General features: G+C 41.9%; 3 protein-coding genes across 3 annotated transcripts; all 3 read left to right on the top strand.

Moving 5' to 3' along the window:
* The first annotated feature begins 31,139 nt into the window (after positions 1–31,139).
* On the top strand, positions 31,140–32,578 carry LOC123464540 (ATP-binding cassette sub-family C member 4-like). Its single transcript, XM_045162473.1, has 2 exons — positions 31,140–31,279; positions 32,230–32,578. The coding sequence occupies exons 1-2, from the start codon at positions 31,194–31,196 to the stop codon at positions 32,561–32,563; spliced, it is 420 nt and encodes a 139-aa protein (XP_045018408.1). The 5' UTR covers positions 31,140–31,193; the 3' UTR covers positions 32,564–32,578.
* A 10,066-nt stretch (positions 32,579–42,644) lies between these two features.
* On the top strand, positions 42,645–56,614 carry LOC102410713 (ATP-binding cassette sub-family C member 4-like). The gene is made up of 5 exons (XM_045162486.1): positions 42,645–42,662; positions 48,600–48,689; positions 50,584–50,772; positions 56,216–56,310; positions 56,530–56,614. The coding sequence occupies exons 1-5, from the start codon at positions 42,645–42,647 to the stop codon at positions 56,612–56,614; spliced, it is 477 nt and encodes a 158-aa protein (XP_045018421.1).
* Positions 56,615–77,808: 21,194 nt separating this feature from the next.
* On the top strand, positions 77,809–140,735 carry LOC123464839. The gene is made up of 4 exons (XM_045162485.1): positions 77,809–78,346; positions 135,911–136,021; positions 137,206–137,326; positions 140,727–140,735. Exons 1-4 carry the CDS (start codon positions 77,961–77,963, stop codon positions 140,733–140,735), a joined length of 627 nt encoding a protein of 208 aa, XP_045018420.1. The 5' UTR covers positions 77,809–77,960.
* Positions 140,736–144,179: the final 3,444 nt, after the last annotated feature.

Here is a 144,179-nt window from a genome sequence, read left to right as displayed (position 1 = left end):
GATTCCCTTGGTGTTTCCCAGAAGATTTCCCTTCTGGGAAAGGGTACCCACTCCAGTATTCTGACCTGGAGAATTCCACGGACTGTATAATCCATGGAGTCGCAAATTGTCAGACACGACTGAATTACTTTCACTTTCACAGCCAATTTACAATGTTGTTATAGTTTCAGGTGGACAGGAAAGGGATACAGCCATATATAAACATGTATCCATTCTGCCCCAGATTCCAAGAGGTTGACCAGGTTGCCTACCATCACACAGCTACTAGTAAGAGTTGGATCCCAAATGAGGCAGTCTGGCTTCCAAGCCTGTGTTGTTGTGGATGTAACTGCAGTACTGAGCTGCTTCTGTTGAGATTCTTGTTCTTAAATGGAGGGAAAAGGTGATTCCAAACACACCTTTGGTCTTGTAGGTGGAGTTTCTCAAGGAAAGTTCTTAAAGATCTTGTTGCTGCAGATGATGCACGTGAAACGTCTCTATAATCAAGCTTTAGGGTGGCTGTTCTCAAATATGGCTTTCAGACCTGCAGCATCCTCCTCACCTGGGAGCTTGTTAGAAATGCAAATCACCACCCCCACCCCTCCCCTGCCACATGCTCCTTCTAGGCCAATTCTGTAAAATTAGAAACCCTGGGGATGGGGTTAAACAAGCTCCAGGAGATTCTGATGGAAGGTAGAGGCTGTTTTCTGCTTTAAGCCACTCCTCCCATTGGCATTGTTCCTTTGGTGTTAACTTTTAAAAAGGGGTCCAGACTTTGTGAAGTTAGTTGGTGACCACAATTTCCATCCTGTTTGTAAAGTCTGAGGTACCCTCATGATTTCCTCGTGTCCCCCACTTGCTGTCCTGGGAAACTGAAATGAGCCCAGGCTGGAAGTGCTGCCCAGAGTGCTGTCTATCCACCTTGTAGAGAAACTGAGTTTTCATCTTCTCATTGGGTGTTTGCATTTCTTACATTTCATCTGCTTTCTAAATTTGTAAATGATGCCAATAACTAGCTTATTGTCTTTATACAAATGACCTCACAGGGGTTTTAGTGTTTTCACAGCACAGGTAGGAATTAGAGTCTAAGAGAAGGCATACATTATGGCTATTGGTAATTGCGAATTTTAGAAAAGAATATATGTTTTTCTATTTCTATAAAAAACTTTATGGAAGAAGAAGGGCTTCCCAGGTGGCCCAGACATAAGGAACCCACCTGCCAATGTGGAGACACAGAGACATGGGTTTGATCCCTGGGTCAGGAAGATCCCCTGGTGTAGGAAATGGCAACCCACTCCAGTACTGTTGCCTGGAGAATCCCATGGACAGAGGAGTCTTCTGGTGGGCTACTCTGCAAAGAGAAAGACATGACTGAGCACATAGAAGAAGAAGAAAGGAACAAGGATTTTTTTTTTTTAAGCCAGGTATACTTGCTGATATTTTGGTTATTTCTTATTCTTTCCCCGTGAAGTTTTTGTGCATATCTGCACATGCACAGTTTTTTTTTGATCGAAATTATAGCTCATGGTTTTTTAGAATTAATTTTTATTGTAGCATAGTTGCTTAACAATGTTGTATTATGCACCCTTTTCTATAAAGTTAAATATCTTTGGATCCTGATTCCTTCTTAATTTTCTATGGTTAACATTTATTTATAGCATTAAATAATGTTCAAAATGTGGCATTTATTTTTTAGGTAAACTTTTTATTTTGTATAGGAGTATATCCAATTGGCAATGTGATAGTTTCAGGTGGACAACAAAGGAACTCAGCTGTACATAAACACGTATCCATTCTCCCCCAAACCCCACTCCCATCGAGGCTGGCACATAACATTGAGCAGAGTTCCCTTTGTGATACAGTGGGTCCTTGTTGCTTATTCATCCTAAATACAGCAGTGTATACATGTTCCTACTAAACTCCTAACTATCCCTTTCCCCCATCACTCTCTCTGGCAACCACAAGTTCATTCTCTAAGTCTGTGAATCTGTTTCTGTCAAAATGTATGCAGTCTTTTGCTTTTGTTTAATAGAGTTTATGGCTAATTAGGATGTGATGCATATCTATGACCATATATTTTGGTGCATCTTTTCTTTTTCCAAATTCCCAGAAGTAGAATAATTAGTGAAAGGCTGAATTGTTTTCCATTAGGTTCAGATCAATTTGCCCTCTTAACAGCTGTTTGTGAGCTTATTTCATTGTCAACTTTGAGTACTTGAATTACATTTTTTTTTTCCTGGGCCTAAAGTTAAAAATAATTCAGAGAGTTTTAATTTGAATTGATTTGATGTATGTGTGCTCAGTCATCTACTCCAGTTTGACTGTTTGCAACCCCATGGACTGTAGCCTGTCAGGCTCCTCTGTCCATGGGATTTCCCAGACAAGAATACTGGAGTGGGTTGCCATTTGATTTGTAGAGATGGAAGATTTTTTATGTCTACTGACCATTTATTTGTGTTTCTTCAAATGTCTATTAATAGATTATTTTTCCTATAGAGCATTTATATTTTTGAAATAACTTGTAATAAATGCTTATAATAAGTGCATATAATACTTTTTCAGATTTTAATTTGTTCTTTAGAGGTTTTAAATTATATATCACTGATTAAAATTGAGCTTTTCTTTTTGATTTCTCTTGTTGATTTTGTAGTACATGTTTTAAAAATCCTAACATCATCTAAAGCTCTGTGTTTAATTTTAGCTTTTTTCTTATTTTAACAGTAAAGACAGCTAGAATTTTTTTAGTTTTTGATGTAAGAATAGGCCCCATTTTTTTCTAAAACAGCCCATTTTCCTGTTATGGTTTATTGAATAATAATTCTTCCCCATTATTGGAAATCAGTGGCCTAGTTTATGAACTGTGTCCCTCTGGGGACTGGACTGTCCAGTCTGCTGAGACTCTCCCTGGTGATGTCCCTGCTCTCCTCACTGCAGCCTCTGGGGTGAGCTCTGCGTTTCTCTTCACCCTCATCCCAGAGCCCACAGCAGGCTGGGGGTGAGCGCAGGACCTGTCCGCAGGGATGAGGTGGAGCAGGGTCTTGGACCAGATGCACTTGACCCTTCAGGGAGTGGTTACATCCTTGCTCCCCTGACCCTGACCACGTCTCAGTCAGTGAACTGTCCCCTTGCAGAGTGAGAGCAGATGTGGAAACTGTCCACAAGACTCTCCAGAGACTCTTGTCAGAGAAGCTGATAACACGAGGGGGATGTGAACTGGCTGAGTGCTGAGATGGTTTAGGGAAGTTGGTCCTGTAAGGCCCTTCGTAACTATCGATTGTGAATACATCGAAATGTTAAATTTCAAGCTAGGATTCTTTGCACCATTTTCAGAATACTACTTGTTATTCTTCATTAACAGTCAGAAATCCACATGTTGGAGAAGGAGGCTGGGTGAGCTCTGCAGGGCTGTTTCTCTGGCCTTGACCTGTTCTCAATAACTGTTTAGTTTGATGAGTTTTGATAACTTTATACAATATCCACAGCCTCAAGCAAGAGGTAGAACATCCCAAAGGTATATTCACATTTACTGGTATGTCCTTATGGCAGAATAAACTTCCTAACAAATTTATCTCCTGTAGTTTATTCTTGATTTATTTGGTCTTTATAGTTCTGCATCTGATCAGCCTGAGACAAGTGTCCTTTCAGATGTGTCAAGTGGGTCATTTACCTTTTGGAGTTTTCCATGGGTCCCCCAATCATGTTGATTCCCTTCCCTCTGTTGACCTGAACAAACAGTGTCAGATATTTCTCCAGCAAAAATGGGTTTATTCAGAATCAGCAGAGAATTGCAGTTTGAGGTTTGCATTTGTGGAGAGCCAAGTGTAAGTCCACAAAGTGCCAGGGCTGGAGAGCACTTTTATAGAGGGGAAGAGGAGGTTGGGATGGCTCTTTCAGAGTCATGGCTTTTCAGTGGCTGAGCCCTTGCCAGGAAAGGAGAGGAGTCTTTCTTCCTCTTGGGGGCTGCTGCTGTTGTAACCTCATGTATCAAACTTTCAGAGGCTTTCTAATGGGGACCACACGGGATTACTCAAGCACTCTGTGGTGGTGATGACTGCTGTTTGTCTGGGGGGACTTTGTCCTGTTCAAAGCATCACTGACCCTCTCAGCATCCCAGGGAGGGTGTTCTCTCCGGGTCTTCTCCCCACTTTCCTGAGGCCAATACTGAGAGGTTTTGTGGCTGGTTCACGATCATGTAGCCAGGAAGTGGCAACGTCTAGACTCTAATACAGGAAGATTTCCGAATGAGGCACATGAGGTGCCATTTTTGTTTCTCATTAAATTTTTTAAAACTGTGGGAAATGCACACAACATAAATTTACCATCTGGATGATTTTTAATCATACGGATCAGTATTGTTAACTCTCTTCCCATTACTGTACAACCAATTTCTAGAACTCTTTTCATCCTGTACTGCTGCTGCTGAGTCGCTTAAGTCGTGTCTGACTCTGTGCGACCCCATAGATGGCAGCCCACCAGGCTCCGCCATCCCTGGGATTCTCTAGGCAAGTACACTGGAGTGGGTTACCATTTCCTTCTCCAGTGCATGAAAGTGAAAAGTGAAAGTGAAGTCGCTCAGTCATGTCTGACTCTTCGTGACCCCATGGACTGCAGCCTACCACGCTCCTCCATCCATGGGCTTTTCCAGGCGAGAGTACTGGAGTGGGTTACCATTGCCTTCTCTGTGTCTTGTACTAGTGTGCTATTAAAACACTAACTCCCCACTTCCCTTGCCCCCAGCCCCTGGCTACCACAGGGCCACTTTGTTTCTCTCAGAATTTGACTGCTCTGAGGACTTCATGTAAATCAAATCATAAAATATTTGTCCTTTGTGATATACCACTTTACAATCCCACTGTCAGTGTGCAGATTTCCAGTTTCTCCACATCCTTGCCAACACTATTTTTTCTTCTTTCTTTTTCCCACAGTAGCCCTCCTAATAAGTGTGAGCTGATGTCTCATTGTGGTTTTCATTTGCATTTCCCTCATGATTAGTGCCGGAGAAGGCAATGGCAACCCACTCCAGTACTCTTGCCTGGAAAATCCCATGGACGGAGGAGCCTGGTAGGCTGCAGTCCATGGGGTCACTAGGAGTTGGATACGACTGAGTGACTTCACTTTCACTTTTCACTTTCATGCATTGGAGAAGGAAATGGCAATCCACTCCAGTGTTCTTGCCTGGAGAATCCCAGGGACGGGGGAGCCTGGTGGGCTGCCGTCTCTGGGGTCGCACAGAGTCGGACACGACTGAAGTGACTTAGCAGCAGTAGCATGATTAGTGATGCTGAGCATCTTTTCCTCTTCAAACAGAATTTTAAAGAGGGTCTTTTGTGGGCTTCCCTTGTAGCTCAGATGGTAAAAAATCTGTAATGCAGGAGAACCTGGTTCAGTCCCTGGGTCAGAAACATCCCCTGGAGAAGGGAATGGGTACCCACTCCAGTATTCTTGCCTGGAGAATTCTTTGGACAGACAATGGGGTCGCGAAGAGTCAGACACAACTGAGTGACTAATGCTTTCACTTTGGCTGCAGGGTGTCATCAGCTGGGTAAGTCCCAGTGCTGATTCCCTGAGCATTTTCTGTAGGGGACAAGTGTGGAATAAATCACCCAACATGTTTCAAACCTGCTTAGTGGTAAAGCTCCTAGATGTACACCATTGTTTTGGAAGGAAACTGAGACCTAGAGATGTTAAAGGTCATGGAGCTGCTGAAGTGGAGTGGAGACTTGGAGCAGAGGACAGCTGAGGCCCTGGGTTCTCAGCACCACTGCTGGGACTAGAGTCCAGTCTTCTGACTCCTGGACCGGGATTCTTTAGGGGTGCCAAGGTACCCAGATAAGCAAAATCTGAAGTTCAGTTTATCTTATTTCTTCTTTAATGAGTCATGGATATTCATACATTCAGCAAATATTTCTTGCGCATCTGTACCCATGTTATCATAGGAATAACAGGATAAAAGAAATGTGATCTCTGTCGTTGCTGTTATTCAGTTTCTCAGTCGTGTCTGACTCTTTGCGACACCATGCACCAGCACACCAGGCTTCCTTGTCCTTTACCCTCTCCCGGAGTTTGCTCAAACTCATGTCCATTGAGTGGGTGATGTTATCTAACCATGTCATCTTCTGCTGCGCTCTTCTCCTTTTGTCTTCAACATTTCCCAGCATCCAGGTCTTTTCCAATTAGTCAGCTCTTTGCATCAGCTTGGCCAAAGTATTGGAGCTTTAGCATCAGGCCTTCCAATGAATATTCAAGGTTGATTTCCTTTAGGACTGACTGGTTTGATCTCTATCCATGGGTTATTATGGTCTGGCCTTGGAAATTTCCTTACCCTGGCAAAATTAGTAAAATGGTGTTTACCTATGGGCTGTCTCTGCATACTATTATCATTTAAATAATGCGTGATCGATCTGAATAGGTTTTTTGGTGGGATCATCTGTACACTTATTGTTTTTTCCCTTTATAATAAATAATTGCAGAGAGATAAGTTGAGATTATGTAAATATCATCTTCTGCTTCAAACTTTCAGCCAGTTTTTAATTTCCATTGATGATTTTCTTGACTTGATTGTTCCTTTTTTATTTTTTTTTTGAATTGTTAAACATGTTTATTGTGCAGACTTATAACTTTACAGGACATGCAGGACAAAAAGTGTATAATATCAGTAAGCATATAAAATTTCAGCAGTCTTTTGGACCAGCACTTGATTTGCACAAGGGACTAAGCATCTATCTAGAACAGACATGCCTTGGAATACATAGTTTATAGATTGAATCCCAAAACAATTTCCCAAGTGATTTTACTCATGTAAAGATAAAAAATATCTTGCACTTAAAAATTATTCAGTATAGTACATGTTCAGTTATGTACATAGTTTAAAAGTAATTGATTAATCCTTTTAGGTTTGTTTACATTTGTTTGCGAGTTTTCCTTTCTCTCCTGTTTATGTAGCACTACTGATTCATGGATCTTTCATTATTTACTGGGTTAAGCTTCATTGCCATTTGTTTGTTTTGATGCTCATAGTATCCCAGATTTGTCTAGCAAGAGCCATTCAAGCTTCTCTGTCCTTCTACACATCCTCATGATTCCTTGAGTGCTTCCTTATTTTATGGCACAAGATGTCTTAGAGCCATCTTGGACTTTCGCTGCCTGTTGGTCTTGGCCTGTAGACAGTGAGACTTTTGCCAGGACTTCCTGGGGCTCTGCTCACCAGGGCTCATACTAGGTATGAGCAGCCCCCACAGAAATTCTCTTTTGCAGTCAGTGTTGTGGCTGGACCGGCCCTTGTGGTTCTTAGGATTGTGAGACACATCTCAGCAACAACCATCAGGGAACTTTGGAATGACAAGATATATCACTCACATGTCCTGGAGGATACAAGGCACACCTGGAGTGACACAGCGAGGTTCTGGGTAGAGAGAGCTCATGAGCAAGTCTGGACTTGGGGTTCTGCCTTTTTGAGGTTGAGGGTGGGGTGTCTAGGATTTTAAAGTTTCACTCTTTATTGGTGAATTTAAAAAATAAGAGAGGGAATTAAAGTGCAGGAAGGGAGGAGCAAACAGTCAGTAAGATGGTCTGTAATCAGGTCAACCAGAGCTTTCTGAAAGCGGGAACTTCACGGGTGGGGTGGCCTGGCTCTTTATCTGGTTGTGTAGCTGTCACGTGTTCACTGGAGATGGATGTCTTTGACATGGATGTCTCCAAAGCTTCATATCAGGCACTTATATTACAATAAAAAAAATAGAATTATCACATGCTGACACACACTGCCCCAATTTTGGAAACAGCCATTTCTTAGATGGTTCCTTTTAGGGAAGAAGGTATTAAAAAGCCAAGGTCTGGGTGAAGGGGGCCAGAGGGCACAAGCTTCCATTATAAAATGAGTCAGTTATGGGGATGTAATGTGTGGTCTGGTGATTATAGTTAATCCTACTGTTCTGAATATTTGAAAGCTGGCCACCTCATGCGAAGAGTTGACTTGTTGGAAAAGACTCTGATGCTGGGAGGGATTGGGGGCAGGAGGAAAAGGGGACAACAGAGGATGAGATGGCTGGATGGCATCACTGACTCGATGGACATGAGTTTGAGTGAACTCTGGGAGATGGTGATGGACAGGGGGGCCTGGCCTGCTGCGATTCATGGGGTTGCAGAGTCAGACACGACTGAGTGACTGAAGTGAACTGAACTGAAGAGAACTTAACATTTCTTACAACAACAACAAAAAATTGTGATTGTGTATGTTACCCCAAACCCCAAGATCAGGGGGCTAGAATGCTACCAGTGTGTCACTGCTTCCAGGGCCTCTCAGAGTACAGAGTTAGGGACTGTGTGTATGTATGTGAGTGAGTGTGTAAACACATGTCTAATTATTCCCCCTTGCCTCTATATATTTAAAATGTAATTTTTTGTTTTTATTTAACAAAGACCATAAATGTAGGATTCTAATTAGAGATGTGTAATTTTGATGTACAATTGAGCATCTGAGCAGAGCAGAGAGAATTTGGATATATGTCACTGTCCTTTTAATTTTTAGCAGGTGGCTAAACCCCTTGTTTAGAATTGGTCACGAACAGAAATTAAAACAAGATGACATATACTCGGTGTTTCCGAAAGATCACTCCCAGCGCCTTGGAGAAGAGCTGCAAGGGTGAGCACAGGCAGCAGGGAGGAAGGGAGGGAGAGTGAGAATTTCCACGTGGGGCTAAAGGTGTGTGTATGGGGGCTTTGCTTCCTCTGGGTTCTCCTGAGCCTCCACCCCTGACACTGAACGCTCACCCCCTCAGGCTGACCCAGGGCTCAGCCCACTTTGGAGGCTGGGGGAGCACGTGTTCCCTGTGCATCTGTGGATGTGGAGGGAGCCTGCAGCCATGGCTCTGGAGGCTGAGCTCTGTCCCCGGAGGTGGGGTCCCTGGAGGACGGAGTCTGCCCCCCTAAGCGGCTTATGACCTGTGAGTCCAGCAAAGCTTGGAAGGAACTTATTTCCAGAATTGGGACTTTTTCCCCTCAAAGCCTTTTATTCTGGTGCTTCAGGGTCTACACTGCTCATCTTTCAGGAGCCCTGTGAGCAGGTTCAGTTCAGTTCAGTTCAGTTGCTCAGCCGTGTCTGACTCTTTGCCAACCCCATGAATCGCAGCACACCAGGCCTCCCTGTCCATCACCAACTCCCGGAGTTCACTCAGACACATGTCCATCGAGTCAGTGATACCATCCAGCCATCTCATCCTCTGTCGTTCCCTTCTCCTCCTGCCCCCAATCCCTCCCAGCATCAGAGTCTTTTCCAATGAGTCAACTCTTCCCATGAGGTGGCCAAAGTACTGGAGTTTCAGCTTTATCATCATTCCTTCCAAAGAAATCCCAGGGCTGATCTAATTCAGAATGGACTGGTTTGATCTCCTTGCAGTCCAAGGGACTCTCAAGAGTCTTCTCCAACACCACAGTTCAAAAGCATCAATTCTTTGGTGTTCAGCCTTCTTCACTCTCATATCCATACATGACCACAGGAAAAATCATAGCCTTGACTAGAAGGACCTTTGTTGGCAAAGTAATGTCTCTGCTTTTGAATATCCTATCTAGGTTGGTCATAACTTTCCTTCCAAGGAGTAAGCGTCTTTTAATTTCATGGCTGCAGTCACCATCTGCAGTGATTTTGGAGCCCAGAAAAATAAACTCTGACACTGTTTCCACTGTTTCCCCATCTATTTCCCATGAAGTGATGGGACCGGATGCCATGATCTTCATTTTCTGAATGTTGAGCTTTAAGCCAACTTTTTCACTCTCCCCTTTCACTTTCATCAAGAGGCTTTTTAGTTCCTCTTCACTTTCTGCCATCAGGGTGTGTGTCATCTGCATATCTGAGGTTATTGAGATTTCTCCCGGCAATCTTGATTCCACCTTGTGTTTCTTCCAGTCCAGAGTTTCTCATGATGTACTCTGCATATAAGTTAAATAAGCAGGGTGACAATATACAGCCTTGACGAACTCCTTTTCCTATTTGGAACCAGTCTGTTGTTCCATGTCCAGTTCTAACTGTTGCTTCCTTACCTGCTGGCATCTATTGCGCAGCCGCAGAGCACCCTGTAGTGCAGGCTCGTCTCCCACTCTGCCCTGTCCCTTTTCCCCTTTGGTGGACACACTGCTCTTCACTGTGCTCTGTTTCTCATCACAGGTACTGGGATCAAGAAGTTTTGAGAGCCAAGACATACAAAGGGGAGCCTTGTTTAATGAAAGCAATCATAAAATGTTACTGGAAATCCTGTCTAGTTTTGGGAATATTTACATTTCTTGAGGTAAAGTTTTTACATACTGTGCATTGCTTTTAAGTGTATGCAGATCAGTACTGAGATGGATGTGATGGTGGGGAGAGAGAATAGTGGTATGTCACAGGATAAATGTCATCATGATGTAGCTCAGTGGTTGTATTTATTTTTAGAATGGACTGATGCTTAAAGGACTGAGCCTCCAGGGGATTAGTACTAAGTTGGCCAAAAGTTCTTTCAGGTTTTCCCATAACTGCTTATGGGAAAGGATGGCACTGACAAGACAAGACGTTTTGTACCATATTAGGACGTTTTTAGTGCTCAGTACTTGATATAAATGCTGAAAGTGATCCTTGAGATAAAGATCCTACAACCTCAAGGAATATGAGCCTCCTGGTTTGGAGGAAGTAAGTTTGGATCAGAGCCCAGTAACATAAGCCATTTTACAGGTGCTCAAGCAAGTAATTGTTAACTTGCCCAGGTCACATCTGATAAATGATTTCCTAAAAAGGGGTCCTCGCTTTCTCTCCTCTTGTGGAACAGAACTCTGGGCCCTGCATCTGGGGGCGGAGCTGCCAGAGCTCAAAGTGCATGCCCTTCCCTGGGCTGTGCCCTCCCCGCAGGCCAGGTCACCCAGGTCAGAAACCCCATGTGGAGGAGCTCCAGCTTCACCATGAATTCATGCACCCTCCATGCTGGTTTCTGTCCTGGCTGTGGGGGTGGTTTGCTGGTTGAAGGGAGAGTCTTGGTATCCTGGCTTTGGTGGAGGGTGGAGGAGGGGATGTGCAGGAGGAAACCAGAGGCAGAAAGCTGTGAGGTCACTGACTTCCGTGACCCTGGAGATCCTGGGTCAAGATCCCCCAGAGGACAGTCCACCTGGGGACACAGTGCTGGCAGCCCCCCTGTTCTGGCTGAGCCTGCTGGAGGTCTGCTGCAGACCCCCCGGGGTGGCTTGTGCTCTCCATGGTCCGTTAGCGCTGACTTAGGGACACAGGCGGCCTGTGAGTGTGTGAGGGCAGGAGGGATGGAAGATGCAGTTGCTGTGAAAGGGGTGTTTTAGGTGGAGAAGGTGTGAGCTGTCATCAGTCCATTGTGTTGAGGTGAGGTTATGGGCCAGGTTGGAGAAGGCAATGGCACCTCACTCCAGTACTCTTGCCTGGAAAATCCCATGGATGGAGGAGCCTGGTAGGCTGCAGTTCATGGGGTCGCTAGAGTCGGACATGACTGAGCGACTTCACTTCCACTTTTCACTTTCATGCATTGGAGAAGGAAATGGCAACCCACTCCAGTGTTCTTGCCTGGAGAATCCCAGGACGGGGGAGCCTGGTGGGCTGCCGCCTATGGGGTCACACAGAGTCGGACACGACTGAAGTGACTTAGCAGCAGCAGCATCAGCATGGGCCAGGTGGTTTACAGGTGGGTGGCGTGGCTCTGACTTAAAGGCTGTGCTGTACTGAAGGGCACTGCGGGCAGTGGGCAGCTGGGCAGGTGAAGTCCACCCTATACAACTGGAGAGAGAGAGGATCTGACAGCTCCCAGGTGACTGGGTGGTCCTAGGAGATGGAATTATTGTTGATAACAAAGTTGTGTTGACCATTGTGCCAGAGGGTGGGGACAGGTATATGGGGCAGAGTGCCACCTTAGAGAGGGCTCTGACCGCCGAGGTACTGCAGTGCCTTGTGAAGGGTGGGGTGGAGTGTTGATTTCACAGTTGTCCAGCCCCAGTAACACTTCCTGCTGGGGATCCAGGAGGGCCAGGCCTGGGGGCTGCATAAAGTGTAACTGGTAGAGCCCCGGCCCCTCTTTCAGGAGGCTGGTTGTTGGGCGGTCATGGCAGAGAAGTGGGGAGTCGAGGACCTGGTAAATGGGTGGGGGCTCATCTCAGTAGTAGTACTGTAAGTACTAGTGGCAGTAACAAGGGGTCATACCGAGTAGTACTGGTGGTGGCAGCCACAGTACTATTAGTAGTGCAGCAATAGCAATAGCAAGTACTTGAAATAAGTTATGAATCAGGAACTGCTATGAGCACTTTATGTATAATAACATTTTTATTCCTTTGGCTAACTCAGCGAAGTTGTGGGTTTCCTATATACTCCATTGTAGAAGAAAGGACTCTGAACCCAAGTAATTACATAGGTTGCCTGTGGTTACAGGGAGCTTAAATGACAAAGTGAGGTTCCATTTCAGGCACTCTGACTTACAAGCCTGATCATCTCAATGGTTCATCCAGGGTCAGGAAGGCTTGTCTTTAGAGCTTTATCTTCAGGGTCTCAGACACATGCATCCTGAACTTTGTTTAAGGATAATAAATAGGACACTAAGAACTTTCTGGAGCAGAAAGTCAGATTTGGGATCGTAATTGTGGGTAGATTTCAGGTGACTATGTCTCCTGGATGCCAGATTTGACTAGGATGTTGATGCCGGCAACAACATCATGCTGTGGTCAGATGGACCAGGAGCATCTTAAGAAGCCAGCTTCCCCTCATTACCATCCCTAAGTGGTGATAATTTTAGATAGTGGAAGATCTAAACTCAGCTCTGGATTCTCTAAAACATGAACACATTTACTTTGTGACCTCCTGCCCTCTTTTATTTCCTCTGGTGCACAGACGTGGGTTACCTGTGGTTCCCAGACAGTGCTGTGACCAACCACAGCACAGGCACTCCTGGCAGCACAGGTGGGAAGAGGAAGATGGTGCCAGTCCAGGGTGAGGATTCTGGGGTTAGGATTTAAGTGTGAAACCTCTGTCCTGTGAGAATTGAGGAGTGATCATAATGCTTGGGGAAGCCAGTACCAGGCTAATATTCAACCTGGAGCATGTGCAGGTCACTCCTAATTAGAACAGAACAGCCAGCGAGTTCTCAGCACCCTGGCCCCTGTGAGCACCCCCATGGGGACTTTGGGTGAGGAGAACAGGTCTCCGCCTGCCTGGGCCCCTCAGGGTGGAGAGGAGGGGCCTGAAGACTCTTCCTGGACCAGAGACACAGAGACCACTCCCCAGGTCATCAGGGCTTCTCTCTGAGAGGTGAGGTCTCCACCTGTTGGTGTGTAAGTGGGGTGACCTCAGAGAACCAGAGGGGGTTCACCCAGTCCCTTCTCCTGAGAGGGGCAGAGTGAAGAGGGTTTATGTCTGCTTCCCGCGAACCTTGGAAATGGCCGGCCTTGTCTAATTACTGACCTTTGTCCAAGGCCACTTTTGCTGGTTGTCTCTGCTTTAGGTGGAGAATGTAGGAAGCACATATTTGTGTAAATCTTCACATTGGAGCTCAACTAATGAGCAGGAAGTAAGCAGAATCCTCTGCATCCCAAAGTGGGCTTTGTGCCTGGACTCAGGGCTTTGTGCCTTGACTCACTTCCGGAGAGCTGAGTGGTCTTTGCATTTATTTCCCAACCCTTTCTTCCTTGTATCCCTTACTTCTGCTCCACCCAAGAGGCTGAGGAGTGGCTGCTGGTGGCAGAGATATGTGGGCTCAGAGCAACTACTGAGGACCACACAGCAAGGGAGAGGAGGAGGGGGCACTGAGCCAAGCAGACAGGGACCTGCAGAGCAGACCTGCCCTGCTGATTCTTGAGAGCTTAGCATGAGCCATCAGATGTCAGTAATATCCACAGTGATGACCTTGAGACATATATGAGGGTGATGCTTTTCAATTCATTTTTTAAAACTGTATTTTTATTGTCTCATTGAAAAAAGTTTTAAAAATTGAAGTATGATTGACTTACAATATTATATTAGTTTCAAGTATATAGTGTAGTGACTCAGTATTTTTGTACATTTATTAAATAATCACCCTGATCAGTCTAGTTATCCTCTGTCACCATACAAATTTTTCCAGTGTTATTGACTGTATTCCCTATGTTGTACATTACATTCCCACAACTTATTTATTTTATAACTGGTTTGTGTCTCTTAATCTCCCTCACCTATTTCGCTCATCCTCCAATCCCCCTCAATCCATTTTCTTAAAAAAAAAAATCAAGGAAATATATGACTCCTTTTTTTTAAAGATTACTTTCATAATGATGAAAAAAATAAAAATCCTACTTGGAAGTGAAACTTTTAATTACTTTCCAGAAAAGTTGGCTTTTAGAAGTGACTTTTCTCAAGAGATCTCATTCAGCCATAATGGCCTATAAACAGCAATGAGTTTTCTAAGTTCTTTGTGAAACCAGCCTCTGCCATTAAGGATAGAACGTGTCTCTTCCCAGGACTCCTGTCTTTTGTGCATACTGTAGAAATCCTTGCTAATTTTTTGCTTTCTGATGTGACAAGATGTTTCTAGTTTATCTTTACACAAAAAAGCTGCTCACCCTTAAGTACAAATTCGCCCCAGCCCTGGAATCTCCATTTCTCCAAGCAGCCATGGTTCCTTCTAGTGGGAAATGGTATTTAGAGACTATGGTCTGGGCACTAGGGGTGTTCATTGCTGTTGAGTTGGCTATTGTTTCTCAGCTTTTTCATTGGACAAAGCTAGTATACATTTTTTGTAGTAAACAAACCTTGAGTTTATATGGGTATTTTCAATCTAAATCAGATTCCGGACAGAAGTGTTTTTACTTTATCTTTTAACTCTTAGATTGGTATCTGTTTTCTTTCACTATCTGTTCTCTTTCCTGCCATGCCTAATCCCAGTTCTCAATGATATCAACATAATTACTCATTTAAAAATCTTATAGTATCAACACTATTAACCATAATGTGACTTTTGGAAGCTTTTTTTTTTTTTTTGCTGTTCATATTGTCCTTAGGCATATCACACAGGGAATGTGTTTTCAAATTATTTTTTTACAACCACTTTTAATAATTCTCTTTTGTATAACTCGGCCTACTGGATGGATATAACTTTTGTTTCATTTTACTCTGAAATCTTAGGAATTGCTTTTGAAAACTTTATTGTTTTATAATTATAATTCTGTATAATGTTTTCCTTGGGCTTCCCTGGTGGCTCAGAGGTTAAAGCATCTGCCTGCAATGTGGGAGACCTGGGTTCGATCCCTGGATTGGGAAGATCCCCTGGAGAAGGAAATGGAAACCTACTCCAGTATTCTTGCCTGGAGAATCCCACGGACGGAGGAGCCTGGTGGGCTACAGTTCACGGGGTTGCAAAGAGTCGGACACAACTGAGCGACTTCACTTTTACTTTCATAATGTTTTCCTGGGAAAGATTGAAGGCAGGAGGAGAAGGGGACAACAGAGGATAAGACGGTTGGATGGCATCACCGACTCAATGGAGATGGGTTTGAGTAGACTTTGGGAGTTGGTGATGGACAGGAAGGCCTGGCATGCTGTAGTTCATGGGGTTGCAAAGAGTCGGAATGACTGAGCAACTGAACTGATAATGTTTTCACAATTTCAAACCCAGTCAACAGAAGAGGCTGTTTTTAAGGAAGACTGATATTCTTGTTGGCTCCATTCTAATTCTCCCTCCCCTTTTAGAGGTAACATTACAATTTTTGATTCATGTTTTTATTTTGTAGATATCGTATTTTGTAAACATTTAATTTTTTCTGTAGTGTCAAATGAAAGGTCTGAATTTCATCATTGGAGTCTCAAGAGTTTGGTTTTATAAGGAATTTTCCTAGAAGCATTATATGTAACATGGAACTGTGGTTAAAACCCTCTGTGGCACTTGTAAGTCCTTCAGAGCAGGTTCATGACCCCTCCACGTCCAGATGCCCTGATGATGCAGGAGAATAAGATGCTGACATGGGATTAGTTTCTGCATCTAGCATCTTCTAGGGAGAGGGAACTTCAGGCTCCATCCCTAATCATATGAACCTAAATCAGTTTCTGCAGGCTGGGTTTCAGGCCTCAGAGTGCTCCTAACCCCTCCCAGGTGATGCTAAGCTGCAGTCAGGATGAAGACCACTGTGTCAGGAGGAGTGAAGTTATATTTAGAATCCTAATGGTTATTATTTTCCCAGATTCACTGCTTTTCCTCCTTAGTTCTGGATCTTTCTCAGCTCTACTCTTTGTCACCTGTTCCCCCATTTCTGAAGATAAACTGTCTATTCATTTTTTCCGTAAGCTCATTATTTTATGCTTATATATTTCACTCAAGCATTTTTTTCTTTGATAACTTGTTTCTATTTTCTGTGTTTTCTTAATTTTTCTCATGAAGTGGAGATGGTGGAGTTGGGTAAGAAACCTTTTAAGTACATGTAGAAATGTAACAGAAAAACTATACTGACTAGGGAAGTTTTAGCACTTAACCCTCTGAGAAGTTCCCCTAAGAAGCAGGTAATAGGGCCCAAAAGTCAAGTACTTTCAGAAGGTTGATACTAGGGACTGCACCAAGAAATGTCTGTCTGTCTGTCTTATACCCTGAGATTTCTGTGGAAACTTGAACGAATGTTGTCATATTGTATTGGACTCTTTTAAAAATCCTTTATGGTTTCACAGTTGTGAAGAATTCCTGTGAAGGAGTAAGAACTCTATTCTCAATTGGTTTGTGGAAAGAATATTCACAGATCAAACTTAGACTGACGTCAGAGATGAATGGTTTGGGGAACAATTTTTGATCTTCTCCTTATCCAGAAAGTTTTAATTTGGTTAGTTTCAAGTTTGTGAAAGTCACTCAATTGTGTCTGACTCTTTGCAACCCCTGTAGACTATACAGTCCATGGACACTGGAGTGGGTACCCTTTTCCTTCTCCAGGGGATCTTCCCAACCCAGGGATCAAACCCAGGTCTCCCACACTGCAGGTGGATTCCTTACCAGCTGAGCCACAAGGGAAGCCCAAGAATACTGGAATGGGTAGCCTACCCCTTCTCCAGCGGATCTTCCCATCCCAGGAATCAAACAGGGGTCTCCTCACTGCAGGTGGTTTCTTTACAAACTGAGCTATCAGGAGAGCCCCTAGTTTCAAGTTTGATAGTGAATACTTTCTCGGTTGTTTTTTACCTCACTAATGGAGGGTTAGAATCAGGAACAGACAGAAGGGTAGAAGTTATAGGCCCTGGACTGGCATTACTCCTTAGTGAGGCTGTTTGCTCAACTGGCATATTAAATTCTGCCTCTCAGCAGAAAAATCGAGACATTTAGGGAGTAATGACCTGCCTTTATTTTGCAGTTTTTTTTTTTTTTTTTTTTTTTTTTTTTTTTTTTTTTTGCTGGATTTGTTGCATTTACAGTGTTCAAATTTGTATGCAGGTCAGGAAGCAACAGTTAGAACTGGACATGGAACAACAGACTGGTTCCAAATAGGAAAAGGAGTTCGTCAAGGCTGTATATTGTCACCCTGTTTATTTAACTTATATGCAGAGTACATCATGCAAAACGTTGGACTGGAAGAAACACAAACTGGAATCAAGATTGCCGGGAGAAATCTCAATAACCTCAGATATGCAGATGACACCACCCTTATGGCAGAAAGTGAAGAGGAACTAAAAAGCCTCTTGATGAAAGTGAAAGTGGAGAGTGAAAAAGTTGGCTTAAAGCTCAACATTCAGAAAACTAAGATCATGGCATCCAGTCCCACCACGTCATGGGAAATAGATGGGGAAACAGTGGAAACAGTGTCAGACTTTATTTTTCTGGGCTCCAAAATCACTGAAGATGGTGACTTCAGCCATGAAATTAAAAGATGCTTACTCCTTGGAAGGAAAGTTATGACCAACCTAGATAGCATATTCAAAAACAGAGACATTACTTTGCCAACGAAGGTTTGTCTAGTTAAGGCTATGGTTTTTCCTGTGGTCATGTATGGATGTGAGGGTTGGACTGTGAAGAAGGCTGAGCACCGAAGAATTGATGCTTTTGAACTGTGGTGTTGGAGAAGACTTTTGAGAGTCCCTTGGACTGCATGGAGATCCAACCAGTCCATTCTGAAGGAGATCAGCCCTGGGATTTCTTTGGAAGGAATGATGCTAAAGCTGAAACTCCAGTACTTTGGCCACCTCATGCAAAGAGTTGACTCATTGGAAAAGACTGATGCTGGGAGTGATTGGGGGCAGGAGGAGAAGGGAACGACAGAGGATGAGATGGCTGGATGGCATCACTGACTCGATGCACGTGAGTCTCAGTCAACTCCGGAAGTTGCTGATAGACAGGGAGGCCTGGCGTGCTGTGATTCATGGGGTTGCAAAGAGTCGGACACGACTGAGCGACTGATCTGATCTGATCAGATCTGACAATGTTCTTTAAGTAGGTGACATTACTCTTACTTTTCTTGTAATTACAATGATATTAGGACCAAATAGAGAGCTGAGTAACAGACAGTGGTCATTCCCAAAGAGAATCACAGTTTTAGGACACTTTGGGATAGCAGGTGTTTTGGGATTCTGGTGGATATCCCCAGGTTTGTAGCCTGCAGCACTGGGCTTCCCTTGATCATATCTGGGCTGGGACTGCCTTGTGTAGTTTGACATTCTTGCTTCTCTGTGTAAGCCTGCAGATTTCTATCTTAGTAAACTCTATAAACAGTGTATTTTATAATCTATGATGTGAGGGGCTCTTCTTAAGGTTTTAGCACTTCTAGGGGTGAATGATGGGGCTTTCTGGAAATGTAGCAGTGAGCTTTTGTGTTCTTGAAAACTGGGCATCTTACTTTGATATGGTCATGTTACTCATAATTCTTCCACTACATGGTCTTCTTGACTTCCTACCTTTGCATTCCAGTCCCCTATAATGAAAAGGATATCTTTTTTGGGTGTTAGTTCTAAAAGTCTTGTAGGTCTTCATAGGACCATTCAACTTCAGCTTCTTCAGCATTACTGGTTGGAGCATAGGCTTGAATTACCGTGGTATTGAATGGATTGCCTTGGAAACGAACAGAGATCATTCTGTCATTTTTGAGATTAATCCAAGTACTGCATTTTGGACTCTTTTGTTGACTATGATGGCTACTCCATTTCTTCTAAGGGATTCCTGCCCACAGTAGTAGATATGATGGTCATCTGAGTTAAATTCACCCATTCCATTCCATTTTAGTTGGCTGATTCCTAGAATATCGATGTTCACTCTTGCCATCTCCTGTTTGACCACTTCCAATTTGCCTTGATTCATGGACCTGACATTCCAGCTTCCTACGCAGGTTCAGCAGTATGTGAACTGTGAACTTTCAGATGTTCAAGCTGGTTTTAGAAAAGGCAGAGGAACCAGAGATCGAATTGTCAACATCCGCTGGATCATTGAAAAAGCAAGAGAGTTCCAGAAAAACATCTATTTCTGCTTTATTGACTATGTGAAAGCCTTTGACTGTGGATCACAATAAACAGTGGAAGATTCTGAAAGAGATGGGAATACCAGAGCACCTGACCTGCCTCTTGAGAAACCTGTATGCAGGTCAGGAAGCAACAGTTAGAACTGGACATGGAACAACAGACTGGTTCCAAATAGGAAAAGGAGTACGTCAAGGCTGTATATTGTCACCCTGCTTATTTAACTTATATGCAGAGTACATCATGAGAAACGCTGGGCTGGAAGAAGCACAAGCTGGAATCAAGATTATTGGGAGAAATCTCAATAACCTCAGATATGCAGATGACACCACCCTTAAGTCAGAAAGTGAAGAGGAACTAAAAAGCCTCTTGATGAAAGTGAAAGTGGAGAGTGAAAAATTTGGCTTAAAGCTCAACATTACGAAAACTAAGATCATGACATCTGGTCCCATCACTTCATGGCAGATGCGGAAACAGTGGAAACAGTGTCAGACTTTATTTTTTATGGGCGCCAAAATCACTGCAGATGGTGACTGCAGCCATGAAATTAAAAGACGTTTACTCCTTGGAAGGAAAGTTATGACCAATCTAGATAGCATATTCAAAAGCGGAGATATTACTTTGCTAACAAAGGTCTGTCTAGTCAAGGCTATGGTTTTCCCAGTGGTCATGTATGGATGTGATTGTTGGACTGTGAAAAAGGCTGAGTGCCAAAGAATTGATGCTTTTGAACTGTGGTGTTGGAGAAGAATCTTGAGAGTCCCTTGGAATGTGAGGAGATCCAACCAGTCCATCCTAAAGGAGATTAGTCCTGGGTGTTCATTGGAAGGACTGATGCTGAAGCTGAAATCTAATACTTTGGCCACCTCATGAGAAGAGTTGACTCATTGGAAAAGAGCCTAATGCTGGTAAGGATTGAGCGCAAAAGGAGAAGGGGATGACAGAGGATGAGATGGCTGGATGGCATCACTGACTTGATGGACGTGAGTTTGAGTGAACTCTGGGAGTTGGTGATGGACAGGGAGGCCTGGTGTGCTGCGATTCATGGGGTGGCAAAGAGTTGGACATGACTGCGCGACTGAACTGACTGAAATGGTCTTCTCTTCTTTGGAGTAGATGAAATCTCCTGTGACCTTGTGAAAGGTAAGGCAGATGTTACAGCCTGTGAACATGTGTGTGTAGAGCAAGACAGGAGTGTAGGGCTTCAGTGCCTCATCCATTTGAGAGATGAAGTCAGCTTTCTGTAAATAATTTGAGCAGGCACTATTGGTTGAACAGAAAATGCTTTTTAGTTGTGCTTCACATTTTGAGCTTTGGATTCTCCTTCGTTTCCTCTTGTGTGTGGGTACCTCAACTTTGTACAGATAGTAGAGAGCTCTCAAAAGAAAACCCATCTGGGAACTTCCCTGGTGGTCCTAAGAGTTTGCCTTTCAATGCAGGGGTCACAAGTTTGATCTCTGGTCATGGAAGTAAGGTATTACATGCCTCAGGGCAACTAAACTGGCAGTTCCCAACTAGAGAAGCCTGTGCACTGCAAGGAAGACTCAACACAGCCCCCCAGAAAAGAAAAGTTTTGTGCTGGAGGTTTCTTGGTGGATGATGTACCACAGTTGATTAGACCAGTTGATAGTAGAAGTTGATAGAGATAAAATCCAGACATTGATTGAGAACAATCAATGTTATATCATGTGGGAGATAGCCAACATTCTCAAAATATCCAAAAAAACATCGAAAGTCATTTTACCATTTTGTTTATGTTAATCACTTTGTTGTTTGTTTTCCATCTAAGTTAAGCAGGGGGCAAAAAACCCTTCTTGACCATATTTCCACACTCAATTCTCTACTGAAATGTAACTGTTATTAAAATGCTCCTTTTTAAAAACAAATCGTGATGGATGATGAAAAGTAGATACTGTACACCGATGTGGAATAGAAGAGATCTTGGGGTAAGTGAAATGAACCACCACCAACCACACCAAAGTCCAGTCTTCATCCATTTATGTATATTGTGGGAGTCAAAGTGAGTCCTCTATTATGAGCTTCTTCTGGAAAACCAAACAATTAATTCAAATGAGTACCTCTCCCAATTAGATCAACTTAAAGCAGCACTTGATGAAAAGTGTCTGAAATTAGTCAGCAGAAAATGCATTATCTTCCATCGGGATTATGTAAGACCTCATGTTTCTTTGATGACCAGGCAGAAACTATTACAGCCTGACCTGGAGGATCTATCTCATCTTCTATGTTTACCAGATATTACAACTTCAGATTTCCATGTATTTTATTTTTTTACAAAATTCTCTTACTGGAAGAAAATTTTAATTCTCTGGAAGACTGGAAAAGGCACCTGAAATAGATACAAAGTTTTCCTCAAAAAGATACAAAGTTTTGGGAAGGTGAAATTAGGAAATTGCCTGAAAAATGGAAGAAGGTAATGGAACAGAACTTTGAAAAGGTTGTTCAACAAAATTCTTGGTGAAAATGTGCCTTTTATTATTACTTAAAAACCAAAAGAACTTTTTGGCCAACCCAATAGTAAGGCTTTATTGTCTTTGAATGTAAGATTTTGGCTTACTTTAAAACTAACAGTGTTGTCTGCGTGTCTTCTTTGAGATAGTGGATCTGTGTACTTTTCTTTTAGATTAACCACGAATGTAGCGTTTTTTCAAGATGGCTTTTAACATGCTAATAATAAAAGTAAAGCTTGTGTTAAGAAAAACTGGTATGACTTGTATTTCTAATTAAGGTTTTTTTCTTTCAGGAAGGCACCAAAGTAGTTCACCCCATGTTTTTGGGGAAAATGGTTAGTTATATTAAAAACTATGATCCCAATGATTCTGCTGCTTTGCACGAAGCCTACGGCTACGCGGCAGGGCTGAGCGCCTGCGTGCTCGGGTGGGCCGTTCTGCACCACTTGTACTTCTACCACATTCAGCGTGTGGGGATGAGGCTGAGAGTAGCCGTGTGCCATACGATCTACCACAAGGTGAGTGTCACTTAGTACAACGATGTGTACCTCCACTCAAGCAACAGAAGCATTTTGGGAAAGTTCTCTGAAAAGTAAAAATTTGTAACTGGGATCATTTACACCTTCCTAGAGAGGTTTGCTATTTGCATCAGGCCAATTTTGTTGTTGTCATTTAAGCAAACTTTACCAGTAAATAATGAAAAGTTTTGTGTTGAGATCGGGTCAGAGCTGCCTTTGATAACTTTTATCCACAGGTTGTTGCATAATATCCACTCAGCTTGTAATGGATTCTGATTATCAAATTGGTTTTCAATGTTTTCATACTTAAATCTCATAGCTGTATTTGTGGAACTTTTGTTGTTCATTAAAACCTTCTTTTACATTGATCAGATCAGATCAGTCGCTCAGTTGTGTCCGACTCTTTGCGACCCCATGAATTGCAGCATGCCAGGCCTCCCTGTCCATCACCAACTCCCGGAGTTCACCCAAACTCATGTCCATTGAATCAGTGATGCCATCCAGCCATCTCATCCTCTGTCGTCCCCTTCTCCGCCTGCCCCCAATTCCTCCCAGCATCAGAGTTTTTCCAATGAGTCGGCTCTTTGCATGAGGTGGCCAAAGTATTGGAGTTTCAGCTTTAGCATCCGTCCTTCCTAAGAAAACCCAGGACTGATCTCCTTTAGAATGGACTGGTTGGATTTCCTTGCAGTCCAAGGGACTCTCAAGAGTCTTCTCCAACACCACAGTTCAAAAGCATCAATTCTTCAGCACTCGGCTTTCTTCACAGTCCAACTCTCACATCCATACATGACCACTGGAAAAACCATAGCCTTGACTACACAGATCTTATATATGTATTAATAGATACATGCATCTATGTCAGTTATATATTGTTGTTTTTCAGTCACTAAGTCATGTCTGACTCTTTGCGACCTCATGAATTGCAGCACGCCAGGCCTCCCTGTCCATCACCAACTCTGGGAGTCTACCCAAACCCATGTCCATCGAGTCGGTGATGCCATCCAGCCATCTCATACTCTGTCGTCCCCTTCTCCTCCTGCCCCCAATCCCTCCCAACATCAGAGTCTTTTCCAGTGAGTCAGCTCTTCGCATGAGGTGGCCAAAGTGTTGGAGTTTCAGCTTTAGCATCAGTTCTTGCAAAGAACACCTAGGACTGATCTCCTTTAGAATGGGCTGGTTGGATCTCCATGCAGTCCAAGGGCCTCTCAAGAGTCTTCTCCAACACCACAGTTCAAAAGCATCAATTCCTCAGCACTCGGCTTTCTTCACAGTCCAACTCTCACATCCATACATGAGCACTGGAAAAACCATAGCCTTAACTAGACGGACTTTTGTTGGCAAAGTAATGTCTCTGCTTTTGAATATGCTATCTAGATTGGTCATAACTTTCCTTCCAAGGAGTAAACGTCTTTTAATTTAATGGCTGCAGTCACCATCTGCAGTGACTTTGGAGCCCCCCAAAATAAAGTCTGACACTGTTTGCCCATCTATTTCCTATGAAGTGATGGGACCAGATGCCATGATCTTAGTTTTCTGAATGTTGAGCTTTAAGCCAACTTTTTCACACTCCACTTTCACTTTCATCAAGAGGCTTTTTAGTTCCTCTTCACTTTCTGCCATAAGGGTGGTGTCATCTGCATATCTGAGGTTATTGGGATTTCTCCCAACAGTCTTGATTCCAGCTTGTGTTTCTTCCAGCCCGGCGTTTCTCATGATGTACTCTGCATATAAGTTAAATAAGCAGGGTGACAATATACAACCTTGATGTACTCCTTTTCCTATTTGGAACCAGTCTGTTGTTCCATGTCCAGTTCTAACTGTTGCTTCCTGACCTGCATACAGGTTTCTCAAGAGGCAGGTCAGGTGCTCTGGTATTCCCATCTCTCTAAGAATTTTCCACAGTTTATTCTGATCCACACAGTCAAAAGTTTTCACATAGTCAATAAAGCAGAAATAGATGTTTTTCTGAAACTATCTTGCTTTTTCGATGATCCAGCAAATGTTGGCAATTTGATCTCTGGTTCCTCTGCTTTTTCTAAAACCAGCTTGAACATCTCGAAGTTCACGGTTCACATATTGCTGAAGCCTGGCTTGGAGAATTTTGAGCATTACTTTACTAGCGTGTGAGATGAGTGCAATTGTGAGGTAGTTTGAGTATTTTTTGGCATTGCCTTTCTTTGGGATTGGAATGAAAACTGACCTTTTCCAGACCTATGGCCACTACTGAGTTTTCCAAATTTGCTGGCATATTGAGTGTAGCACTTTCACAGCATCTTCTTCCAGGATTTGAAATAGCTCAACTGGAATTCCATCACCTCCACTAGCTTTGTTCATAGTGATGCTTTCTAAGGCCCACTTGACTTCACATTCCAGGATGTCTGGCTCTAGGTGAGTGATCATACCATCATGATTATCTTGGTCATGAAGACCTTTTTTGTACAGTTCTTCTGTGTATTCTTGCCACCTCTTCTTAATATCTCCTGCTTCTGTTAGGTCCATACCATTTCTGTCCTTTATCAAGCCCATCTTTGCATGAAATGTTCCCTTGGTATCTCTAATTTTCTTGAAGAGGTCTCTAGTCTTTCTCATTCTGTTGTTTTCCTCTATTTCTTTGCATTGATTGCTGAGGAAGGCTTTCTTATCTCTCCTTGCTCTTCTTTGGAACTCTGCATTCAGATGCTTATATCTTTCCTTTTCTCCTTTGCTTTTTGCTTCTTTTCCTTTCACAGCTATTTGTAAGGCCTCCCCAGACAGCCGTTTTGCTTTTTTGCATTTCTTTTCCATGGGGTGGTCTTGATTCCTGTCTCCTGCACAATGTCACAAACCTTCGTCCGTAGTTCATCAGGCACTCTATCTATCAGATCTAGTCCCTTAAATCTATTTCTCACTTCCACTGTATAATCATAAGGAATTTGATTTAGGTCATACCTGAATGGTCTAGTTGTCTTCTCTATTTTCTTTTAAGTCTGAATTTGGCAATAAGTAGTTCATGATCTGAGCCACAGTCAGCTCCCGGTCTTGTTTTTGCTGACTGTATAGAGCTTCTCCATCTTTGGCTGCAAAGAATATAATCAATCTGGAAGAAATATGCAAAAAAGATCTTCATGACCCAGATAACCATGATGGTGTGATCACTGGATGAGAGCCAGACATCCTGGAATGTGAAGTCAAGTGGGCCTTAGGAAGCATCACTATGAACAAAGTTAGTGGAGGTGATGGAATTCCAGGTGAACTATTTCAAATCCTAGAAGATGATGCTGTGAAAGTGCTACACTCAATATGCCAGCAAATATGGAAAACTCAGCAGTGGCCACAGGACTGGAAAAGGTCAGTTTTCATTCCAATCCCAAAGAAAGGGAATGCTAAAGAATGTTCAAACTATTGCACAATTGCCCTCATCTCACATGCTAGCAAAGTAATGCTCAAAATTCTCCAAGCCAAGCTTCAAGAGTATGTGAACTATGAACTTCCAAATGTTCAAGGTGAATTTAGAAAAGGCCGAGGAACCAGAGATCAAATTGCCGGCCTCCGTTGGATCATCGAAAAAGCAAGACAGTTCTAGAAATACATCTACTTCTACTTTATTGACTATGCCAAAGCTTTTGACTGTGTGGATTACCACAAACTGTGGAAAATTCTTGAAGAGATGGGAATAGTAGACCACTTGACCTGCCTCCTCAGAAATCTGTAAGCAATAGTTAGAAGCAATAGTTAGAAGCAGACATGGAACAACAGACTGGTTCCAAATTGGGAAAGGAGTACATCAAGCCTGTATATTGTCACCCTGCTCTTTTAACTTATATGCAGAGCACGTCATGAGAAATGCTGGGCTGAATGAAGCACAGGCTGGAATCAAGATTGCTGGGAGAAATATCAATAACCTCAGATATGCAGATGACACTACCTTTATGGGAGAAAGCAAAGAACTAAAGTGCCTCTTCATGAAAGTGAAAGAGAAGAGTGCAAAAGTTGGTTTAATACTCAACATTCAGAAAATTAAGATCATGTCATCCGATCCCATCACTTCATAGCAAATGGATGGGAATACAATGGAACGAGTGAGAGACTTTATTTATTTATTTTTTTGCTTCAAAATCACTGCAGATGGTGACTGCAGCCATGAAATTAAATGCTCCTTGCCCCTTGGAAGGAAAGCTATGATCGACGTAGACAGCCTATTAAAAAGCAGAGACATTACTTTGCCAACAAAGGTCCCTCTAGTCAAAGCTATGGTTTTTCCATTAGTCATGTTTGGATGAAAGAAAGCTGAGCGCTGAAGAATTGATGCTTTTGAACTGTGGTGTTGGAGAAGACTCTTGAGAGTCACTTGGACTGCAAGGAGATCCAACCAGTCCATCCTAAAGGAAATCAGTCCTGTATATTCATTGAAAGGACTGATACTGAAGCTGAAACTCCAATACTTTGGCCACCTGATGCAAAGAACTAACTCATTGAAAAGACCCTGATTATAGGAAAGATTGAAGGCAGGAGGAGATGGGGATGACAGAGGATGAGATGGTTGGATGGCATCACCGACTTGATGGACTTGAGTTTGAGTACTGACTGACTGACTGGGTATCTATTTATCTGTTAGTGGACATTTGAGTTGTTTCTACCTTTTGACTGTTGTACATAATGGTGCTATGAACAGGGTGCACAAATGACCAGTCAAATTCATGCTCTAAGTTACTCTGGGTACATTCTGGGAAATGAAATTGCTGTGCTGTGTACTAATTTCATGTTTGGTTTTTGAGGAAATGCGATACTGTCTTCCATTGTGGCTACATCATTTTACATTTACCTTGAGCATTGATTTTTCTGTTTAACTTGAAGACTAAATAGAAAGAATTTATGAACCATGATATTTTGTTTGGATCCATGGCTCCAGTTGATGGTCTGTTGAAATAGCTCAAGGTGGTCTGTTCAGGTTTCTCAGTTCTAGGGAATTTTTCTGAGCTTTTTGTAAAATCAAGGGATTGTACAGCACAGTCTGTTTTTTTTTTTTTTTTTTTTTTGTAAATTCAGCAGAGTGGCGTTAAGAACACAGGTTCCTCACAGGATTAGTATTTTGACTGTTATACTGATCAGTTTTAGACTGAGGAAACTAAGACCAAAGTGTTTAAATGGTGTCATACCTGGTATTAATGACTGACCAGATTTATAGTCCAGGTCCCCTAATCTCTTTCCTTAAGGCGGCCTCTCCACTTTCATCTTGTTGTTGTTCAGTCACTAAGTCCTGTCCAACTCTTTGTGACCCCATGGACTCCAGCACACCAGCCTTCCCTGCCCTTTATTATCTCTCAGAGTTTGGGCAAACTCATGTCCATTAAGTCAAGGATGCCATCCAACTATCTCATCCTCTGTTGCCCCCTCCTCCTCCTGCCCTTAATCTTTCCCAGCATCAGGGTCTTTGCCAATGAGTTGGCTCTTGGCATCAGGCAGCCAAACTGTTGGAGCTTCAGTTTCAGTATCAGTCCTTACAATGAGTATTCAGGGTTGATTTTCTTTAGGATTGAGTGGTTGGATCTCCTAGCTGTCCAGGGGACTCTCAAGAGTCTTCTCTAGAACAACATTTCAAAAGCATCAGTTCTTCAGTGCTCAGCCTTCTTTATGGTCCAGCTCTCACATCAGTACATGACTACTGGAAAGAAGATAGCTTTGACTATATGGACCTTTGTTGGCATAATGATGTCTCTGCTTTTTAATATGCTGTTTAGGTTTTGGCTGAAAATTACTTAGTTTACTTAGTCTAAACCTACATTCACTTATCCTTCGGACAGGTCCAAGTTCACTGAGAAACAGGGTGGAGGGTTTTGCTTCTGTCTCCTGCTCCTCCTTTTGCTGTCCTTGTAAGCAGGGCTGCCGCCACATTGAATTGTCTGAGGATGAACATGGGTCCCCAAAGCCCTGCTGTCAGGCATCATCCTGCTCATCCTGACACCACACAAGACCCCATGAAAATGCACTCCATTTTGCTATGTTCTCAGACTGACTCGGTATCACTGTAGGAATCGATTCTCTGTATCTTTCTCTCATTTCAGTCACTATGCCTGAGTAGCTCAGCCATGGGGAAGACCACCACAGGCCAGATAGTCAACCTGCTGTCCAACGATGTGAACAGGTTTGATCAGGTGAACTGCCCCTGAGGGATCATCTTCCATTTCCCATCCTTCTTCTTAATGGATTTAGCTTATTGGTATGCCAGGTGCCAGGGTATGGTTCAATCAGTACTCTGTTGAGGACATAAGATAAGGGTTCTCTTTATCCAATGCTCATTTCCTCTGTGTGCAGCTTAGATGTGATAATATGTTTTGTCCTGTACATGAGAAGTTTGTTTTTCTGACATTGTCTGCAATATACTTCAGTAATAGGCAGGCAGTAGTGTTCTTGGACAGCTTGGTTAGTGTTTGTAGGGGTCCTCCATAGAAGTTTCGTAGTGGCCCTTCTTGGCATGTGGTGTCAGTGTTGCTGCCTGAACTGTCTTCCTCCTCCTCTGGATGATGAAGGCCTGGTGGGCAGGGATTGTTCTTTCTCCTGCCGCCTGTTCAGTGCTGCTGCATAAGGAGCCTTGGAGGAATAATGCCAAGTGAGTGGTTTCCAGCTTTGCACAACCTCCTCTCTGCTGTCCCATCATACCCATTTCACACTTACCTTATGAATAGATCACGATTCCAGGGTGTTGCAGCTGTTGGCTAGATCTGCATAGAGCAGTTCTCTTTCCTGGATGATCCTGGCCTTTAAGTTTGGGGGCTTACCTGGTAGCTCCAGGTAAGAGCTGGAGTCCACCTGCAATGCAAGAGGCCCGGGTTTGATCCCTGGGGACAGGAACATTCCCTGGAGAAGGAAATGGTACCCTGCTCCAGTTATTATGCCAGGATAATTCCATGGACAGAGGAGCCTGGTGGGCTATAATCCATGGGGTCGCAAAGAGTCGGACATGACTAAGCGACTAACACTTTCACTTCTCCTTCAATTATTCACTCATGAAACATGATTTAAGGCCTCTACTCAATTTGAAGGATGAATAAGCCTTAATTTCTGCCCTGGAAAGGCCACAGCCTGTCCAAAAGGTAAATGCACAAGCAGTTGTCCGAAGTGTGGTAAGTACCATAATATAGGCTCTTCTGGGGAGATGGGGCTGAATTTTGGGACAGAGAGACTTTGGGGAAGCCCTGAGCTCATCTGTGTTTAGGACAAAATCAACATAATCCGTCAGTGGTGCTGGTCGGGTTCTCCCTGGATGTCCCTGAGGCTGGCCCTGTGCTGCCCCAGAACAGTGTCATCTGGGGTGGAAGCTTGGATTTCTGCTTCAGCAGGTGTAAAACTCACTGAGATAGTTTCTGTTTAGATTCCTGTCTGTTCCTTCAGAGCAGATTGTTTCTACACTGTGTCCTTACTGGTTTTATTGTATGCAGTCCTGAGAAGGCTTGTCTTTCTCTTTAACGGTAAGGATGTTCTTCGCTATCTGTGGGTGGGGCCACTGCAGTCTGTCGCAGTGACCACCCTGCTCTGGATGGAAATAGGAATGTCGTGTCTTGCTGCGATGGTGGTTCTCATCATTTTTCTGCTTTTGCAAAGCTGCTTCGGGATGTTGTTTTCATCACTCTGGTAAGAGAAACACTGGTTTAAAAAATAGGTGATAAGTGCTTAGTAACATGCAGCATCTGCTCGATGCTTCTGTTCAAAAACAAAACCAGTGGCTTCTTTGGTCTCTTCTTTGAGTGCATTGTAGACCCTTCAGGCTTTGCAGGTGGAGGCTCCAGCCTTAAGCTGAAGGCTGATCTTGAAGAGGGAAAGGAGATGGCACTCACTGGCTCCTCCCACTACCATAGCTGAATAAGTGGAGTGTCCTTGAGCAGAATGTACCTACATTGACGTTTTGTAAACTTTATTAAATAGTAATAATCCTATAGGCCCAAATTTAGCTGCATGCATTTTTGTTATTTTTATGCTAGAGCAATTTTCAGGTATCTATTTTCTTGTCTTGTTTTTAATTCAGTGTTTCTATTAACTTATAAGTGCCTCAAGGACAAGGTCAATCTTAATTAACTATTTCTTTGTAAAGCCCCACAGTCCCAGCAGCATATGTGATAGAACAGTCACTGGTGATGAAGGACCTAATGGCGAAGAGAGAGACCTGAAGCAGGTCCCAGAGGGTTGGAGGTGGGTCATTGTCCAGGCTGTCAGGTGGTGGAGGTGTTGTGCTTTTTGAAGTTTTTTTTTTTTTTTTCCCTTGAGATTTCTCTTCTCTCTCTCTCTCTTTTTTTTTTTTTATGACTTTACATGTGATATTTTTGTCTATTTGCAATTTCCTTTCCTGTCTGCTGTGAAGAGATGTTCCTCATCCTTCAAGGCCCTGTTCCAGTGCTACCAGGTCTCTGAATTTCTTCTTATTCTGCTTTCCTGGTAGAATTAACAGTCCCATCTTTTCTGCTTCCCAGAACTTCTCTCCTATTTTATCAAAGCACAGACACTGTCTTCCCTGCCCAGCTGTGACCTCCTTGGGCAGAGAGTTTATACCTGATTTACTTTGGGTCTTCCTCAGCCAGTACTGCGAATTCCCAAGTTACTCCTTGAATTAGGCTTAATGGTTGACTTCTAGAAGTCTTTTTCTCCATTTTCACTTTGAGAAGGACCTGCCTGTGATGTCAGCACAGAAGAGCTGTAGGGAATCATTGATCCCTGGTCCCTCCCTTTGCCCCCTCCTGCTGCTGCTGCTGGAAAGTTGGGCTGTGGTCATTAAGTCTCATCTCTCACGTCTATCCCCTCAGGAGTAAGACTGCAGCTCTCACAGATGACAGTATCAGGACCATGAGTGAAGTCATAACTGGCATCAGAACAGTAAAAATGTATGCTTGGGAACAGTCATTTATAGACCTTATTACCAGATTGAGAAGGTACGTTTTTATACATATCACACCATATTTTTGTACTTTCCCCCCTATTTTTATTGACTGAAATTAGAAGGCTTACCAAGTTTTCAAATGAAGATGAACTTAAATTCTATGAACTCCACACCTCACATGTGGCAGGAGGGTTAAGTGGAACAGGGGATATGTCATTTTAACCTGCTGTTCCATTTACCATCTTCTTAAAGGAAAAATTATATATGCTTCTGAAGACATACAGATAGCCAATAAACACGTGAAGAAATTCTCAACACCACTCTTTCTTAGAGAAATACAAATCAAGACTACAATGAAGTATCACCTTACACTGGTAGGCATGGCCATCAACAAAAAGTCTACAAACAGTACCCTCCTGCTCTGTGGTAGGAGTGCAAATTGGCACAGCTATTATGGGAAAGAGGCTGGAGATTCCTTAGAAAACTAGGAATAAATCTGCCATATGACCCAGCCATCCCTCTACTGGGCATTTGCCCTGAGAAAGCCAGAATTCAAAAAGACACATGCACCTCAATGCTCATTGCAGCACTGTTTACATTAGCCAGGACATGTGCTTCCAGAGGGGCCATGGTGCCTGCCTCTGTCTAATGTCTTGGTGCCTCACAATTTTGGGGTGTTTTATTCTCTTCTCCCACAAATTCATGAGCTCCTGGAGGGGATGGACTGTGTCTTTCTGTCATTAGTGGGGAGCCTGGTCCAGGACTTGTGGTTATGAATGCTTGTTGAAAGAATGTTCAAACCCAGTCCAGTTGACCCAGAGTGTTTAAAAGGGTGACTTGAAGCTGCTATTTAGTTGGAAGTGAAGTGGTGATGAAGTGTGCATGCTGGTGTTGGGACGGAGCCCCAGGCGTGCACTGTGCAATGTCTCCATGTGAGGACTTGAATTCGTGCCTTGGATGTCGATGCTTCTTTTAAAACCTCTTTCCTACTCTCTTTTTCAGGAAGGAAATTTCCAAGATTCTGAGAATTTCCTACCTTAGGGGAATGAATTTGGCATCATGTTTGGCTGTCAGCAAAATTATAATTTTTGTCATCTTCATCACCAATGAGCTCCTTGACAACCTGATCACAGCCAGCCAATTGTTTGTGGTGGTGATGCTGTTTGAGGCTCTGAGGTTTTTGAACACTCTCTACTTCCCCATGGCCATTGAGAATGTGTCAGAGGCCGTCATCAGCATACGAAGAATCAAGGTTTGGGGACAAATAATTGCTTTTGGTTGTAGGTGGATTTTTTGTAAAATGCCCTTTTGTTTGGTGTCACTGTGTTCCAATTAGGAGATATTTAACTCTCTCAGTGCCAAAGCTGGCAGTCTTCCCAGAATGTGCCCACTTCTATTCATAGGTAGAGTGCGTTGCATATACTGTAAGACTGGTTTTCATGTAGGGGCAGTAGTATATATAAGTAGCAGTAGCACAGGGCTCTTGGGTAGTGATGCCTGCAGAGTGATTAAAATGTCTAAAAGCAGGAGAAGCAAACAGAGTGCATCTCCTGTGCTGACCCCAGTGACCAGGCAGTGACTGTGCACAGTCCTAGGGTACAGAGTTCCTCTCTGGGCCAGGAGGGGAGGAACTTGCTGAGAGCTCCCTGCTGCTTGGACAGGAAGACTGGCCTCAGATTCACTTAATTCTCTGTGTTCAAAAATGAGTTCTTTCCTCCACAGATGTTTTGCTTGTTGATGTCTGAGCCACCTTTTGCATCTGCCTTTTCATCCCTGTCCCCTCTTTATTTACTGCTTAATCTTCTCTTTCTAGCTGCCCTCTTCTTTTCACATTTATAATTCCCACCATTATGTGAACTAAGAAGTTCCAGACGCAAGCTGGATTTAGAAAAGGCAGAGGAACCAGAGATCAAATTTCTATCATCCATTGGATCATAGAAAAATAAGAGAATTCCAGAAAAACATCTGCTACTGCTTCACTGACTACTCTAAAGCCTTCGACTGTGTGGATCACAACAAACTGTGGAAAATCATGAAAGAGATGGGAATATCAAACCACCTTACTTGTCTGCTGTCAAACTTGTATGCAAGTCAAGAGGCAACAGTTAGAACTGGTCATTGAATAATGGACTGGTTCCAAATTGTGAAAGAAGTACATGAAGGCTGTATAGTGTAACCTTGCTTTTTTAACTTATATGCAAAGTACATCATGAGAAATGCTGGGCTGGATGAAGCTCAAGCTGGAATCAAGATTGCTGGGGGAGAGATCAAAAACCTCAGACATGCAGATGACACCACCCTTATGACAGAAAGTGAAGAGGAACTAAAGAGCCTCTTGATGAAAGTGAAAGAGGAGAGTGAAAAAGCTGACTTAAACCTCAGCATTCAGAAAACTACAATCATGGCATCTCATCCCATTACTTCATGGCAATAGATGGGGAAACAATGGAAACAGAAACAGACTTTATTTTTTTGGGCTCCAAAATCACTGCAAGTGCTGATTGCAGCCATGAAATTCGAAGACCCTTGCTCCTTCGAAGAAAAGCTATGACAATCCTAGACAGTGTATTAAAAAGCAGAGATATTACTTTACCAACAATGTTCCCTATGGTCAAAGCTATTGTTTTTCCACTAGTCATGTATGGATGTGAGTGTTGGACCATAAAGAAGGCTGAGAATGGAAGATTTGATGCTTTTGAACTGTGGTGTTGGAGAAGACTCTTGAGAGCACCTTGGACTGCAAGGAGATCAAACCAGCCAATCCTAAAGGAAATCAACCCTGAGTATTCATTGGAAGGTCTGATGCTGAAGCTCCAATACTTTGGCCACCTAATGCCAAGAGCCAACTCATTGGAAAAGACCCTGATGCTGGGAAAGGTTGAGGGCAAGAGGAGAAGGGGACTAAAGAGGATGAGATGGCTGGATAGCATCACTGACTCAATGGAAATGAGTCTGAGCAAAATCTTGGAGATAGTGATGGACAGGGGATCCTGGAGTGCTTCAATCCATGGGATTGCAAAGAGTCAGACATGAGTTAGTGACTGAGCAACAACAAATACACTATATTATATGATTATATTGATATATACCGTGAGCTGTAATAATAGTAATTATGTAATATTTTGTTCTATACATTATTTAATATGTTCTGAGTGAAAGTGAAAGTTGGTCAGTTGTGTCTGACTCTTTGAAACCCTATGGACTATACAGTCTGTGGAATTCTCCAGGCCAGAATACTGGAATGGGTAGCCTTTCTCTTCTCCAGGGATCGAACCCAGGTCTCCTGCATTGCAGGTGGATTCTTTATTAGCTGAGCCATAAGGGAAGCCCAAGAATACTGGAGTGGGTAGACTAACCCTTCTCCAGCAGATCTTCCTGACCCAGGAATCGAACCAGTGTCTCATGTATTGCATAATATGTTCTGATGTGAACTAATACTTTTTAGCAAAACAGTATTTAGACTGTTCAAAGTTTGCAAATCCCAGGAAAGCAATTGTTTTTGTTTGTGCTTTCTTCCTGCAGTTTAACAATCTGTTTTTTCCCTCGTTTCTGTAGAATTTTTTATTACTTGATGAAATACCACAGGTTAGCACTCAGCTGCCGTCAGATGGTGAAGTGATGGTGGACATGCAAGATTTCATTGCTTTTTGGGATGAAGTAACAGATCTTCCATTCCAAGATCATGACTGCTAACAGACAACTGTGACTATGATTTATTGGAAAATTTTTAGATTTTACCCATGGTGTAAAATGTGACTTGCTCATTTACTAAAAGTATGTTGCAAAATTTTTCAAAATAGGGACTAATGTTTGTATCTAATGGAGATTAATTATAAAATCAGCCTAAGATGTTTGACATGTTGTGCTTGCTCCCATTTTCAAGAGAACTTTCAAAGTATTATCACATTTTGATCTCAAAGTCCATACAATTGTAATGTTAGCATTTACAGAATTGGACAGACAAAATGCTGCAATGTGATATGGGTTATCTGAAAAACACACAACTAGTTTTTAAAGAGGCTTTGGGGAACCAGTGTATATTTTTTGCCTTGATTTTCAGACCGGTTTATTATACACAGAGTGAGGCCATGATCTGGATCTTTGCTGTGGGGTAGAGTGGGTGCTCCCCCATCCTGAGCTTCTGGATGGTTCTGAATACTTTGGTGGCATTCAGGGTAGGAGGAGACAGCAGGTGATCATAGTGAGCACCAGTGATTCCTAGTTAAAGGATTACGCTGTGTGGAAGCTGACTAGGAGAGCTGGTGGTTTCCAACACTTGGTTTATTTGTTAGGTTCAGTCAAACAGAAAAAAACAACAGGGTCTGGTCTCAAGAAGTTGTCAGTATCACACACCCAGTGCAGCCCCTTTACCAACTGAAATGCCCTGCTGCTCCCCAGTTCCGTGGTCTTCTGTGCTCACCCTCCTGTATCAGTGAGGATTAGTTAGGAAAACAGAACCCCACTGTGGGAGAGGGAGTTCCATGCAGGGAATTAGTTACGCAGATGATAAAAGAGGGAGAAAAAAGCAGTAAGGGCAAACAGTGGTGTGCGAGACAACCCAGGGGTTATCAAAGGCAGGAAGCTGCTCCCACCCCCAGGGCTGGAGGGACTCAGGGAGGCGGCGCCTCCACCAGAGGGTCCACTCTCCAGAGCAGAGCCCAGGAGCCGGGCTGTCAGAGTGGGGACCACAGAGCACGTGTCCTGACTGTAGACTTGTCCTGTATTTTGTCCCTGTGACTCTGTGGTGCGCCCTGCATCCTGTTCACCTGCTTCTGACTCAGCAGCTGCCATCCCCACCGACAACCAGTGGTTTGTTCCCTCATACATGAAACCACATCCCTGTACCTTCTGTCCATGGAAACTCACACAAGGCGTCTGCTCTAACCTGAGAGCTTCTGTTACCTTTATATGGTGGATTTACCTTCTGGTTGGTGTTTCTCGTCATAATGCTCTTGAAGCATTTATAGAAAGCACCACTAAAATTCCATTATAGAGAACATTTCATGTGAATGCTAACATGTACTTTGTATGAACTTATTAGCAGAATTCTTTTGTTCCCAGCAAACATGTAGATTTATTTTAAATCACTTCAGTATATATTCTGCAGTTATTAACTGAAATAAAATTATCTGTATTCAGCAGCCTGCCTGTGCAGCAAGTGCCTGTAAGGTAGAATAAGGGATTTTAGTTGTACTATAGTCCATGTGAATAAATCAGATGAAAAATCTGAAAAGGTTTCTATATAGCTTCTAGAGTTAAAACACACACACACACACACACACACATTATTACTAACTCAAGATACTAAACTCCTGAAGGAAGAGGGGAAAAGGCTGTGAGTTCTGTTGTAAGTCTCTTGTAAAATCTAAAGGCATATTATGATTCTGTTAGAGCAGAATTCAAAATTACAGAGATGAGAGGCTTCATCAGCTATGTTTTCACAAAAATAGATACAATGTTAACATTATTGTGTGTCAAGGTTTCCTTGGAGAAGGAAACAGCAACCCCTTCCGGTATTCTTGCCTGGAGAATCCCATGGATAGAAGAGCCTGGTGGGCTACAGTCCATAGTGTTGCAGAGTCGGACATGACTGAAGTGACTTAGCAAAGCAAAGCAAAGGTATTCCTATCTAGGTAAATGATAAGTATGCTATTGCAGCTAATTTTTACCACTTTCAGGGAATGGAAATTCTAAATATTTTCAACTGAATCTAGTCTCTAATAGCACTCACTAGAAACTAACAGCCATGGCACCATAAAAACATTTTTCATGTGGTACCTAGACTGTCACTACTGAGGGAGACACACAAATGTGAGGTAAGGATATCTTTTCCCAGAAACCTTTGAAGCCAGAGATATTAAACAATTAAGGCACTTGAAAACATTAGGGATATGTATAAACTTGCGAGTAAAACCAACTATAGCTGTACTAGCAAGCAATGAAGAAATAGTAAATCTTCATTTTATGAACCTTTAGTTATCTAAATGAAAGGAATTTTGGCTTAAGAAATGGTCAAGAGCAACTTGTCATTTCTTACTATATAATATTGAAAACCAAGTGCTAAATTCAGCCATTGTAGGGTAAGGAAACTAAAACAAAAAAGCCTTAATGACCTGGAGCCTTAGTGAGCAAAAGCTCATTTTAAACTGACTTAAACCCCTGAACTAATGCTGTGTGTCAAAGGCAGGGAAGAGGATCCCTCTAAACCTGAAAAAACTAGTGATACATAAGGAAACTAAAGAGATGAAAGTATGCATGCTTACCATACCACAGGAACTGAAACTAAGAAGAAAAAGATGGGTGAGAAGAAATAAAAAGTACGATCTATTTACCTAGGGCAATCATCATTATAAATTGATAGTAATCTGATCAACTAAAATGTTTTCTGAAATTATACTTCTCACATTTTCTGTGTCAAAACTTAAAATGATTGTCTCATTAAAGAGTAAATGATTCTAAAACAACTTCTTTCTTACCTCATAAAAGCTACATTTTAAGAAAGCTCAGTGGAAATCTTAAGGTACAACAGTTAGGATACTTTTTTGAAGTATGAAGGAAAATATAATTAAATCAACTTTATACTTTTTAATAGCCATAATAAAAATTTAGGGTGGTTCAATAGATGAAGGCTTTTGACTTCCTATAAATTGTTTAAGTTACTCAGGCTTGAAATAAAGTAGGTAAGTTTTCAGTTAAATACTAACAGTGTAGTATCTTAGAGCAGATTTTTTTATTGCCCACATCAACAGTTACATCCTCAGACCAACTTCTCCCTTCTTTAATGTGAAATAGCAAATCACCAGCATTTTAGGTTAAGTCTAGACTTTAAGGCATTATTCTTTAATTTCTAAGTGATACAAAGTGCTTTATAAATATGAACAATAATCTGTTATACTTTACTATTTTTTTGTCCTTTCCATTCATTTTTTAAAATCTGGAACATGGCATCTTTTTTTCCATGTAGAAAAAACTGTTATCAAGCACAAAGTTTTACTCTAAGGATACTAAATTTTTAAATTTATTCCACTTTTTAAATGATAGCCAAAAATCCACCTGATTGATGCTCATTTAGCACCTTCTTCTCAATTCTGGTCACTAAAGTATATCCTGAGTTTGAATAAAAATAATGCATCTTTTAGGCTTTAACACATGAAAAGATGCTCAACATCACTCATTATCACAGAAATGCAAATCAAAATCACGATGAGGTACCATTTCACACCAGTCAGAATGGCTGCGATCCAAAAGTCTACAAGTAATAAATGCTGGAGAGGGTGTGGAGAAAAGGGAACCCTCTTACACTGTTGGTGGGAATGCAAACTCGTACAGCCACTATGGAGAACAGTGTGGAGATTCCTTAAAAAACAGGAAATAGAACTGCCTTATGATCCAGCAATCCCACTGCTGGGCATACACACTGAGGAAACCAGAAGGGAAAGAGACACGTGTACCCCAATGTTCATCGCAGCACTGTTTATAATAGCCAGGACATGGAAGCAACCTAGATGTCCATCAGCAGATGAATGGATAAGAAAGCTGTGGTACATATACACAATGGAGTATTACTCAGCCATTAAAAAGAATACATTTGAATCAGTTCTAATGAGGTGGATGAAACTGGAGCCTATTATACAGAGTGAAGTAAGCCAGAAAGAAAAACACCAATACAGTATACTAACGCATATATATGGAATTTAGAAAGATGGTAACAATAACCTTGTATACGAGACAGCAAAAGAGACACTGATGTATAGAACAGTCTTATGGACTCTGTGAGAGAGGGAGAGGGTGGGAAGATTTGGGAGAATGGCATTGAAACATGTAAAATATCATGTATGAAACGAGTCGCCAGTCCAGGTTCGATGCACGATACTGGATGCTTGGGGCTGGTGCACTGGGACGACCCAGAGGGATGGAATGGGGAGGGAGGAGGGAGGAGGGTTCAGGATGGGGAACACATGTATACCTGTGGCGGATTCCTTTTGATATTTGGCAAAACTAATACAATTATGTAAAGTTTAAAAATAAAATAAAAAAGATCATAATTAATAAAAAAAATGACTAGTTTTTAAAAAAAATTTAATTGGAGGCTAATTACTTTACAATATTGGGCTTCCGTGGTGGCTCCATGGTAATGAATCTGCCTGCAGTGCAGGAGACCCAGGTTTGGTTCCTAAGTTGGGAAAATCCCCTGGAAAAGGGAATGGCAACCCACTCGAGTAATCTTGCCTAGGGACTGCTAAGTGACTTTCACTGCATCTGCAAAAGGGTCATGAGGCTGTCTGCACAGGACAGTGTTTTCCATCAGTTACAAAGTTACATTTGGCATGTAAAGAAGAGAGAATCTAATCCCACAGCAGCAGCCATTTAAGGTAAAAGAAGAAGCCACAAATATTCATGCAGAGTACTTTAAATATTCCCCTTGAATGGGAGAAGATAATAGCAAATGAAGCAACTGACAAACAACTAATCTCGAGAATATACAAGCAACTCCTACAGCTCAACTCCAGAAAAATAAATGACCCAATCAAAAAATGGGCCAAAGAACTAAATAGACATTTCTCCAAAGAAGACATAAAGATGGCTAACAAACACATGAAAAGATGCTCAACATCACTCATTATCAGAGAAATGCAAATCAAAACCACTATGAGGTACCATTTCACGCCAGTCAGAATGGCTGCAATCCAAAAGTCTACAAGTAATAAATGCTGGAGAGGGTGTGGAGAAAAGGGAACCCTCTTACACTGTTGGTGGGAATGCAAACTAGTGCAGCCACTATGGAGAACAGTGTGGAGATTCCTTAAAAAACTGGAAATAGACATGCCTTATGATCCAGCAATCCCACTGCTGGGCATACACACTGAGAAAACCAGAAGGGAAAGAGACACGAGTACCCCAATGTTCATCGCAGCACTGTTTATAATAGCCAGGACATGGAAGCAACCTAGATGTCCATCAGCAGATGAATGGATAAGAAAGCTGTGGTACATATACACAATGGAGTATTATTCAGCCATTAAAAAGAATACATTTGAATCAGTTCTAATGAGGTGGATGAAACTGGAGCCTATTATACAGAGTGAAGTAAGCCAGAAAGAAAAACACCAATACAGTATACTAACGCATATATATGGAATTTAGAAAGATGGTAACAATAACCCTGTGTACGAGACAGCAAAAGAGACACTGATGTATAGAACAGTCTTATGGACTCTGTGGGAGAGGGAGAGGGTGGGAAGATTTGGGAGAATGGCATTGAAACATGTAAATATCATGTATGAAATGAGTCGCCAGTCCAGGTTCGATGCACGATACTGGATGCTTGGGGCTGGTGCACTGGGACGACCCAGAGGGATGGAATGGGGAGGGAGGAGGGAGGAGGGTTCAGGATGGGGAACACATGTATACCTGTGGCGGATTCATTTTGATATTTGGCAAATCTAATACAGTTATGTAAAGTTTAAAAATAAAATAAAATTTAAAAAAAAAAATATTCCCCTTGAGCAAAATGATTTAACTGATTTTTCTTCAAGAGCGATGCTCCTATATGATCCCTTGAAAAATTAAAGATCCCAGAATAGCATCTTCCATGTGGGACATATTGAAAGATGATATTTTGGTTTCAGTGAGTTACACTCCAGCCCTTGTTAATTCACCAGATCTATTTTCAGAGGGTGGGGTTGGTGTTAGTCGCTCAGTTGGGTCCAACTTTTTGTGACCCCAAGGATTGTAGCCCTTCAGGCTTCTCTGTCCATGGAATTCTCCAGGTAAGAATACTGGAATGGGTTGTCATTCCCTTCTCCAGAGGATCTTCCCTACCCAGGGATCAAACCTGGGTCTTGCACATTGCAGGCAGATTCTTTACCATCTGAGTCACCAGGAAAGCCCATAGAGTGTGGTAGTTTTGTGTTTTAGATTTGCAAATCTATAGAGAAAGAAAATTACAGCCTACACACCCAAGAAAGGACAGTTCCTCCAAAGAACCTGGCTGCATCAGAGGCAGACTTTGGCGTGGATTGTGAGCTCGGAGTTAGTGCTTTTAGTTACACATGATGTGGCAGCTGTGGTGGGAGCTGTGGAGGGGAAGGCAGAGTTGTGGTGTTAGCTCTCGAATTGGTTGGCAATGGTGTGACAGCGGGCACAGAAAGAATTCTGTGTTTACCACCTGGCAGTGACTAACTCTGAATTATGTAAACAGTGGCGATTACCTTTCATGCAGTCCAAAAGGAGGTAGTATTAGCAGCCTTAGCATCAAAACAGGAAACACAGCTGTTGTGGTTTCCTGGATTTCTGGTGCTGGAGAGGTGTCCCTGAGGAGTGGTGGTACTGGGGCTATCGTGGTGCTCAGTAAAGCTGAACTGTAGTCACATCAGGAACCGGGGAGGTGCCCTGAGCCGGTCATCACACAGAATGTGGCTAGGCAGCCCGCGGCCCAGAGCAGCAGGTGGAGAGCCCAACAACTTGTCCTCTGTGCAGGTGTTCAAGTGGACCTGGGGTGCCCAATGCTGCGTCTGTCCTTCTGTCCCCTGCATCCTCACCGCCCCCCCTCCCCAACCAGTGTGTGCGGGTGTCCATTGGAATTGGTTTTGTACCAAACCATGCATGGCAGAAAGTGAAGAGGAACTAAAAAGCCTCTTGATGAAAGTGAAAGTGGAGAGTGAAAAAGTTGGCTTAAAGCTCAACATTCAGAAAACTAAGATCATGGCATCTGATCCCATCACTTCATGGGAAATAGATGGGGAAACAGTGGAAACAGTGTCTGACTTTATTTTTTTGGCTCCAAAATCATTGCAGATGGTGACTGCAGCCATGAAATTAAAAGACGCTTACTCCTTGGAAGGAAAGTTATGACCAACCTAGATAGCATATTGAAAAACAGAGACATTACTTTGCCAACAAAGTTCCATCTAGTCAAGGCTATGGTTTTTCCTGTGGTCATGTATGGATGTGAGGGTTGGACTGTGAAGAAGGCTGAGCGCCGAAGAATTGATGCTTTTGAATTGTGGTGTTGGAGAAGACTCTTGAGAGTCCCTTGGACTGCAGGGAGATCCAACCAGTCCATTCTGAAGGAGATCAGCCCTGGGATTTCTTTGGAAGGAATGATGCTAAAGCTGAAACTCCAGTACTTTGGCCACCTCATGTGAAGAGTTGACTCATTGGAAAAGATTCTGATGCTGGGAGGGATTGGGGGCAGGAGGAGAAGGGAATGACAGAGGATGAGATGGCTGGATGGCATCACTGACTCGATGGACGTGAGTCTGAGTGAACTCCGGGAGTTGGTGATGGACAGGGAGGCCTGGTGTACTGCAATTCATGGGGTCACAAAGAGTCGGACATGACTGAGCGACTGAACTGAAATGAACTGATGCAGCATTTTAAAATGAACTATCTTGTTCTTTCAAGATCTTAATAACATGGTCACCGACTTCTGTGTAAATTGCACTGTAGTTCAGAATACCCTGTTCTGTTGTCCTGGCCTTTCCTATAGAAGGACTGTGTCCCTTGCTGGGGTCATTAGTCATTAGGGCTGTCAGGTTAGGTCATGGGTAAGGGAGCCTTCGGAGGGGAAGGGGAAGACATTGGGGTTTTGGACAGAAGCTGAGTCTGAATGAAGCCCCTGCTGGGCTGGGAGGCAGGAGACAGATGTGAGCTCTGTAACCTGCTCTCCTAGACAGCCAGGTGGGCAGGTGGGGAAGGTCTCAGGGACCCAGGTCTCATTCATGAAATGATGAGACTTGGTCTCGATCTTTAAGTTTTAAAATAAATGCTTCCAAGGCCTTCTCTGGTGGTCCAGTGATTAAGAATCCACCTTTCGGTATGGGGGCCTCTGGTTCCATCCCTGGTTGAGGAACTAAGATCTCAAGCTATGAGAGATCACATGAGAGATAACTAAGATCCCATGCTATGGAGCAACTAAGCCCACACACCCCAACAAAGACCCAGAGCAGCAGCAAAAAAAAAAAAAAAAAAAGCGAAACAAACGTCTTGTGGGAGCCTCCAGATGTCACAGGGCAGGGTTTTCAACCTTGTCTGCACAGAGTAGTGGCTTAGATTATGATCCTTGTTAGTCAGTGTTCCCTGAGCCTAGATAACCAGTGGGGGAGGGACCCAGCAGCCATGAGCTGTCGAGTGCTGCCACCTTCTGGTCACCCCAGAGCAGTGCGTGATCCTGAAGCCTGAATGCAGAGGGAACTCTGTCCTTGACAGACTGAGGGGCTGTGATAGGAAGCTGGTGTTTGTAGGTGGTTCACTATTTTGCTGTCATAACTGATTGAAAAGTACTAAAATAGGAATCCCAAGTGTCAGGCAGGAAGAAAGGAGTTCAGTTCAGTTCAGTCACTCAGTCGTGTCGGACTCTTTGTGACCCCAGGGACTGCAGCACACCAGGCCTCCCTGTCCATCACCAACTCCTGGAGTTCACCCAAACTCATGTCCATTAAGTCGGTGATACCATCCAACCATCTCATCCTCTGGTGTCCCCTTCTCCTCTTGCCCTTGATCTCTCCCAACGTTAAGGTCTTTTCAAATGAGTCAGTTCTTCACATCAGGTGGCCAAAGTGTTGGAGTTTCAGCTTTAGCATCAGTCCTTCCAATGAACACTCAGGACTGATCTCCTTTGGGATGGACTGGTTGGATCTCCTTGCAGTCCAAGGGACTCTCAAGAGTCTTCTCCAACACTACAGTTCAAAAGCATCAATTCTTCAGTACTCAGCTTTCTTTATAGTCCAACTCTCACATCTATACATGACTACTGGAAAAACCATCGCCTTGACTAGATGGAACTTTGTTGACAAAGTGATGTCTCTGCTATTCAATATGCTGTCTAGGTTGATCATAGTTTTTCTTCCAAGGAGCAAGCGTCCTTTAATTTCATGGTTGCAGTCACCATCTGCAATGATTTTGGAGCCCACCAAAATAAAGTCTGACACTGTTTCCACTGTTTCCCCATCTATTTGCCATGAAGAGATGGGACCAGAGTCCTTGATCTTAGTTTTCTGAATGTTGAGCTTTAAGCCAACTTTTTCACTCTCCTCTTTCACTTCCGTCAAGAGGCTCTTTAGTTCTTTGCTTTCTGTCATAAGGCTGGTGTCATCTGCATATGTGAGGTTATTGATATTTCTCCCGGCAATCTTGATTCTAGCTTGTGCTTCATCCATCCCGGCATTTCTCATGATGTACTCTGCATATGTTAAATAACTTGGTGACAACATACAGCCTTGACGTACTCCTTTTCCTATTTGGAACCAGTCTGTTCTTCCATGTCCAGTTTTATCTGTTGCTTCTTGATCTGTATACAGATTTCTTAAGAGGTAGGTCAGGTGGTCTGGTATTCCCACTGCTTAAAGAATTTTCCACAGTTTATTGTGATCCACACAGTCAAAGGCTTTGGCATAGTCAATAAAGCAGAAGTAGATGTTTTTCTGGAACTCTTTGACTTTTTTGATAACCCAATGGATGTTGACAATTTGATCTCTGGTTCCTCTGCCTTTTCTAAATTCAACTTGAACATCTTGAATTTCATGGTTCACATATTGCTGAAGCCTGGCTTGGAGAATTTTGAGCATTATTTTACTAGCGTGTGAGATGAGTGCAATTGTGTAGTAGTTTGAATATTCTTTGGCATTGCCTTTCTTTGGAATTGGAATGAAAACTGACATTTTCCAGTCCTATGGCCACTGCTGATATTTCCAAATTTGCTGGTATATTGAGTGTAGCACTTTCACAGCATTATCTTTTAGGATTTGGAATAATTCAGCTGGAATTACATCACCTCCACTCTCTTTGTTTGTAGTGATGCTTCTTACGGCCCACTTGACTTCACATTCCAGGATGTCTGGCTCTAGGTGAGTGATCACACCATCGTGATTTTCTGGATGGTGACAATCTTTTTTGTACAGTTCTTCTGTGTATTCTTGCCACTTCTTTTTAATGTCTTCTCCTTCTGTTAGGTCCATACCATTTCTGTCCTTCATTGCCCATCTTTGCATGAAATATTCTCTTCTTTTCTCAGCTGTAATGTAAGGCCTCCTCAGACAGCCATTTTGCTTTTTTGCATTTCTTTTTCTTGGGGATGGTCTTGCTCCCTGTCTCCTGTACAATGTCATGAACCTCTGTCCATAGTTCATCCAGCAGTCTGTCTATCAGATCTAGTCCCTTGAATCTGTTTCTCACTTCCACTGTATAATCGTAATGGACTTGATTTAGGTCATACCTGAATGGTTTACTGGTTTCCCCTACTTTCTTCAATTTAAGTCTGATTTTGGCAATAGGGAGTTCATGATCTGAGCCACAGTCAGCTCCCACAGTCTTTTTTTTGCTGACTGTATAGAGCTTCTCCATCTTTGGTTGCAAAGAATATAATCAATCTGATTTTGGTAGTGACCATCTGGTGATGTCCATGTGTAGAGTCTTCTCTTGTGTTGTTGGAAGAAGGTGTTTGCTATGACCAGTGTGTTCTCTTGGCAAAACTCTAATGTCCTTTGCCCTGCTTCATTCTGTACTCCAAAGGCCAAATTTGCCTGTTAGTCTAGGTGTTTCTTGACTTCCTACTTTTGCATTCCAGTCCCCTATAATGAAAAGGACATCTTTTTTTGTGTGTTAGTTCTGGTAGCTCAGACAGTAAGACATCTTCCTACAATGTGGAAGACCTGGGTTCGATACCAGGTTGGGAAGATATCCTGGGGAAGGAAATGGCAACCCACTCCAGTATTCTTGCCTGGAAAATCTTATGGACGGTGGAGCCTGGTAGGCTACAGTCCACAGGATTGCAAAGAGTCAGACAACCGTGTGACTTCACTTCACTTTCTAGAAGGTCTTGTAGGTCTTCATAGAACCATTCAACTTCAGCTTCTTCAGCATTACTGGTTGGGGCATAGGCTTGGATTACTGTGATATTGAATGGTTTGCCTTGGAAACGAACAGAGATCATTCTGTCATTTTTGAGATTGCATCCAAGTACTGCATTTTGGACTCTTTTGTTGACTACGATGGCTACTCCATTTCTTCTAAGGGATTCTTGCCCACAGTAGTAGATACAATGGTCATCTGAGTTAAATTCACCCATTCCAGTCATTTTATTTTGCTGATTCCTTAAATGTCAATGTTCACTCTTGCCATCTCTTGTTTGACCATTTCCAATTTGCCTTGATTCATGGACCTAACATTCCAGGTTCATCTACAATATTGGTCTTTACAGCATTGGACTTGGCTTCTGTCACTACTCACATCCACAGCTGGGTGTTGTTTTTGCTTTGGCTACCTCTCTTCATTCTTTATGGAGTTATTTCTCCACTGATCTCCAGTAGTACATTGGGCACCTACTGACCTGGGGAGTTCATCTTTCAGTGTATTATCTTTCTGCCATTCAATACTGTTTATGGGGTTCTCAAGGCAAGAATACTGAAGTAGTTTGCCATTCCCTTCTCCAGTGGACCACATTTTGTCAGAACTCTCCACCATGACCCGTTTGTCTTGGGTGGCCCTACATGGCATGGCTCATAGTTTCATTGAGTTAGACAAAGCTGTGGTCCATGTGATCAGATTGGTTAGTTTTCTGTGATTGTGGTTTTCGGTCTGTCTGCCCTCTGATGAAGATGGATAAGAGGCTTATGGAAGCTTCTTGATGGGAGAGACTGACTGAGGGGGAAAGTGGAGAAGCTTAAAAGGCTTAAAAAATGTTTCTTGCATATGAAAATGTAGCTTCTTTTGGTAGATCATTCATTCCTAAAATCTGAAACTAGTTTTTTTGGTGATGAAAAATCATTGTCATTTTTTTAGTATGTGAATGTTGTTTAATCAGTTCAGTTTATTCTAGAAAAAAATTTCAATTTGATGATTATTCCAGGCTTTTAATCCAGACTCTATGCCTTTAGTCTTTTGGGTGTTTTACTTAATAGCATGAAACCTTTTTTTTTTTTTTTTTTGTCATAGCAGTTACTATTTTCTTAACACTCAGGATATGTAAAGACACGCAGATACCCTAGGTCTCTCTGGAATGTGACCTGTGATCAGCATGAGGAGTACTTTGTCTTTCACCCTTGAGTTGGATTATGTGTTGTCACATATACCTTCATGCTTTATATTTTTCTTACAGTAGAAGTACTTTATTGCCCTGTTTAGCCAGGACACATAATGCATGTATCATGTATAAAATTGAGGCTTTATCACTCTGACCCATCGTGTCATAATTAATTTCTTTATTACCCATTGTTTTGTTGTTGGTGTTGAATTAAAGCTCTCTTTAGAGCTTTGAAGATTTCTTATAAGAGTTAATTTACCAAGAGTGACTTCTTAATATAAAGTGCCTGTTTGCTTATTGAGCATTACTGAGGTTTGTTCTATCAAATGAAAATGGAGAGATTAGTGGAGCTTTCAAATTATTTAGGGCTCCCCTTATAGCTCAGTTGGTAAAGAATCCATTTGCAATACAGGAGACCCCAGTTTGATTCCTGGGTTGAGAAGATCCCCTGTAGAAGGAATAGGCTACCTGTCTGGTATTCTTGGGCTTCCCTTGTGGCTCAGTTGGTAAAGAATCCTCCTGCAATGTGGGAGATCTGGGTTTGATCCCTGGGTTGGGAAGATCCCCTAGAGAAGGAAAAGGCTATCCACTCCAGTATTCTGGCCTGGAGAATTCCATGGACTTAATAGTCCATGGGATTGCAAAGAGTTGGACACGACTGAGCGACTTTCACTTTCAATTTATTTATTTAGTAAAAGGCCAGGCATGCCAGGTACTTATGCTGCCGCTTTGTGGAGATTAATGAGACAGTTAAAACCAAGGGTCCTGATGAAAACTTATAAATGATTAAAAACATTCCACACTGGATATTGTATTAAGTACATTATTTTAATAAAGTAGTGTGCATCATTCAGTTTGCATTTCAGGAAGATGCCTTGTCATCTCTGCTACTAAATTCTGTGGGTGTCTAGAGCTGAATCCGTATGTAAATCTGGTAAAAGAAAGAGGCTTCCTAAAGGCAACTTAGATGCATGATACTGGATGCTTGGGGCTGGTGCACTGGGACGACCCAGAGGGATGGTACGGGGAGGGAGGAGGGAGGAGGGTTCAGGATGGGGAACATGTGTATACCTGTGGTGGATTCATGTTGATATATGGCAAAACCAATACAATATTGTAAAGTTAAAAAATTAAACAAACAAACAACAACAACAAAAAAAACTACTTCAAACCCCCTAAGACGTAGGATTGGATGAAAAGGCCTTCGGGACACAGTATCTTAAAATAGGAAGGAGAAAAATGTGAGTTAATGTCAGGATATCAGTGACTATTACATTATTTTTTCTACTTTTTAAAGTAATGTGTATTACTTTATTGAAATGGGTACATTTTTATAAACTTTAATTTGCAGGAATCAGAGACCCCAACCCTCCAAGGCCTTTCCTTTACTGTCAGACCCGGTGAACTGTTAGCTGTGGTCGGACCTGTGGGCGCAGGAACGGTAAGTTGTGATGCCTTTTGTCAGCCTGATGCAATGCCACAGCCCCTGTTCAGACCTCAGAGTGGAGCCCAGAGCTGAGTGTGACTCAGTTTGAGCTAGAATTGGGTATATCTAGAAAGGTGTTTCTCTAGGTACATTAGTTTTGCAAAAAGGTTTCATGTCCAAATACATCAGGATAAAAGCACATTGTGTTTTCCTTCTTGATGCTTCATGTGACATAGTTGGGAACTGCTCTTGGGGAGTTTGGACATCTCAGTGAAGGAGATTATTTATGTGGCAGCTGTTCAGGATGGATGGAGACAGTGGGGACTTTTTGTCACAGTGGCCCCTCCAGGAAGTCTGGAAGTGGTGAAGGCTCTTCCAGGAAGCTCTGAGCATTTCTTCATGTGACTTGACTTGGTCCCATCAGTGCACATTAGGGAATGTGCAACCACGTGCTGGAGCTAAAGATATAGACATGAGCCAGATCTTGACACCTCTGTCCTCCAGAGGCAACCAGGTTCTGGGGCAAGACAGATATGCAGGCAGACTATTTCAGCCCAGTGTGGTGAGTGCTCTGATGGTGTGGACATAGGCATGTCATTTCTCTGTGTTACAAGAGATGTGAAGGACATGTACGTGTGCACTTAGTGTCCTGTGTTTTGTACCACAAAATACAGAAACCTAAATGTGGGGTGTGCACACGAGAGGGTGATGATTTCCTCCGTGAAGGAGTTTTTTAAAAATTTATTTTTAATTGGAGGATAATCGCTTTACAATATTGTGTTGGTTTCTGCCATACGTCAGCATGAATCAGCCATAGGTATACATATGTTTCCTCTCTCTTGAACCTCTTTCCCACCTCTCATCCCATCCTACCCTCCTAGGTTGTCACAGAGCCCAGGATTTGAATTCCCTGGGCATGATGGACTTCATATCTTCAAATACATCAACCTCAGAGTTCTTTTAAATAATAATCTTTGGATATATTCTTCACACATAGTTATCAATTTTTTAAATATACTTATTTATGTATTTGGTTGCATTGGGTCTTTGTTGCAGTGCATAGCATCTCTAATTGTGGCATGTGGGCTCAGTTGCCCTGGGCATGTGGGATATTAATTCTCCCACCAGGGGACCAGGGATCTAACCAGAGTCTCTGGCATTGGAAGGTGGATTCTTCTTTTTTTCAGTGTTTGTTATCTGGATATAATTATTGATTTTTTAGCATTTCCTTTTGTACTGGGGTGTAGCCAGTTAACAATGTTGTGATAGTTTCAGGTGAACAGTGAAGGGTGTATGTCAGCCATCCATACACATGCATCCATCCTCCCCCAAATCCCCTCCCATCCAGGCTGCCATGTAACAGTGAATGGAGTGCCATGAGCTGTGCAGTAGGTCCTTGCTGGTGATACATTTTAAATACAGCAGTGTGTACCTACCTGTCCATCCTGCACTCCTAATTATCCCTTCCTCCCATCCTGGAAGGTGGATTCTTAACCACTGGATCACCAGGGAAGCCCCACATAGCTTTTTAAAAACAAGTATTTGTCAAGTAAAAGATACCCAGATGCAGGAACAACTGCATTAAACATCAGATACAGAAAATACACATCCTGCTTGTCTGCTCTGCTAGAGAAGGATGTTAAACATTCTTAGTCTTTGCTGAGTAGAGCATTTCATCTGAGGGAACTCAGGCAGAGTAGATTGTTATTGTGTTAATATTGCTTATCAACCTTTAGTTTACAGTGACCAATAATGCTCTTTTCCGTTTTTTTCCCTGCAGTATCCAAAGCTGTACTTCATACTCTTCTGATATCGTGTATCAAGCACCAGGGTGGGGTCGGCTGTGCTGTGGGTTGTGTTCTGTCCTGAGTGCACCGTGTTCACGTGTGTGTGTTGCTGTCTGTTTCAGTCCTCACTGTTAAGAGCTGTGCTGGGGGAGCTGCCCCCAATCCAGGGGAAGGTCAGCGTGCTTGGGAGGATCGCATATGTTTCTCAGCAGCCCTGGGTGTTTCCAGGAACTGTGAAGAGTAACATTTTATTTGGGAAGAAATATGAAGAAGAACAATATGAAGTAATAAAGGCCTGTGCTTTGGAAGAGGTGAGTAATGACTCTTGAGTTGCATGTAGTCGAATTTCAAATAATGATAACATTGATTTAAGCTCTAAGGTTTGTTAAAAGTTCTTTTTTTTTTGAATCTGAAAGGTCTTATTTGTTGCTTTATGCTGGACTTCTGGGTAAGTATGCAGTCATATATGTTGCTGTTTTAATTCTGGTGTGATAATGATGGTCACAGAATGCCTTTGTTTCATTTGGTGAAGTATCATTCACTTTTAGATTCTTTTTTTAATGGACAGTTAACAAAAATTTGAAGAATAGAGAGTGCCATGTAATGAACCCTCATGTTTGCACCCCCAGGTTCAGCTGGGGTCAGCTGGTGGCCAGTCTTGCTGGGTCTTTACCCCTGCTCTGTGCCACCCCTCCACCCAACACCCCGCCCCATCGCCCGGTATTCCAAAGCAGATCCTTGATCTCAGATAAGTTCATCTGTAAGCATTCCATTGTTGTTGTTGTTCAGTCATGAAGTCCTGTCCAGCTCTTTTCGACTCCATGGACTGCAGCAGGCCAGGCCTCCCTGTCCTTCACCATCTACTGGAGCTTGCTCAAACTCATGTCCATGGAGTTGGTGATGCCATTGAACCATCTAATCCTCTGTTGTCCCCTTCTCCTCCTGCCCTACATCTTTCCCAGTGTCAGGGTCTTCTTCAATGAGTTGGCACTTGTATCAGTTAGCCAAAGTATTGGAAATTCAGCTTTAGCATCAGTCCTTCCAATGAACATTTAGGGTTGATTTCCTTTAAGTATGCACTGGTTTGATCTCCTTGCAGTCCACGGGACTCTCAAGAGTCTTCTCCAGCACCACAATTCAAAAGTATCAATTCTTTGGCACTCTGACTTCTTTGTGGTCCAACTCTCACATCCATACATGACTAATGCACAAACCATAGCTTTGACTATATGGACCTTTGTTGGCAAAGTGATGTCTCTGCTTTTTAATATACTGTTTAGGTTTGTAACAGCTTTTCTTCCAAGGAGCAAGCATCTTTTAATTTCATGGCTTCAGTCAATGTCTGCTGTGATTTCTGAGCCCAAGAAAATAAAATCGGTCACTGTTTCTACCTTTTCCCCATCTATTTGCCAGGAAGTAACTGTGAAGATAGCTGAGTGCTGAAGAATTGATGCTTTTGAACTGTGGTGTTGGAGAAGACTCTTGAGAGTCCCTTGGACTGCAAGGAGATCAAAACAGTCCGTTCTAAAGGAGATCAGTCCTGGGTGTTCATTGGAAGGACTGATGCTAAAGCTGAAACTCCCAATACTTTGGCCACCTCATGTGAAGAGTTAACTCATTGGAAAAGACTCTGATGCTGGGAGGGATTGGGGGCAGGAGGAGAAGGGGACGACAGAGGATGAGATGGCTGGATGGCATCACCGACTTGATGGACATGAGTTTGAGTGAACCCCGGGAGTTGGTGATCGACAGGGAGGCCTGGCGTGTTATTTATGGGGTCTCAGAGAGTCAGACATAACTGAGTGACTTAATTGAACTGAATGGGGCCAGATGCCACATAAATCATCAATAAACATATTCTGTTACCATAAGCAATATAGTATGTAACATTTTATATTATCATTAACCACTTTTAAAAACTTAATTTTTTAAAACAAGTTTTTAAAAAAATCTTTTAATGATTTTAAAAAGTTTTAGGCATTGCCTAGTTACAGGTATCATGTTGATAAATTCTAGTTTGATATTTTCCCATATATATTGCTTGACCTTACAAAGCCCTCTTGGATGCCTGTAAGTTTATACTTTCATCTCATATTTACACATTCCTGGCGACTTGGACATTTTCTTTTCAGGTTGCCTTGACAATCATAGATAATAAGATCCTTCTGTGTCTAGGTATAGAGGCCTTTGAGATTTGAGTTATTTTAGTGTTGCCTTCATTTCAGATATAATCTTCGGTCACCCCCTGGGCCATGTGATGTGAAAGAACAATAGGCTATGAAGTGGTTCAAAAGGACATGATCTGGTTCAGATTCCAGCTCTTCTGTTTAACAGCTGACCATCCTCAGACCAGTGATACAACCTCACTTAGTCTCAGTTTCCTCATCTGTGAAATGGGGCCAGTGCTTCCTGTGAGCTTGTTGTGAGGATTAGAGATAATCAGCATCAGGGTCCAGCACAGAGCTTGGTGCACAGATCTTACCCCCCATTACCTGAGAGAAGTCATATACAAGTGTACAAATGATGGAGCAGAATAAGACAGTCTTTCATGAGAGATGAGAGATGTAAACAGAGCCTTAGGAACCCAGCAGGTAGAGATGAATCCAAGATGGTTTCATGCGAGAGTATACTTGGGATGAGCCTGGGAAAATGGGCAGGATATTGACAGGCTGTGAGAGGAGGGGTGATTCCACATGGAAGAAAAGCTGTGAAGGAAGCAGGGCTCCTGCTGCTTGACTCTAGAGTCCAGCCCTCCTCTGCCAGGGCCTCAAGTCCGGACCCACATTTACCATTTCAGCAGTCTGCTCCATGGTGCTTCTACTGTAAGTCTCCACCATCGCTGAAGGGCCCTTGATGTGCTTCTGGATGGATGGCATCAGATCTGCTTTGCCATTTCCTAGTTTGCCTCTAGTGTGTGTGTCTGCTGTTCAGTGAGAATTGGGGAAACTTAAAGGAAAATAACATGAATAAGAACACCTGTCAGTTGGGGGAATTGTAGTCTATACGCAAGTCAGGCTTTTCCCTTTAACCTAATTGGAAAATGGTGGCTAGGAATTTAGCCTGACTTGGATTTTGTTGCAAATCCTGTGAAATGGTTTTCCCATTTGGGGCTGGTCCATAAATAATGTTCAGAGTCAACAACACAGTCACAGTCTTGCTACCAAACTCAGAGAGAGCCTGTTTCTTGTGCCCTAACTGTGCTAAGTGAATGTGTGGATTTAGGTGCTTTTTCTAGAACATGGTTAAGGTTGCTGTGCTATGACGTGTTACTATTTTGTTAAGCAAAATGCAACAATGTAGAATCAAAGTATAAAAGCTACTGCTGCTAAGTCACTTCAGTCATGTCTGACTGTGGGACCCCATAGACGGCAGCCCACCAGGCTCCCCCTGGTGGGATTCTGCAGGCAAGAACACTGGAGTGGGTTGCCATTTCCTTCTCCAATGCAGGAAAGTGAAAAGTGAAAGTGAAGTCGCTCAGTCATGTCCGACTCTTCACGACCCCATGGACTGCAGCCTATCAGGCTCCTCAAGTTAAGTGGAGCAGTTTTCAAGGGCTTCAACAGTGAAACAGAGGCCAATACGTGTGTGTGTGTGTGTGTGTATGTAGGGCTGGGGACCTGTTTAAAGTGGCTCATTGTTGTTATGAAAACCAAATCAAGAGATGGTAATAACTTCTGAACTCAACAAAGAAAGATGATGAAAGAATGATGAATTTCCATGACAGATCAGTTGCTGCCTTTCATTGGATATAACCTACTTAAGCTTTGAGTGAGCAGGGACCCTGTGTATCTGTGTGCCTGTCAGGGAGGGAGGGTTACGATGGACACTCTTTCTTCTCTTTATGGTCAGATGCTTTGCATGTTATGACCCACACTGTGAATGTGGTCCCACTGTTGGTTTGATGGGAAAATAGGCATCAGCCACCAGTAGCAAGTTACAATCAATTCCAGTCCTTTTTCCATTTATAGAGGGTGTTCTCACTTTTGAGTTTAGTGACTCTTGTTTTTGTAGCACATTCTGTAGAAGAGGAATGTGAGACTTAGGGAGATCAAAGGACTTGTTTCTCATGCAGACTCCAGTGTGCTACCCACTTTCTCCCCAAATTTGCTAAAGTAGAGACAGAGGGAGCACGTCATGTGCAGAAAGGTACTGCTGTGTATCTTAGGTTGATGCCTGAGGGGTTTAGTAGATAATTCAAAGATTTCTAACATAATAATTGTGTAACAAAACCTGATTGTTATCTTGTTATTGGGGGATATTGTTGTCATTGTTTTTTTAATTTCCCCAGATTCTCTGGGGAAAATAGACTGATTTGTCCATTTACTTCTTAAATAATATTCAAATATAGCTTATGGTAGATTCCCAGATCCTCAAGTCAAAGCTTCATATCCTTCTTAACTTTGAGTTTTTCCTGCTTTCACAGACAAGCATCTACTTAGTCCAGCTGATCTGCTTGGTGTCCCTCAAGCACGTTGTTTCTTTCCTTTTGGTTTTCCTGCCCAGCCTGCTCTTTCTGCTCCCATTTCTCTACAGACCTTGTCTGTCACTCTATGACTTGCCTTAATTATCACTGTGAAGACATTGGCGAGGTGTTATCCCTTCTCTGAAAGTGAGAAGCAGAGACCAAGATCAGGAAAACTGGTAACTTGAGATAAAACAAGTCCTGTACCTTCACCTCCTGGGCTTCCAGCTCTCACACCTGTGTCTCTAGCACAGATCTTTGCACCTGCATGTCCAGCTGCAGTGTGAGGTCACCGAGAGCTTGTCTCAGCTTGTCCACAAGTGATGTCTCCTAAACCTGCCTCCACCATCTTCCCCAGCTCAGTAAATGGAGACCCTGTCCTTCCCCTTCTTCACTCCAGACACCACAGTCTCCTCTTCTTTTTACAGCCCACACCCATCCTGTCAGCAGGTCTTACAACTCTGCCTTCCAAATGTGTCTGGAGTGTAACCCCGTCTCTCCATTCCCACTGTTTTCTAGCTTATTCCAGTAATGTCCTCACTTGTGCCTGCCTTTACCCTTCCCCACTTACTGCCTGGTTTCTGCAAAGTACAGGAGTTTCCTTGTAAACCTCAGACCATGTCAGTCCTCCCCTCCCCCTCCTCCTCTTACTGGAGTGCCCCCAGGCTCCTCCTGCTCTGTCTCCACCCTCACCCCCTCATTCTCACTCTGCTCTCCTGCCTCCTTGTCCTGAACCCCTTGGGCATCTCCCCATAGCCCCTGCACTAGTCCCTCCCTCTGAGAGGAGTAGCCTCTCCAGGTCTGCCTGAGCCCCTCCCCACCCCCAGATCTGCTCACATCCTCTCTGAGCACAGCCCTCACACCCCAGTGTGGACTCACTTCCCTCCTTCACTGTCCATCCCCCTGAGTCGGCTTCCTTTTCCTTCTTGTCCTCAGTCCTGTGCTCAGGTTAATTTTCCATATCACCTATCTCCCAGCATGGAAAGAAATTCTAAGAGCTCTGTTTCCTCGTGGCAGAATTCATTGTGCCCAGAACGGTGCCTGGTGTATAGTTAACCCTCAATAAATATGTGTTAAAGTGGTAAAGTGCATAAATGCTTTGAAAAAATACAGAATGAAAACAAGTGAAAAGCTCTGAGAGTTTAATTTTCCTGGTTCCAATTTAGTCACTATGAAATAAGCACATTGCTGTTGATTAAACACTTGTATGAAGAACTGATGCTAAAAGGTTAGGATGGCAGGAGAACACATTTTAAACGTTTTTCTTTTTTCCGTTTTCTATCTCCACACAGGATTTTCAGAATTTGAAGGAAAGAGATCTAACTGTGACAGGAGATGGAGGAACCCCACTGAGTGAAGGACAGAAAGCCCGGGTCAGCCTCGCCAGGTAAATGGGGTTTCAGTTGCCATCCTGCCCCTCCTCCTCCGCGGCTCCTAGTGGACGTGAGCAGACCCCGCTCACTGGGTGGGCCTGTGTGAAGCAGGGTCTTGGCCCTTTCCCTGGGCTTGTAGAAGGAACCTGGTGTTGTCGGACACCATTATGATTCAGAGATGAGACCCAGGGAGTGTGAAGTGTCCTTTCCTGACGTCTCTCCACATTTTCTAGAGCCGTGTATCAGGACGCAGACATCTACCTCCTGGACAATCCGCTCAGCTCAGTGGACACAGAAATCAGCAGGCACTTGTTCTAACAGTGAGTTTGCACGTGTTTTATATCATTTTTTCTTTCCAGGAACCCTGAAGGGATCAGGAAAGGGAGCCCAGGAAAGCCTTTGTGCGAGACTCAACTCCCTCTGCTCTGGTGTTCCTCCCTCCCTTCTCTTCCCTCCACAGAAGATCCATCATAGAGAAATCTTACATCATGATGAGGTCAGGATAGGAAAATACAGCAGGTGCTTCCAGTGTGTGGAGGAGAGTGGGGTCCATGCTTTAGGGAGAGAGGGATAGATGACAGATTTCCCCATGACTTGCAGTTGATGGATGCCGACCCCAGGGATAAGCAGGGCAATGTAAAAATTTTAAATCAGAGAGTAGGACTTGGTAACCTAGTAACTGGATGCCAGTCCTTTTTCCTCCATTGTGTGTTGAGGGCACATTGCTGCTGCTTCTGCTAAGTCACTTGACTCGTGTCCGACTCTGTGTGACCCCATAGACAACAGCCCATCAGGCTCCCCCGTCCCTGGAATTCTCCAGGCAAGAACACCGGAGTGGGTTGCCATTTCCTTCTCCAGTGCATGAAAGTGAAAAGTGAAAGTGAAGTCGCTCAATCGTGTCTGACTCTTAGCAACCCCATGGACTGCAGCCCACCAGGCTCCTCCGTTCATGGGATTTTCCAGGCAAGAGTAGTGGAGTGGGGTGCCATTACATTCTCCTGAAGGCACATTAGAAGTGAAGTTTTCAGTACCAACATAGGACTTCCATGGAAAGACTATTGGTTTTTGCTTATTAATTAATCTGTCGCTTTGGAAATACTTAATAAAGACTAAAATTTACAAATGATTTATTTCACATCTGAGTATATATAACTCAGTTGTTTTACATTGCTTCATGGATTCTTACTAGAATTAATAGTTAGACCCTTGTGTAGGTTTACCTTGAATTTGAAACTCGGTATCTTGGTTGAAGTCCTGACTCTCACTTTATTTCTGGAATTTGTTGTCAGTGGCTCTTTCTTGGTCACAGAACTCCTGGAGGAGAAGAGCTCTGATGCTTTTCTGCCCTAACACATGCTGACTGAGGCCTCTGGTGGAGTCTAGACTGGCCTCTTTGTAAGCCTCATGAATTCGCTTTTTGTGAAACAGCCTCCACATCTACCCCACAGTTAGTTCCCTTGCTGTTGTTCACCTTGTAAAGCCAACAAGCTTTCCAGCTGCACTTATTAATGTCCTGCTGTATACACTGAGATTGATGCCCTTACAGATGTTCCTACACAAAGCCTCTTAGTTTTTAAGGAGGACTGTGAGCCAGGAGAGGGGAAGGACAACACTGGGCAGAATAAGGGAGACTAGGATGCCCAGCTCTCATTCCTGCCTTTGAGGAACCTGTCTGTACATGGAGCTGGTTAAGACAGATGCCTGGGATAGCTCATCAGAGTCACGGTTTAGAGAGTTTCCATACAGGGTAGGAAGTACTAAGTGGAAGTGGAAGTGGCAGCTGGAGGCTTTCACTGAAGTTGGAAGGTTCCCTGTGCCCGGGGCTGGGCGGGCAGTGCCCAGGGGCCTGCAGGCTGGGCAGATATGTGGAGGCTGAGAAGAGGACCCAGTCCTTTGCTGAAGGAAGAGGAGAAGCTCAGGTGTGGAGGGAGGAGGAAGCAGGTCTGTGAGGAGGACAACAGGCACGTCCTCGCCTGGAGGATGCGGGGTGTTTGGTAGAGAGAAGCTGTTTGGGAATTCTCGTTGTCAGGTCCTGTATTAGTTTCTAGGACTGTGTCCATCCAGGCTGCTCTCACAGGAACCAGAGCTGGGTGGCTTAGAAATAACGGAAGTTTGTCTATCTCGGTTCTGGAGGCTGAGAAAGTCCAAGTCAGTGTGCTGGCAGATTCAGCATCTGGTGAGGGTCTGATTCCAGTGTCCTCTTGTGCTGGAAAGGTGAGGGAGCCCTGTGGTTCCTTTTATCAGGACACTAATCCCTTTCATGGAGGCTCTACCCTCATGACCCAATCACCTCTTGATGGCCCCACCTCCTAATACCAACACAGTGAGGATTAGGTTTTAATGCATGAATTTTGAGGACAAGAGCATTCAGTCTATAGCAAACTGTCACAGATGGAGGTGCTTAGAGAACAGAAATTGATTCTCTCATGGTTCTCGAGGCTGGGAGTTCAGCGCGTGGGCAGCTTTGGTCTCTGCTGAGCATGCCTTCTCACCCGCTGGCGGCGGCCACCGTGCGGTGTCCTCACGCGGTCTCCCCTCTGTCCTTGAGCACCCCTGTGTCTCTGTTCTTTCTTTTTTTTTTTTTTTTTAATTAAAAATTTTTATTTTATTTTATTATTTTTTTAAATTTTATTTTATTTTTAAACTTTACATAACTGTATTAGATTTGCCAAATATCAAAATTAATCCGCCACAGGTATACATGTGTTCCCCATCCTGAACCCTCCTCCCTCCTCCCTCCCCATTCCATCCCTCTGGGTCGTCCCAGTGCACCAGCCCCAAGCATCCAGTATCGTGCATCGAACCTGGACTGGCAACTCATTTCATACATGATATTTTACATGTTTCAATGCCATTCTCCCCAATCTTCCCACCCTCTCCCTCTCCCACAGAGTCCATAAGACTGTTCTATACATCAGTGTCTCTTTTGCTGTCTCGTACACAGGGTTATTGTTACCATCTTTCTAAATTCCATATATATGCGTTAGTATACTGTATTGGTGTTTTTCTTTCTGGCTTACTGTTCTTTCTTATAAAAAAGTCTTTATTGAAATATGGTTAATTTACAATATTGTGTTACAATATTGTTCAGCAAAATGGCTCAGTTATACACAGCTATACATTCTTTTTAATACTCTTTTCTGTTATGGTTTATCTCAGGATATTGAATATCCTGAATACAGTTCTCTGCACTATACCATAGGACCGTGTTGTCTGTCCATTATACACATAATAGTTCGTATCTGCTAACCCCAAATTCCCAGTCCATCTCTCCCCCACCCCCCCTACATCCATGCAATCCCAAATCTGTTCACTGTCTGTGAGTCCATTTCTGTTTTGTAGATAGATTCATTTTTGCCATATTTTAGATTCCACATATAAGTGATACGTGATATCTTTCTCTTTCTGGCTTACTTCACTTAGTATGATAAAGTCTAGGTCCATCTACATTTCTGCAAATGGTATTCTTTCTTTCTTTTTATTTTATGGCTGAGTAGTATTTCATCATCTATATGTATCACATCTTCTTTACCCATTCATTTGTCTATGGACATTTAGGTTATTTCCATGTTTTGGCTATTGTGAATAGTTTTGCTATGAGCATAGGGTTGCGTGTGTCTTTTTGATTTATAGTTTCCCCCAGATATATGCCCAGAAATGGGATTACTGGATTATAAGATAATTCTGTTTTTAGTTTTCTGAGGAATCTCCATACTGTTTTCCATAATGCCTGCAACAACTGATAATCCCACCAGCAGTGTAGAATGGTTCTCTTTACTCCATTCCCCCTCAGCCACTGTTATTTTAATGCTGGCCATTCTCACTGGTGTGAGGTGATACCAGATTGTAGTTTTGATTTGCATTTCTCCAATAATTCACAAGGGTGAGCTTCTTTTGGCCATCTGTGTCTGTCCTTTGGAGAAATGTTTATTTAGTTCTGCCTATTTTTTGATTGGATTTTTTGTTGTTGTTGAGTTGTATGAGCTGTTTGTATATTTTGGAAATTAAGCCCTTGTTGATCACATCATTTGGAGTATTTTTTCCCATTCTGTAAGTTGTCTCTTCATTGTGTTTATGGTTTCCTTTACTGCTTATAAGTTTGATTAGGTCCTATTTGTTTACCTTTTTTTTAATTAAAAATAGTTATTTATTTATGGCTGTGCTGGCTCTTTGTTGCTGTGAGGCTTTCTCTCTAGTTGTGATGAGTAGGGGCTTCTCTCTAGTTGCAGTGTGTGGGCTTCTCATTTCAGTGGCTCCTCTTGAGCAGAGCACCGGCTCTAGGGTGTGTGGGCTCAGTAGTTGAGGCTCCTGGACCCCAGAGCACAGACCCGGTAGTTGTGGTCTATGGACTGAGTTGCTCTGTTGTATGTGGGATCCTCCTGGACCAGGGATCGAAAACATGTCTCCTGCATTGGCACATGGGTTCTTTACCAATGAGCCACCAGGAAAGCCCTTTTTGTATATTTTTGCTTATATTTCTATTGCCTTAGGAGAGTGACCTAAGAAAACATTGGTATAATTTATGTCAGAGAATGTTTGCCTCTAATCTGTTCTAGCAGTTTTATGGTGACACGTCTTACGATTAAGTCGTTAAGCCATTTTGAGTTTATTTTTGTGCATGTTGGGAGGGTGTGTTCCCACGTCATTGATTTGCAGTCCTGTGTCTCTGTCCTTGTGTCTTAGTCTCCACTTCATTTAAGCATACCAGTCAGATTAGATTAGGTCCAGTATAATTAAGGGTAATGATTAATTCTTTAAAGTTCTTGTCATCAAATTCTAAGGAACTGATGGTTAAAGTGTCAAGTGAATCTGGGAAATAACCAAGTGAAGAGATTTCAGCAGAGTCCAGTGTGTGAGAGGGAGACGTGTGAGGAGCTCTGAGCTCTGGACGCGAGGAGCTGGGATTCCACATCCACTGGGGTCATTAGTCTTTGGTGGGACCTGCCTGAGTGTAAAATGTGCTGAGTGTTGGGGTGATGAAAGAGTCGTGGAGATGGATGGTGGTGATGGCTGCACAACTATGTGAATGTACTTAGTGCCACTGGGCTGTATGCTTAAAATTGTTAAAACGGTAAATTTCATGTTATATATATATATTGTAACACTTACACAAACCTGCATAGTAGCACTGAATCTTTGAGAACATGAGAGAACAGGGCAGATGACACATGGTGTGGCCTCCAGTTCTCTGATCTGTCCTCCCACCTTCTCCTTTTCATGACTTGATGAATTTTTCATTAGAGAAGTGCCTGTGTCTTGTCATGAGTTCAGTGACAGGAGCTAGTGCTGTGACAGCGATTCCCTACCCCCACCCTCCTGGCATCGTGCATATCTCAGCCTCTTTATTCCCAGGACCCTACCTTGAACTCACAAATGTGTGTCATCCCATCTTGTGAGCATCTGCATAAGTTTCCCATCAGGGCAGGAACAGATCCTACTGGCTGTTGCATCCATGTCACAGGGGAAGGCAATTGGTGTGAAGTACAGTGTGCTGATCACAGAAGTTTTCCTGAGTTCTTTTTTGAACAGAGGAAATATTTACAAAATCCTCTCAAATATTTTGGGTGCACCACTTTGGATATGTACTTGAGAGAAGCAGGCTTAAGACAGTTGTTTGCTAATCAGAACCACATTCTCTAGGGTGATTTAAAACAAAAGCAGAGAGTATGAAAGAAATTTATGAAGTCACTCAGCAGCAACTGGAGAGTGTTCTCAAGCTACAGAATTGGATGGAACAATATGCTGTGAGATATGGTGGTCACGTGGAAGCTTAGTCATGTGAAGGGTTCTGTATTAAATGTGAACGAATCACACTTCTACTTACAATGAACAGATTCCTTCAGTCATGAAGGAAGGTCATTAAGGTTGTGAGTTTTACAATTTATGTTGTGAATACTAAATGGGTTCTGTCACCCACAGAAGGTGAGGGGCCTTGGGTGAACTGATGCTGTCTCACCTGTGTCCAGCTGTGGATCCTGTCCTGGTTCAGCCCCACATCCCAGACCCCCACCTCCTGCATTATCAGGTCTTCAGGTCTGTCCTGATCAGACTCCCACGCTGTTGTCTACACAGCTCACTCTCCTGCTCCAGCCCTTCTTAGACCCCTCTTCACATTCAGGGAGCAGCTCCAGGTCCTCAGACAGAGAACAGGCTTCCTTGCCGTCTGCCCCCCTTAGCCTTTCCGGCTCCGCCCCCACTCAGTGTCTGGCTGTGCGGGCTCTGTGGGGTCCTTTCTCACCCCATCTGTCTGTGCACACTGGTCCCTCTGTCCCAGAGCCAGGGAGCAGTGCACAGGATACAGAAGGAAGGTGGCCCTGCCGTTCCCTCCCGCTCCTCCAGGGGGGGCCCGTGCCCTCTGTGGGTGCACTTGACCATTTATGAGTGCCCCCACTGGCACCCCACTCCAGTGCTCTTGCCTGGAGAATCCCATGGATGGAGGAGCCTGGTGGGCTGCAGTCCATGGGGTCAAGAAGAGTCAGACACTACTGAGCGTCTTCACTTTCACTTTTCACTTTCACCCATTGGAGAAGGAAATGGCAACCCACTCCAATGTTCTTGACTGGAGAATCCCAGGGATGGTGGAGCCTGGTGGGCTGCCGTCTATGGGGTTGCACAGAGTCGGACATGACTGAAGTGACTTAGCAGCAGCAGCAGTAGCAACCACCTGCCCCCAAGCTGTGAATGCAGGAAGGTGCTTTAGCCCAGTGTGTTCTGTCCCAGGACCCCTGCACTTGCTGTGTCTTCTTCCAGGATGTTTCTCCAGACAGTCTCAGGGCTCCCGTGTCTCCCCAGAAAAGTGAAAATCGCTCAGTCATGTCCGACTCTGTGACTTCACAGACTATACAGTCCATGGAATTCTCCAGGCCAGAATACTGAAGTGGGTGGCCTTTCCCTTCTCCAAAGGATCTTCCCATCCCAGGGATCAAATCCAGGTCTCTTGCATTGCAGGTGGATTCTTTAGCAGCTGAGCCACAGGGGAATCCCAGCAATATTGGAGTGGGTAGTCTATCCCTTCTCCAGCATATCTTCCCGACCCAGGAATTGAACTAGGGTCACCTGCATTGTAGGCAGATTCTTTACCAGCTGAGCTGTCAGGGACCAGTCCTTATATAGGATTATATGTGGGATTATAGGATTAATACAGCCTTTATATAGGAATAACAGTCAAACAACTGGTAGCTGCTCAGTAATTTCTATGTCATAACTTGGAAATCTTTACTCTAAAAACTTGGAAAATAGCTGTTGGTGCCTCCTTCACTGGACTACCTTTTAGAATTTTTTCAGTTCAGTTTAGTCGCACAGTCATGTCCGACTCTTTGTGACCCCATGAGCTGCAGCACACCAGGCCTCCCTGTCCATCACCACTCCCAGAGTCTACCCAAACCCATGTCCATCGAGTTGGTGATGTCATCCAGCCATCTCATCCTCTGTTGTCCCCTTTTTCTCCTGCGCTCAATCTTTCCCAGCATCAGGGTCTTTTCAAATGAGTTAATTCTTCGTATCAGGTGGCCAAAGTATTGGAGTTTCAGCTTCAACATCAGTCCTTCCTATGAACACCCAGGACTGATCTCCTTTGGGATGGACTGGTTGGATCTCCTTGCAGTCCAAGGGACTCTCAAGAGTCTTCTCAAACACCACAGTTCAAAAGCATCAGTTCTTCGGCTCTCAGCCTTCTTCACAGTCCAACTCTCACATCCATACATGACCACTGGAAAAACCATAGCCTTGACTAGATGGACCTTTGTTGGCAAAGTAATGTCTCTGCTTTTGAATATGCTATCTAGATTGGTCATAACTTTTCTTCCAAGGAGTAAGCGTCTTTTAATTTCATGGCTGCAGTCACCATCTGCAGTGATTTTGGAGCCCAGAAAAATAAAGTCAGACACTGTTTCCACTGTTTCCCCATCTATTTCCCATGAAGTGATGGGATCAGATGCCATGATCTTAGTTTTCTGAATGTTGAGCTTTAAGCCAACTTCACTCTCCACTTTCACTTTCATCAAGAGGCTTTTGAGTTCCTCTTCACTTTCTGCCATAAGGGTGGTGTCATCTGCATATCTGAGGTTACTGATATTTCTCCCAGCAATCTTGATTCCAGCTTGTGTTTCTTTCAGTCCAGCGTTTCTCATGATGTACTCTGCATAGAAGTTAAATTAATAGGGTGACAATATACAGCCTTGATGTACTCCTTTTCCTATTTGGAACCAGTCTGTTGTTCCATGTCCAGTTCTAACTGTTGCTTCCTGACCTGCATATAGGTTTCTCAAGAGGCAGGTCAGGTGGTCTGGTATTTCCATCTCTTTCAGAATTTTCCACAGTTGATTGTGATCCACACAGTCAAAGGCTTTGGCATAGTCAATAAAGCAGAAATATATGTTTTTCTGGAACGCTCTTGCTTTTTCCATGATCCAGCAGATGTTGGCAATTTGATCTCTGGTTCCTCTGCCTTTTCTAAAACCAGCTTGAACATCAATTAGATGGTGTATAAACCTGTGAAATTCTCTAAGGGGTCGATAGGGGGATACTTTGTTAATATAGACCATCAGTCTATAACTTAAAAAAACCTGTCTCTATTTCCTGTTTTGTAACATTCCATATTTTGGATATATAAAATTCACTAATATGTTACCAGAATTTCATAGATTTTTTCTCCCTTTTCCTTCCTTTCTTCCTCTTTGTCTTTTGAAGGGCATGTACAGAGATTTGCCCTAACTAATATCCCCATGCTTCACATCCGCCAATTACCAGCATTCCCCGCCAGAGTGATATGTTGGCAGAGCATCTAATGAATCTACACTGACACATCATGTCCACCAAGCTCCATGGTTTACCTTAGGGTTCACTCTTGGTGTTGTACATTCTATGAGGTTGGACAAATGTACAATGACATTTCCATCATTTTGGTATCATATATAGTATTTTTTTCTCCTTAAAAATCCTCTGTGCTCCACCTATTCATCCCTCACCCTTTCCACCACCTGCTAGCAACTATTTATCTTTTCATTGTCTTTACGGTTTTGCCTGTGTGACGATATAATGTAGTGAGACTTACACACTATGTAGCCTTCTCAGAGTGGCTTCTTTCCCTTGGTGATAAGTGTTTAAGTTTCTTGCATGTTGGTGTCCTAACTTGGTAGCTCATTACTTTTTAGTGCTGAATAATAGTCCATATCTGGATGGACCAATTTATTTCTCCATTCATTTATTGAAGATCACTTGGTGAATTCCAAATACTGTGAAATATGATTAAATGTTGGGGAATGAAATGGCAACCCACTCCAGTGTACTTGCCTTAAAAATCCCATGGACAGAGGAGGCTGGCAGTTTGAAGTTCATGGAGTCACAAAAGAGCTGGACATGACTTACTAAAGAACTACAATAATATTTAGTTATTATTTAATCTTATTTAAATGTACTATAGGTATTCCATTAACTAAAAAGAAACTATTTCTTTCCCTTCAAAATTAAACGTATAATCAACAGACTTACTTCCCATGAGCATCCAAACCAGACTGAACAGCAACCTCCTTTCTTCTGCTTCCATGCTCTGTTCATCTTGTGTTCATTGCATGGTCAGTAATATCATCATGTTAATTGTATCCATTTTCTATTCATTTATTTTAAGAAAACCAGGAAAATGTATTAAAACACCCAAATGAATCTACCAATAAGTGCCACTGTAAGCAGAGATGGCTGTTTTCTGGAAACTGACCAAGTAGACTGATGGGCAGAGATGGGTGGCAATGCTTGATAGCTGAAGGATGAAATTATAAATGTGAGATAAGAAAAGTGGTTTCAGGATAGCAGAGTAACGGTTACAGTCTTGTAGGACATACAGTGGTGTGGTAGAAATAGCCTCCCTGGCTGTTTTGATTAACAAGTGAAGACTTAAGTTTCATGACTGCTGAAAAATGCTAAGTGATATGTGCATATACACATATCATTGTTGGTGAGAGGGGTGCAAACTTTTGGTCCAGAATTTGGTATGAATCTAGAGAGAGTGGCATCTCTTGTGGGATACAAGCAAGCTATACTTCCTTGTTGGATTCTGAACTGTGTATGGATACATAACATGGGGTTAAATGTATCATTACAGAACAACTCCTTTGAAGAGGTGGCACCTCAGGCTTTTGGACTGAAACCATCATCTTTGGGCCAAAGGCCAGCCGCCCTTTCCCACTTGCTTCTTATTTAGAGTTACCACCCTATCTTCTGTCCACAGAGCTATAAAGTGAAGCCCATGTCTAATTTTAAATTTTATAATAACCATGTTAAAAAGGAAAAACGAACTAGTGGAATTGATATTAGGAAGATGTTTTTAAACCTTCATGTCCAAATAATATTACATAAGCACGTAATCAATTATAAAGTAGTATTAGTGAGACCAACAAGTATTTTATGGTGTCTTTGAAATCCACTGTGTCTTTTACACATACAAAACATCTCATTTGGACCAGAATGCATTTCAAGTTTCAAAACCCACATGTGGATCATGCTACCATAAAAGCTGAACCATAAGGAAGGCTGAGTGCTGAAGAACTGATGCTTTCCAAGTGCGGTGCTGGAGAAGACTCTTGACAGTCTGTTGGACTGCAAGGAGGTCAGACCAGTCAATCCTAAGATTATCAACTCTTTATATTCACTGGAAGGACTGATGCTGAAGCTGAAGCTCTAATACTTTGGCCACCTGATAGGAAAAGCTAACTCACTTTCCCAGACCCTGATGCTGGGAAAGGTTGCAGGCCAAAGGAGAATGGAGCAGCTGAGGATGAGATGGTCAGGCACCATCACTGACTCAGTGGCCATGAACTTGAGCAAACTCCCAGAGCTAATGGAGGACAGAAGACCTGGAGTGGTGCAGTCTGTGGGGTCACAAAGACTCAGACGTGGCTTAGCGACTGAACCAAAGCAGCCACAAATTGGTCAACCCACGGTATCCAGTATTAGTTAGGACTTAAAAAATTTTCTTTTTAGCGTTCTTGAAATATCTCATGTTAAAAAGAGAGGGAAATTTTACTAATCATTTAGGAACAGGTATAAAGACATTAGCAAACCAAAGCACCTTCTGACAGAAACATTCATGTCTTTGGCTGTCATTCTTTGGGCAAGTTCAGTCTTACAGAATACAGCTGAGGAGAAGAGGCATCTAAGTTGCGTAAATCATATGTCCAAACTCATCCTTATTATTTCTAGTAGAGGCCCTCAGATCCTTATTTAAAACCTATTCATTCTTAACTTACAGAGCATCTTAAAAGTAGCAGAAAGTAAAATGCTGGCAGAGAAGCAGAGGAGAAATGTACAGACATGAAAGTGTTAAAGGATAAATGGTTGCTATTAAGTGTATGTATATACATTGAAAAACCTAGACAGTGTACTAAAAAGCAGAGATGTCACTTTGCCCACAAAGGTCTGTATGGTCGAAGCTATAGTTTTTCCAGGAGTCATGAGTTTAAGTGAGTTTGGACCATACAGAAGGCTGAACACTGAAGAATTGATGCTTTCCAATTGTGGTGTTGGAGAAGACTCATGAGACTTCTTTGGACTGCAAGGAGATCAAACTGGTTAATCGTAAAGGAAATCAACCCTGAATATTCACTGAGAGGACTGATGCTGAAGCTGAAGATCTGATACCTTGGCCACCTGATTGAAGAGCCGACTCACTGGAAAAGACCCTGATGCTGGGAAGGATTGAGGGCAGGAGGAGAAGATGGTGACAGAGGATGAGATGGTTGGATGATGTCACTGCTCAATGGACATGAGTTTGAGCAAAATGCAGCAGATAGTGAAGGACAGGAAAGCCTGGGGTGCTGCAGTCCATGGGGTTACAAGGAGTTAAACAGGACTTAGCTACCAAACAACAACAGCACCAAATGTAAATAAGTAAATCCATAAATCTTATACCTGTGCTACATTAGGCTGTTAGAATATTGTTCCAAATGGCACAATACATTATGATGGTAAGGATACCAAATAATCAATAACAATTGTTATGTTCTGCATACTCTAAGAACGGAGGTACATCAGTAACACATTTTAGAAAAAAGCCAAGCAAAAAAGTCAACAACTTCTGTGTTAATATTAAGACATAATGGACTTCATTTCTGTTGTCCACATTATAATGAAACCCTTTGGACAAAGCGTGACTCCAAGGATGGGAATTGCAGACCCAGTACATGCTGTAAGCTCTGTGAAGGTAGGACACACACATTTCATTTAGATGCAATTTGCTACTTTTGTACCTACAGCTTCCCCGAGAGTGCAGTTGCAAGTGGACTGTCTAAGCGGAATGAAGGGTAGTCTGTTTTCGGAAAACAAAAAAGAATCCTAAATTTCTTTATGTAGAGAAAGAGTGCTTCAGGTTTTAAAGGCCTGAGTGTCCTATAAGACATCTATGCATATCCAAAACAGAGACTAAATATTAATAATCAAGCACTGCTAGTGAATTGAAAACCAAACTTTGTTTGTTCATTAACTTTTGGCCGTGGTGGGCCTTTGTTGCTTTGTGCTGGCTCTTTTCTGCTTGTGGGGATCGGGGCCTACTCTTTGTTGCCTTGTGTAGGCTTCTCATTGCAGGGGTTTGTCTTGTTGCTTTTCTTGCTGGGCAGCACAGGCCGTAGGCATGCGGACTTCAGTTGTTGCACTACCCAGGCTCAGCAGTTGTGGCTTATGGGCTCAAGAGTGAGGGCTTAGTGGTTGTGGTGCAGGGACTTAGTTGCTTGTTGGCATGTACAATTTTCCCAGTCTGGGTATTGAACCTGTGTCCTCTGCACTGGCAAGCAGATTTCTATTCACCGTGCCACTAGGGAAATCTGCAAATTAATCTTATAAGTGTATTTCTTAGCTCAACTTCTGTTTCTCTTAGCTCAATGGAAAGTCACATTTAATAAACCCAGAAATAGAGTTTGATGAAGGAGAAATGGCCCACAGAAGATGATTTGCAAGGGATGGAAAGGAGATTATGAGGATAATTTTGGTAGTGTTTTATAAATTCTTTTTAAAAATTGACAAGAGCAAGGTTAAGTTTGGCCCTCTAGTTTTCTTGATTGTGTTGAAGAAAGCTATGGCTCTAATCAGATCTTGTATAAGCCCATGAAATTCTCTAAGGGGTTGATGGGGGGATATTTTGTTAATATAGACCCTCAGTCTATGACTTAAAAAAATTTCTTCTCCATATCCTATAATGTAACACTTCACATTTTGGATATATAAACTTCACCAATATATTACCAGCATTTCATAGATTGTTTTTTCGCTTTTCCTTCTTTTGTGTGTTCTCTTCTTTGAGGGGCTGTGCAGAGTTTTCCCCTAATCCATGTCCCCACATGCCACAGCCACCAATTACCAGTGTCCCCCACCAGACTGAGAGATTGGCTACATCTAGTGAATCTACACTGACTCGTCAATGTCCCCCAAACACCGTGGTTTACATTAGGGTTCACTCTTGGTGTTGTGCATTCTATGAGGCTGGACAAATGTACAATGACATTACCATAATTTTGGTATTATACAGAACATTTTCTTTGTCCCAGAGGAAGAAGGATCCTCTGTCTTCCACGTATTCATCTCTCAGCCCCACCACCCCCTGCTGGCAACTATGGATCTTTCCATTGTCTCCACAGTTTCGCCTATTGACGATGTCATACCGATAGAAATACATACACCACATGGCTGTATCAAATGGGCTTCCTTCACTTGGTAATAGCATTTAAGTTTCCTCCTATTGGTTTTCTGACTTCACAGCTCGTTTCTTTTTAGTGTGGAATAATAGTCCATATCTGGATAGATCAGTTTATTTCTCCATTTACTTACTGACTATCATCTTGGTCACCTCCAAATTTTGTCAAATATGATTAAATGTGCTATCAGCAGTCCATGGATTAAAAAAAAAAAAAAAACACAGAAACAAACTGTTTGTTTCCTTCCAAGTTAAACATATAATCAATAGGCTTACTTCCCATAAGCATCCAAACCAGACTGAACAGGAACCTCCTTTCTTCTACTTCATGCTCTGTCCATCTTGTGTTCATTGCATGGTCGGTAATATCATCATGTAAATTTTATCCATCTTCTATTCATTTTATCTTAAGGAAACCAGGAAAATGTATTAAAACACCCAAATGAATCTACCAATAAGTGCTGTTATAAGCAGAGATGGCTGTTTTCTGGAAACTGACCAAGTAGACTGATGGGCAGAGATGAGTGGCAATGCTTGATAGCTGAAGGATGAAATTCTAAATGTGAAATAAGAACAGTGGTTTTAGGATAGCAGAGTAATGGTTACAGTCCTGTAGGACATACAGAGGTGTGGTAGAAATAGCTTCCGCGGCTGTTTTGATTAACAAGTGAAGACTTAAATTTCATGACTGCTGAAAAATGCTAAGTGAAATGTACATATACACACATCATTGTTGGTGAGAGAGGTGCAAACTTTTGGTCCAGAATTTGGTATGAATTTAGAGAGTGGCATCTCTTGTGGGATACAAGCAAGCTATACTTCCTTGTTGGATTCTGAACTGTGTATGGATACAGTGATATAGAAATATATCTATATAGTGATATAGAAAGTGAAAGTGAAGTCGCTCAGTCGTGTCTGACTCTTTGTGACCCCGTGGACTGTAGCCCACCAGGCTCCTATGTCCATGGGATTCTCCAGGCAAGAATACTGGAGTGGGTTGCCATTTCCTTCTCCAGGGGATCTTCCTGACCCAGGGATCGAACCCAGGTCTCCCTCATTGCAAGCAGATGCTTTAACCTCTGAGCCACCAGGGAAGCCCAAACATGGGGTTAAATGTGTCATTACAGAACAGCTCCTTTGATGAAGTTTGACCTGAGACTTTCTGACTAGAACTACTATGTTGGGACCCCAGGCGAGTTACCCTTCCCAGTTGCTTTTTATCTAATGTTGATACCCTCATTTTGTTGTTAGAACCTTAATATATACATAGAATTATATATTTAGAATTTTATAGTGAAAAATAAATTGAACCACATCTGAAATTAAAAATTTTTTAGTACCTATATTCAAACACAAAAAACCAAAATTTAAACTTATTAGTGTTTAAACCAACATGTGCAAAATTATATTATTTTCCATGTATTCAATGTAAACGTCACTGAGATCATGAAATGTTGTATACTGTCTTCAAAAGCTCTTTGTGTTTTACCATTATTGCACATCTCAGTTTTCAGTAGACATACTTCAAGTGGTCAGCATCCTATTGTGAGTAGTGCTCCTTTGTTCAATAAAGCAGAGTTCATTGTATGAACTGGGTATGGAACAACAGACTGGTTCCAAATAGGAAAAGGAGTATGTCAAGGCTGTATAGTCTCACCCTGCTTATTTAACTTCTATGCAGAGTACATCATGAGAAACGCTGGGCTGGAAGAAGCACAAGCTGGAATCAAGATTGCTGGGAGAAATCTCAATAACCTCAGATATGCAGATGACACCACCCTTATGGCAGAAAGTGAAGAGGAACTAAAAAGCCTCTTGATGAAAGTGAAAGAGGAGGGTGAAAAAATTGGTTTAACGAAGCTCAACATTCAGAAAACTAAGATGATGGCATCTGGTCCCATCACTTTATGGGAAATAGATGGGGAAACAGTGGAAAAGGGCCCCCAAATCACTGCAGATGGTGATTGCAGCCATGAAATTAAAAGACGCTTACTCCTTGGAAGAAAAGTTATGACCAACCTAGATAGCATATTGAAAAGCAGTGAAGAAAGCTGAGAGCCGAAGAACTGATGCTTTTGAACTGTGGTGTTGGAGAAGACTCTTGAGAGTCCCTTGGACTGCAAGGAGATCCAACCAATCTACCCTAAAGGAGATCAGTCCTGGGTGTTCATTGGAAAGACTGATGTTGAAGCTGAAACTCCAGCACTTTGGCCACCTGATGCAGAGAGTTGACTCTTTGGAAAAGACTCTGATGGTGGGAAGGATTGGGGACAGGAGGAGAAGAGGACGACAGAGGATGAGGTGGCTGGATGGCATCACCAACTCGATGGACATGGGTTTGGGTAGACTCCGGGAGTTGGTGATGGACAGGGAGGCCTGGTGTGCTGTGGTTCACGGGTTCGTGACTGAACTGAACTGAAACTCAATAAATTTATGAAATATAAATTATATTATCATATATTGTATCGATTTTGTAAGTTTTAAAATATACATTATTATATTATAGTTAGGATATTGTGCAAGCAAAGGACCATATTCTTTAGCTTTTAGAAGGACATTTATGTTAGGTGTCTTAATTAGGTCTCCCATGAATTCTGAGACAAGGATTTGAGTGAACGAAGGTAATTTAGAAGTGATCCCAGGAAACATTTGTAGGAAGTGGAGAAGTGAGACCGAGAATGATATTAAATCAATAAAAAGTGTGTTAACAACACAGTTACTGTTTGGGTTACTGGCCTCCTTCCTGCAGGGTCACCCCAGGAGACAGAATTGTTCCAACTAACAGGCAAAGGCACTGGGGTGTTTATCTACCCACTCCCCATCCATCATTGTTTGAGGGCTGAATCCAATGGTTCTGGCTTATCTTGTGTATGTCCCCAGTGTGCTCCCACAGGCAGAAAAAGGCCCTTCAGCAGAGAGCTGCAGGTAAGCAGTGAGTTGCCTGAATTTTGAATGAATGTCAGAGGACATGAGCTGGGAAGTGACAGTTTCTACTCCAGCTTCTTTTGCTCCAGGTCACACCAGCCAATAAGGGATCCCTTTAGCCTCAGGAGACCCAGAGACTTGATGCCACCAAGACTCTCTGTTACACCACTTGTCCTGTTCACTTATATATCCCTTGCTCCTGGAACAGTTGTTGGCACACGGTAGGTGTTTAATAAATAGCCATTACTGTATGACTTGCCCTTGAGTACCTGCTTTATTCTTTCAGGCATCTCCACATAAATGGGGCACATGGCTACCAGCAGCGTTTGGTCATATCCTTATAACTCCCTCATTAGAAATGAAAGAGAGGCCTTTCCCTTTCTAACTTCAGGAAAAGAAACAAAGATTCTCAAGGAGGAAAGCAAGTTAGTCTGATGTGGGCCACGAGGTTATTTCTGTGCCAAACCCTCTGGACAAGAACATGGTATATTATGATTGGCTATATTTGATTTGAGGGCTGACTCTTGAGCTTACAGAGGTGGATAGATTGATAGAAATTGCAGTAACAAAGAAATTATTGCCATATTCAGAACTGTGGATATTCACTGGAGTATATTCAAATTCTGAATGTCATCTCTCCTATGTGCCTTGGTAGAAAAATGCTTGAGGACCAGCACTGTCTTAACTGAAACATTTTATTAATATTATCACTCTTATACCTGGGCTTTCTAGGTGGCTTGGTGGTAAAGAGTCTGCTTGCTAATGCAGGAGACTTAGGAGACAGGGGTTCAGTCCCTGGGTTGGGAAGATCTCCTGGAGAAGGAAATGGCAACCCACTCCAGTATTTTTGCCTGGAAAATCCCATGGACAGAGGAGCTTGGTGGGCTACAGTTCATGTAGTTGCAGAGAGTTGGACATGACTGTAAACCTACTTTAGATTTAACATGCTTTTTTGACTTTTTGACAGGATCCTTTAGACCATTTAATAATTTATAGATTGCACATATACAAATTTGTATCACGTGTCCCTGAAGTTTGTTTGGGAAGGAATTATCAAGTCCAACAAGATTGAATCTCTCCTTAGAATTCGTCTCATCATCCTCACTAGAGTCAGTGTTTGCCTTCACTAACTCAGCATAATGTTTTCAGTGTTCATCCATGTTGTAGCATACATCAGGATGTCTGTCTTGCCAAATAATATTCCATTGCATGTAATATCACATTTTATTTATTCACTCACTAGTTGATGTACATATGGTTCTGCACACCCCTAGTATACTTTTTGACTTTTTTTTGAATAATGCTACTATGACTTTGTATCAAGGTTTTTGTATAGACATAGGTTTTCATGTATCTTGGGTAGAAAACTAGGAGTAGTATTCCTAGGTTATACGGTACCTTTGTGGCTGTACTATTTTACATTCCTACCAGTGATGTATGAGGGTTCCAGTTTCTCTATATCCTTTCTACTTGCTATTGTCTTTTTAGTTATAATACTGAACCATTTAAGATCAGTTGTTGTTCAGTCGCTCAGTCATGTCCGACTCTTTGTGAGTCCATGGACTGCATCACACCAGGCTTCCCTGTCTTTTACCATCTCCTAGAACTTGCTCCAACTCATATCCATTGAGTTGGTCCATTAACATCAGTAAACAATTGCAGATAGAGGCCTTATGACATCGTCCCCATGTTTACAAGCTTGTGCCTGGCCTAGTGGTCATGTACCTAGAAGGCCTTCATTTGTTCAATGAATAAAAAACAAACAAACAAACATTTTCTTGTATATTGCCTTAAAACCTAACGTTTTTTACAAAGTGTATTCACAATTTCTGAGGCTTACAATAACCCTGTAGGAAGTAGGAGAAATACGGGTTTCTCATTTTAGATCTGAGAAATTTAGATAACAATCAAAACATCAAGATCTTTGGTCCCTGGCTTCATATACAGTCTTCCCTGTATAATTCAACACTGGTTCTCAATATCTCTACTAAAAAGCATATTAGTAAATGTTCAGAAAAAATGCCAAGTTTCAAAAGATCTTAATTTATAAAAAGACAAGAGAATGGACTGAGTGTATTTAGCAGTTTGGAGATCACTAATTATGATCCTGAGATAGTAATGGGGACTGGAGACAACAGTCTGGGGTAGTCTGACAAGGGAAGTCACTAAACTTCCATCTTCAGCAAGAAATTTCTTCATCTTTGAAGCAGAACTAGGGCTGGAAAATGTAGGGAATGTCAAAGAGACCATCAAAGAGAACTGTAAATCAGATGTGAGGACTGACTATAAAGGTTGTAGATTGTGTTATCTGAGAAAGAACTAGCATCAGAAAGCAGGTAATTGAAATACTACAAATTTCAGCTCTCATTGTTTTCCTTTTTGTAGCAGAAAATTTCAAACAAGCATGAATTATCAAGAAAATAGTATAGTAACCCCCTATCATGTCCATTAATTTAAAATTATCAACATTTTGCCATTCTTATACATTTGACTTAAAAAGTATTTGAATACATTAAGGCCTTCCTCAAAAGCCATTTTCCTTCCAGCTTTATTGAGGTATAATTGAGAGTCAGAAATTGTATATAGTTAACTTGTAGTCTGATGACTAGATACATGTATATATTGTGAAATGTAATACTTCACACTTTATCCATTTTCCCTTTTTTTATTTTTTATGTTGGGAACACTTAAGATGTACTCTCTTAGAAAATTAAAAGCATGCAGTACTGTATTGTTAACTCCTGTACATCAGTTCTGTAGCACATACTCATTTTTGAATGGCTGAAGCTAAAAGCCATTATTAATAACAATGTTTTAGCCAAGGTCAATGGGCAATTGTCAAAGAATAATAAAGTGATCTTGTTATAAGCACCACAAACTTTGATCTTTCTTCATTTAGGGTGAAAGGGAAGGGAAGCTGCTGAGCTAGTAAGACAGCCACACAAACAACTAAAGATTTGAGTGAGAGCCCAAGATCTTATTCTTTCAGTTATGAAGTCACTCATTCAAACAGCATTTTCTAGACACTTTTCACACACACTGTCCATCCTCCAGTGAGACAGACCATGCTGGAATCTCACTTGAGTCTAAATTAGGATTCATCATTCACTTATTTGAAGACCTTGGACAAGTGCTGTCCTTGAGCCTCATTTTTCTTATCTGTAAAGTAGTGATGATACTACTTTCTTGAATAGGGCATTGTTAGAGTTAAAAATGAGGTAAGACCCCCAGAAAAGCATACGACCTATGCTCTAAAACATATGTCACTCTTATTCTGCCAGGCCCTGAGCTCATGATGAAAGAAATCATAAGGCAGCCTCTCTCTCCCCATGTTCTCCTTTCCCAATCCAAGAGGGCAGCAAAAACTCACAGAAATCCCCCACACAATACAACATGTGAGATGCCAAAAGCTTTTCCCAATAACTGCATGGATTCGTCTTCCAAAATCATTTGAGCTTTTCTAACCTTCTGTTACCTTTCCTTAGGTGTTTGTAGCTGAGAGAGTTAGATCCTAGGCAGGTTGATAGGTAATCTAGGGGTCCTCAAGGAGAGAGGTCTGGAATTCTCAAGGAGGAAGAAAGGACAAACTTTTTTTCTTTCTCCACATTCCTTAGGATTATGTAACAATAATGTATTCTGCCTAAGGACAGTCTTTGGATTAAACCTTCTGTTATCTTAAACTGTAAATTATGGGAGTAGACCTGGTCTTTACAAGGATGTATCCTGCCTGAGGACAGTGTTATCTTAAAATGTAAATTATGGGAGTAGACCTGGTCTTTACAAGGATGTATCCTGCCTGAGGACAGTGTTATCTTAAAATGTAAATTATGGGAGTAGGTCTGATGAGGTCTTTACAACCTCCAGCCATTCTTTGGATTCATTGGAGAGTATATAAGTTCATTGCTAACACTAGCAAGTGGGTACTCTTTCTGCACCCTTCTGATGCCTATGTCAGAAGCTTTCTCTATCTCCTTGATACTTTATTAAAATTTATTACACAAAAGCTCTGAGCGATCAAGCCTCGTCTCTGGCCTCGGATTGAATCCTTCTCCTCCGGGGGCCAAGAATCCCAGTGTCTTCGCATGATTCAACAACAACCTTTCATAGCTCAACAAAAAAAACTGTGTTAAACCATGCTGTTGTTTGAGGTCAAATGCTTGGCCATAAATTGTGTATAACCCAAGTTACTAAGCTGGAGGCAAAGTGAGGCCAAACAAACCAAAACATAGGAGTTCAGAGCAGACAGAGACTTACTGTAAGGGCCAAAGCAAGGAGTACAGGCAGCTCATGCTCAAAAGATCTGAACTCTCTGATGGATTTCAGGGGAGGCTCTTTAAAAACACACTGAAGGAGAGTCCAGGGTGTGTGATCAGCTACTGCTCTATTCTTTAATTGGTTGGTAACAAAGCTAGTGTAATCACAGGGTTTAGCATCATCAATCCTTAGGCTCCCGCTGGTCAGGGTTTTTGCAGTTAACTGCATCTGGTGGGGTTTTTAGCAAAACAAGTCAAGATATGCATCAGACACTGTTACTAGGTTCTTCAGGGAGGAACTATAGACGGTTACATGGCTGATCTACTGTTTAAATATTTTTTGATAATATGTTCACATTCTTTTAATCATTAATCCTGAGTTGGCCTTTTGTGACTCAGGGAAGGCCTGGGAGAGTAAAGCTTTTCTACAACAAGAGACAGGCAGAGGAAAAGGGCGTGGGGAGGCGCACATATCCTGGGAAAGGTGCTGCTCCACTACAGTTCTCCCACAGTGCCCTTTTTTGGTACTGATGAGGGCAGCTTGCCCAGAGGTCGGGCTGCTATCTCCTTTTACCAGCTGCAGCAGCGTGGGGTGGGGGGGGGCACGGGGGGGGGGGTTGAGGGGAGGTGCGCCGTGGTGGGGGTGGGTGGGTGGGTGGCGAAGTCTATGCTCCCTCTGCACCTCCTCGGTGGGTGCCTGGGTTCACAGCAAGCACTTTGCTAGAGTCTGAAGTCAGGTGAGTAGGTTGGGGCGTCTGGGAGGACCCAGGGTGGTGGGTAATTCACTTATCCACCTCTATCAGCTGCCCTCATGGCCTTGGCTTCCACCTGCGTGGCTCCTTGCAGTGTCCTCCCTAGCCTGGGGGTGGAGGTTGCCGGGCGCTCCCATCGCTCCCGCCCCGGGCACTCCTCAGCTGTGGCAGAGGCGCGTAGCGGGCGACCTCGTGGGAGGGCACCGACAGGCAGCGGGCACTCCAGTCCCAGAGACGCAGGTGGTTCTCAGTTCACGCCAAGCAGACCGGAGAGGCGGCCAGGTTTCCAACGTCTCTGTCGGGCCCTACAGGAACAGCGGCAGCGATTGCAAGGACGGCCACGACCCGCACCCACACCCTCGGCCAGCAAGATGTTGCAGGTGTTCCCGGAGAGGAAGCCCAACCCGCTGCGGGACGCGAACCTCTGCTCACGCCTGGTATTCTGGTGAGCGCACTGCCTGAACTGAGACGTGCTGCCGAACTTAATGCTGCAAGCGCTTTTCCAGGGACCAAGGGTCGGGATGAGGGAGCGATTTCCGCTGGCGCTCCTACTGCCCGGTTTCTTGCTTTTGGTGGAGCCCTCCCACACCGGCGGGGTGATTTCTGCCTGCGCCTGAGCGCCCGCGGCTGGCGGGAACCTGACGGAGGTGGGGAGGGTGCCAGGGACCTGGTGACTGGGACGCATCTCTTTCCACTCTAAGGCCTGCTAGCCTCGAGAGCGGGAGCGGGAGGCTGGGACGCTGTCCTGGGAGAGTCATCGCCCAACTGGAGAAGGACTGGATCCCCACACTCCATCCTTAGCTGACTTCCCCAGTTACAGCTCCGGAGTTCGCAGTTCTGAACTAAAGTTGCACTCGTTTACCCTCCAAGCAAGAAGCTTATGAACAGCTTCCTTTATCTAATTAGTGCCCTGGATCCTTGTCATCTTCCAACAATGTCCCCACCTTTTTCCATATTCTTTAGGTGACAGCTGAGTTCCAACTTCACCCGGCCCCTTCGTCCCTGTGTCTATGACCATGTCTCCCTCTCTCCCTGTCTTCCGGTACACCTGTTACTGTACATCCTTGTATTTGGTTGGGGCAATTTTCATGTGGGTGAATAACAGTTATTTTGTATTTAACGAATGGGAACAGTATTCTTGAACACGTTTTGCTTTTGCCTGGGACACACAGCCACGACTGAAGAATGTATTTGACCAGCCCCTTTCTTTAATTTGGAGTAGGAAATGGTAACCCACTCCAGTGTTCTTGCCTGGAGAATCCCATGGACAGGGGAGCCTGTAAGGCTACAGTCCACGGGGTCGCAAAGAGTCTGATCCTACTGAGCGACTGAGCATTTCCTTAATTGCTAGTATTTCTGCTTCCTCCTTTGAGGACAACCCTGGGGATGGGGTCTCCGAAGCCTGTGGGGTCTTATTTCTAGCCTTTAGGGAAGTGGTACATGGTCTTGAAGCAGGTGGTCTTGCTACCTCGTTAGACCTCCTTCTCCTTGCCCCAGGACAGGCCAGTAAATTGGGAGAGGGGTTGTTTGGGCAAGGGTTGTTTGGGCACTCTATTTGTAAAGTCAGAAGTCTGAGTAGACTGAAAATTAATGCCCTAGAAAACCATCTTACCAAGGTCTGGACACTAGTTTCTTTTATAGAACAAAAAGGAGGGAAGTGAGGAGGTAAAGTAGAAAGGCCATTTGTTGTTGTTGAGTTGCTAAATCATGGCTGACTCTTTTGTGACCCCATGGACTGTAGCCCGCCAGGCTCCTCTGTCCATGTGATTTCCCAGGCAAGAATACTGGTGAGGGTTGCCATTTCCTTCTCCACAGGATCTTCCCTACCCAGGGATCAAACCCACACCTTCTGCATTGGCAGGTGTTTTCTTTATCACTGAGCCTCCTGGGAAACTTCCAAGGTCCTAAGTTATTGCAAATATCTCCTGGTCCCCTCTGAGTGTATTAATATCTTTTGTCCTGCAGCCATTCATAGATGGTCTGGGTCAGGATGTTTCCTGTGAGCTAAACAAAGGTATTTTAGTTTAACCTTAAGACTTGAGGGGCCATTATGTATACTTTGAGCTATAGACATCCCTTTCCTGATTAACTTGTAGCAAAATCAATAGAATACAAAGGTTAAAATAAAAGTAACAGGTTTAACATGGAATCCAATTTTTTCTTCACTATTATAGTCCTGCCCTGGAGTCCTTTGTTCTTGAAAGCACTGAAGGTCCTTGAGCTGGGAGGAAACACAGATGAAAAAGGGCTCAGAGGTGAAACTCTTCTCCCACTCTCTTAGGCCATGCTGTGGGTCCTGCTGGGATTTTAGTTCCCCAACCAGGGATTGAACCCACACTCCCTGCAGTGGAGGTTCAGACTCTTAACCATTGACCCACCAGGGAAGTCCCTGAAACTATGGGTTTTCCATGTAGTAGCTGAGACTATTAACTAGGTGGGTCTCAGCCTTTGGGCTTTGATCACACTTGGGTGATTATTAGATTTTTTGTGCTGAGAACCCAATCTTTTCATCTTTCCTACATATTCTGATATTTCCCTTTTATGGGGCCACCTAGGGGACCCCAGGGGGATGGGAGTTCCTATGCTTTTTTCCATTGTGTTGTTCAGTTTGTGTAGCTGCCTCTCTGGATCCTTTGGTGGCCCTTAAGGAAAGAGGGTCATAGAAGGAGGAATATGGGTACGGGTACCTTAAATGGTAACAAAGTAGGCAATTGTCTCCTTAAGTTCAGGCAGTGCTACAGCCAAAATTTTGGCTTTCTCTGCCTACTGATGCCAAATAAAAAAAATATGGAGACAGAGTTTCTAGGGAATAGAAAGATGGCTTTAAAAATCAGCCAGCAGCGGGGAGAACACAGCAGGCTAAGGCCTCAAGAGCCATATACCCCCACCCCGGGGAACCAAGAGACTTTATATAGCCTGGCTCTTGTGGTCTTAGACTAAATGATAAAGTTCAGAGTAATGATGTTTTTGGGCTTCCAAGGTGGTGCAGTGGTAAGGAATCTGCCTGCCAATGCAGGAGATGCAAGACAGGTGGGTTTGATCCCTGGGTCAGGAAGATCCCCTAGAGTAGGAAATGGAAACCCACTCCACATTCCTGCCTGGAGAACTCCATGAATAGAGGAGCCTGATGGGCCATAGTCCATGGGTTTGCAAAGAGTTGGACATGACTGAACAGACACAGCACAATGAAGTTTTTGCATTTCTTTTCTTCCTGCATTATTTCAAAACAGTCACAGCTGGCATCAGGCAGCCTGGTAATTGGGGTCCACTTGTCTCTGGATTTTTGGCCTGCAGTCTTCTTTCTGAAATGCAAAAAAAACCTGTAAAGGGTAGTTTTCTGTAAGAGAGGTCAAGGAGAGCAAATACCAAGTGCAGGGTGTAATTTACCTAGTATTAGGGGGTGATAGGTTAGCTTCTGGTTACACTACAGGTTAGTAACGGTTAAAGTAAAACTAGAAGTGATTAATTCTTCCAGGCCTGTCCATGTTTCTTCCCTAGACTGTTCACTGTTCTTACTTCCTTGCTTTCAGGAGAGGAGAAACTTCATTTCTATTTTTGCTGCAATAGCAGGGCAAGGAACTCTCCAAGCATGTTCTGTTTGTGAGTTTCAAAGTGTATGTGCTTGGAAATGGGAAGGTGAAGACTTCTAATTTTGGGCTAGGAAACTGTGATCCTGAGAGACCTCTTTAAATTGTTTGTTTGATATTTGATAGTAATAACACTGCTGCTGCTGCTGCTGCTAAGTCGCTTCAGTCGTGTCCAACTCTGTGCACCCCATAGACAGCAGCCTACCAGGCTCCCCCATCCCTGGGATTCTCCAGGCAAGAACACTGGAGTGGGTTGCCATTTCCTTCTCCAATGCATGAAAGTGAAAAGTGAAAGTGAAGTTGCCCAGTCATGTCTGACTCTTAGTGACCCCATGGACTGCAGCCTATCAGGCTCCTCCATCCATGGGATTTTCCAGGCAAGAGTACTGGAGTGGATTGACATTGCCTTCTCCAGTAATAACACTAGCTGTGGATAATTAAGTATGGATGATCAAAGCTCTGTTCTATCTTATAATCCCCCTAGTGGGTATTTTTTGCAAAGCTGGGAACTCTTCAGTTTCCATTAATAAAAGGAGCTTGTATTTCTCCCTGTACCTTTGAAATGGGAATCTGAGTTCTTGTTCATGGAGCCTAAGAATGAACTTCACGAACATGCAAACACTCATGGTAGCAAACAAGCAGGATTTATTTTAAAGTAAAGAGAAGTACAAAGCCCCAGCATAGACACTGAGAGTGGGTGAAGTGCCCCAAAAGGTGAGAATTATAGCAGTTTATGTCTTTATGAGTATTGATCTGTTCCTTTTTGGTTGGCTCATGTCCCTGACATATGTAATCTCTGACCAATCAGTTTGAAGGCCACTATGTACAGTTTGTCATCTTTATGTTTTTTTGATCCCCAGTTTTTCAGTTTTTTTAGACATTGAGTTGCCATTCCTGTGATTCTTTCTCATGACCCCGGGCCACTGTTTAAGGACCAGATATATGGGTTAAGAGTTAATGGTCCATCTGGTATTTTTCTTCTTGATAAATTGGACAGCAGCTAATGATTGTCCTGTCTTGGGTCTGGATATTTTATGACCAACCAGACTGAGATGGCATTCTTTTGGATGCCTGGAAACTGGAACAACAAGTATAGCTTTAGGTTAATGGGTTGAGATGTTTATTTGAGAGGGTTGCAATTAAAGAAAGGACCCGAGGTCTCAGACCTACACTAACTGCCTAGCAACTACTACCTCACCTTAAGAGGTAAATAATCTACTTGGGCTCTCAAGGAAAAAAAATAGACAAAGGCCTTAAAAATTTTTTTAGCAAGTTATTTATATTTCTTTATTTATTTGGCTGTTCTGGGTCTTTGTTGCGGCATATGGGGTCTTTGTTGCTGCATGTGAGCTTTCTTTAATTGCAGTGGGCAGGGGATGTTTTGAGCTTTGGTGCATGGGCTTCTCATGGTGGTGGCTTCTCCTGTTGTGGAACACAGGTTCTAGGGCATGCGAGTTGTTGTAGCAGGCAGGCTCAGTAGCTGTGATGCTCAGGCTTAGTTGCCCAATAGCATGTGGGATCTTAGTTCCTGGACTAGGAATCAAACTCCTGTTTCCTGAACTGGCAGGCACATTCTTAACACTGGGCCACCAGGGAGGCTTTTTTTTTTTTTTAATTTTATTTTATTTTTTAACTTTACAATATTTTATTGGTTTTGCCATATATCAACATGAATCCAACACAGGTATACACGTGTTCCCCATCCTGAACCCTCCTCCTTCCTCCCTCTCTGTACCATCCCTCTGGGTCATCCCAGTGCACCAGCCCCAAGCTTCCAGTATCATGCATCGAACCTGGACTGGCGACTCATTTCATATATGATATACATGTTTTACTGCCATTCTCCCAAATCATCCCACCCTCTCCCTCTCCCACAGAGTCCAAAAGACTGTTCTATACATCAGTGTCTCTTTTGCTGTCTCATATACAGGGTTGTCGTTACCATCTTTCAAAATTCCATATATATGCATTACTATACTGTTTTGGGGTTTTCTTTCTGGCTTACTTCACTCTGTATAATAGGCTCCAGTTTCATCCACCTTATTAGAACTGATTCAAATGGATTCTTTTTAATTGCTGAGTAATACTCCATTGTGTATATGTACCAAAGCTTTCTTATCCATTCATCTGCTGATGGACATCTAGGTTGCTTCCATGTCCTGGCTATTATAAACAGTGCTGTGATGAACATTGGGGTACACGTGTCTCTTTCAATTCTGGTTTCCTCGGTGTGTATGCCCAGCAGTGGGATTTCTGGGTCATAAGGCAGTTCTATTTCCAGTTTTTTAAGGAATCTCCACACTGTTCTCCCTAGTGGCTGTACTAGTTTGCATTCCCACCAACAGTGTAAGAGGGTTGCTTTTTCTCCACACCCTCTCCGGCATTTATTGCTTGTAGACTTTCGGATCACAGCCATTCTGACTGGAGTGAAATGGTACCTCATAGTGGTTTTGATTTGCACTTCTCTGATAATGAGTGATGTTGAGTATCTTTTCATGTGTTTGTTAGCCATCTGTATGTCTTCTTTGGAGAAATGTCTATTTAGTTCTTTGGCCCATTTTTTGACTGGGTCATTTATTTTTCTGGAATTGAGCTGCAGGTGTTGCTTGTGTATTTTTGAGATTAGTTGTTTGTCAGTTGCTTCATTTGCTATTATTTTCTCCCATTCTGAAGGCTGTCTTTTTACCTTGCTTATAGTTTCCTTTGTTGTGCAGAAACTTTTAAGTTTAATTAGGTCCCATTTGTATATTTTTGCTTTTATTCCCAATATTCTGGGAGGTGAGTCATAGAGGATCCTGCTGTGATGCATGTCAGAGAGTGTTTTGCCTATGTTCTCCTCTAGGAGTTGTATAGTTTCTGGTTTTATGTTTAGATCTTTAATCCATTTTGAGTTTATTTTTGTGTATGGTGTTAGAAAGTGTTCTAGTTTCATTCTTTTACAAGTGGTTGACCAGTTTTGCCAGCACCACTTCTTAAAGAGATTGTCTTTAATCCATTGTATATTCTTGCCTCCTTTGTCAAAGATAAGGTGTCCATAGGTGCATGGATTTATCTCTGGGCTTTCTATTTTGTTCCATTGATCTATATTTCTGCCTTTGTGCCAGTACCATACTGTCTTGATGACTGTGGCTTTGTAGTAGAGCCTGAAGTCAGGCAGGTTGATTCTTCCAGTTCCATTCTTCTTTCTCAAGATCGCTTTGGCTATTCGAGGTTTTTTGTATTTCCATACAAATTGTGAAATTATTTTTTCTAGCTCTGTGAAGAATACCGTTGGTAGCTTGCTAGGGATTGCATTGAATCTATAGATTGCTTTGGGTAGTATACTCATTTTCACTATATTGATTCTTCCAATCCATGAACATGGTATATTTCTCCATCTGTTAGTGTCCTCTTTGATTTCTTTCACCAGTGTTATATAGTTTTCTGTATATAGGTCTTTAGTTTCTTTAGGTAGATATATTCCTAAGTATTCTATTCTTTTCATTGCAATGATGAATGGAATTGTTTCCTTAATTTCTCTTTCTATTTTCTCATTATTAGTATATAGGAATGCAAGGGATTTCTGTGTGTTGATTTTATATCCTGCAACTTTACTATATTCATTGATTAGCTCTAGTAATTTTCTGGTGGTGTCTTTAGAGTTTTCTATGTAGAGGATCATGTCATTTGCAAACAGTGAGAGTTTTACTTCTTCTTTTCCAATTTGTATTCCTTTTATTTCTTTTTCTGCTCTGACTGCTGTGGCCAGAACTTCCAAAACTATGTTTAATAGTAATGGTGAAAGTGGGCACCCTTGTGTTGTTCCTGACTTTAGGGGAAATGCTTTCAATTTTCACCATTGAGGATAATGTTTGCTGTGGGTTTGTCATATATAGCTTTTATTATGTTGAGGTATGTTCCTTCTATTCCTGCTTTCTGGAGAGTTTTTATCATAAATGAATGTTGAATTTTGTCAAAGGCTTTTTCTGCATCAATTGAGATAATCATATGGTTATTATTTTTCAATTTGTTAATGTAGTGTATTACATTGATTGATTTGTGGGTATTTAAGAATCCTTGCATCCCTGGGATAAAGCCCACTTGGTCATGGTGTATGATCTTTTTAATGTGTTGTTAGATTCTGTTTGCTAGATTTTTGCATCTATGTTCGTCAGTGATATTGGCCTGTAGTTTTCATTTTTTGTGGCATCTTTATCAGGTTTTGGTATTAGGGTGATGGTGGCCTCATAGAATGAATTTGGAAATTTACCTTCCTCTGCAATTTTATGGAAGAGTTTGAGTAGGATAGGTATTAGCTCTTCTCTACATTTTTGGTAGAATTGAGCTGTGAAGCTGTCTGGACCTGGGCTTTTGTTTGCTGGAAGATTTCTGATTACAGTTTCAGTTTCTGTGCTTGTGATGGGTCTGTTAAGATTTTCTATTTCTTCCTGGTCCAGTTTTGGAAAGTTGTATTTTTCTAAGAATTTGTCCATTTCTTCCACGTTGTCCATTTTATTGGCATATAATTGCTGATAGTAGTCTCTTATGATCCTTCATATTTCTGTGTTGTCTTTGATCTCTCCATTTTCATTTCTAATTTTATTGATTTGATTTTTCTCCCTTTGTTTCTTGACGAGCCTGGCTAATGGATTGTCAATTTTATTTATCCTTTCAAAGAACCAGCTTTTGGCTTTGTTGATTTTTGCTATGGCCTCTTTTGTTTCTTTTGCATTTATTTGTACCCTAATTTTTAAGATTTCTTTCCTTCTACTAACCCTGGGGTTCTTCATTTCTTCCTTTTCTAGTTGCTTTAGGTGTAGAGTTAGGTTATTTATTTGACTTTTTTTTTTTTGTTTGTTTCTTGAGGTATGCCTGTATTGCTGTGAACTTTCCCCTTAGGACTGCCTTTACAGTGTCCCACAGGTTTTCGGTTGTTGTGTTTTCATTTTCATTCGTTTCTATGCATATTTTGATTTCTTTTTTGATTTCTTCTGTGATTTGTTGGTTATTCAGCAGCGTGTTGTTCAGCCTCCATGTGTTGGAATTTTTAATAGTTTTTCTTCTGTAATCGAGATCTAATCTTTCTGCATTGTGGTCAGAAAAGATGCTTGGAATGATTTCAGTCTTTTTGAATTTACCAAGGCTAGATTTATGTCCCAGGATGTGATCTATCCTGGAGAAGGTTCTGTGTGCACTTGAGAAAAAGGTGAAATTCATTGTTTTGTGGTGAAATGTCCTATAGATATCAATTAGGTCTAACTGGTCTATTGTATCATTTAAAGTTTGTGTTTCCTTGTTAATTTTCTGTTTAGTTGATCTATCCATAGGTGTGAGTAGGGTATTGAAGTCTCCCACTATTATTGTGTTATTGTTAATTCCCCTTTCATACTTGTTAGCATTTGTCTTACATATTGTGGTGCTCCTATGTTGGGTGCATATATATTTATAATTGTTATATCTTCTTCTTGGATTGATCCTTTGATCATTATGTACTGACCTTCTTTGTCTCTTTTCACAGCCTTTATTTTAAAGTCTATTTTATATGATATGAGTATTGCTACTCCTGCTTTCTTTTGGTCTCTATTTGCATGGAAACTCTTTTTCCAGCCTTTCACTTTCAGTGTGTATGTGTCCCCTGTTTTGAGGTGGGTCTCTTGTACACAACATATATAGGGGTCTTATTTTTGTATCCATTCAGCCAGTCTTTGTCTTTTGGTTGGGGCATTCAATCCATTTACATTTAAGGTAATTATTGATAAGTATGATCCTGTTGCCATTTACTTTATTGTTTTGGGTTCGAGTTTATACACCCTTTTTGTGTTTCCTTTCTAGAGAAGGTCCTTTAGCATTTGGTGGAGAGCTGGTTTGGTGGTACTGAGAATTCTCTCAGCTTTTGCTTGTCTGTAAAAGCTTTTGATTTTGCCTTCATATTTGAATGAGATGCTTGCTGGGTACAGTAATCTGGGCTGTAGGTTATTTTCTTTCATCAGTTTAAATATGTCTTGCCATTCTCTCCTGGCTTGAAGAGTCTATTGAAAGATCAGCTGTTATCCTTATGAAAATTCCCTTGTGTGATATTTGTTGTTTTTCCCTTGCTGCTTTTAATATTTGTTCTTTGTGTTTGATCTTTGTTAATTTGATTAATATGTGTCTTGGGGTGTTTCTCCTTGGGTTTATCCTGTTTGGGACTCTCTGGGTTTCTTGCACTTGGGTGGTTATTTCCTTCCCCATTTTCAGGAAGTTTTCAACTATTATCTCCTCAAGTATTTTCTCATGGTCTTTCTTTTGTCTTCTTGTTTTGGGATTCCTATGATTCAAATGTTCTGGCATTTAATATTGTCCTGGAGGTCTCTGAGAGTGTCCTCATTTCTTTTAATTTGTTTTCTTTTTTTCCTTTCTGATTCATTTATTTCTGTCATTTTATCTTCTAATTCACTAATCCTATCTTCTGCCTCTGTTATTCTACTATTTGTTGCCTCCAGAGTGTTTTTGATCTCATTTATTGCATTATTCATTATATATTGACTCTTTTTTATTTCTTCTAGGTCCTTTTTAAACCATTCTTGCATCTTCTCAATCCTTGTCTCCAGGCTATTTATCTGTGATTCCATTTTGATTTCAAGATTTTGGATAATTTTCACTATCATTATTCGAAATTCTTTATCAGGTAGATTCCCTATCTCTTTCTCTTTTGTATGGTTTGGTGGGCATTTATCCTGTTCCTTTACCTGCTGGGTATTCCTCTGTCTCTTCATCTTGTTTTATATTGCTGAGTTTGGGGTGTCCTTTATTCTGGCAGTTTGTGGAGTTGTCTTTATTTGGAGTTTCCTCACTGTGGGTGGGTTGTACAGGTGGCTTGTCAAGGTTTCTTGGTTAGGGAAGCTTGTGTCAGTGTTCTGGTGGGTGGAGCTGGATTTCTTCTCTCTGGAATGCAATGAAGTGTCCAGTAATGTATTATGAGATGTCTATGGTTTTGTAGTAACTTTGGGCAGCCTGTATATTGGAGCTCAGGGCTGTGTTCCTGTGTTGTTGGAGAATTTGCGTGGTATGTCTTGCTCTGGAACTTTTTGGCCCTTGTGTGGTGCTTGGTTTCAGTGTAGGTATGGAGGCGTTTGATGAGCTCTTATTGATTAATGTTCCCTGGAGTCAGGGTTTGGATTTAAGCCTCCTGCTTCAGGTTTTCAGCCTTATTTTTACAGTAGTCTCAAACCTTCTCCTTCTATATAGCACCATGGATAAAACATCTAGGTTAAAGATGAAAAGTTTCTCCACAGTGAGGGACACCCAGAGACGTTCACAGAGTTACATGGAGAAGACAAGAGGGAGGAGGGTGTTAGAAGTGACCCGAATGAGCTGAGGTGGAATCAATGGAGGAGAGAGCAGGCTAGCCAGTAATCACTTCCTTTGTGCACTCCACAACTGGACCGCTCAGAGATGTTCATGGAGTTATACAGAGACGAGAAGAGGGAGGAAGGAGATAGAGGTGGCCAGGAGGATAAAAGGGGGAAATGAAAAGGAGAGAGACAGATCCAGCCAGTAATCAGTTCCCTAAGTGCTTTCCACCATCTGGAACACACAGAAATTCTCAGAGTTGGGTAGAGTAGAGAAGGGTTAGGGAGGAGACATACGCCACCTGGTGGAGAAAAAGGAGAGTCCAAAGGCAGAGAGAGCAGTCAAGCCAGTAATCTCACTCCCACGTAAAAATGGGTACTGAAGATTGGGTTCTTATAGATACAAAATTGATAACAAATACCAAAAATTAAAAATCTAGAGTAGAGTTTGAAGTTTCAAAAATACAATGTTAAAGAAAAGAAGAAGAACAAGAAAGAGAAAAAAAAAAAACAAATTCACAAAAATTATATATATATAAAAATATAGGTGCAAAATTGATAACAAATACCTAAAAGCAAAAATTAAAAATCTAGAGTAGAATTTGGAATTTCAGAAATACAATATTAAAGAAAAGAAGCAGACAAAGAAAGAAAAAAAAAAAACAAAGTCACAAAAATTATAAAAAAAAAATAAGTACAAAATTGATAACAAATACCAAAAAGCAAATATTAAAAATCTAGAGTAGAGTTTGGCATTTCAGAAATACAATGTTAAAGAAAAGAAGAGAAAAATATAAAAAGAAAGAGAAAAAATAAAGTCACAAAAATTATATAAAAAATAATATATATATATATATATATATATATATGAAGTTTGCTTTAAAAAAATAGGGTCTTTTTTTTGCAAAGTAATAGGTTATAAAAGTGAAAATTGAGTAATAGAGGACTTAAAATTAAAAAAAAAAGAAAGAGTGATCATACAAATAGTGGGTATTGTGGGGTCAGTTCATTTTCGGCTAGTTCCTTGGTCCGGCTTATATTTCTCAAGATCTATAGGCCCCTTCCTATGTAGTCCGTACTAACAACAGGGTTTTAATCTATTGCTTGGAACCTGTCGCTTCCAAGTCAGTGTCCTCTGTTTTAGCTTCTTCTTTTTGCTGGTCTCTTCAGTGTCTGATTTCTGCCCTGACATAAAGGGGGCGGTGGTGGACACTTTTTTTTTTTTTTTAGGCTCCCTTGTTCAGTCGCACTGTGGGGAGGGAGGGACGCTGCAAACAAATAACACTGGCATGTGCTCACCGTGCCTCAGCCACACTGGGCCTGCCCCCGCTCACAGTGTGTGTACCCTCCTTGCCCACACTGCTCAGGCCCTAGTTTGCTCTGCCGGGAACCATCTGAGGCCAGCCCTAGGCTGCATGCCCACCTTCCAGGTCTAAGCCGCTCAGGTTCAGGCACTCAGGTAGTCCTCAGAGGCACAGACTCAGTTGGGCCTGCGTTTTGTGCCCTTCCCAGGTCCAAGCAGCTCGAGTGATAAGGTGTTTGGAAAGCGCGGTTGCTGCGACTTATTGCCTCCCCGCCACTAGGTTTTCTGGGTGTACAATCGGCACAACTGCTAAGGGGGGTGTTGACAGTCCAGAACCCCAAGAAGTCTCAGTTAGCAAAGAAGCCTGCTTACAGTTTTGTAGATAATGTCTCTCTGGGGCTGCGATTGCCCCCTTCTGGCTCTGGCTGCCTGTCACCGGCGGGGGATGGTCTGCATCCGGCTGTCTCTGTTCATTCCTCTGTTCTGTGTGCGGGCCTGGTGGTGTCTTAGGTTAGGGCTGGCTTTTCACGTGGTAGTTATCCCACAGTCTTGTTTGCTAGCCCAAGTTATTTCACTCAGATAGCAATTGGGGCATACAGGCCAGTTCCTTATTCTAAGCGATGCAGCCCGCGCCTCCCTGCCCAGCCCCTGCTTGCTAGTGGCGGGTGCAGGTGTCTGCGCTGCTTCTCCACTGGGGGAGTTACCCTTGGGCTCCTAATCTGTGGGTTTTAACTGTTTATTTATTTTTCCTCCCTGTTATGTTGCCCTCTGTGCTTCCAAGGCTCGGCACAGACTCGGCAGTGAGAGTGTTTCCTGGTGTTTGGAAACTTATCTCTTTTCAAGACTCCCTTCCCGGGATGGAGCTCTGTCCCTCCCTCTTTTGTCTCTTTTTTTTCTTTTATATTTTTTCCTACCTCCTTTCGAAGACAATGGGCTGCTTTTCTGGGTGCCTGATGTCCTCTGCCGGCATTCAGAAGTTGTTTTGTGGAATTTACTTGGCATTTAAATGTTCTTTTGATGATTTTATGGGGGAGAAAGTGATCTCCCCATCCTATTCTTCTGCCATCTTAGCTCCTCCTCCACCAGGGAGGTTTTGAGAGAAAGGCCTTTTTAAACTCAAGCAGAAAAACTGAGATCTCTGGTTCCATCCTTATGTAAAAATTAATTCGTAAATGAGCTGTACTTAACTGACTTAAAAGTAAACCCTTACAATTAAATACTACTTGCATATCTTTAAAACATCAGCAAACTATATTGCAGATTCACATGATCTGGGGAATATTTAGTACTGAATCATATACTATTGAAGCTAGCTTAAGCTTGTTAGTTTGATTAACATAGGCATTTGTCATCAAGAAAAATAGCTTGATATGATAAAAGGTAAACTCTGTAGCAGTACTTATGTTTTGAAAACATCATCTCAAATCTTTTCAGATTTTGATTACCTGAAACTAAAGCTGAATGATAAGAATTCAGTGACTATCTGTGCCATTTCAAATAGGATAAAATATTGGAACATTTGTTGCTGGGCAGGTCTAAGTAGACCTATCTATGTTTGCCTTGTTAGGAAAGGAAAACTAAAGCGTAAGTTTCAATCAGGAAGTGCTGGTATGACAAACAGTTCACAATTATTTGCCACTTGGTTTTCACTAGGAATTATTAAGATTTTTAAGAGTTGAGGATTCTATTTTAAATATGTGACTAAAGCTGCTAAAAATAATAAAAGAAACAGTTCAGTATATAGTAGGAAATATATTTTGAGTAGAAAAAGGAGTTTTTGTACATGGTTGAGCTGAGGTTAGGTTAAACTCAATTAAGTAAATGGATTTTGTTATTAAAAGTAGGATTGTACAGTACTAGACTTGTTTCCACTCTGCTAAGAAAATAAGTTTTACTTAGAATACTGCTTTTGACAACAGATTTTGTGAACTTCCTTGCCTTTAAGCAATATGTATTTGTTTGTAAATATTCACAGTGACCTAGGATTCTTTTTTTTTAATTATTTATTTTTGATTGGAGGATAATTGCTTTACAATATCGTGTTGGTTTGTGCCATACATCAACATGAATCAGCCATAGGTATATATATGTCCCCTTCCTCTTGAACCTCTCTCCTACCTCCCACTGCATCCACCCCTCTAGGTTGACACAGAGCACCAAGTTGAGCTCCCTGAGTTGTCATACAGTAAATTCCCACTGGTTATCTATTTTACATATGGTAATATATGTTTCCTTGTTATTCTCTCAATTAGTCCCATCATCTCCTTACCTCACTTTGTCCACAAGTGTGTTCTCTATGTTTGTGTCTCCATTTCTGCCTTGCAAATAGGTTCATCAGTACCATCTTGTAGATTATATATATATATATATATATATATATATATATACACACACACACACACATACACACACATTAAAATACGATATTTGTTTTCCTCTTTCTGACTTCACTCTGCATAACAGGCTCTGGGTTCATCCACCTCATTAGAATAGCCTCAAATGTGTTCCTTTTTAAGGCTGAGTAATTCAGACTTAAATTGAAGAAAGTAGGGAAAACCACTAACCATTCAGCTATGACCTAAATCAAATCCCTTATGATTATACAGTGGAAGTGAAAAATAGATGTAAGGGCCTAGATCTGATAGATGGAGTGCCTGATGAGCTATGGAATGAGGTTCGAGACATTGTACAGGAGACAGGGATCAAGACCATCCCCATGGAAAAGAAATGCAAAAAAAAGCAAAATGGCTGTCTGGGGAGGCCTTACAAATAGCTGTGAAAAGAAGAGAAGCGAAAAGCAAAGGAGAAAAGGAAAGATATAAACATCTGAATGCAGAGTTCCAAAGAATAGCAAGAAGAGATAAGAAAGCCTTCTTCAGTGATCAGTGCAAAGAAATAGAGGAAAACAACAGAATGGGGAAAGACTAGGGATCTCTTCAAGAAAATCAGAGATACCAAAGGAACATTTCATGAAAAGATGAGTTCGATAAAGGACAGAAATGGTATGGACTTAACAGAAGCAGAATACATTAAGAAGAGGTGGCAAGAATACACAGAAGAACTGTACAAAAAAGATCTTCACGACCCAGATAATCATGATGGTGTGATCACTGACCTAGAGCCAGACATCCTGGAATGTGAAGTCAAGGGGGCCTTAGAAAGCATCACTACGAACAAAGCTAGTGGAGTTGATGGAATTCCAGTTGAGCTATTCCAAATCCTGAAAGATGATGCTGTGAAAGTGCTGCACTCAATATGCCAGCAAATTTGGAAAACTCAGCAGTGGCCACAGGACTGGAATAGGTCAGTTTTCATTCCAATCCCAAAGAAGGGCAATGCCAAAGAATGCTCAAACTACTGCACAATTGCACTCATCTCACATACTAGTAAAGTAATGCTCAAAATTCTCCAAGCCAGGCTTCAACAATATGTGAACCATGAAATTCCAGATGTTAAAGCTGGGTTAAAACAAACCCATGCTGTACTCTTGCTTAAAAACCTCTCCAGCCTCCTGCTTTCAAGAGTAATTCTTTAGCTCTAGCCTTCACCCTGCTTATTTAACTTATATGCAGATTACATCATGAGAAGTACTGGGCTGGAAGAAGCACAAGCTGGAATCAAGATTGCTGGGAGAAATATCAATAACCTCAGATATGCAGATGACACCATCCTTATGGCAGAAAGTGAAGAGGAACTAAAAAGCCTCTTGATGAAAGTGAAAGAGGAAAGTGAAAAAATTGGTTTAACGAAGCTCAACATTCAGAAAACTAAGATCATGGCATCTGGTCCCATCACTTTATGGGAAATAAATGGGGAAACAGTGGAAACAGTGTCAGACTTTACTTTTTTGGGCTCCAAAATCACTGCAGATGGTGACTGCAGCCATGAAATTAAAAGACTCTTACTCCTTGGAAGGAAAGTTATGACCAACCTATATAGCATATTCAAAAGCAGAGACATTACTTTGCCAACAAAGGTCTGTCTAGTCAAGGCTATGGTTATTCCAGTGGTCATGTGTGGATGTGAGAGTTGGACTGTGAAGAAAGCTGAGCGCCGAAGAATTGATGCTTTTGAACTGTGGTGTTGGAGAAGACTCTTGGGAGTCCCTTGGACTGCAAGGAGATCCAACCAGTCCATCCTAAAGGAGATCCGTCCTGGGTGTTCATTGGAAGGACTGATGCTGAAGCTGAAACTCCAGTACTTTGACCACCTCATGTGAAGAGTTGACTCATTGGCAAAGACCCTGATGCTGGGAGGGATTGGGGGCAGGAGGAGAAGGGGACAACAGAGGATGAGATGGCTGGATGGCATCACCGACTCGATGGACATGAGTTTGAGTGAACTCCGGGAGTTGATGATGGACAGGGAGGCCTGGCGTGCTGCGATTCATGGGGTTGCAAAGAGTAGGACACGACTGAGCGACTGAAGTGAACTGAGCCTTCAAGGATTCTTCTGAGTCCGCTTTCTGATCCTTATCTTCCATCGTTTCTTACACAGTTGCACTTATGATGCATTGAGGCAGATCTTATAACTATCCTGTCTTTGTAGGGCTATCAAGCCTAGGATTGGGGTTCTGCCTGCTGAAAGGCATGTCCCTCTGAGTGAGCTGTTGGATTACTAGGGCCATGGGAGTGAATGCAAGATAACAGGCCAATGCCCATGTTGTTTTCCCAGCACCATGGCCAGAGGCTCATTTACACAACACTGCACCCTCATCCTGGTTGTGTAGTACAGTGGAGTGGCACCCCATCTGAAGCCATGTTGCCTGAATACAGATTTGACCTCTGCTGCTTACCTGATCATCATACCCACCTCTTCAGATGGTGAAAAGCATTAAATGAGCCAGACAAACTGGTGAAACATTTAAAATAGAGTCTGGCAGGTAAGTAAGTAAGTAAGTAAGTGTTAGTCACTAAGTCATGTCTGACTCTTTATGACCCTATGGACTGTAGCCCACCAGGCTCCTCTGTCCGTGGGATTCTCGAGGCAAGAATGGTTGAGCGGGTTGCCATTTGTAAATGGTAAATAAATACTGAAAGATAGTCATGCCACCTTCCTTTTATTTCTTAACAATTGTAAGATAACATTTTCTTCTGTAAATTGCCATGGTTTATTTCCCAAATGGATTAAAAATGTAAAATTATGAGTCCCATTTCTTACTCATAGGATCATAATCTCTTGTGGTTATGTTGAGGTTGGGGTGAAGAAAGAAGTGTCATCCTGAAATCTGAAATTTTAAACTTGTTTCCTGAGTGATTCAGATGCTAAAATTTTGGAACCACTTCTCAGGTCTTTCTTAGCCCTCAATGTCCATTTCTCTTTTAGAGCAAGGTAGGAGACCAAGGATACTGATATGGTTCTGATTCTCTGTGGCAGTGAAACTACTTTGTATTATACAATAATGATGGATAAAAGTCCTTATATACTTGTCCAAACCTATAGAATGTGCAACACCAAGAGTGAACTCTAATGTAAACTATGAACTTTGGGTGATAATGACAGATCAGTGTAGGTTCATTGTTTGTAACAAGTATACCTATCTGATGGGCATTGTTGATAATGGGGGAGGTTGTACATATTTGTGGGGAAAGAGTATGTCAACTAAAGTAAAAACATACAATCTAAAAGTTGAGGATTATTGCCGAGGTCCAGCCCCGGCTGATCCAGGGTATTCGAAGGAGAGACGGCTAGGCGACCTATTCAAATGTTAATTAGAGATAATGAAGAGTAATAGAATGAGGATAGCTCAGTAGGAAAATTCAGTGGAGAAAAGAAGCTGAGTGGCTTGGTTTACGTGGAAAATCAATATAACCCGTGACACCAGGTTAGCTCTGACCACGGAGGCCGCAGGCGCCCTCTCGAATAGCGGAAGGTGCCCCACCTTAGACACCTTCTCGAGTGGGTCTTAGAAGCCCAGGCAAATAAATGGTCGCAGAGGATATCCGCGCTCCAGATGGACACTCAGCTGGAAGTTAAAGGGAAGAATGACATGGGGAGACCAAGCGTTGGTGAGCAAGGCCCATAGCTTTATTTTCAACAGGGGCTTTTATACCCTAAGTTACACATAGAGGATAATAGGGGATGCAAAGTCAGCAGTCTTTGATGCTTATCAAAAACCAGGGTTTCTTTCCTGCAAATTTATCGTATACAAATGGTTTAGGTGATTTACATCATCTTCTGGCCAGAGGCCTATTAACATTTTATGACTCTTGACAAGGACTTATCAACAAAGACTTATTTTCTCTAAGAGTAATTATTTTAAAGTTTGGCGCCATCTTCCGAAGATAAAATTGCATTCCTATAGGGCGGATGTGTAATGGGTTTACAAAGGAAAGAATTTATTACCTTAAGGGTCTAAAGTTACTAACACCAAGGCCACTACTTATTTTTTCTACATACCAACTATATTAATTAATGCACATTCAAGGATACAATTCAGGGGATGTGGGAACTTGGCAACAAACATTGGCTCATCAATGAAATCTTTTACTAGTTTTATTCCGACAGTTTCTAATTCTCTGAGAGGCTCTAAGCTATTTGAATATCTTAAGCTTCTCGTGCCTCTGGAGGCTGGGAGACTGTAAACAATCGTATGCATAGCTGTAGGTGTCCGGGTAAATTTGTCAGGCGAGTTAGAGAGCAATCTGAGGGATTTGGATTTAAACACTCCTAATTGCCCAGGAACTTTATTAATTGGAGCTGTAAGTTAACTCTTTGACAGAGAGAGTGAGATGGTGGTGGGGGACAGCCCCCAGTAAAGTCAGAGGTGAGAGCACAAAGCAATAAAGTAGGCAGACTCTGGTTTTTTGGGGGTAGATGCTCGAGAATATCCGGGGGCACTCCCGAGGCTCGATCCCGCCTTTGTGTATGCCGAGCCTCCTTCCTCATGACCTTTGTCACGAGTGGAATGTCTCTCGCCGGCTCCCGGCAGATTATGTTTTAGTTAGGCAGACAAAACTGAGGATTTCAAGTTCATGTGGCATTTCAAGTAGCTCTGAGAGACATCTCTGAAGAGGTAAGGGAGGCACCAGGTGATATAAGAGTGTCTGCAAAAGAAAACTCCATGTGGTTGTAACAGCAGAAGATTACAGTTAATTAAAGAAAATCAGATACCCAAAGTTAAGGAACTTAGCACTTTCCTATGTCTGGGAAGATAAAAGATGCAAGTGTGGGCCCATTGAAATCACTCCTATGATATGCACCTCAACAATCTGGGGCTTATATCCTATACATTCTCTTCTTAAGTCTTCTCAGGGTGTGCCAACAGGGGTGGTTGTGGCAGTTGACTGCTAGATGGGGGGTGTTTTGTTCCTATGCTGAGTTCCCTCAGGACATACTGTTGGGACAACTATAATGTAGTGACTTGAGGACTGCACTATCTTTTGTTTTCTGATATGGCAGGCAACCTGTTTTTGATAGGTATATGGGAACTCTCTGTACTACTCAGTGTTGCTATGACTGTATAACTGTGCTAAAAAAAAAAAAAAAAGTCTGTTGAACAAAAAGGGTGTATTACTGAAAGCAAGTTTATGTACGTGACACACAATGAAACAGTACTGAAATACTGAAGTTTGAAGCAGAGAAAGGTTTATTGCAGGGCCATGCAAAGAGACAGGTGACTTATGCCCCCCAAACCCTAAATTTCCCAGAGTTTAAGCAAAGCAATTTTAAAGGGCAGGTAAGGGAAGGGGCATTGCAGGGTATGTAATCAGCTCATGCACAGTTCTCTGGTTGGTTGATGGTGTCACAGATTTACATTATCAACCTTTAAGCTTCAGGAGGCCTGGAGGCTATATGCTCCTAGTATCAAGTAGTTAACATTTTCCTTTGGTGGTGGGGGGTGGGTTTCAGATTTGTAAAACAACTCAGGAATGTACATCAGATACTGTTGTCTAGGTACTTTGTGTGTGAAGTGGCTCAGTCCTGTCCTACCCTTTGCGACCCCGTGGACTGTAGCCCGCCAGGCTCCTCTGTTCATGGGATTCTCTAGGCAAGAATACTGGAGTGGGTTGCCATTTCCTTCTCCAGGGGATCTTCCCAACCCAGGGATCGAATCCGGGTCTCCTGCCTTGCAGGCAGACGCTTTACAGTCTGAGTTACCAGGGAAGCCCCGCCAGGAAAGCATAATGTAAACCAACTAAAATCAATTGGGTCCATCGTGATTATCTTGGTCGTGAAGATCTTTTTCGTACAGTTCTTCTGTGTATTCTTGCCACCTCTTCTTAGTATCTTCTGCTTCTGTTAGGTCCCTACCATTTCTGTCCTTTATCGAGCCCATCTTTGCATGAAATGTTCCCTTTGTATCTCTAATTTTCTTGAAGAGATCTCTAGCCTTTCCCATTCTGTTGTTTGCCTCTATTACTTTGCATTGATCACTGAGGAAGGCTTTCTTATCTCTCCTTGCTATTCTTTGGAACTCTGCATTCAGATGCGTATATCTTTCCTTTTCTCCTTTGCTTTTCACTTCTTTTCTTTTCACAGCAATTTGTAAGGCCTCCTCAGGCAGCCATTCTGCTTTTTTGCATTTCTTTTCCATGGGGATGGTCTTGATCCCTGTCTCCTGTACAATGTCATGAACCTCTGTCTATAGTTCATCAGGCACTCTGTCTATCAGATCTAGTGCCTTAAATCTATTTCTCACTTCCACTGTATAATCATAAGGGATTTGATTTAGGTCATATCTGAATGGTCTAGTGGTTTTCCCTAATTTCTTCAATTTAAGTCTGAATCTGGCAATAAGGAGTTCATGATCTGAGCCACAGTCAGCTCCTGGTCTTGTTTATGTTGACAGTAGAGAGCTTCTCTGTCTTTGGCTGCAAAGAATATAATCAATCTGATTTTGGTGTTGACCATCTGGTGATGTCCATGTATAGAGTCTTCTCTTGTGTTGTTGGAAGAGGGTGTTTGCTGTGACCAGTGCGTTCTCTTGGGAAAACTCTATGAGCCTTTGCCCTACTTCCTTCCGTATTCCAAGGCCAAATTTGCCTGTTACTCCAGGAAAGAAAGAAAAGAAAGTTAGTCACTCAATCGTGTCCAACTCTTTGTGACCCCATGGACTGTAGGCCCCCAGGCTCCTCTGTCCGTGGAATTCTCCAGGCAAGAATACTGGAGTGGGCTGCCATTTCCTTCTCCATTGGGTCTTCCCAACCCAGGGATCAAACCTAGGTCTCCCACACTGCAGGAAGACTCTTTACCATCTGAGCCATCAGGGAAGCCAGTTTTCCCTTTGAATGTTATTTAAAGGTAATTTTGAGATAAGCACTCCTCTCTATAGGCCAGTTCAATACAGAGCCCTGTATAAGTTGAAATGTTAATACAAGAGTCAATTCTCTTCAGTTCCATTGCATATGAGCTAGTTAAGTGTGCCTGATAAGGGTCTTTTTAAAAAAATCTGGTTTGGAAATAGCCCCTTAAATGATGCTCCTTCCAGTATGTATAATCCCTGGCTGCAGGTCATAAGGCATCTGATACTCATCCAAAGGTAGATTAAGCCTCAGAAATATAGACTTAGAATGTCTTTAATAATTCAATTAAACTTTACAAATATGTAGGATGACAGCAAGGAACTATCTGGGAAATGAGTCTTAGACAGTACATGTAGACCTCAGTTAATGGAATCAGAATTTGACATCCACTGAAACATAATCTTTCTTTAAACCCTAATTTTTATCAAAGACAGCTAAATTAAGACTAGCTTGTTTGCAAAATGAGTCTGGTTAATTGAGCATGTTGGTTCCTTTAAATTGATTGTGCTGCAACTTTTCATAAGGAGTCTCAGACTGAAATTTAAAGGGCCTTTCAGGGTTAGAAAAGCCATACCAAGGACTTGCTATGGATTTTACCTTACAAATTTAGGTGAATTTCTCTCTTTTTGAGGTCCCCAAAATATTTTGAGATTTTTTTCACCTGTTAGGAAGTGGCCTTCCTAATTTACCTGATAAAGCTGTTGGGAACCTGAGAGTTTCCAACGTCTGGAGATATCAGATAAACAGAAAAGATAAATGTTTCAACTGTGCTTACAAAGGTATACTTTACCAAATTGATCAGATCAGATCAGATCAGATCAGTCGCTCAGTCGTGTCCCACTGTTTGTGACCCCATGAATCGCAGCACGCCAGGCCTCCCTGTCCATCACCAACTCCCGGAGTTCACTGAGACTCATGTCCATCGAGTCAATGATGCCATCCAGCCATCTCATCCTCTGTCATCCCCTTCTCCTCCTGCCCCCAATCCCTCCCAGCATCAGAGTCTTTTCCAATGAGTCAACTCTTCGCATGAGGTGGCCAAAGTACTGGAGTTTCAGCTTCAGCATCTTTCCTTCCAAAGAAATCCCAGGGCTGATCTTCAGAATGGACTGGTTGGATCTCCTTGCAGTCCAAGGGACTCTCAAGAGCCTTCTCCAATACCACAGCTCAAAAGCATCAATTCTTCGGCTCTCAGCCTTCTTCACAGTCCAACTCTCACATCCATACATGACCACAGGAAAAACCATAGCCTTGACTAGACGAACCTTTGTTGGCAAAGTAATGTCTCTGCTTTTGAATATGCTATCTAGGTTGGTCATAACTTTCCTTGCAAGGAGTAAGCGTCTTTTAATTTCATGGCTGCAGTCACCATCTGTAGTGATTTTGGAGCCCAGAAAAATAAAGTCTGACACTGTTTCCACTGTTTCCCCATCCCGTGGGACCGGATGCCATGATCTTCGTTTTCTGAATGTTGAGCTTTAAGCCAACTTTTTCACTCTCTTCTTTCACTTTCATCAAGAGGCTTTTGAGTTCCTCTTCACTTTCTGCCATAAGGGATAGAAGTCATAATTAGCTTAAGAGGAAAGTTTCCTTTTGGGTATGGTTCTTTTTCCTTGGTCTTTGTCTTGCCATAGTGAAAAATTAAAATGACAAACCAGGAAAGCTCACACAGGCAGGATTTATTAAACAAGCGACATGAAATATGCTCCTGAGATGTGAGGGTGGACTGACCCTCATAGAAGTGGTCCCACCCTGTTTCAAGCTTTCCTTTCTATGTCCTTTGTCCCCCAAATAGATCCCAGAACCTGATTTTTTTCTACCCCATGTCAAAAGAGGGAGCTTCCCAGGTGGCACTAGTGTTAAAGAACCTGCCTGCCAATGCAGGAGATGTAAGAGGTGTGGATTCAATCCCTGGGTTGGGAAGATCCCCTGGAGGAGGGCACAGCAACCCACTCCAGTATTCTTGCCTGGAGAATTCCATGGACAGAGGAGCCTGGTGGGCTACAGTGCATTGTGTCAAAAGAGTCGGGCACCACTGAAGTGACTTAGCACGCACTCATGCATGTCAAACAGGCCTTGTACCTTAGGCCAACCAGGGAAGGGGGGGGTGTTGGGTGTGTTTTTCCTGCCAAATGTTTTTACTCCATGCTGCGGATTTTCCCTTTGTTCTGTTTTCTGAGGGCTATTTCATATCTTTGTTTGCCTTTTAGCCGCCGCTGTTTAACTGCCATTCTGGACTCTTTATTCTAATTACCTAACATTCCTCCCTCAAGAGATGGGAGGCCCAGTTCTTTGGGAATAGGGACACTGATGTCGCTCTGCATACTGCTTCCTGAGTTGGGATGGCAAGGAGTGCTGGGCCTTTCCCTCTTGTTAGCCTCAAGCTTCAGGGACCTTATGGTGGCGTCTGGTTAAGGGTGAGTGATAGATATTTTCTGTGGTCAGGTGTAATTCTACATATCCTTGTTGAATTAACTGCATTTTGTAGCTTGCTGACCTGGGCAGAGACAAAACAGGTTAAACAATTGATAACACATGAAGCAATCACAAATAGTATTAATATGGTGATAACGGGTTTTAATAGGGGCATCAGCCAATTCCAAATCCTTCTTTACCAGGATAAGAATTCCCCAAAGAGAGATTGTAGCCATCCTGAGGACTCTCTAGCTCATTCTTTAAGATCCTGCAGGATCTAAATGGTTTCCTTGAGGACTATGAGACTTTTTTCAACTTGGCTGGAGATGTTTACCCACAAGTAACACATCTCATTTAAGATGGCATAAGCCCCTCCTTGTTTAGCACTGCCCTTCTATTTTGGAGTACAACCCCTGCCAATCCCTGTTGATGGATTTTGTTGGGCCTCTAAGGCCAATACTGTGGCTTTTTATCCCTGCTGCATCATCACAGAAAACTTTATGATTTCTCTTTCCAAGTGAGGTATTTCTCTAGACCAGATTAAGCCCTGAATAATATTGTGTCCAATTCTGGGTCCTTCAAGATAGGGCTATATTGGTAATTGAGGTGTCCAGATCTCTCAGGAGAGAGGTCATATGAAGGGAAATTCTGCTTTGCAGTTCAGTCACTCAGTTGTGTCCGACTATTTGCAATCCCATGAACTGCAGCACACCAGGCTTCCCTGTCCTTCACCATCTACTGAATCTTGCTCAAACTCATGTCCATTGAGTCAGTGATGCCATCCAACCAACTCGTCTCTGTCTTCCCCTTCTCCTGCCTTCAATCTTTCCCAGCATCAGGGTCTTTTGCAATGAGTTGACTCTTCCCATCAGGTGACCAAAGCACTGGAGCTTCAGCTTCAACATCAGTCCTAATGAATATTCAGGATTGATTTCCTTTAGGATTGACTGGTTTGATCTCCTTGCAGTCCAAGGGACTCTCAAGAGTCTTCTCCAATACCACAGTTCAAAAGCATTAATTCTTAAGCGTTCAACCTTCTTTATGGTCCAACTCTCACATCTATACACGACTACTGGAAAAATTACAGCTTTGACTAGACTAGACCTTTTGTAGGTAAAGTACTGGTCTCTGCTTTTTCATATGCTGTTTAAGTTTGTCATAGCTTTTTTTCCAAGGAGCAAGTGTCTTTTAATTTCATGGCTGCAGTCACCATCTGCAGTGATTCTGGAGCCCAAGAAAATAAATTCTGTCACGGTTTCCTTTGTTTCCCCATCTATTTGCCATGAAGTGATGAGAGCAGATGCCATGATCTTTTTTTTTTTTTTTTTTAAATTTTATTTTATTATTTAAATTTACAATACTGTATTGGTTTTGCCATATATCAACATGAATCTGCCACAGGTATACATGTGTTCCCCATCCTGAACCCTGCTCCCTCCTCCCTCCCCATACCATCCCTCTGGGTCATCCCAGTGAACCAGCCCCAAGCATCCAGTATCGTACATCGAACCTGGACTGGCGACTCGTTTCATATATGATATTATACATGTTTCAATGCTGTTCTCCCAAATTATCCCACCCTCTCCCTCTCCCACAGAGTCCAAAAGACTGTTCTATACATCAGTGTCTCTTTTGCTGTCTCGTATACAGGGTTATTGTTACCATCTTTCTAAATTCCATATATATGCGTTACTATACTGTATTGGTGTTTTTCTTTCTGTCTTACTTCACTCTGTATAATAGGCTCCAGTTTCATCCACCTCATTAGAACTGATTCAAATATATTATTTTTAATGGCTGAGTAATATTCCATTGTGTATATGTACCAAAGCTTTCTTATCCATTCATCTGCTGATGGACATCTAGGTTGCTTCCATGTCCTGGCTATTATAAACAGTGCTGCAATGAACACTGGGATACATGTGTCTCCTTCAATTCTGGTTTCCTCAGTGTGCATGCCCAGCAGTGGGATTGCTGGGTCATAAGGCAGTTTTATTTCAGTTTTTTAAGGAATCTCCACACTGTTCTCCATAGTGGCTGTACTAGTTTGCATTCCCACCAACAGTGTAAGAGGGTTGCCTTTTCTCCACACCCTCTCCAGCATTTATTGCTTGTAGACTGTTGGATTGCAGCCATTCTGACTGTCATGATATGGTACCTCATAGTGGTTTTGATTTGCACTTCTCTGATAATGAGTGATGTTGAGTATCTTTTCATGTGTTTGTTAGCCATCTGTATGTCTTCTTTGGAGAAATGTCTATTTAGTTCTTTGGCCCATTTTTTTGATTGGGTCATTTATTTTTCTGGAATTGAGGTGTAGAAGTTGCTTGTATATTTTTGAGATTAATTCTTTGTCAGTTGCTTCATTTGCTACTATTTTCTCCCATTCTGAAGGCTGTCTTTTCACCTTGCTTATAGTTTCCTTTGTTGTGCAGAAGCTTTTAAGTTTAATTAGATCCCATTTGTTTATTTTTTCTTTTATTATCAATATTCTGGGAGGTGGGTCATAGAGGAGCCTGCTGTGATGTATGTCGGAGAGTGTTTTGCCTATGTTCTCCTCTAGGAGTTGTATAGTTTCTGGTTTTATGTTTAGATCTTTAATCCATTTTGAGTTTATTTTTGTGTATGGTGTTAGAAAGTGTTCTAGTTTCATTCTTTTACAAGTGGTTGACCAGTTTTGCCAGCACCACTTCTTAAAGAGATTGTCTTTAATCCATTGTATATTCTTGCCTCCTTTGTCAAATATAAGGTGTCCATATGTGCGTGGATTTATCTCTGGGCTTTCTATTTTATTCCATTGATCTATATTTCTGTCTTGGTACCAGTACCATATTGTCTTGATGACTGTGGCTTTGTAGTAGAGCCTGAAGTCAGGCAGGTTGATTCCTCCAGTTCCATTCTTCTTTCTTAAGATTGCTTTGGCTATTCGAGGTTTTTTGTATTTCCATACAAATTGTGAAATTATTTGTTCGAGCTCTGTGAAAAATACCCTTGATAGCTTGATAGGGATTACATTGAATCTATAGATTGCTTTGGGTAGTATACTCATTTTCACTATTTTGATTCTTCGATCCATGAACATGGTATATTTCTCCATCTATTTGTGTTCTCTTAGATTTCTTTCATCAGTGTTTTACAGTTTTCTATATATAGGTCTTTGGTTTCTTTAGGTAGATTTATTCCTAAGTATTTTATTCTTTTTGTTGAAATGGTGAATGGGATTGTTTCCTTAATTTCTCTATTTTCTCATTATTAGTGTATAAGAATGCAAGGGATTTCTGTGTGTTGATTTTATATCCTGCAACTTTACTACATTCATTGATTAGCTCTAGTAATTTTCTGGTGGAGTCTTTAGGGTTTTCTATGAAGAGGATCATGTTATCTGCAAACAGTGAGAGTTTTACTTCTTCTTCTCCAGTCTCGATTCCTTTTATTTCTTTTTCTGCTCTGATTGCTGTGGCCAAAACTTCCAAAACTGTGTTGAATAGTAGTGGGGAAAGTGGGCACCCTTGTCTTGTTCCTGACTTTAGAGGCAATGCTTTCAATTTTTCCCCATTGAGGATAATGTTTGCTGTGGGTTTGTCATATATAGCTTTTATTATGTTGAGGTATGTTCCTTCTATTCCTGCTCTCTGGGGAGTTTTTATCATAAATGGATGTTGAAATTTGTCAAAGGCTTTCGCTGCATCTATTGAGATATTTATATGACTTTTATTGTTCAATTTGTTAATGTGGTATATTATGTTGATTGATTTGTGGATATTGAAGAATACTTGCATCTCCGGGATAAAGCCCACTTGGTCATGGTGTATGATCTTTTTAATGTGTTGTTGGATTCTGATTGCTAGAATTTTGTTAAGGATTTTTGCATCTATGTTCCTCAGTGATATTGGCCTGTAGTTTGTTTGTTTGTTTTTTTTTTTGGTGGTATCTTTGTCAGGTTTTGGTATTAGGGTGATGGTGGCCTCATAGAATGAGTTTGGAAGTTTACCTTCCTCTGCAATTTTCTGGAAGAGTTTGAGTAGGATAGGTGTTAGCTCGTCCCTAAATTTTTGGTAGAATTCAGATGTGAAGCCATCTGGACCGGGGCTTTTGTTTGCTGGAAGATTTCTGATTACAGTTTCAATTTCCATGCTTGTGATGGGTCTGTTAAGATTTTCTATTTCTTCCTGGTTCAGTTTTGGAGAGTTGTACTTTTCTAAGAATTTGTCCATGTGTTCCAAGTTGTCCATTTTATTGGCATATAATTGCTGATAGTAGTCTCTTATGATCCTTTGTATTTCTGTGTCTTCCGTTGTGATCTCTCCATTTTCATTTCTAATTTTATTGATTTGATTTTTCTCCCTTTGTTTCTTGATGAGTCTGGCTAATGGTTGGTCAATTTTATTTATCCTTTTAAAGAACCAGCTTTAGGCTTTGTTGATTTTTGCTATGGTCTCCTTTGTTTCTTTTGCATTTATTTCTGCCCTAATTTTAAAGATTTCTTTCCTTCTACTAACCCTGGGGTTCTTCATTTCTTCCTTTTCTAGTTGCTTTAGATGTAGAGTTAGGTTATTTATTTGACTTTTTTGTTTGTTTGTTTCTTGAGGTATGCCTGTATTGCTATGAACTTTCCCCTTAGCACTGCTTTTACAGTGTCCCACAGGTTTTGGGTTGTTGTGTTTTCATTTTCATTCATTTCTATGCATTTTTTAAATTTCTTTTTTGATTTCTTCTGTGATTTGTTGGTTATTCAGCAGCATGTTGTTCAGCCTCCATAAGTTGGAATTTTTAATAGTTTTTGTCCTGTAATTGAGATCTAATCTTTCTGCACTGTGGTCAGAAAAGATGTTTTGAAAGATTTCAACTTTTTTGAATTTACCAAGGCTAGATTTATGGCCCAGGATGTGATCTATCCTGGAGAAGGTTCCATGTGCACTTGAGAAAAAGGTGAAATTCATTGTTTTGTGGTGAATTGTCCTATAGATATAATTTAGGTCTAACTGGTCTATTGTATCATTTAAAGTTTGTGTTTCCTTGTTAATTTTCTGTTTAGTTGATCTATCCATAGGTGTGAGTGGGGTATTAAAGTCTCCCACTATTATTGTTTATAGTTATTTCCCCTTTCATGCTTGTTAGCATTTTTCTTACATATTGCAGTTCTCCTATGTTGGGTGTACATATATATTTATAATTGTTATATCTTCTTGGATTGATCCTGTGATCATTATGTAGTGTCCTTCTTCATCTCTTTTCACCACCTTTGTTTTAAAGTCTATTTTGTCTGGTATGAGTACTGCTATTCCTGCTTTCTTTTGGTCTCTATTTGCATGGAATACCTTTTCCAGCCCTTCACTTTCAGTCTGTATGTGTCCCCTGTTTTGAGGTGGGTCTCTTGTAGACAACATATGTAGGGGTCTTGTTTTTGTATCCATTCAGCCAGTCTTTTTCTTTTGGGTCGGGCATTCAACCCATTTACGTTTAAGGTAATTACTGGGGATCAGTGGAGAAATAACTCCAGAAAGAATGAAGGGATGGAGCCAAAGCAAAAACAATACCCAGTTGTGGATATGACTGGTGATAGAAGCAAGGTCTGATGCTGTACAGCGACATTGCATAGGAACCTGGAATGTCAGGTTCATGAATCAAGGCAAATTGGAAGTGGTCAAACAAGAGATGGCAAGAGTGAACGTCGACATTCTAGGTATCAGCGAACTCAAATGGACTGGAATGGGTGAATTTAACTCAGATGACCATTATATCTACTACTGTGGGCAGGTATCCATTAGAAGAAAGGGAGTAGCCATCATGGTCCACAAAAGTGTCCAAAATGCAGTACTTAGGTGCAGTCTCAAAAACGACAGAATGATCTCTGTTCATTTCCAAGGCAAACAATTCAATATTACAGTAATCCAAGTCTATGCCCCAACCAGTAATGCTGAAGAAGCTGAAGATGAAGGGTTCTATGAAGACCTACAAGACCTTTTAGAACTAACATCCCAAAAAAGATGTCCTTTTCATTATAGGGGACTGGAATGCAAAAGTAGGAAGTCAAGAAACACCTGGAGTAACAGGCAAATTTGGCCTTGGAATACGAAATGAAGCAGGGCAAAGACTAATAGAGTTTTGCCAAGAAAATGCACTAATCATAACAAACACCCTCTTCCAACAACACAAGAGAAGACCCTACACATGGACATCACCAGATGGTCAACGCCGAAATCACCTTGATTATATTCTTTGCAGCCAAAGATGGAGAAGCTCTATACAGTCAACAAAAACAAGACCAGGATCTGACTGTGGCTCAAATCATGAACTCTTTATTGCCAGATTCAGACTTAAATTGAAGAAAGTAGGGAAAACCACTAGACCATTCAGGTATGACCTCAATCAAATCCCTTATGATTATACAGTGGAAGTGAGAAATAGATTTAAGGCACTAGATCTGATAGACAGAGTGCCTGATGAACTATAGACAGAGGTTCATGACATTGTACAGGAGACAGGGATCAATCCCTTCCTCAAGGAAAAGAAGTGCAAAAAAGCAAAATGGCTGCCTGAGGAGGCCTTACAAATAGCTGTGAAAAGAAGAGAAGTGAAAAGCAAAGGAGAAAAGGAAAGATATAAACATCTGAATGCAGAGTTCCAAAGAATAGCAAGAAGAGATAAAAAAGCCATCCTCATGATCAATGCAAAGAATTAGAGGCAAAGAACAGAATGGGAAAGACTAGAGAACTCTTCAAGAAAATTAGAACTACCAAGGGAACATCTCATGCAAAGATGGGCTCGATAAAGGACAGAAATGGTAGGGACCTAACAGAAGCAGAAAATATTAAGAAGAGGTGGCAAGAATACACGAAGAACTGTACAAAAAAGATCTTCATGACCAAGATAATCACGATGGTGTGATCACTGACCTAGAGCCAGACATCCTGGAATGTGAAGTTAAGTGGGACTCAGAAAACATCACTACGAACAAAGCTAGGGGAGTTGATGGAATTCCAGTTGAGCTATTTCATATCCTGAAAGATGATGCTGTGAAAGTACTGCACTCAATATGCCAGCAAATTTGGAAAACTCAGCAGTGGCCACAGGACTGGAAAAGGTCAGTTTTCATTCCAGTCCCCCAAAAAGGCAATGCCAAAGAATGCTCGAACCACCACACAATTGCACCCATCTCACAGGCTAGTAAAGCAATGCTCAAAATTGTCCAAGTCAGGCTTCAGCAATACGTCAACCGTGAACTTCCAGATGTTCAAGCTGGTTTTCGAAAAGGCAGAGGAACCAGAGATCCAATTGCCAACATCTGCTGGATCGTGGAAAAAGCAAGAGAGTTCCAGAAAAACACCTATTTCTGCTTCATTGACTATGTCAAAGCCTTTGACTGTGTGGATCTCAATAAACTGTGGAAAATTCTGAAAGAGTTGGGAATACCAGACCACCTTATCTGCCCCTTGAGAAACCTATATGCAGGTCAGGAAGCAACAGTCAGAACTGAACATGGAAAAACAGACTGGTTCCAAATAGGAAAAGGAGTACATCAAGGCTGTATATTGTCACCCTTCTTATTTAACTTCTATGCAGAGTACATCATGAAAGGCGCTGGGCTGGAGAAAGCACAGACTGCAATCAAGATTTCCAGGAGAAATATCAATAACCTCAGATATGCAGATGACACCACCCTTAAGGCAGAAAGTGAAGAGGAATTAAAAAGCCTCTTGATGAAATTGAAAGAGGAGAGTGAAAATGTTGTCTTAAAGCTCAACATTCAGAAAATGAAGATCATGGCATCTGGTCCCATTGCTTCATGGGAAATAGATGGGGAAACAGTCGAAACAGTGTCAGACTTTATTTTTTTGGGCTCCAAAATCACTGCAGATAGTGACTGCAGCCATGAAATTAAAAGACCCTTACTCCTTGGAAGAAAAGTTATGACCAACCTATATAGCATTTTGAAATGCAGAGACATTACTTTGCCAACAAAGGTCCATCTAGTCAAGGCTATGGTTTTTCCAGTGGTCATGTATGGATGTGAGAGGTTGACTGTGAAGAAAGCTGAGTGCCGAAGAATTGATGCTTTTGAACTGTGGTGTTGGAGAAGACTCTTGGGAGTCCCTTGAACTGCAAGGAGATCCACCCAGTCCATTTTGAAGGAGATCAGCCCTGGGATTTCTTTGGAAGGAATGATGCTAAAGCTGAAACTCCAGAACGTTGGCCACCTAATGCAAAGAGTTGACTCATTGTAAAAGACTCTGATGCTGGGAGGGATCGGGGGCAGGAGAAGAAGGAGACGACAGAGGATATGATGGCTGGATGGCATCACTGACTTGATGGACGTGAGTCTGAATGAACTCCGGCAGTTGGTGATGGACAGGGAGGCCTGGTGTGCTGCAGTTCATGGGGTCGCAAAGAGTTGGATATGACTGAGTGACTGAACTGAATTGAACTGATGATCCCGTTGCCATTTACTTAATTGTTTTGGGTTCGAGTTTATACACCCTTTTTGTGTTTCCTGTCTAGAGAATATCCTTTAGCATTTGCTGGAGAGCTGGTTTGGTGGTGCTGAATTCTCTCAGCTTTTGCTTGTCTGTAAAGCTTTTGATTTCTCATTCACATTTGAGTGAAATCCTTGCTGGGTACAGTAATGTGGGCTGTAGGTTATTTTCTTTCATCACTTTAAGTATGCCTTGACATTCCCTCCTGGCATGAAGAGTTTCTATTGAAAGATCAGCTGTTATCCTTATGGGAATCCCCTTGTGTGTTATTTGTTGTTTTTCCCTTGCTGCTTTTAATATTTGTTCTTTGTGTTTGATCTTTGTTAATTTGATTAATATGTTTCTTGGGATGTTTCACCTTGGGTTTATCCTGTTTGGACTCTCTGAGTTTCTTGGACTTAGGTGATTATTTCCTTCTCCATTTTAGGGAAGTTTTCATCTATTGTCTCCTCAAGTATTTTCTCATGGTCTTTTTTTTGTCTTCTTCTTCTCGGACTCCTATGATTCGAATGTTTGGACATTTAATATTGTCCTGGAGGTCTCTGACATTGTCCTTATTTCTTTTAATTGGTTTTTCTTTTTTCCTCTCTGATTCATTTATTTCTACCATTCTATTTTCTACTTCACTATTCCTATCTTCTGTCTCCATTATTCTACTATTTGTTGCCTCCAGAGTGCTTTTGATCTCATTTATTGCATTATTCATTATATATTTACTCTTTTTTATTTCTTCTAGGTCATTGTTAAACCTTTCTTGCATCTTCTCAGTCCTTATCTCCAGGCTATTTATCTGTGATTTCATTTTGATTTCAAGATTTTGGATCATTTTCACTATCATTATTTGGAATTCTTTATCAGGTAGATTCCCTATCTCTTCCTCTTTGGTTTGGTGGGCATTTATCCTGTTCCTTTACCTGCTGAGTATTCCTCTTTCTCTTCATCTTGTTTATGTTGCTGAGTTTGGGGCGTCTTTTCCGTATTCTGGCAGTTTGTGGAGTTCTCATTATTGTGGAGTTTCATCACTGTGGGTGGGGTTGTACAGGTGGCTTGTCAAGGTTTCCTGGTTAGGGAAGCTTGTGTCAGTGTTCTGGTGGGTGGAGCTGGATTTCTTCTCTCTGGAGTGCAATGAAGTGTCTAGTAATGAGTTATGAGAGGTCAATGGGTTTGGAGTAACTTTGAGCAGCCTGTATATTGAAGCTCAGGGCTGTGTTCTTGTGTTGCTAGAGAATTTGCATGGTATGTCTTGCTCTGGAACTTGTTGGCACATGGGTGGTGCTTGGTTTCAGTGTAGGTATGGAGGCGTTTGATGAGCTCCTGTCGATTAATGTTCCCTGGAGTCAGGAGTTCTCTGGTGTTCTCAGGATTTGGACTTAAGCCTCCTGCTTCTGGTTTTCAGTCTTATTTTAACAGTAGCCTCAAGACTTCTCCATCTATAGAGCACCATTGTTAAAATATCTATGTTAAAGATGAAAAGTTTATCCACAGTGAGGGACACCCAGAGAGGTTCATAGAGTTTCATGGAGAAGAGAAGAGGGACGAGGGAGATAGTGGTGACCATGATGGGATGAGGTGGAATCACAAGAGGACAGAGCAAGCTAGCCAGTAATCACTTCCTTATGTCCGCTCCACAGTCTGGACTGCCCAGAGATGTTCACGGAGTTATACAGAGAAGAGAAGAGGGAAGAAGGAGACAGAGGTGGCCAGGAGGATAAAAAGGGAGAATCAAAAGTAGAGAGACAGATTCAGCCAGTAATCAGTTCCCTAAGTGTTCTCCACCGTCTGGAACACAGAAGGAGATTCAGAGTTGGATAGAGAAGAGAAGGGGGAGGGGGGACATAGAGGCGACCTGGTGGAGAAAAAGGAGAGTCTAAAGGGGGAGACAGCAGTGAAGCCAGTAATCTGACTCCCAAGTAAAAATGGATACTAAAGATTGTGTTCTTAAACATGCAAAATTGATAACAAATACCAAAAAGCAAAGATTAAAAATCTAGAGTAGAGGTTGAATTTTCAAAAATACAACATTAAAGAAAAGAAAAAAAAAAAAGAAAACAAAACAAAGTAACAAAATTAAAAATATATATATATGAAGTTTGCTTTAAAAACATAGGGTCTTTTTTTTTTTTTTTTTTGCAAAGTAATAGTAGGTTATAAACATGAAAAAAGAGTAATCAGATCAGATCAGATCAGTCGCTCCATCATGTCCGACTCTTTGCGACCCCATGAATCGCAGCACCCGTGGCCTCCCTGTCCGTCACCAACTCCCGGAGTTCACTCAGACTCATGTCCATCGAGTCAGTGATGCCATCCAGCCATCTCATCCTCTGTCGTCCCCTTCTCCTCCTGCCCCCAAGCCCTTCCAGCATCAGAATCCTTTCCAGTGAGTCCACTCTTCACATGAGGTGGCCAAAGTACTGGAGTTTCAGCTTCAGCATGAGCCCTTCCAAAGAACACCCAGGGCTGATCTCCTTTAGAATGGACTGGTTGGATCTCCCTGCAGTCCAAGGGACTCTCAAGAGTCTTCTCCAACACCACAGTTTTAAAGCATCAATTCTTTGGTGCTCAGCTTTCTTCACAGTCCAACTCTCACATCCATACATGACCACAGGAAAAACCAGAGCCTTGACTAGACGGACCTTTGTTGGCAAAGTAATGTCTCTGCTTTTCAATATGCTATCTAGGTTGGTCATAACTTTCCTTTCAAGGAGTAAACTTTCTTTTAATTTCATGGCTGCAGTCACCATCTTCAGTGATTTTGGAGCCCAGAAAAATAAAGTCTGACACTGTTTCCCCATCTATTTCCCATGAAGTGATGGGACCAGATGCCATGATCTTCATTTTCTGAATGTTGAGCCTTAAGCCAACTTTTTCACTCTCCACTTTTACCTTCATCAAGAGGCTTTTTAGTTCCTCTTCACTTTCTGCCATAAGGGTGGTATCATCTGCATATCTGAGGTTATTGATATTTCTCCCAGCAATCTTGATTCCAGCTTGTGTTTCTTCCAGTCCAGCGTTTCTCATGATGTACTCTGCATAGAAGTTAAATAAGAAGGGTGAGAATATACAGTCTTGACATACTCCTTTTCCTATTTGGAACCAGTCTGTTGTTCCATGTCCAGTTCTAACTGTTGCTTCCTGACCTGCATACAAATTTCTCAAGAGGCAGATCAGGTGTTCTGGTATTCCCATCTCTTTCAGAATTTTCCACAGTTTATTGTGATCCACACAGTCAAAGGCTTTGACATAGTCAATAAAGCACAAATAGATGTTTTTCTGGAACTCTCTTGCTTTTTCCATGATCCAGCAGATGTTGGAAATTTGATCTCTGGTTCCTCTGCCTTTTTGAAAACCAGCGTGAACATCAGAAAATTCACGGTTCACATATTGCTGAAGCCTGGCTTGGAGAATTTTGAGCATTACTTTACTGGCTTGTGAGATGAGTGCAATTGTGCGGTAGTTTGAACATTCTTTGGAATTGCGTTTCTTTGGGATTGGAATGAAAACTGACCTTTTCCAGTCCTGTGGCCACTACTGAGTTTTCCAAATTTGCTGGCATATTGAGTGCAGTACTTTCACAGCATCATCTTTCAGGATTTGAAATAGCTCAACTGGAATGCCATCACCTCCACTAGCTTTGTTCCTAGTGATGCTTTCTAAGGCCCACTTGACTTCACATTCCAGGATATCTGGCTGTAGGTCAGTGATCACACCATCGTGATTATCTGGGTCGTGAAGATCTTTCTGTACAGTTCTTCTGTGTATTCTTGCCATTTCTTCTTAATATCTTCTGCTTCTGTTAGGTCCATACCACTTCTGTCCTTTATCGAGGCCATCTTTGCATGAAATATTCCTTTGGTATCTCTGATTTTCTTGAAGAGATCTCTAGTCTTTCCCATTCTGTTGTTTTCCTCTCTTTCCTTGCATTGATTGCTGAAGAAGGCTTTCTTATCTCTTCTTGCTATTCTTTGGAACTCTGCATTCAGATGCTTTTATCTTTCCTTTTCTCCTTTGCTTTTCGCTTCTCTTCTTTTCACAGCTATTTGTAAGGCCTCCCCAGACGGCCATTTTGCTTTTTTGCATTTCTTTTCCATTGGGATGTTCTTGATCCTTGTCTCCTGTATAATGTCATGAACCTCATTCCATAGCTCATCAGGCACTCTATCTATCAGATCTAGGCCCTTAAATCTATTTCTCACTTCCACTGTATAATCACAAGGGATTTGATTTAGGTCATCCCTGAATGGTCTAGTGGTTTTCCCTACTTTCTTCAATTTATGTCTGAATTTGGCAATAAGGAGTTCATGGTCTGGGCCAATAGAGGACTTAAAAATTTAAAAAAAAATTAAAAGAAAAGAATGATCATGAAAATAGTAAAAATATATCTAGGACTATCTCTGGTGTTGTTGTTGGCAGTGTGGGTCAGTTTCTTTTCGGATAGTTCCTGTGTCCAGGTTATATTTCTCAAGATCTCTAGGCCCCTTCCTATGTAGTTGGTACTAACACCAGGGTTTTAATCTATTGCACCTGTCACTTCCAAGCTGGTTCCCTCTGTTTTAGCTTCTTCTGTTTGCTGGTCTCTTCAGTGTCTGATTTCCGCCGTGACACAATGGGGGTGGTGTGGACACTTTTTTTAGGCTCAGTTGTTCAGTCACGCTGTGGGGAGGGAGGGACGCTACAAACAAATAACACTGGCGTGTGCTCGTAGTGTCTCAGCCACACTGGGCCTGATCATGGTGCGTGTGCCCTCCCTGCCCACACTGTTCAGGCTCTAGGTTGCTCTGCTGGGAACCGTCCAAGGCCAGCCCTGGGCTGCATGCACCTCCCAGGTCTAAGCCTCTCAGGTTCAGACACTCAGGAAGTCCTCAGAGATGCAGACTTGGTTGGGCCTGCGTTCTGTGCCCTTCCCACGTCTGAGAAGCTCAGGTGCTGAGGTGTTTGGTGAGTGAGGTCGCTGAGACTTATCACCTCCTCCATCCCTGCCACTTGGTTTTCTGGGTGTACAACCGACACACCTTCTCAGGTGGATGTTGACTGTCCAGAACCCCAAGAAGTCTTAGTTAGCAAAGAAGCCTGCTTGCAGTTTGGTAGATAATGCCTCTCTGGGGCTGCGATTGTCCCCTTCTGGCTCTGGCTGCCTGTCACCTGAGGGGGATGGTCTGCAGCCAAGTAACTCTGTATAGTCCTTTGTTCTGTTATCGGGCCTGGTGGTGTCTTAGGTTAGGGATTTTTGCGTGGTAGCTATCCCACAGTCTGGTTTACTAGCCCAAGTTAGTTACCTTAGATTCCTCTCAGGGCATTCAAACCTAGTCCTTACTCTAAGCAATGAAGCCCATGCCTCTCTGCCCAGCCCCCACTTGCTAGTGGAGGGGTGGTGGTGGTGGTGCAGGCCTCTGCACTGCTTCTCCACTGGGGGAGTTACCTTTGGGCACGTAATCTGTGGGCTTTAATTATTTATTTATTTTTCCTCCCAGTTATGTTGCCCTCTGTGGTTCCAAGGCTCACTAGACTCGGCAGTGAGAGTGTTTCCTGGTGTTTGGAAACTTCTCTCTTTTTAAGACTCCCTTCCTGGGACAGAGCTCATCCCTACCTCTTTTGTCTCATACTTTTTCCTACCTCCTGTCAAAGACAATGGGCTGCTTTTTGGGTGCCTGATGTCCTCTGCCGGCATTCAGAAGTTATTTTGTGGAATTTACTCAGCATTTAAATGTTCTTTTGTTGAGTTTGTGGGGGAGAAAGTGATCTCCCTGTCTTATTCCTCCTCCATCTTAGGACCGCCCCCTGTTTGTATTTTTAATAGTTTTTTCCCCTGTAGTTGACATCTAATCTTATTGCATTGTGATCAGAAAAGATGCCTGGAACACATGTATACCTGTGGCGGATTCATTTTGATATTTGGCAAAACTAATACAGTTATGTAAACTTTAAAAATAAAATTAAATTAAAAAAAAAAAAGAAAAAAAAAAAAAAAAAGGAAAGATGCCTGAAATGATTTTAATTTTTTTGAATTTACCAAGGCTAGATTTATGGCCCAGGATGTGGTCTATCCTGCAGAATGTTTTGTGTGCATTTGAGGAAAAGGTGAAAGTCATTGTTTTGGGGTGAAACATCCTATAGATATCAATAAGGTCTATCTGGTCTACTGTATAATTTAAAGTTTGTGTTTCCTTGCTAATTTTCTGTTTGGTTGATTTAGCCATAGGTGTCAGTGGGGTATTAAAGTCTCCCACTATCATTGTGTTACTGTTAATTTCCCCTTTCATCCTTGTTAATATTTGCCTTATGTATTGAGGTGTTCCTATGTTGGGTGCATATATATTTATAATTGTTATATCTTCTTGGATTGATCCTTTGATCATTATGTTGTATCCTTCTTTTTCTCTTTTCACGGCCTTTATTTCAAAGTCTATTTTATCTGATATGAGTATTGCTACTCCTGCTTTCTTTTGGTCTCAATTGCATGAAATATCTTTTTCCAGTCCTTCACTTTCAGTCTGTATATGTCCCTTGGTTTGAGGTGGGTCTCTTATAGACAGTACATAAAAGGGGTCTTTCTTTGTATCCATTTGGCCAGTCTTTGTCTTTTGGTTGGGACATTGAACCCATTTACATTAAGGTAATTATTGGTAAGTATGATCCCATTGCCATTTACTTTGTTGTTTTGGGTTCAAGTTTATAAACCTTTTCTGTGATTCCTATCTAGAGAAGTTCCTTTAGCATTTTGTTGAAGAGATGGTTTGGTGGTGCTGAATTCTCAGCTTTTGCTTGTCTGTAAAACTTTTGATATCTCCATCATATTTGAATGAGATCCTTGCTGGGTACAGTAATCTGGGTTGTAGATTTTTCTCTTTCATAACTTTAAGTATGTCCTGCCATTCTTTTCTGGCCTGAAGAGTTTCTATTGAAACATCAGCTATTATCCTAATGGGGATGTTATTTGTTGCTTTTCCCTTGCTGCTTTTAATATTTGCTCTTTGTGTTTGATCTTCATTAGTTTGATTAATATGTGTCTTGGGGTCTTTATCCTTGGGTTTATCCTTTTTGGGACTCTCTGGGTTTCTTGGATTTGGGTGGCTATTTCCTTCCCTATTTCAGGGAAGTTTTCAACTGTTATCTCCTCAAGTATTTTCTCACAGCCTTTCTTTTTGTCTTCTTCTTCTGGGACGCCTATGATTTGAATGTTGGGATGTTTAACATTGCCCCAGAGGTCTCTGAGGTTGTCCTCATTTCTTGTGATTCTTTTTTCTTTTTTCCTCTCTGCTTCATTGATTTCCACCATTCTGTCTTCCACCTCACCTATCCTATCTTCTGCCTCAGTTATTCTGCTGTTGATTTCCTCCAGAGTACTTTTGATCTCCGTTATTGCATTATTCATTATTCTATGTCTTTGTTAAACATTTCTTGCATCTTCTCAATCCTTGTCTCTAGTCTATTTATCTGTAACTCTATTTTGTTTTCAAGATTTTGGATCATCTTTACTATCATTATTCTGAATTCTTTTTCAGGTAGACTCCCTGTCTCCTCTTCTTTTGTTTGGCTTGATGGGTATTCATCATGTTCTTTTACATGCTGTATATTTCTCTGCCTTTTCATTTTGTTTAGATTGCTGTGTTTGGGGTGGCCTTTCTGTAGGCTGTAAGTTTGTGGTTCCTCTTTATTGTGGAGCTTGCTCTCTGTGGGTGGGGAGGACTAGTGGCTTGTCAAGGTTTCCTAGTTAGGGGAGCTTGCTTCTGTGTTCTGGTGGGTAGAGCTCTGTCTCTTCTCTTCTCTCTGAAGTGCAATAAAGTGTCCAGTAGTGATTTCTGGGGTGTCTATGGGCTTGGTATGGCTTTGGGCATCCTGTCTTTTAGTGCTCAGTGCTATTTTCTTGCTTTGCTGGATAATTAGCATTGTATATCTTGCTCTGGAACTTGTTGACTCTTTGTTGGAGCTTGGTTTCAGTGTAGGTATGGAGGCTTTTGGATGAGCTCTTGTCTATTAATGTTCCCTGGAGTCAGGAGTTCTCTGATGTTCTCAAGTTTTGGAGTTAAGCCTCCTGCCTTTGGCTTTCAGTCTTATTCTTACAGTAGCCTCAAGACTCATTTTGAAGAGAATGGGCTGCCTTTTTGGGTACCTGGTGTCCTCCACCAGTGTTCAGAAGTTGTTTTGTGGAAGTTGTTCAGCATTCAAATGATCTTTTGATAAATTTGTGGGGGAGAAGGTGGTCTCTTGGTCCTATTCCTCTGCCATCTTGGGACTACCCCCTGCAGCTATGCAGTTTTACAAAATAATCTCAAGCGTCTTAGCCTTAGAGTCTGAAGGTTGAATAGCTTCCAGTTATCAAGGATGTATCTCAAGGGCATCTGTGGGGAAGTGGATTTTTTCTTCTTCCCATCTGAAAGTAATGACAGGAAAAGCTAATAGGATCCCATGGGTGGACTTCCCTGGGCTGACACTAATCCTTCCCAGCACTGGGCAACCTGGGAGCTGAGTGTCCTTGTGTCAAGATGCAGATCCCTGGGCAGGTGAAGGCAGGTCAACCTCCTGGGATCCCAGAGGTGGAGTTAGGCATTCACAAGGTCTCCAGCATGACTAGTGCTGAGTAGGATCAAGACATGGTGTTCTGAGAGCCAAGCATCCCTCGGTCAGGACATGGATGCCAAGGGAGCTTGAGATACTTCTTGGGATCCCCTTTACTGGAATTGGGTGTCCCCAGGGTTTCCAGTAGAGGAGTGTCACATGGACCTGAATGGAAGAAGTGGTCAGACTTGTTGTCAGTTTTTCCACCTCAGTTGGAAATAAACAGCATGATGAAGAGCAATCCAAGCCTATGCCCTGAAACTGGGAACTTGGTGGAAAAGCTGCAAATCTAATTTTATATTGTCCTGAGGGATGTAGTCATTGATTTTTAATTTTTTAAGAAAAATTTTCTGAGTCAACCATTTAGAGCCTTGGAATGGAGAAATCCCCCAAAGTAACCCAGAAGTGCTAGACATAGATAACTGGCCACAAACCCAACAATTCAGTTGATTTTTTAAATTAGCATAGGATCACGTCTATGATAGAAAAATATTTGATTTAAATGCAAAGATCTAAGAAATCAAGAAATCATTATAAAGCAAACATGATGAATCATACGAATCAAGGCTCTTGGATGAGTTGTCCTACTCCTGATGTCATCTTTTTATCCTTGAGTGAGTGTAGTTTTTCCCTCTGTTTGAGCATTGTTTTAAGGTGATTTTGAGGTCACAGTTCTCTCTATAGGCCACTCCAGTGCAGGGACACTTTGTCAGTGGAAGCTAACCTTAGAGTTAATTTTCTTTTAGTTTCACTGTACGTGAGCCAGTTAATACCTGATAAGGGTCCTTCTGTCCAGGTTGGTGATAGTCCTTTGCATTGTGTCTTTTCCAGAATCTATAATCCTCTGGTTGTAGGCCACAGGGCATCTGATTGCCCTCCAAAGACACATTACTGAGATAAGCTTTAGAAACAAACGTAGAGTATCTCTTAATAACTCAATTAAGGTTTTTAGTAATATGACAAAACAACAAAGGAAGAGCTGGGAAGTGAGCCTTGGCAAACATAGACCTTAACAAAACTAGAATTTAATATTTAGTGAAACATAAAGAAAATTTTCCTTCATGAGGACATATTAACTGAGCAGCCAGGGAAGGCTTTATCCCATCAAATAAAAATGAGGTTTGTTACAGGGCTGGGGAAAGCCAAGTGACCATCTTGTGTTTCCCTCAACCCTATTTGATTTATAGTTAGTTTACTCATTTTAATTTCCCCAATAGAGGAGTAGACTCTTGCCATGTTTTAAGGATATCAGGATAGCAAGCGTCTGACAATGAGGGGTTAATTTTTGTAAAGCAAAATAAAGATTATGGTCAGTTCAGTTAGTCAGTTCAGTTGCTCAGTCGTGTCTGACTCTTTGCGATCCCATGAATCGCTGCACGCCAGGCCTCCCTGTCTACACCAACTCCTGGAGTTCACTCAGACTCACGCCCATCGAGTCAGTGATGCCATCCAGCCATCTCATCCTCTCAACTCTTCGCATGAGGTGGCCAAAGTACTGGAGTTTCAGCTTCAGCATCATTCCTTCCAAAGAAATCCCAGGGCTGATCTCCTTCAGAATGGACTGGTTGGATCTCCTTGAAGTCCAAGGGACTCTCAAGAGTCTTCTCCAACACCACAGTTCAAAAGCATCGATTCTTCGGTGCTCAGCCTTCTTCACAGTCCAACTCTCACATCCATACATGACCACAGGAAAAACCAGAGCCTTGACTAGACGAACCTTTGTTGGCAAAGTAATGTCTCTGCTTTTGAATATGCTATCTAGGTTGGTCATAACTTTCCTTCCAAGGAGTAAGCGTCTTTTAATTTCATGGCTGCAGTCACCATCTGCAGTGATTTTGGAGCCCCCCAAAATAAAGTCTGACACTGTTTCCACTGTTTCTCCACCTATTTCCCATGAAGTGATGGGACCGGATGCCATGATCTTCATTTTCTGAATGTTGAGCTTTAAGCCAACTTTTTCACCCTCCACTTTCACTTTCATCAAGAGGTTTTTTAGTTCCTCTTCATTTTCTGCCTTAAGGGTGGTGTCATCTGCATATCTGAGGTTATTGATATTTCTCCCGGCAATGTTGATTCTAGCTTGTGTTTCTTCCAGTCCAGCGTTTATCAGGATGTACTCTGCATAGAAGTTAAATAAGCAGGGTGAGTATATAGTCTTGACATACTCCTTTTCCTATTTGGAACCAGTCTGTTGTTTCATGTCCAGTTCTAACTGTTGCCTGCTGACCTGCATACAGATATCTCAAGAGGCAGGTCAGGTGGTCTGGTATTTCCATCTCTTTCAGAATTTCCCACAGTTTATTGTGATCCACACAGTCAAAGGCTTTGACATAGTCAATAAAGCAGAAATTGATGTTTTTCTGGAACTCTCTTGCTTTTTGCATGATCCAGTGGATGTTGGCAATTTGATCTCTGGTTCCTCTGCCTTTTCTAAAACCAGCTTGAACATCTGGGAGTTCGTGGTTCACATATTGCTGAAGCCTTGTTTGGAGAACTTTGAGCATTACTTTACTAGCGTGTGAGATGAGTGCAATTGCGTGGTAGTTTGAGCATTGTTTTGCATTGCATTTCTTTGGTATTGGAATGAAAACTCACCTTTTCCAGTCCTGTGGCCACTGCTGAGTTTTCCAAATTTGCTGGCATATTGAATGCAGCACTTTCACAGCATCATCTTTCAGGATTTGAAATAGCTCAACTGGAATGCCATCACCTCCACTAGCTTTGTTCCTAGTGATGCTTTCTAAGGCCCACTTGACTTCACATTCCAGGATGTCTGGATCTAGGTCAGTGATCACATCATCGTGATTATGTGGGTCATGAAGATCTTTTTTGTACAGTTCTTCTGTGTATTCCTGCCACCTCTTCTTAATATTTTCTGCTTCTGTTAGGTCCATACCATTTCTGTCCTTTATCGAGCCCATCTTTGCATGAAATGTTCCCTTGGTATCTGTAATTTTCTTGAAGAGATCTCTAGTCTTTCCCATTCTGTTGTTTTCCTCTATTTCTTTGCATTGATCACTGAGGAGGGCTTTCTTATCTCTTCTTGCTATTCTTTGGAACTCTGCATTCAGATGATATATGTAGATAAAGCTCAGCCTCATTTACTTTACCAGAGTAAGAAAATCTTTAAAAACAAATATAAACCAGTTAAAAGCAAAGAAATTCACATTGTCTGTTATTAAATACCGCATTCCTAGATAACTTTTTTTTTTTTTAACATAGAGAAAGAAAAAATTCAGTTTGGCACCAGGTTACTATTAATTGTAAAATTTGTTTATCTGATTAATCTTAGAAAATGTTTGCCATAAACCTTAAAGAAGCAGCAGTATTTTTGCAAAGGCATCAGAGTGAAACCATAGAAGACACATTTAGAGTCTGATTACATTGCAGTTGACAAAGCAACCTGGTTATTGCTGTGTCATGTAACACTTTAATATAATAATTAGAATTATAACTGACAATATTTTTGCAGGAAATATCAGATATTTATGAATTTCACATAATTTTTAGACCACCTGCATTAGTGTCATTTACCATGTAATATAGCCTAAAAAGATTTGTTAGTTATTGACAGTACTTCCCATGTACCTTTAACATATTAAATGAACATAATTAGTTTAATATTCTTTTTGGGATGCCTCAGGGGCCCTCAGAAACACCTCAAAGTTAGCTAGAAGTCAAACCAACTTCATTTGACTTTAAGGAAGTTTTTCCAAAAATATCTAAAGGGTTTATAACATTCAGTGAGATAGGATCATGCAATTCACTGTGAAACAACAGTTATTCACTTAGCAATAGTAACAAGAGATTTCAAAGGTAAACACAGAACAGATCATTTAAAAGGAAAATAAACTTAATATCTATTATCAAAGGCAATTTAACATCTTAAGAAAACTTGTACCACACACCCTACATTTCTTAAGCAACCATGAAGTATCCTTTATATCAGTACAGCACCCCATTAAGTGATATAAATCACTTAAAGCTCTTACCTCATTTGCATCTTCTTTCCTTTTAAGTTTCTTTACATCGTCGCTTTCCTTGCTGACAATTTGCAACAGATATAAACCTATGCACAATAAAAGTATTACATAATGTCAATGACTCAAGACACGTCTCTGTTAATTAGATCAGCAAACAAACACAAACAGTTCACATGAACCTGAAATTCATTTAGTTTAAATTTTTTGAATTTAGAATTATTTGGTTTGTAAGCACTTACTTTTCTTTAGGCCAACTAAATTAGAGCTCATTTATAAATTAGCCTCAGTAATATTATCCGAAGACAAAGATACACACTGAGACATACATATATATCCAGATAGAGGCTTTATAATTTTTTTGTTTGATCAGAAGAACCTGACAGGGTAAAGAAACTGGGTAGGGGAAGGAGTGAGGGAATCTGGGCTCTCCTTCCCACTGAGAGATAGGAGAATTTAGATGGGAATTCTTTATGATGTTAGGAGAATTTTCTGATTTTTTAGGCTGTGGATTATAGGAGAAAGTCCTAGCATTTTAGCAGAGGATTTTTGAACACAGAGTAAGGTGGGAGATTGTTCTTCCCAAGTAGAGTGGTTAAGAAAATCCCAGGAAAAAGTAAAGGGCAGAGCACGCTGGCTGGTGAGATGGTATGAGGACTAGCAAACTGCTCAGGGAGAAAGATTCTGGGAGGCAGCAGGACCTGGGGGAGGTACATTTTTTTTTTTTATCCCAGGAAAACAAGTTTGTCATTCAGTGGTGTAAATTTGTTGCAGGTAGCAGCAGGCGCCAAGTTCGAACTCCCAGTACATTGTTTGCCCTGTTGAGAAAAACACAATCCTAGTGCACAAGGCATATTGGGGGTTGTAGTTTAGGCAGAGTGAGAGAAAGAGGGAGAAAAGTCAGCAGTCTCCAGCTGAGGTTTGGGCGAGACCTGCAGTTTACCTTACATCTGAGACATGGCACCAAATTGTCAGGTATGGTTCTTTTTCCTCCATCCTTGTCTTGTTGTAGTAAAAAATTAAAATTACAGATCAGGAAAGCTCATGCAGGCAGGATTTATTAAATAAGCAACATGAAACACACTCTTGAGTTGTGAGAGCAGACCGACCTCTGTAAGAGTGGTCCCACCCTGTCTTAGGCTTTCTTTTAATGTCCTTTGTTCTGTCTCCTAAGCAGTCCCCGGAGCCTGATTTGTTCTGCTACATGTCAAACAACTAGTTGTGATTTTGGTGTTCTCGTAGAAAATGAGCGCATGTCCTTCTATTCTGCCATCTTAAAGATATCACTAGCAATATCACAAGGTTGCCAGGGGAAGTGTCAATAACCTCAGATATACAGATGTCACTACTCTAATGGCAGAAAGCAAAGAACTAAAGAGCCTCTTGATGAAGGTGAAAGAGGAGAGTGAAAAATCTGGCTTAAAACTCAACATTTAAAACACGAAAATCATGGCATCTGGTGCCATCACTTCATGGCAAATAGATGGGGAAACAATGGAAACAGTGACAGACTTTATTTGCTTGGGCTCCAAAATCACTGTAGATGGTGACTGCAGCCATTAAATTAAAAGATGCTTGTTCCTTGGAAGAAAAGCTATGACAAACCTAGACAGTATATGAAAAAGCAGAGACATCACTGCCAACAAAGGTTCATATGGTCAAAGCTATGGTTTTTCCAGTAATCAGGTATGGATGTGAGATTTGGACTATAAAGAAGGCTGAGAACCAAAGAATTGATGCTTTCGAACTGTGGTGCTGGAGAAGACTCTTGAGAAGAGTCCCTTGGACTGCAAGGAGATCAAACCAGTCAATCCTAAAGGAAATCAATCCTGAATATTCATTGGAAGGACTGATGTTGAAGCTGAAGCTCCGATATTTTGGTCACCTGATATGAAGAAGCCAATTCATTGGAAAAGACCCTGATGCTGGGAAAGATAGAGGCCAGAAGGAGAAGGGGATGACAGAGGATGAGATGGTTGGATGGCATCATCCATTAAATGGACATGAGTTTGAGCAAGCTCTGAGAGATGATGAAGGACAGGGAAGCTTGGTGTGCTGCAGTCCATGGGGTTGCAATGAGTCAGAAAGGACTGAGCGACTGAAGAACAACAGCAGCGTCAATCAGGGCTTGTACCTGAGACCAACTAGGGAAGGGGTCATGTTGGATGTGTTTTTCCCGCCAAAGATTTTTACTCCAGGCTGCAGAGTTTTCCTTTGTTTTATTTTACTCAGACTTTTTTATTTCTTTGTTTGCTTTTTAGTTGCTGCTTTTTAACCACCATTTTGGACTCCTTTCTCAAACCACCTAACATTTCCTTATATCTGTAGAAACACAGATTAAGGACTGGTAGTATTTCAGACAAAACCTCAAAATTATAACCCATATGTATCAGTTTGTGTGAATGTGTATGTTCAGTGAAGTCTGACACTTTTGCAACCCCATGGACTGTAGTCTGCCAGATTCCTCTGTCCATCAAATTTTCCAGGGGAGAATACTGGGGTGGGTTCCAATTTTCTACTCCAGGGGATCTTCCTGACTCAGGGATTGAACCCATATCTCCAGCGAGTTCTTTACCACTGTACCACTTGGGGAGCCCATTCATTAGTTTACTCAATCTTATAGAATTAATCATTTTTACTAGCATTTTCATGAAATGAGAAATTCCGTTAAATTTTAAATATCTTATCTGGTTCAGCAGCATGATATAAAAGTTTTCAGAAACGTGTTCTTGTCAGAAGTCCTTCCTGTGACTCTTCTTAAAGTTGGAGCAATTTGGAAAGACTCAGCTTAAACTGTCTGCAGATGATTAAGGACATAAAAAAGCAAAGTTAGAGATCTGATTAGTATTTTTTGACAAGGAAGTTTAACCAAGTTGCTGGGACATCCTGTATTTTAAGATAACAACTAGAATTATGACTGATACAATTATACCAGTACATATCCAAATTTCAGAAACTTAAACTTTTACCATGTCTATGTTAATAACATTCATTCATAAAGTATACTCTAAGTAGCTTTATCACTCATGTGATAATGCTCTCCAGTAATTTTATTTACCAAATAATACTAGTTAAGTATTTCTCTTAGATGCATCAGGGGCTCTCTAAAGCATTTTAAAGCTGTCTGGAAGTTAAAAGAACTTTAATGAAAATTGTATATTTGGAAAGTTTGTGAAAAATTTTCAAAACACTTGGTCAAATAAGGTCATAGATCACTGTGAAACATTACTTTTTTCTTAACCAAAGTGAGAAGACATCTCAAATGCAAATACAGATCACTTCAAGGCACAGAAGTTCACACAATCTGTTATCAAAGTCAGCATTCCAGGAGAACTTTGTTCTTCTAATAGAAAGAGGAAACCAAATCTAGTCTTGTACCAGTTTGCTTTGAATAATAAAAGTCATTTACTTAATTAAATTCAGTATAAACTTAGCCCATCTGTACCATGCACAAAGTTCTTTTTTCAGTGTTGCCTTTCTACAAACCTTTCATCATTTTCTGTATCTGTTATTTTGTTCTTAAATTATCCCATGTTGAAACAACTGCATAAACTTCCATCATTTAACTTGATTTAGCACAACTCTAAAATTTTATGTTACCAAATATCTGTAGAGATCATCTATATATAAAAGGCACAAAAAGAGAAATGCAAATTTCTCTTCTAACTCATTATACAAAACTCAATCATCTTGGCTATTTTCAGGAATTTTTTTTCTCCAGTTCTCAAGTATCCCTTTAAGTTTAAAAAAAAAGATAATAGTAATAGACAGTAATATATATCATTTGCTCACATTCACATGGCTCACTTTAAGCAAAACCACAAAGAGGGAACAGGATTTGGACTCAGGCAGGAAGACAACACAGACACCCACACACATATCCTCCAATATAAGCCAAATTGCAAAAGGCCCATTTTGATACAATAGCAGAGCCATTAGGGGTCATTGTTCTCCAGATCTTAGAGAGTATTGAGCATACACAGTGTTACAATAAAAATACAGTTTTCTTTCATTTACATGAACATAGCTGAAGATCTCCCAGTTTTGTAACATATACCCTAGTGGAAATGTAAGATGGAACAGAGCTCTGATCATCCATTATTCATGGCTGGTGTCATCAAATATCAAGCAAACAACAATTCAAAATGTTCTCTCAGGATCACAGTTCCCTAGCCCCAAACAGGGAGATTCCAAAACCGTGTCCCTTTAGTCAAAATGGGGAGACCCTCAACCAACATCCCATCAGAAATAAAACTGAGTGAATGACCAAGGCTAGTCCAAAAGGGAAAATGCTAACCAGTGCTGCACCACAGGCAAAGCCCAACTCAATGCATCATCACACATGAGCTGCACTATTCACCAAAGACATCTCAGTTGCACATACTCACGTGCAAGTACTGATGCACATACAAACAACAAACGTATGGTCCCACATACAAAGAATCAGCCCAGGTATAGCCCCCAAATTCCACCTCCATTTCCAGATGGAGGCTGCAGAGTGACCTGGCTCCCAAAAGAGAATGGACACAGAGTGACTCACCCCAAAATGATACAGAAGCGTATGAAATATGGTTGCACAGACAGAAATTTAGAGGAGGTGCAAAAATTTTTATATCCATACCCAGATAGAGGCCTCTAAACAGATTGGCCCAGCTCTCTAAAGAGAACAGACCCAGAGTGGCTCACTTCCTGCAAGGGAAGCAGCCCAAATGGAGTAAAGAGAGTTCCCAACCTACACAAGCTGGAATGACTTATCTTCCAAGCAACACTGAATGTGGACTGCAGCTCTGGACATTTCTTTGCTCCAAACAGTCTTGTGCCATGAGGCAGCTGCTACCTCTCAAGGACAGTGCCTCCCAGTTCCCTTGAGCAAATGAGCTCCAGCAGCCTCTGGGGACTCAGAGAAGGGGCTTTCTATGGCTGGAGTTGACTATGGGCACAGACTCTTGACTGCCTTGCCAAAATTGTAACTGAAAGCAAGTTCATATGCCTGATGTACAGTGAGGCCAAACAATAAGGAATGTCAGAGTTTGGAGCAGAGCAAGGTTTATTGTAGGGCCATGCAAGGAAATGGGTGGCTCATGCCTCCCAAACTCCAAAATCCCCAAAGGATTTCAGGAAAGTATTTTTAAAGGCTAGGTAAGGGAGAGGGGTCACAGGGTATGTGATCAGCTCATGTACAATTCTCTTGATTGGTTGATGGTGAGGTAAAAGGACAGTGTCACAGGGGTTAACATTATCAATCCTTAGGCTTCAAGGGACCTGGGAGCTATATGCTCATGGTCATCAACTAGTTAACATCTTCCTTTAGGTGGGGGTTTTCACATCTGTAAAATAACTCAGGAAATATGATTCAAATACCGTCATCTAGGTGCTTCAGAAAGGAGTTAAAACAGGATATGGGGAAGGGGTCTGTCTTGGGAAGACCCCATAGGGTCCTGCCAGTTACAGATAAAGGCCTATGAAGGACTGGGGTGGATGCAGGGTGGGAGGATAAGGGTAGGCATGTCAGTGAGTGTTCAGGAACAAGATGGAAACCAACCTGGCTGTGAGAAAAGGTTCCTGTTGGGACAGAGGGATATGTGATGGGAAAAGCAGGTTGGGGCTATTGCAAATATGCAGGCACTCACAATGGTCCTGATTGTACTGAGGCAGGAGGCTTGGCTTTGCAAGCTGCATAAGATGACATATCTCCTAAATTCACCTAAATGCACTGATGTTTATTTCTCAGGGGCTGATAAACTTTGAGCAATCTGTTAAAGCACCAAGATAACTCATATGATTCTATCAGTTCTTTGGTCTTGAGTTGTGTCCTTTAATTAAGAAAATATGAATTGCATGTTCATGTGCATTTAGTTCAGGTTCTGGAATGATTATTTGATCCAAGTAAAGTAGTTTCTTTCCTATGCTTTGGTTTCTCAAATCCCAGTGAGTGGCATCAAAGGCTTGCTTGGGTAGGCAGATCCCTACTTTCATGAAGGATACCTGGAACTTGGAAGCAAGAGCTCTGTCATTCCTCATAGGGAAGAAGTTTAATAGTTTAGAAGAAAGTGGTTGATTGGAACAGATACTAAAGACCAAATATTCTGAGGTGAGTCAGAATAGGCACTCGGAGGGACTATGGTGATGATTGAGTCCTGTACCTAGTGGTGGCCATACACCTGTTACATGCAGGTTACCTGTTACATCCTGTTACATCACCTGCTCGTTGCTTACTGGTTCCAATCAGCAGTACTTTAATCCCATCACAACGTTGGGAGTTGGTCAGCAAGAACAGTATTTTAGTTGTGACTCCTCATTTTTTACTTTCACTGTACTGAATTTTTGCAAATGTATCAAGTGTGTGTGTCTTTTTTTTCTCTTAAAGAAGAGGATTTAAAACAGTTATCTCTGTGTAATAGTAGATTCTTGGTGTTAGCTGTAGTGTGGGAAAAAGTGTTGGGAATATGTGTGTTGATAAGACAAGGGACACTGTGAAGAAGTAAAAGTCTTTGATTACCTGATAGGAGAGAAGGGAGACAAAAGGCCAGGCATGAAGCAGAAAAGGCCTAGAAGTTCTGAGGCAGGAAGGCTCTGCAGTGCCCACAGCCTGGTGGACCCCAGGGCAGAGGGTATGGAGAAAACTGGAGAGCCTTGGGGAGGGTGGGGCATGCAGCCTGCACTGCTGCTTCAATTATTTTGAAGTGGAAAGAACAGAGTGGATGAAAGGGGAAGGGATGAGAAAATGGATTTTGAGCAAGTTTTAGAAACCAAGGAAAGTCTCAGAGGAAAGGAGAGAAGATTCTAGCTTGAGCATTGACACTCATGACTAATTGGATTTGGCTTGGGCCACTCTGAGAAAGCCAGGGTGGTGACCCATAGCTCACCAGCAATATGGGTGTTCTGATATCCTCCTGGATGGGTTCCAGTGACATCTGTGCCAGGCGCTGTGCTTGGTCATGGAGATTCCATGTAGTATGTAAGTAGTCATTGCCCTGAAGGAGTGTGGTCTCTGGTGGGACAGTTAGCGGGAAATACTGCTGCTGGATGAAGAGTTGTAGGAGGAGAGGGAAGGAGAAAGGATCATGGTGGAGAGGATAATTCTTGGAGTGGAACTGGGTTGGGGGATAGCTCATTCAGCAGTGGTTGAATTGTTGAGTATATGCCCTCAGGGATAAATTGGAATTAAGGAGTCAATTGATCCAGGTCTCCAGGTCCAAATCCTTATTTAGGTGGTGACATGTGATTTAGGATCCTGTCAGTCATCTAAGGGAGGTGAAAATCTTCATCCCTTGATGGTATCCAGAGGGCTCTCTCTGGCATTTTGAGATTTGGCAGCAAAGGAATTTGTGAAAGTTCTTAAATCAAGAGCCATGGGGAAAGAAATTTGCCTAATTAAGCAAATTCATCTCTTTTCTGCATGGATTTACTCAAGAGTGGTGTCATGGTGACAGCTGCTCTTTGTCTGACTTCGTCCTGTTCTGAGCAACATTGATCCTTTCAGTTAATAACTCAGCAGCCCAGGTGGGTGTTCCCCAGGTGTTCTCCCCACTTTCCAGAGACCAATACTGAGAGGTTACATGACTAGTTCAAGGTCACACAACCAGAGAGTGGTAAAATCTAGACTCTGACACAGGAAGATTTCCGCCTGAGGTATACCAAGTACAATTTTTTCTCTTTAAATTTAAAAAAATAGTAAAATGCACAATCAAAAAATGGTAAAATGCACAAACCATAAATGTGTCATCTTAACCACTTTTAAGCATTTGATTCAGGGTTGTTATGTACATTCACATTATAATACAACCTATTTTCAGAACCCTTTTCATCCTGCATTAGTATGTCATTAAACACTAACTCCTCAGTCCCTTTCCAGCCCCTGGGAATCACAGGGCCACTTTGTTTCTCTCTAAATTTGACTGCTCTGAGTACCTTCATGTAAGTAGAATCATACAGTATTTGTCCTGTGTCCATTTTACACCCCCTCCCTCACCATCAGTGTGTAAGGGCCCAGTTTCTTCACATCCTTGCCAGACCTTCTCTTTTCTTCTTTGTTTCCCCCATATTAGTTCCTCTAAAATGTGTGAGGTGGTGTCTCATTTCCCTAATGGTTAGTGATGTTGAGCATCTTTCTTGCTCAAGCAGAATTTTACAGAGGACCTCTCAGGCAGGATGTCATAATCTGGGTAAGTCCCAGTGCTAATTTCCTGAGTGATTTCTATAGGGAATAACTGTAGGATAAATGACCCAACATCTTTTAAGCCAGCTTGTTAATAAAACTCATAGATTTATACTTTTGTTTTGGAAGGAAATTGAGACCTAGAAATATTAAGGGTCATGAACGTTCTGAACTGGAATGGAGTAGGGGAGCAGCGGAGAGGTGGACCTTCAAGGCCCTGGGTCCTCATTACCACTGCTGGGAGTAGAATCCAGTCTTCTGACTCCTGGAAGGGTCAGGGTCCCTTAGGCATGCCAGGCAGGGTTTGCTCAACCTGAAGCTCAGTCTGTTATTGCTTATTTAATAATTCATAGACATTCATTTATTTTACATATAATTCTTGAGCATCTTCTCTGCACTATAACTATATTGTGTGAGGAATAAAGCAATAGGTATAAGAAATCTGATCTCTATTTTTACAGGTTGTTATCATCTCTCCTTGAAAATTTCCTAACTCTGGCAAAGTCAGTAAATTGATCTTAATCTTTGGGCTATCTCTGCATATTAATTTTTATCACTTACACAGTGCATACTGGATTTGAATGGGGTTTTGTGGGGTGACCTTCTATATAGTTACTGTTTTCTCTTATTAAAATTAATAAGTAATTTGCAGAGAGATAATTTGAGATTATGTAAATATCATACTTCACATCAAACTTTTACCCATTAGTTTTAAGTTCCTTGAATAACTTTCTAACTCCATTGTTCCTTCTATCTATGTTTGTTTGTATTCTAGAATGGGAAAGCTTTCCTTCTCTCTTGTTTATGTGGCAGTAAGGATTCATGGATTCATTCATTATTTAATGGGTTATAATTCATTGCCATATATTTTTATTTTTTTTTCTAAAGGAGAGATTGTTTCTTTTATTTATTTATTATTTAGGGCTGTGCTGAGTCTCTATTGCTGTGTGTAGGCTTTCCTTGTGGAGAAGAGGGGCTACTTTCTAGTTGTGGTTTGTGAGCAGTGGTCTCTCTTGTTTCAGAGCATGGGCCCTAGAGTGAGTGGGCTTTAGTAGTTGCAGTTCTTGGGCTCAGCAGTTGCAGCTTAGGGGCTCTAGAGAGCTGGCTCAGTGGTTATCCTGTGACATGTGGGATCCTCCTGGACCAGGGATCAAAGCTGTCTTATCTGCACTGGCAGGTGGATTCTTTACCACCAAGGAAGCCCCATTTATCTATTTCTGTGCTTGAAGTATCCCAGGTTTGTCTAGTGAGAGGCCTTCAAACTGACTTCCCTGTCCTTTCTACACATCCTCATGATTTTGTTGAAGAAAATTTGCACAACATGAAAGTTGGGAATTACAATTTATTTGAGGCAAAATGAGGACTGCAGCCCGGGAGACAGCCTTAGAGAAATGGCTCCAGGGAGGCAAGAGGAGGACTTAGGATATATAGGAGTTTTGCAACAAAGGGCAAGTAGTCAGGAACATCAAAATAATATTGTAAATTAAAGAAGATCGAATTTCCCAAGTTAAGGAATTTAGTGCTTTTCTATATATGGGAAGACAAGAGTCTGGCTCATTGAAGTTATTCCTTTGATATGTATTTCTGTTATCTGGAGCCAGTATCCTGTGTTTTCATATGCTGAATTTCCTTAGGGCTCATCACAGGGAATGGCTGCAGAGAGTGGCTGCAGTCTTTGGCTGCTAGATGGCAGGTAGTCTTTTCCTTCCTGAATTTTCTCAGGGCTCACCAACTCTTGCTGATGTTTGTGACATCCTTATTTACTAATATTGCAGTAAATATTTAATTTCTTAAAATAATTTCATCTCTCAATTCCTTGAGCACTTCCTTATTTTATGGTGCAAGGTGTTCCAGGCCTGGCTTGTACTTTCTCTGGCTGTTGTTTTTCACCTACTGATAGTGGTTCTGTTGCTGGAAATGCCTGGGGCTTTGCTCACCTGGTTAATACTAGTTACAGAAGCACGCACAGATGTTCCCTTTTTGGAGCCAGTGTTGTGACCTGACCTGTACTTGTAGTACTTAGTATTGTGAGAAGAGTCTCAGCAACAACCATTAGGGAACTTTGAAAAGGCAAGGTTTATTACTCACATGTCCTGGAGGGCACAAGGCACATGTTGGGTGACACAGCGATGTTCTGGATGAAAGAGAGAGAGTTCAGTTCAGTTCACTCAGTAGTGTCCGACTCTTTGCAACCCCATGGACTGTAGCATGCCAGGCTTTCCTGTCCATCACCAACTCCCGGAACTTACTCAAACTCATGTCCATTGAGTTGGTGATGCCATCCAACCATCTCATCCTCTGTCGTCTCCTTCTCCTACCGCCTTCAATCATTCCTAGCATCAGGGTCTTTCCCAATGAGTCAGTTCTTTGTGTCAGGTGGACACAGTATTGGAGTTTCAGCTTCAGCATCAGTCCTTCCAACGAATATTCAGGACTGATTTCCTTTAGGATGGACTGGTTGGATCTCCTTGCAGTCCAAAGGGACTCTCAAGAGTCTTCTCCAACACTACAGTTCAAAAACATCAATTCTTTGGCACTCAGCTTTCTTCATAGTCCAACTCTCACATCCATACCTGACTACTGGAAAAACCATAGCTTTGACTAGACGAGCATTTGTCAACAAAGTAATGTCTTTGCTTTCTACTATGCTGTCTAGGTTTGTCACAGCTTTTCTTCCAAGGAGCAAGCATCTTTTATTTTCATGGCTGCAGTCACCATCTATAGTAATTTTGGAGCCCAAGAAAATAAATTCTGTCACTGTTTTCATTGTTTCCGCAACCATTTGCCATGAAGTGATGGGACTGGATGCCATGATCTTTGTTTTTTGAATGTTGATTTTTAAACCAGCTTTTTCACTCTCCTCTTTCACTTTCATCAAGAGGCTCTTTAGTTCCTCTTGACTTTCTGCCATAAAGATGGTGTCATCTGCATATCTGAGGTTATTGATAGTTCCCCGGCAGTCTTGATTTCAGCTTGTGCTTCATCCAGCCCAGCATTTCGCACGATGTAATCTGCATATAAGTTAAATAAGCAAGGTGACAATATATAGCCTTGACGTACTCCTTTCCCAATTTGGAACCAGTTCGTTGTTCCATGCCTCATTGGGGTTGAGATTGTGGTGTCTAGTATTCAGCAGGTTCACTCTTTATTGGTTAATTAAGACATGAGAGTGGGAATTAAAAGAACAGGAAGGGAGAAGCAAGCAGGCAGTGAGATAGTCTGTTATCATGTCAACCTGAGCTTTCTACAAAAGGGAACTTCATGGGTGAGCTGGCCTGGCTCTTTATCTAGTCATGTAGCTTGCATGTGTTCATTGGAGGCGAATGTAGATATTCTTAAGACTTCAAGTCTAGGAGGAAGCATCTCAAGTAACCCTGAGAAAAGTGCTCTGAGGAGGTGAGGGTGTAGAGCCCAGTTATATAGGAGTTTTACCCTAAAGGACAGGTAGTCTGAATGTCAAAATATTATTCTTAATGGAAGAAAGCCAGATATCTCAAATTAAAGAATTTAGTGCTTTTCTTTGAATGGGAAGATGCAGGAATCTGGGCTCATGGAAATCATTCCTTTGATATGCACCTCAGTTATCTGGGGCCAGTATCCTGTGTTTTGTCATCCTGAGCTCCCTCTGGGGTCACTATTGGGAGTTGCTGCAGTTTGACCCTGTTGCTGGGAAGGATTGAGGGCAGGAGGAGGAGGGGCAACAGAGGATGAAATGGTTGGATAGCATCATCAGCTCAGTGGGTATGAGTTTGAGCAAACTCCGGGAGATCGTGAAGGGGAGGAAACCCTGGTGTGCTGCAGTCCATGGGGTTGCAATAAGTCAGACACGACTGAGCGACTGAACAGCAATAACATATAGCAGGGTTTTTTGTTTGTTCGTTTGTTTCCTTCCTGTGTTCCCAAAGGACTCACCAGTTCACTCACTCAGAGGGAGGTGGCTGCCAATCATTGATGACTCTGGCATCCTTTGTTTACTGATATGGGAAGCAGTATTTTATTTCTCAACTGTGAAAGTTCTCATCATGAGAAAATTATTTTGTAATTGTGTAGGTTAAAGAAACAAAGCCTCTAACATTTGGGTGCTGGAATGTTCTTTGCGACTGGTGTGTCTTTGCTTTTAGGACCCCTCCAGTGTATAGAGCTAGGACATATATATGAATGTGTTGTTGTATAGTCATTAAGTTATGTCTGACTCTTTTCCGACCTCATGCATGATAGTCCGCCAGGCTCCTCTGTGCCTGGGATTTCCCAGGCAAGATACTGGAGTGGGTTACCATTTCCTTCTCCAGGGCATCTTTCTGATCCAGGGATCGAATCCATGTCCTCTGCATTGGCAGGTGGATTCTTTACCAATGAGCCACCAGGGATGCCCATATATTCCCCAAATGTAGACATTTCTTTTTAATAAAGCCCATTAATATAGGGTTCTAATTAGACAGAGATTGTTACCAAGCCCAAGCTCACTATGCTTACCTCACAATAGACTGATGAATCTGACAGACAGCTGCTGAGGCAAGGTAGAGACTTTAATTGGGGAACTGACAGAGAAGATGGCAGGCTAGTGCCTCAAAATAACCATCTTATTGGGGTCTGGATGCCAGGTTGTTTTAGAGATCACAGAGAAAAAAACAATAAGGAGCTAAAGTCAAAAGTCAAAATAGAGAGGGAGAGGCAGTAAAGTAAAAGGGTCTTCAGTCTTGCAAAACATCTTCAAGGGAATGGCCAGCCTTTGAAGGGGGTGTGTCAAGCTCTTCTACTCACAGGTGGGCAGGGACAAGCTATCTCTCCATGAGCTGAACAAAGGCACTGTGGTTTACAGTCAAGCAAAAGGGCAAGGGTTCTTTGAGGCAGGCCATTGTGTATGATTTTAATAATAAAAGCAAGTCAAAGAGTTTCCAACATGGAGTCAGAATTGGCTTCTTCTCTGCAACAAGATGTATAGTTTGAATTTATGTCTCTCTTATTTTTTCTTAATTTTTAACAGGTGGATAAATCCCTTGTTTAAAATTGGTTACAAACGGAGATTAGAAGAAGATGACATGTACTCAGTGCTTCCGGGAGATCGCTCCCAGTACCTTGGACAAGAGCTGCAAAGGTAAGCACAGGCAGCAGGAAGAAGGGGAGGGAGAGTGAGAATTTCCACGTTTTGGGCAGGCTTTGCCTTCCTCTGGGTTCTTCTGAGCCTCCTGCCCTGACACTGCACACTCATCCCCCTTAGGCTGACCCCGGTCTTATCCCACTTTGGAAGCTTGGGGAGCCTGTGTTCCCTGTGCATCAGTGCAAATGGAGGGAGCCCACAGCTGAGGCCTTGGAGGCTGAACTCTGTCTCTAGGGGTGGGATCCCTGAAGTGTTACTGAGTCCAGGTTCGCCGCATGACAGGTCAATGAATCTGAGAGACAAGGTGTTGAGGCAAGGAATATGACTTTATTCAGAAAGCTGGCTGACCAAGACGATGGCAGACTAGTCTCAGAGTAACCTTCTTACTGAAGTCTGGATGCCATGTTCTTTTGTAGAATCAGAGAGAGAGAAGCAATGAGTAACTAAAGTCAAAAGGCAGAATAGAGAGGGAGAGGCAGTGGGGAAGTAAAGTGAAAGGATTTTCAGTTTTGCAAAACGTCTCCAAGGGAATGGCCAGCCTTTAGAAGGGGAATGTGCTCTCTTCTATTCACAGATGGGCAGGTCAGATTATCTAAGAGCTGAACAAAGGCACTTTAGTTTACAGTCATTCAGAAGGGTAGGGTCCTCTGAGGCAAGCCATTATGTATGATTGTAATAACAAAAGCAACAAAAAGCAAGTCAGAGAAACAGTTTCCAACATTTAGTCAGAATTAGCTTCTTTTCTCGGAGAAGGCAATGGCAACCCACTCCAGTACTCTCACCTGGAAAATCCCATGGATGGAGGAGCCTGGTAGGCTGCAGTCCATGGGGTTGCACAGAGTTGGAAGCAACTTAAGAGCAGCAGCAGCAGCAGCTTCTTTTCTGCAACAGGAGGAGGGTGTTTGCCCTCTTGAGCTGCTCATGGTGCTGTGAATCCAGCAAAGTTTGGCAGGAACTTGTTCCTGAGACTAGGACTTTCCCTTCAAGGCCTGTTGAAGGGAAACAGGCCTGGTGCTTCAGGGTCTGCACCGTTCATGTTTGCTCACAGGAGCCCTGTGAGCAATTAGTCAGCATCTATGGGGCAGCCACAGAGCGCCCTGTGGTAAACGCTTATCTGCCACCTCCCCGTTTTCCCTATGGTGGACACGCTGTTCTTTACTGTGCTTTGTTTCTCATCACAGGTACTGGGATCAAGAAGTTTTGAGAGCCAATGAAGACACACGGGAGCCTTCTTTAATGAAAGCAATCATAAAGTGTTACTGGAAATCCTATATGCCTTTTGCGATTTTTACGCTTTTTGAGGTGAAAGCTTTTATTTACAGTGCATTGCTGTATATATGCAGATCAGTACTGAGATGGATGCATCTGGTAGGGAAAGAGGCCAGTGGTTTAAGATCAGAGGATAAAATGTCTAGGAAACATGATGTAGCTCCATGGTTGTATTTATCTTTAGAATAGAAAGATGCTTAAAGGACTGGACCTCTGGGGAATTACTCTTTTCCTTTTAACTGATTAAAATGTACTGTCCTGGAAAGGACTGAAAAGAAAAGACGTTTTATTCCAAGTTAGGATATTGTTGGTGATTAGTAAATGATATAATGATCTTTGACCAAAAAAAGATCCTACAACCTCAAGGAATATGTGTCTCGTGGTTTTGCTTCTCTCCCTGTGTCCTTTAGCATGTTCCTCTGACAGCCTACAGTCCATGGGGTCACAGAGTTGGACATGATTGAACAACTAACACTTTCACTTTCTGGCACCTTAAGTTAGTGGTTAGAAGCTGATCTGACTCATTCAGGATTTCCCGGCCCCTCCTCTATGTAGGAGGTAGGCTTGTAGGATTGTGCACCTCCCTTATAGTAGATAAAGTAGATAAAGTCTTTTCTTTTTGTGTGTGTGAGATGTTAGGAACTATTCATGATCATTACTCAAGATTCATTAACTCATTAGGAATTACAAAATGTTGATGTTCTAATTCTAATTTTTACCTTTTTCATTTATTAGCTAAAATACAGAGTCACTTTGTCATTGTGAACTCTTTGGTTACCCTGAGCTATAATATATATAGGAATGGCAGGGAAAATTCTTATTTTTTTAACTTAAAACTTTTTTTCCTTCTTTGTGGAATCTTTTTTCCCTGACCAGGGATCAAACCCATGTTCCCTGCATTGAAAGTGTGGAGTCTTAACCACTGGACCACCAGTGAAGTCTCTTTTTTACATTTTTTTCTTAATATATGTGCTTTGTTGTAGTGTAGTTGACTTACAATGTTTCAGGTGTACAGCAAGGTGATTCAATTATATGTAGTAGCGTTAGTCACTCAGTCCTGTCCAACTCTTTGTGACCCCATGGATTGTAACCTGCCAGGCTCCTCTGTCCATGGAATTCTCTAGGCAAGAATACTGGAGTGGGTTACCATTCCCTTCTCCAGAGGATCTTCCCAACCCAGGGATCGAACCCAGGTCTCCCACATTGCATGTAGATTCTTTACCATTTGAGCCACAAGGGAAGCCTTCAATTATACATATATGCATATATTATTTTTGAAATTATTTTCTATTATAGGTTATTATAAGATATTGACTATAGCTCCCTATGCTATACAGTGAACCTTTGTTGCTTTTCATGTATTTACTTTTTTTTTTAAATTAGAAATCTAGCATTCTATCCATACTAAGTCAAACAAGTGGTATCAAAATGTCATAAAATTTTTAGCTAGGCAAAAATTCATGTTTTCTAAAATATATATATTATTTATTTATATAAAAGCTTTCCTACTGCACTTTATGATAAAGGTTTGAGAAAGAATATAAAAAAAAAAAAGAGATGGAGAAATTGGAAAACATAAACTAAATAAAATTGGATCACTTAATATGAAATAGAAAAAGTGAAACAAATTAGATAAAAGTAAAAGATCATCATATAGTCCAGTTATTTTAAACATGGCTGCTCATTAGAGATATATCTAAAGCTCTAGAGAAAAAAAACGAATACCTAGACATTTGTATTTTTCAAAAAATTCCAAGATAATTCTGATATGCATCTGGATTTTAAAAAGTGATAACACGTTTTTCTATTAAATTGCAGTTTCATGATATAGAGTTCTATTATTTTTCTGTTGACCAATCATGACAAAATGGTATTAAGTGAGCACTAGTTACATAATTACAATAGTAAAAGTTCTTTATCAGTTTTCACAATCAGTAGCCAGATAAAAAAAAGAAAAGATAATTATAATTGCAAGCCATAATTAACCTAACAGTATAAAATGAAATAAAGAAGTGAAAGTGTTAGTTGCTCAGTCATGTCTGACTCTTTGTGACCCTGTGGACTGTAGCCCACCAGACTCCTCTGTCTGTGGGATTCTCCAAGCAAGAATACTGGAGTGGGTTGTCATTCCCTTCTCCAGGGGATCTTTCTGATCCAGGGATCAAACTTGTGTCTTCCACAGGCAGATTCTTACTGTCCAAGCCACCAGGGAAGCCTATTAACAATATAAAATAATTACATACAATTTGGGGGGTCAGGCAGAGTGATATGGTAAGTGGAAGTGCACATATGCATATATTTTCATCCACTCACCCAGTCTGTGTCTTTTGGTTGGTGCATTGATCTGATTACTGTTTCTTAATTTTTTGAGTTTATTTTCTGTAGGTCTTTTCCTTCTCTTGTGTTTCCTGGCTAGAGAAGTTCCTTTAGCATTTGTTGTAAAGGTGGTTTGGTGGTTCTGAATTCTCTTAACTTTTGATTATCTGGAAAGCTTTTGATTTTTCCATCAAATCTGAAGGAGAGTCTTGCTGGGTAGAGTATTCTTGGTTGTAGGTTCTTCCCTTTGAACACTTTAAATATATTGTGTCATTTCCTTCTGACTTGTAGAGTTTCTGTTGAGAAATCAGCAATTGCCTGATGGGAGTTCCCTTGTATTTGTTGTTTTTCTTTTGGTGCTTTTAATATTTATCTTTGTCTTTAATTTTTGTCAGTTTGATTACTATGTTTCTTGGTGTGCTCCTCCTTTGATTTATACTAATTGGACTGTCTATGCTTCCTCAACTGGTTGACTCTTTCCCTTAGTTGACTATTTCCTTTACCTGTAAGGAATTTTTCAGCTATTATCTCTTCAATAGTTTCTCAGGTCCTTTCTTTCTCTTTTCTCCTTCTGGGACCCCTATAATGAAAATGTTCACGTCCTTAATGTTGTCTTTTTTCTTTTTTAAATTTATTATTATTATTATTATTTATTTGGCTGCTCGAGGGATATTTAATTGCAGCATGTGGGATCTAGTTCCTGGACCAGGGATTGAACCCAGGCCCCTACATTGGGAGCACAACATCTTAGTCACTGGGCCACCAGGGGGGTCCCCCTTAATGTTGTCTTTGTCTTCATTTCTTTTCATTCTTTCTGTCCTCCAGGTCATTTATTTGTTCTTCTGTCTCAGTGATTCTGCTATTAATTCCTTCTAGTGTATATTCATCTCTGTTTAGTTCTTCTAAGTCTTTGATAAACATCTATTGCATTGTCTCCATTATTCTCCAAGATCCTGGATCATCTTCACTATCATTATTCTGAATTCTTTTTCTGGAAGGTTGCCTAGCTCCACTTCATTTCGTTATTTTTCTGGGGTTTATCTTATCCCTTCATCTGGGACATAATTTTCTCCTTTTTCATCTTGACTGATATTTTGTAATATGGCTCTTGTTTTAGCTGCTGTAGGGCTGTAGTTCTTCTTGCTTCTTCTGTCTTCCCTTTGATGGAGGAGGCAAAGAGGCTTGTGTAAGCTTCCTGATGGGAAGGACTGGTGGTGGGAAAACTGGGTCCTGCTCTGGCTCAGTAAAGTTTCAATCCAATTATCTGCTGAAGGGTGGGGTTGCACTCCCTCCCTGGCAGTTGTTTGGCCTGAGGTAACCCAGCCCTGAGGTCTATGGGGTCTGTGGTAGGGTTAATGGTGACCTCCTAGAGGGCTTACATCAAGGGGGACCTTCTTGGACTGCTGCTTCCAGTGCCCCTGACCCTGTGGTGAGCCCCTGCCAACCCATGCCTTCACAGGAGACCTTCCAACACTAGCAGGTAGTTCTGGTTCAGTATCTTCTGGGGTCCCTGTTCCTTTCTACCGGGGTCCAGCCCCAGTTGGATCCAGGGATTCCCTTGGTAGGACAGCGTTGGCGACAAAGGATAGATAAAAGGGGAGAGAAAGAGGCTTGACCTGACTGGTTTACGTGGGAAACTAATAAAGTTCGTGACACCAAACTTGCTCTGAGCGTGGAGGCTGCAGGCGCCCTCTTGAATAGCTGAAGGTACCCCACCTTAGGCACCTTCTCCAGTGGGTTCTTAGAAGCCCAGGCAAGTAAGTGGTCTCAGAGAGCCCCTGTGCTTCAATCAGTTATCCTGAAGGAAAGAACAGAGAAGAAAAGGAGAGAAAGGAAGCAAGAACGACACGGGGAGACCAAGCTTATGTGAACAAGGCTTGCAACTTTATTCTCCTAAGTAGTTTTTATACCTTAAGTTGTGCATAGAGGATAATAGGGGGTGTAGAGTCATGCAAGGTCAGCAGTCCTTATCGAAGCCAGGTTTTCTTTCTGCAAACTTATCATATGCAAAGGCTTTAGGTGATTTATATCATCCTCAAGCCAGGAGGCCTATTAACATTTTATGACCCTTTCTTCTGATAATGGTAGTCAATCAGAAAACTTATTTTCTCTAAAGCTGATTATTCTAAAGTCAGGCGCCACCCTCCGAAAGCACTGGATAAAGTTGCATTCCTATAGGGCCAAAGGTGTGGTGGGCTATAACAAGAAAAGAATTAGCTCAAGGGTCCAAGGTTACAAACATGAAAGCTACTACTTACATATCTATATACCAAACTATTAATCAATACACTCCCAGGCACACAGTAGGTAAGGGATATGGAAACTCGGCAGCAAGCATTAGTCAACAAAGAAATCCTCTACTAGTTCTATTCCAACAATTTTAACTCCCCGAGAAGCTCTGCATTGTTAGAATATCTTAAGCTTCCCATGCTTCTCATGGTGGGAGGCTGTAAACAATCACATGCGTAGCTGTAAGAGTCCGGATACCTGTCAGGCAAGTTAGAAAGCTATCTGAGGGGTTTGGATTGGAACACACCTATTATACTCAGGAGACTTATTAACTAGAGCTTTAAGTTGATTTTCTTCAGAGAAAGTGGGTCAGGGATAGCCCCCCTTAATGTCAGAGGAGTGACAGTCATAAAGTAGTAAAACAGACAGATTCTGGTTACGGGGTAGACGCTCAGGCAGGTCCAGAGGATCTCTCGAGTCCTGACTCACCTTGCCCGTCAGGTCTCTCCCACATGACCTTGTCATGGGTGGGAACTCCCGTGCTGGTTCCTGGCACCTTTCCATTGGGTCTTGGTGTGCATGAGATTTTGTTTGTGTCCTCTATGATGAAGGTCTCTGTTTCCCTCAGTCTTGTGGAAGTCCTATAATCAAATTCCACTGGCTTTTAGGTCAGATTCTCCGGAGAGTCCCAGTTCCTTGTCAGATCTCCGGGCTTGGAAGCCTGATGTGGGATTCAGAACTTTCACAACAGTGGGAGAACTTCTTTGGTTTTATTGTTCTCCAGCTTGTGGGTCACCCACCCAATGGGTATGGGATTTGATTTCATCGTGATTGTGCCCCTTCCACTGTCTTGTGGTGTCTTCTTCTTTGTCTTTGGATGTGGGGTATCTTTTTTTTTTTTTGTATGTTCCAGCATCTCCTATCAATAGTTGTACAGCAGTTAGTTGCAATTTTGGTGTTCTTGCAGGGGGAGATGAGTGCATGTCCTTCTATTCTGCCATCTTGAATTGCCTGTTTTTACATTTTTAAAAACTAGTTTTCAAAATAGTGAGTTGCTTCTCCTCTGGGGCTAATGAATTTTGTTGTTGTTGTTATGTATTTTGTTTGTTTTGTGAAGCCCCAGAGTTTTTAAGCATTTCTGATGTGCTTCAGTTGTTATGATGATTACAGTTGTTATGCTTATTCCAATGTTTGGCCATCTTTGGCCAGTGGGAGTCTATCCAGGTTGGGTCCTAAGTCTTTTGTACATATGCTAGTAGGCTTAGCTAGCCTTTTCTGCTTTCTGGTGTGACAAGTTATTTCTAGTTCATCTTGTACAGCTTTTCCCCTAGCCCTGGTATCAGCATTTCTTTAAGCAACTCTGGCTCCTTTGGTGGGAAATGGTATCTAAAGTTTATAGTCTGAGCACTAGAGTTGCTCCTTGCTGCTTAGTTGGTTATTGCTTCTCAGCTTTTTGATTGGACAAAGAGAGAATACATTTAACAGTTTTTTTTTTTAATTTGGTTTATTTTTATTTTTGGTTGTGCTGGGTCTTTGTTGCTGTGTGGGCTTTTCTCTAGTTGCTGCGAATGGGGACTACTCTCTAGTTGTGGTGTGTGAGCTTCTTACTGTGGTGGCTTCTCTTGTTGCAGAGTACAGGCTCTAGGGCACTTGGGCTTCAGTAGTTGTGACACATGGGCTTAGTTACACTCTGGCATGTGGAATCTTCCTGGGTCAGAAATAGAACCAGAGTCTCCTGCATTTGGTAGGTGAATTCCTAACCACTAGACCACCAGGGATGGAGAAGGCAATGTCACCCCACTCCAGTACTCTTGCCTGGGAAAATCCCATGGGCAGAGGAGCCTGGTAGGCTGCAGTCCCTGGGGTCAGTAAGAGTCGGACACGACTGAGTGACTTCACTTTCACTTTCATGCATAGGAGAAGGAAATGGCAACCCACTCCAGTGTTCTTGCCTGGAGAATCTCAGGGATGGTGGAGCCTGGTGGGTTGCCATCTATGGGGTTGCACAGAGTCGGACACAACTGAAGCGACTTAGCTGCAGCAGCAGACCACCAGGGAAACTGTAGCATACATTTTTTTTTTAAGGGAAACAAATCATGAATCTATATGAGTATTTCCAATTCAAATCAGATTCAGGACATTAGTGTTTTTTCTTCATCTCCTTCTCTTATATCTATAATATATCTCTTTTTTCCTGTCATCTATTCTCTGTTGTCCCATATCTAATCCCAGGTTTCAATGATTCAGTTCAGTTCAGTCACTCAGTTGTGTCCAACTCTTTGCGACCCCATAAACTGCAGCACACCAGGCAGGCCTCCCTGTCCATCACCAACTCCTGGAG

This window comes from Bubalus bubalis, chromosome 13, assembly GCF_019923935.1.
Source record: "Bubalus bubalis isolate 160015118507 breed Murrah chromosome 13, NDDB_SH_1, whole genome shotgun sequence".
Lineage (NCBI taxonomy): Eukaryota > Metazoa > Chordata > Mammalia > Artiodactyla > Bovidae > Bubalus > Bubalus bubalis.
Note: the sequence above shows the minus strand (reverse complement) of the source record. Positions and strands in the feature narration are given on the sequence as shown.

Bases quoted from the DNA above. Each gene is read 5' to 3' on its own strand.
- LOC102410713 (XM_045162486.1), top strand. The intron at 50,773-56,215 runs GTGAGTAATGAC...ATCTCCACACAG, and splicing joins AGGCCTGTGCTTTGGAAGAG to GATTTTCAGAATTTGAAGGA. The intron at 56,311-56,529 runs GTAAATGGGGTT...CACATTTTCTAG, and splicing joins GCCCGGGTCAGCCTCGCCAG to AGCCGTGTATCAGGACGCAG.
- LOC123464540 (XM_045162473.1), top strand. From the start codon at position 31,194: ATGAGTGAAGTCATAACTGGCATCAGAACAGTAAAAATGTATGCTTGG. The intron at 31,280-32,229 runs GTACGTTTTTAT...TCTCTTTTTCAG, and splicing joins CTTATTACCAGATTGAGAAG to GAAGGAAATTTCCAAGATTC.
- LOC123464839 (XM_045162485.1), top strand. From the start codon at position 77,961: ATGGCCTTGGCTTCCACCTGCGTGGCTCCTTGCAGTGTCCTCCCTAGC. The intron at 78,347-135,910 runs GTGAGCGCACTG...AATTTTTAACAG, and splicing joins TGCTCACGCCTGGTATTCTG to GTGGATAAATCCCTTGTTTA. The intron at 136,022-137,205 runs GTAAGCACAGGC...TTCTCATCACAG, and splicing joins CTTGGACAAGAGCTGCAAAG to GTACTGGGATCAAGAAGTTT.